This window comes from Anomaloglossus baeobatrachus, chromosome 2 (genome assembly GCF_048569485.1).
Source record: "Anomaloglossus baeobatrachus isolate aAnoBae1 chromosome 2, aAnoBae1.hap1, whole genome shotgun sequence".
Lineage (NCBI taxonomy): Eukaryota > Metazoa > Chordata > Amphibia > Anura > Aromobatidae > Anomaloglossus > Anomaloglossus baeobatrachus.
In genome coordinates this window covers 691875567-692019745 of record NC_134354.1, presented here as the reverse complement: position 1 = coordinate 692019745, position 144179 = coordinate 691875567, and the positions used below count along the sequence as shown (strand labels likewise).

The following is a 144179-nucleotide window of genomic DNA, read 5'->3' as shown; positions in this document are numbered from 1 at the left end:
CCGGTAGCTCCTGTGGGACATAAGAGTTTTACTGGTCGCTATGGGGATACCGTGTCAGCTCCCCCGGGGCCAGGGCAGTTCAGGGTGGTGCAATTCCAAGTTGCACCATCAGACTCTGCCGGACGGAGGGGTTTTATGCCTCTCTGACCACTACAAGTTTCCAGAGCCAAGTGGCACCTAGGATTCCGGAGCTTAGATCACGGTGAAACTCAAGGGGATCCACGTTACTGGCATAGGGAACAGTACTCTACCTAGTACAGAATGGACTCTAAGTAGCTTCAAGCCAAAGGGACCTACACTACAAAGCGCAGCAAGGAAGGGCCCACAGACTACCGCACCGGTTCTGACCTTCCGTGCATCTGGGATTGGCTGGAGCCCATTACGATGGTGGCCGGTACTACTGGGCTGGCAACTGAAGTTGTAAGTAAAAGACCCCTTGAACCCGCAAAGACTGTGTTGGCTGTGTTGGCGCCGACGGCCTCAACCTCTCCCTCCGTCATCCCACGCAGGGCCCTCTCCTCCTGTGCGGAGCGACACCATCCCGGGTGCCATAACACCCGCCCCGGTGAGCAATTCTGCAGTGGCGGCTACTTCCTGGCTGCATACCACAGTTGGCATCACGACAAACTTTCCCAATCACCGCACTTTCCCTTCATTTGCTGCACGCCTCGGGACAACGGAACCGGGCAAGGCCACCCGTCACATCGCCTGACCCCACCCCCAATGGCCCAGCAACGAGTAAGTTAACCACCTGCCCCGTGGGGCACTGCACATACTTGCGGTCATATGACTAGAGAGAAATTGTTTCAGGATCAGCTCACCTCAAAGCTTGCTGTGGCCAGTTTTAGAGATCAGTGCATGGACAGTCAGCGGGCCGGATCCCGGAATTAATGGAGCGAAGAAAAAAACATTTCATCCAGCACTTGAAGATTCCCAATTTCCCAATATAATATCCCAATTTCACGATATTCATGGACTTGATAAAAACATAATCAGTTTTATTGGTGTACAAAAGTACAAATAACTAAAAACATTGCGTCTTACGCTTTTAGAGCCGAACAAGGGCTCATAATCATAGCATAACATGCTATGATTAAGAGCCCTTGTTCGGCTTGAAACGCGTAAGGCGCAATGTTTTTAATTATTTGCACTTTTGTACACCAATAAAACTGATTATGTTTTTATCAAGTCCATGAATATCGTGAAATTGGGATATATCTTCAAGTGCTGGTCATATGACTGCCATTGCCGCTGCTGTCACCGAAGATTCCTCACAGTATGTGCAACAAGGACGTCTGGATGAGGCCTAAAATTTACTGATAGAATCAATTGTCCAGTACAACGGTTGTTCTTCCTTTTTCACTTGACTGTGAAAAGATAATGCCAACTGATAAAATCAGTAATCTGCAGCCATTTTCACTAGATTAACATGCAATAACAATGTGAACGTTCACAGACATATAAGAAATGTGATCCTCTGGACTCTTCCAACTATTTATGTCCTACATTGCTGTCGTACTTTGCTCCTGGAAGGTATGAAGCTTAATCACATATCTGCAGGTTTCATTCTCTACCAGAGGCAGGTAAAACAGACTCCAGCTAACCCTGTACTAGTTCATTGTCATGGATATAATTAGCAGCGTGCCAGGCATAGCAGCTATTATGGAGCCCAGGAGCCAAAGCGGCCCATGGTGAGGTGCAGATACTGCGAAGAGCACAGCAAGGCATGAAAGAGAGCAAAGGACAAGGTACAGAAAGAAAAGACGGACTGAGCCATGATAATCGTGTACGTTTGGTGTCCTGAACTCTACAAATAGTCTTGGTGGAGCGGAACGCCATTACACGCTCTGTTTTATTGCCCACTGATTACTAATCACCGGTTCATTGATAAAAATGGTGGTGTTTAGTAGTACTCTATAGCCGGGCGGCAGTGTATAGTATGGTAGGGTGGCTAGTGTATAACTCCGTTGGGCATGCGGCACTTTTGAATCCATGTCTTAGCTACCTATATACTGCTGGTACCTGATGTTCATACAGAGTAATAAGAGGTGCAAAATTATTTGTGTAAACCTAAATTACCCTTTATCCTGTCCTGAGTGCTGCTCTATTGTTCAGAATTACTGTTGCTATAAGATGTGTTCATATCTTCTACAGATCAGTCCCATTCAAATGGATATCTTCAGAAGTCTCGGTAGATTTGCGCACATCACAAATGGACAGAGGGCCCATAATCCACTTCTAAAAGGTAATTATTAAAGGAAAATGTATTAGAAAAGGAGTCCTGGTACCTTCGAAATACATAAAATAAAGAGGGGAAGTAGTTATGTAGGCCACAAGTTTTTGTAAAAATCTGCCCGATAGGAGCACTAAACAAAATCCATCCAATACAGTGGCATGTAGAAGTATTGAAATATTTATATAAGTTTCTGGTGCTCCAGAAAGAAGAAATTAACACAAGACAAGTTTAATACCACTTTTCTTCCAAGATTTTAGACTTACCGGTAAATGAGAAATGATTATTTCTAAGACTTCAATAGGAATATCCTTTTGGAAGCCAATAGAGGTGTTTTTTAATTACTTGACTAGAGCTTTACAGGCGTGTAATAAAGCAACCATTAGTCGGTGACTTTGGAAGAGGAAAATTGTTATCGAATAAATGGGCTAAAGGCCCCGTCACACACAGAGATAAATCTTTTGCAGATCTGTGGTTGCAGTGAAATCATGGACATATTGTTCCATTTGTACACAGCCACAAACCTGGCACTGATTGTCCACAATTTCACTGCAACGACAGATCTGCCACAGATCTGCCACAGATCTGCCACAGATCTGCCACAGATCTGCCACAGATCTGCCACAGATCTGCCACAGATTTATCTCTGTGTGTGACAGGGCCTTAAGAAGAGTTTTTAAAGAAATATTCTTGTTAAATGATTTATATAGAAGTGAGCATCTGGAATAGGAGTAATCCAATGAAAGTTTTGTTTTATTAAAAAGGTAAGATCGTTACTAGAAATATTCGGCACTCCCAGGCCTCCATTTAATTTCCTTTTTTGAATAGTTTTACATGAAACTCTAGGGTTTTTATTCTTCCATACAAATCTTGAAAGCTGTGTTTGGAATTTGGAAATCCATATATTGCTAGATAAAAGTGCAATTACTCTGAATATATACAAAAGTTTGGAGAATACAAACTTCTTATAGCTAGAATTCTTTATAACCAAGAAAAGGGTAACAATGTTTTGTACTTTTGACTGCATATCTCATGATCCACTACAGCGTTGAGCGTGAGACTACCTTCATTTTATAGACAATAATCTTGGCTACCTAATACATAAACTAACTTGTAAATATTTAGTATATGATTAGTTATGCAGATTCTTGTCCTGTCACTGCATTGTTACTGTACACTGTTACATTGTTACCCTTAAAAAAAAAAATCAAAATTTTAAGTTTTATTATTTTGTTAGTATTTTGTAGATTCACCTTTTGGCTTTAAACACTGACTGAATCCTTCTGGGCATAATCAGATTCCTGCCTGGCCAACCGCGTGTGTCTTGGTCTTTTGCTCTCCCGCATGGCCACCCATGTGCTGCGTGATTCTCTGCTCTCCTGCGTTGCCACCCATGTGTAGTGCAGACGCCGGCTACCCTCCATGGCTCACCACACGCGTTACAGTACCCGACTCCTGCTGAGGTTCCTAAGCGCCAGGGTCTGCGCTTTCCACTCAAGTTCACTGGTTAACTGGTTAATAATCTATGGGGCACCTTGAAAGGGTGTCTCCAGCTTATCAGTGGGAGGCACCAGGTCTTTAAGTCTCCCTCCCTTGTTGAGAGGAGCCTTAGTGTGATGCCCTGGCCTATCAAGTTGTCACGGGATATTGTGCAATCTGCCCTTCTGCATGATATCCATCTCCTCCTTGGTTACGGGTCCCTGGCCTTTGGTGTTGCTAATAACGAGCTAATTAAAACCCTAGAAACACTCTGCACCACACGCACCAGACACACCAATGGGTAGCCTGAAGGGAATAGGGCCGCCCACTTGGGGGGTCGGTAAGGGAGGGTCAGGAGTGTCAGGAGTAGTTCAGTTGAGTGGTGACTCTCAAGGAGATAGGTCACAAGTCAGTCGGAGGAGGTCAGGAGTTGGGCTCCTTGTTGTTACTAGGTGGCAGACGTTGGTCTGGTCCTGGTAGGAGCTGGAACCCCGGTCGCAGGGGATCGTGTCAAGGAGCACGGAACTGCAGAGGAGGGCAGCCGGGGGCCTTGAGCCATCTCTGGGCAGGGGCCAGGGCACGGCGGGGTACGTGTACCCTAGGTCGGGAAGTAGCTTCAAGCGTCCTGGTAATTTACCCGACGAGGACGAAGTCTTCAAGATTCATTCTCCACTCGCTCCAAAATCGGGGTACTAGCGCAACGAGGGGGATAGGACTTTCCCGATACACAGTCCAGCAAATCCCAAGCGTGAACCCTGAGAGCAAGCTCACTCCGTTAGCCATATGGGTGAGTGGGACTCGACTAGTTCTATACTATAGGGGCCAAACAGCAAAGACAGTGCCAAGGAAAAGGTCACAGGCTAACAAGCAACACCATCGGTCACGGGATCCAGACATGCTCCCTCCCTGCTGCAGTGGTGTTCAGAATTTTGGTTTACAAGTTGTCGGTGTCAGCGTTATTGGACTGAGTGAGTACGCAGTGACCCTTTCTTCCTCACCGGTATCCCCACTTCACCCTCACCGAGCCCCGGGGCATTTTCCCCCTACCCACAGAGAGGTTAAACACCTGGCTGCCATCCCGTCGCCACCGGGCGCTCCCAACAGCAGTGGTGGAATCCCACCTTACCACACACCGTGGGTGGCGTCACAAACTCTAAACACAAAACCCCCTGTAAATACCCCCCTTTTATTTCGAGTGACCGCACGACCCCTCCCGGGTCCGGAGACTTCTCGAGCCACCGCGGATCCGGATCAGAGCAGTCTTGGCCGCTGACGCTGGGGCGGTACATTAGCAATTCATTAGGTTTCTAGCCTAATCATGTTGTGTTGGTCCAGCCTGTTGCTTTGGTCTGTCTGTATCCAGTTCCAGTCCTAGCTGTAATTAGTTCTGTGCCTGCTGAGTTGCTGAACCTAACCAGCCTCCATTCATGTATTCGTTCCTGTGACTAGTTCTGTATGTATTCCTGTACCTGACCTGTTCCGTGTTTCAGGACCCGTACAATCTGTGTTCCTGTACCTGACGTGTCCTGCCTGAGTCCGGTGTCCTGCCTGCGTCCGGTGTCCTGCCTGTGTGGCGCCCTTGAGGCTTCAGGCGCCGCACCTCCATTAGGGTGTAGTACTTATCCCGGATCCAAGGAAGGTCGGTACTGGTTCCACAAACACATACATACAGTTACAGTGGGATGCCCTCCCCAATGGAGACCGAGCCAGGGTCGGGTCACAGAAGGGGGTCACCACAGCGGTTGGGTTTACAGGACGCCACCGCACCAGGGGCTCCCCGATCTACTGGAACCGGGACTCAGGGTCAGGGAGAAGTAACCACCAGGGGGAGTAAGGAGCACACAGTGAGAAGAGTAGGTTGACCTAGTGAGAGTAGTGAACCAACCGGTGGCAGCGGCTGGGGGCAACAGCTTGGAACACACAACTTAACTACAAAAAAGAGAACAGCTACAGACACAGAGCAGAGCGGACGTGCCACAAGGCAGCTCTGTGGGCCAAGGCGTTCAACACGGTCGCTGGGGAGAAGCAGGCGGCTGTTTCCACAGGACCGATGCTTTCAGGGTACAGAACCCTAGGGCAGGCATACTTCACGTTGTCTACCAACTCTGCAAGGGTCACGGGAATGGCTAGAAAAGTCACCGGACCTGTCCCACCATTTCTGGAGCCAAATAGCATATAGGATCTAGGGCTGAGGTCTCCAACCGGCCCCACATCAGAACCGCGCTATCAGCATAAAGGAGGGGACACTTTACTGACACCGGGATCCCCAAGTGCTTCACGCCACGGTGATCCGATACTTAACGCATCAAAGGAGGAAGGGCCCATAAGCTGACACACACCGGACTTGTCCTTCCATGAATTCAGGATCGGCAGGAGCCCATAGTGGCGGAGACCAGTACTCTGGGGCAGCGCTTGAACTACCAGTGAGTAAAAGACCTGGAACCGTAGCCCCTGTCTCTCTCCTTTGGCGGCACCGTCACGCAGCGCTGCGGCGCCAGCGGGGACTACCACTACCCTCCATCATCATCCCCGGGGTAACCCCGCTCCACTTGTGGGTGTCAAGCAGCACCCTCAATGGTGGCCCATCCCTGGCCGCGGACCACACGTGGCGTCACGATTTAAAAAGACTTTCCTCACCATCACTACCACCCCATCCTCCATCATTTCTCCTGTCCAACGCCTTCCCTCCCTCCTGTACATCTCAGGGTCACGAAACCGGGCCAGGCCAGCTTCTGACGACACAGGGGATCTTCACCCCCGACCTGGCGATGTGTCGGGTGAAAACCCCCTCGACCCCGGGGTGTTGCACCTGCGTTCCTGTACTTGACCTGTTCTGTGTTCCTAGACCTGTTCAGTCTGTTTTCCTGTGTCTGATCTGTCCTGCCCAAGTCCGGTGTTCTGCCCAAGTCTGGTGTCCCCCATGTCTGGCATATCCAGGTTCTGGTGTATCCAGAAACTGGCTTCTCCAGGGTCCAATGTATCCAGAGTCCTGTGCCTCCTGTGTACTTCCTAGATACCGGTTTGCGTCATGCCTGTGTTCCTCAGTCTGCCCTGCCTGAGTCCTAGTACCTATCCTGAATAGGATAACTGAAGTGAGCACTAATATATCTATTATGAGTGCAAGCCAAAAATTACATACTATATACGGATAAGGCTGCACATCAAACTTAGATAATAGTATAATGCCTCAAGCATATGGACAAATATTGAAAAATACAATGAAAAATGCTACTTGCTGACTTGAACATGTGAATAATGAATTGCATACCTGCCATGAATATTAGGAAAAGGAGATATTTAGCAATCGCATTGATCAATGTAACTGAGCCCTAAAACCTCGTCAAGGTATATCTCTATATTGGGGTCCCTAGCTCTGTGACCCTAACTGTGTGTCATCTCATTGCAATTAAAAACTGCTGTGGGTGGAGAGGGGTAACTAAGGACTTTCTTATATAGGAGATGGAAAAAACATGGCCGAAAGGGGCGGAGCTGTGTTCACATTCAGAAAGTACCTATCCTGTCTGTGGCTCCATTCCTTTCCTGATGTCATTCAACTCCACTTAGCTACCACAGTCCCAGACACATCCCTGGGAGTGGAACCTGACGTTTACCGGCAGCCAAGCCCAACCTCGCCATCACAGGCTCTGGGAAATACCTGGTAGGTGCTTAGTCAAACCCCTCCGACATCAGAGTAAGACCGGCTCCGCCTGTGGTTCAGTGGGTCCACGCTGACCCACATTCTCACTCGTGATAAAACAGCGCAGAGTGTAACAATTTTGACTGTGAGCCTCAATGGGGACAGTGACTCGTCCAAGCACTTGTTATGGTGCGAAATGGCTGTCGTCCACCTGCTGTTACCGCACTCTCCTCTCCCCCATCTGATGTAATATGTTGGCACAGAATAAACGCTGCATTTACCCCATCATGAGCTGCCGCTATTTCTTCTTCTCCTGGATTTGTAAGCCCTGTGTAATGTTGCGTGTATGTTAGCCTACAATGATGATGTTGTGCTGGACGAACAAATCAGAGGGATTATATAGACGGTATATGTTTTCAAGGTTTCCGATTGAGCTCTGCAATGACAAGAAAAAGCTCTACTCTGCAGAATGACGAAACTGGGGATGAATTCCTAAAAGAGGCTTTTAAGATAATAATGGAGGAGGCTGTGCAGAAAGGCACCGATAGGAATTGTAAGGTAAGAGCTACATTCATTAGGGAAAATGCTGTATCGAGATGATCATCTGCTGTAAAACTTATGTTCATATGACTCCACAGGATGTTATAACATAATATACACTCCTCAACACATTGAAATTACAAGAAGAAGGAAGAGGTGTTGACTTATGGAAATCACAAGATGGTTGGACTTGTTAATGCAAATGATTATAAAATGGAAATTAAAATTTAAAAAAAATCTCACTTTATTCAATATCGACAAAGAAATACTGGCACTTACATGCCTTGGCTGCCATCAATAAGGTTATTAAAAGGATTATACCAGACTTTGTTTTGGTTTTTTTTGCAATTGGGCTAAAGTCTTAGGGGTACTTTGCACGCTGTGACATCGCAAGCCGATGCTGCGATGCCGAGCGCGATAGTCCCCGCCCCCGTTGCAGCTGCGATATCCTTGTGATAGCTGCCGTAGCGAACATTATCGCTACGGCAGCTTCACATGGACTCACCTGTCCTGGGACGTCGCTCTGGCCGGCGACCCGCCTCCTTATTAAGGGGGCGGGTCGTGCGGCGTCACAGCGTAAACATCCCGCCCACCTCCTTCCTTCCGCATATCCTACAGAAGCCGCGGTGACGCCGGTAGGAGATGTTCCTCGCTCCTGCGACTTCACACACAGCGATGTGTGCTGCCGCAGTAGCGAGGAACAACATCAGACCGTCGCGTCAGCATAATTATGGATTACGCCGACGCTACACCGATGACACGATTACGACGCTTTTGCGCTCGTTAATCGTATCATCGAACCTTTACACACTACGATGTCGCATGCGATGCCGGAAGTACGTCATTTTCAATTTGACCCCACCGACATCGCACCTGCGATGTCGTAGTGTGCAAAGCCCGCCTTACTGTCAGGTAGTTGCTGACTACCTGGTTGTTCTGTCCTGCGATGATCTGTCCCAGGCAGACCAGTCATGGTGCACTCCTGTCAGTGATTCTTCTGTTTTTGGTGGCATCACGTCGACAGAGCAGCTCCTTCTCTTCTGCTCTGCTCTGTCGACGTGGTGTCACTGCCAATGTCCGGCTGTCCGGCCGGCTGACCTAGTGCCTAACTGCAGAAAGATGGAAATCAATCAGTATGACGTCGGCAGTGATGTCCAATCGAAAGAGGAGGTCGGAAATGAAGGAGCTGCCCTGTCAACCACAGGTCAACTAAAGTCAGAAAACTGCCACCTGAGTGTGACCAAATCGTGACAGGGCAGAACTGTCACATAGTTTGCAACTACACGCCGGTACATTTTTAGCCCCATTGGAAAAAATATCCCTAACGTTCTGGATACAATAGTAGAAAGTGATATCTAGATAATTGTACTGCACTGCTGGTCAAGAAGACGTCCAATGAAGAGAGATGATGGTCTAGAACAATGGGAAAGGGTTTTGATATGTAATGCTTCTTTTTATAGTCAACTGTCTGCTGAACAAACTTTAGCTTTGTTCCTAAGACTTTCATTAGGGTGTGTACAATTTTGCAATATGGTTTTGAATTAGTTTGTCAAAAATATGTTTTGGGTATGCAAAATAATAAATTTTGTTTGCAATCAATGGCCCACATTTGTGAGAGAATTTTGGAGCATGGTATCCCATAGAAAATGTTAATTCTGAAAGGAAAGTGAAGGTTTTCTGACAAATCTATTGAGGTGCACTCATTTATGCTGAGCACTGTGTGTGTGTGTGTGTGTGTGTGTGTGTGTGTGTGTGTGTGTGTGTGTGCGTGTGTGTGTGTGTGTGTGTATATATATCAATATATATATATATATATATATATATATATATATATATATTTACTGTATATAGTGAACATGTATTAATACCCCATGACCTGATTTAGATTTTATTACATTACACCCACAAACTTCAATATAGTTTGTTGGGATTCTATTTGCTATACCAACACAAGGTAGCGAGTATTTGAGAAATCTTCTGCTGGAAGGTGCACCTATGGCCCAGTCTCAAGTTTTTTTGCAGCCTCAGGTTTCTTGCTGGATCGCTCTGTATTTAGCTTCATCCATCTTCCCATCAACTCTAACCGCCTCTACTGTCCCTGCTGAAATAAAACATGTGCACAGCATGATGCTGCCACCACCATGTTTGATGGTAGGGATCGTGTTTTCAGAGTGATAAGCAGTGTTAGTTTTTCACCACATATAGAGGTTTGCATTTAGCAAAACAAAATCTATTTTGGTAGGTTGTCAGAAGTGCCGAAGTCGTTCTATTTTTGGATGATGGATTTCACAGTGCTCTGTGAGCTATTTAGTGCCTTGGGCTATTTTTTATAACCTAACACTGCTTTAGTCCTCCCTACAACTTTATCACTGACCTGTCTGGTGTGTTCCTTGGTTTATATGATGCTGTTTGATCTCTAATGTTTGAAACAAACCTTCACAGAACAGTTGTACAGTAGTTATACTGAGAATAAACTACAAATGGGTGGACTCAGTTTACTAATTTGGTGACTTCTGGAAGATTTTTTTTTTAGGGATTATCAGACTACAGGGGGCTGAATACAAATGCATGTCACAAATTTTAGATTTTTAAATATTTCAAAAACTATGTATTGTTTCCTTTACATTACACAAATACTTGCTACTCTGTGTTGGTTTATCACATAAAATCCCAATAAAATACAATTAAATTAAATTAAATTTCTGAGTGTGATGTGAAAAAATAATGAAAGGTTCACACGATATGTATACTTTTTCAATGCACTGTATATTGTAGATATTAATTTTTTTTCTCCGTCTCTTGATATTGTAGGTCTGTGAATGGATGGAACCAGAGGAGCTAAAACGTATTCTTGATTTTAGCCTACGTAGCGAAGGAGAATCTCAAGATGTTTTACTGGGTTACTGCAAAGACATCATAAGGCTCAGTGTTAAAACCGGTATTTCTGATGAGTTCTAGTCCTTAGAGCTGTAATATAATTGTATAATTGTTTGACAAGGATGATATAAATGTAGCAGGTTTATTATATTGTTTTGATCTTTAGGACACCCACGATTCTCCAATCAGCTCTTCTCCGGGTTGGATCGCTATGCTTTCACTGGAAGGATAATAAGTGAGGCCTTAAACACCAGCCAGTAAGTGTCAGTAAATCTGTTTGTGTTTGTTTTTTGTATAAAATGGAACATTCGACCATTAAGTGAATTATAAAGTCACAACTGAAGGATCTGAAATGTTACAATGTTAGTATTTTATCTAAAATTTACTTTTATTAGTAGAGTCATGAAAATAGAGAGAGCGATGAGAGAATAATTCACTATGATAGTTCAGTACAAAGAGGAGATGCTATTTCTCCTGACATGTCTGTTATCGCAAATACATGTGGTCCACATAAAACATATTCTGGAGCATATTTTATAACTTTTTGTTGTTGTGTCATTCCTAAGTTATCCCTCTTAGAAATTTCTGAACAAATTGACCACTTGTTTTTCCCTATTGGGGTAGGGTGACAGTAAAATTGGTGCTTCCATTGTCAGACTACATTGGAACTAAAAGAGGCATGACGGAAGAGTTACAGTGGGGAAAACAAGTACTGTATTTGATACTCCATCAATTTTGCAGGTTTTCTCACCTACAAAAAATGGAGAGATCTGTAATTTTTATTGTAGGTACACTTCAACTGTGACAGAATAAAAAAAATCCATAAAATCACATTGTATGATTTTTTAAATAATTGAAAAAAATATTTTGCATTTTATTGAATAAAAAAAGTATTTGATACAATAGAAAAACAGAACTTAATATTTGTCACAGAAACCTTTACTTGAAATTACAGAGGTCAGATATTTATTGTAGTATTTGACCAGGTTTGCACACACTGCACCAGGGATTTTGGCCCATTCCTCCATACAGATCTCCAGATCGTTCAGGTTTTGGGGCTGTCACTGGGCAATATTGAGTTTCAGCTCCTTCCAAAGATTTTCTATTGGGTTCAGGTCTGGAGACTGGCTACGCCACTCCACGACTTTGAAATGCTTCTTACGGATTTGTACTCATCCTTTTTCTTCTTTCTCCACATAAGTCAATTGGAGTAGATACCTAAAAGTATGATTTTGGTTTCATCTGCCCACATGCCTGCTCTGGATCATCCAGGTGGTTATTGGAAAACTTCAAATGAGCCTGGACATGTGCTGACATGAGCAGGGAACCTTGTGGGCTCTGCAGGATTTTAATCCATAACTGTGTAGTGTGTTACTAAATGTAATCTTTGAAACGGTGGTCCCAGCTCTCTTCAGGTCATTGACCAGGTCCTCCTGAGTAATTATGGGCTTATTCCTTTCTCAGAATCATTCTTACTGCATGAGCAGAGATCTTGCATGGAGCCCCAGGTCGAGTAAGATTGACAATCATCTTGTGTTTCTTCCATTTTCTAATAATTGCACCAACAGTTGTTGCCTTCTCACCAAGCTGCTTGCCTATTGTCATGTAGCCCATCCCAGCCTTGTGCAGGTCTACAATTTTGTCCCTGGTGTCCTTAGACAGCTCCGTGGCCTTGGCCATGGTGGAGAGGTTGGAGTGTGATTGATTGAGTGTGTGGACAGATGTCTTTTATACAGGTAATGAATTCAAACAGGTGTAATTAATACAAGTAATGAGTGCAGAGTAGGAGGGCTTCTCAAGGAAAAAATAACAGGTCTGTGAGAATAAAGGTGGCTTTACACGCTATGAGATTGCTTAAGCGATCTCGTTGGGGTCATGGAATTTGTGCCGCACATACGGCCGCGTTAGCGATGTCGTTGTGTGTGACACCTATTAGCGATTTTGAATCGTCGCAAAAACGTTCAAAATCGTTAATCGGTGACATGCCCCCCTCTTCCCAATTATCGTTGCTGCTGCAATAGCGATATTGTTCCTCGTTCCTGCGGCAGCACAAATCACTACGTGTGATGCCAAAGGAGCGAGGAACCTCTCCTTACCTGCGTCCCGTCAGCAATGAGGAAGGAAGGAGGTGGGCGGGATGTTCGTCCCACTCATCTCCGCCCCTCCGCTTTGATTGGGCGGCCGCTTAGTGACGTATGTGTGACGCTGAACGAACCGCCCCCCCCAGAAAGGGAGCCGGTTCGCCGGTCACAGCGACGTCGCAGAGCAGGTATGTGCGTGTGACGCTGCCGTAGCGATAATGTTCGCTACGGCAGCGATCACCACATATCGACCGTACGATGGGGGCGGTTGCTATCATGCTCGACATCGCTAGCATCGGCTAGCGATGTCGCAGCATGTAAAGCCCACTTTAGAATCTTTGCTGGTTGGTAGGTGATCAAATACTTAGCTCATGCCATAAAATTCAAATTAATTATTTAAAAATCATACAATATGATTTTTCTGGATTTTTTTTATGTCTGTCACAGTATGATAAAAATTACAGACCTCTCCATTCTTCGCAGATTGGAATACTTGAAAAATCGGTAAATTATCAAATACTTATTTTACCCACTATACAGTATGTCCACATTCTTCCATGAGACATAGGTTATATATCCTATAATAAAATCAATATATAGATATCCTGCTGTAAGTAAATAAATACAGTCATATGAAAAAGTTTGGGCACCCCTATTAATGTTAACCTTTTTTCTTTATAACAATTTGGGTTTTTGCAACAGCTATTTCAGTTTCATATATCTAATAACTGATGGCCTGAGTAATATTTCTGGATTGAAATGAGGTTTATTGTACTAACAGAAAATGTGCAATCCGCATTTAAACAAAATTTGACCGGTGCAAAAGTATGGGCACCCTTATCAATTTCTTGATTTGAACACTCCTAACTACTTTTTACTTACTTACTAAGGCACTAAATTGGTTTTGTAACCTCATTGAGCTTTGAACTTCATAGGCAGGTGTATCAAATCATGAGAAAAGGTATTTAAGGGGGCCACTTGCAAGTTGTTCTATTTGAATCTCCTATGAAGAGTGGCATCATGGGCTCCTCAAAACAACTCTCAAATGATCTGAAAACAAAGATTATTCCACATAGTTGTTCAGGGGAAGGATACAAAAAGTTGTCTTAGAAATTTAAACTGTCAGTTTCCACTGTGAGGAACATAGTAAGGAAATGGAAGAACACAGGTACAGTTCTTGTTAAGCCCAGAAGTGGCAGGCCAAGAAAAATATCAGAAAGGCAGAGAAGTAGAATGGTGAGAACAGTCAAGGACAATCCACAGACCACCTTCAAAGACCTGCAGCTTCATCTTGCTGCAGATGGTGTCAATGTGCATCGGTCAACAATACAGCGCACGTTGCACAAGGAGAAGCTGTATGGGAGAGTGATGCGAAAGAAGCCGTTTATGCAAGCACGCCACAAACAGAATCGCCTGAGGTATGCAAAAGCACATTTGGACAAGCCACTTACATTTTGGAAGAAGCTCCTGTGGACTGATGAAACAAAGATTGAGTTGTTTGGTCATACAAAAAGGCGTTATGCATGGAGGCAAAAAACCATGGCATTCCAAGAAAAGCACTTGCTACCCTCAGTAAAATTTGGTGGAGGTTCCATCATGCTTTGGGGCTGTGTGGCCAATGCCGGCACCAGGAATCTTGTTAAAGTTGAGGATCGCATGGATTCAACTCAGTATCAGCAGATTCTTGACAATAATGTGCAAGAATCAGTGACGAAGTTGAAGTTACGCAGGGGATGGATATTTCAGCAAGACAATGATCCAAAACACCACTCCAAATCTACTCAGGCATTCATGCAGAGGAACAATTACAATGTTCTAGCCATCCCAGTCCCCAGACCTGAATATCATTGAAAATCTGTGGGATGATTTGAAGCATGCTGTCCATGCTCGGCGACCATCAAACTTAACTGAACTGGAATTGTTTTGTAAACAGGAATGGTCAAATATACCTTCATCCAGGATCCAGGAAATCATTAAAAGCTACAGGAAGCGACTAGAGGCTGTGATTTTTGCAAAAGGAGGATCTACAAAATATTAATGTCACTTTTATGTTGAGGTGCCCATACTTTTGCACCGGTCAAATTTTGTTTAAATGTGGATTGCACATTTTCTGTTAGTACAATAAACCTTATTTCAATCCAGAAATATTACTGAGTCCATCAGTTATTAGATATATGAAACTGAAATAGCTGTTGCAAAAACCCAAATTGTTATAAAGAAAAAAGGTTAACATTAATAGGGGTGCCCAAACCTTTTCATATGACTGTAGTAATAGTACATGAAAAAACATAAGATAATCTATTTTTTAAAACAAAAAAGCATAAAAGCCATCCCACCTCAAAGTGTACCCAATAAGGATGGTGCCTAATTTACCTTGCGATGTGCCAAAAGCGTCAAAATAGACTCGGCAAAGAAAGACCGGGCCGGACTGTGTTTCACACCGGCCTGTGGAAATGGGCCAGCACACCTGCCGGTATGAGTGTAATACAGTTAGGTCCAGAAATATTTGGACAGTGACACAAGTTTTGTTATTTTAGCTGTTTACAGAAACATGTTCAGAAATACAATTATATATATAATATGGGCTGAAAGTGCACACTCCCAGCTGCAATATGAGAGTTTTCACATCCAAATCGGAGAAAGGGTTTAGGAATCATAGCTCTGTAATGCATAGCCTCCTCTTTTTCAAGGGACCAAAAGTAATTGGACAAGGGACTCTAAGGGCTGCAATTAACTCTGAAGGCGTCTCCCTCGTTAACTTGTAATCAATGAAGTAGTTAAAAGGTCTGGGGTTGATTACAGGTGTGTGGTTTTGCATTTGGAAGCTGTTGCTGTGACCAGACAACATGCGGTCTAAGGAACTCTCAATTGAGGTGAAGCAGAACATCCTGAGGCTGAAAAAAAAGAAAAAATCCATCAGAGAGATAGCAAACATGCTTGGAGTAGCAAAATCAACAGTCTGGTACATTCTGAGAAAAAAGGAATTGACTGGTGAGCTTGGGAACTTTAAAAAGGCCTGGGCGTCCATGGATGACAACAGTGGTGGGTGATCGCCGCATACTTTCTTTGGTGAAGAAGAACCCGTTCACAACATCAACTGAAGTCCAGAACACTCTCAGTGAAGTAGGTGTATCTGTCTCTAAGTCAACAGTAAAGAGAAGACTCCATGAAAGTAAATACAAAGGGTTCACATCTAGATGCAAACCATTCATCAATTCCAAAAATAGACAGGCCAGAGTTAAATTTGCTGAAAAACACCTCATGAAGCCAGCTCAGTTCTGGAAAAGTATTCTATGGACAGATGAGACAAAGATCAACCTGTACCAGAATGATGGGAAGAAAAAAGTTTGGAGAAGAAAGGGAACGGCACATGATCCAAGGCACACCACATCCTCTATAAAACATGGTGGAGGCAACGTGATGGAATGGGCATGCATGGCTTTCAATGGCACTGGGTCACTTGTGTTTATTGATGACATAACAGCAGACAAGAGTAGCCGGATGAATTCTGAAGTGTACCGGGATATACTTTCAGCCCAGATTCAGCCAAATGCCGCAAAGTTGATCGGACGGCGCTTCATAGTACAGATGGACAATGACCCCAAGCATACAGCCAAAGCTACCCAGGAGTTCATGAGTGCAAAAAAGTGGAACATTCTGCAATGGCCAAGTCAATCACCAGATCTTAACCCAATTGAGCATGCATTTCACTTGCTCAAATCCAGACTTAAGACGGAAAGACCCACAAACAAGCAAGACCTGAAGGCCGCGGCTGTAAAGGCCTGGCAAAGCATTAAGAAGGAGGAAACCCAGCGTTTGGTGATGTCCATGGGTTCCAGACTTAAGGCAGTGATTGCCTCCAAAGGATTCGCAACAAAATATTGAAAATAAAAATTTTTTTTTGGGGTTTGGTTTATTTGTCCAATTACTTTTGACCTCCTAAAATGTGGAGTGTTTGTAAAGAAATGTGTACAATTCCTACAATTTCTATCAGATATTTTTGTTCAAACCTTCAAATTAAACGTTACAATCTGCACTTGAATTCTGTTGTAGAGGTTTCATTTCAAATCCAATGTGGTGGCATGCAGAGCCCAACTCGCGAAAATTGTGTCACTGTCCAAATATTTCTGGACCTAACTGTATGTAGGTGCACATTCACACTGTGGCCATTAACAGAAAAATATATAGAATAAAAGCAATGAATATACATTGTGCAATAAGTAAATAAATAGTAGTATACATGTAAAAAAAAAAAAAACATGGGGTACTTAGTTGACTTTTTTTTAAATTAAAAAGCGTAAAAGGAATCTTACCACGACAAGGTGTACCCAGTCGGGATGGTGCCTAACTCTAGTGACTCGCCTCACTATGTTCCCGCAGGCCTCCAAATAGATGGGGCAGAGCAGGACATTACAATATATTGAAATGAGGGTGTGTGTGTGTGTGGGGGGAATATATGTTGTGTCAAATTTAATAATCTAATGTAATAATATCCAGTAATAAACCGATGCTGACAGGAGAATCACCCCCTACACTCATGGAACGACGCTGATCTGGGAGGTGATTAGCCTGGGTCTATTCAGTCTCCACCCGCCTAGCCTTGCTGACAGCTGCAGCTTGTACCAAGTAGTGTGAGATCTCAACAGCAGCATGGAGGAGGGACACTGGGGAGCCATCAATAACCCCAGTCCTTATACACAGCTGTAGGGGGCTACTAATGAATTTAATAGGACTAGAATATTGGAATTTAATATTTACACATGGGGTAGAATTCAGAAAATATTTTAAGCTAGTATTCTAAACTTAAAAAGACTCCCATTTTTTGTTACTCATTAAAATGTGTCAGAAATTGGTGCAAATTCTTAATATATTTGATGCATCTTCCGTCAGGGGGGGTTTTGTTCAAGACTTGAATACTTAATGCCAGTCTGGACACATACCCCATCCCCACCCCCTTTATAGTCAGTGGAAGACACAGACAGAAGAGGGTCCCTGTGCAAGAAAAGTATATCTGCCCTTTGCACTTCAATAGCTCATCATAATGCATAATTCTGCCTGGTTCGGAGGTGGAAATGACCCCTTACCTCTTGGGCCCCTGTGTGGTTGCACCAATGATATGTCTGTCCCTATGTATAGCATTATGAAAATCTTCTTAGTATATCTAATGTGTCCTGCAGGTACACCTATGAGGTCGCTCCTGTCTTTGTCCTAATGGAAGATGAAGTCCTCAGAACAATGAGAAGCTAGATAGGGTGGAAAAGTGGAGATGGGATATTCTGCCCCGGTACTGTGATGTTAGATTATATCATTGTCGCAGTCTGAGTGTCCTCTCCTAAATTTCTTATCTAGAGTAATTCTTGTGCAGGCGGCTCCATCTCTAACATGTATGCCTTGAATGTGGCTAGATTTCAGCGCTTTCCACAGTGCAAAGAGAAGGGTCTGCATGTACTACCCAGACTGATGGTCTTTACGTCACAGGAGGTAAGAAGATGACACCTTCTAAATGATTTATATATGCTTCAATCTATCCTCTTCTAAAGACTGTTCTACAGAAAACTGATATGCCTTCAATGAAGCTAGGCGAGAGTGTATATTTATGTCCTAGAAAAAAAGTTTAGAATTGATCTCGCACAACTGAGGTTTACCTCTGAGATTCCAGTGGCAATTGGAAAGCGGCTCCGGTCCGTCATATAACACCAAGTGTAAGGAGGGGCACGCTCCATCTCACGTCCAAGACAATTTCACATGAAGAAAAAGAATGAGTGGCTCCACAACGTCCATAAAAAACTTTGGTTTTCTTTCAGAAAAAGGTGTGCAATAAAATAGCAGTGTCGAAGCCGGGCTCCCCCAGGACGACGGCTGTTTCGCACTCTCAAATGCTTCTACGGATCAATTTATTTATAGTTATCCCCTCCCCCTGTTAGAATTAGCATAACTATAATACAATCAATTTAATTTTTGACTTGCAGGACCTGTGGTGTCATCATACCCATGTGACCAGAAGGGGCGGGGTCTCAGCCAAAAGGAAAATGTTGCTTCCTGGTATCAGCTTTATTGGCTGAGGCCCCGCCCCTTCTGTTCACATGGGTATGATGTCAGCACAAGTCCGGCAAGTCAAAAATTGAATCGATGGTACAATATTTTTTCTTATTCTAACAGGAGGGGATAACTATGAATACCCCCTCCCCCAGATATTATCTGATCCTCAGCTGCTGTCACTCAAGAAGCTGCCAATTTTAAAAACTTTACTTTCTTGGATTTCAAAACCTAAACATCTGAGCTGACTACTAAAGGTATGTATAGAATCAGCATGATAGTGGTAGTATAGCGCTGGCTTTAGGTTATATACGAAAATCCTGATGATTGGTTCCCTTTAATAGGTGCAGAAAATCTGCCACATCAAAAACTTACCAAAAGCTTATTGTAGGAACGCAGCCTAACAGTTGGACCCCTAGTAATCAGCAATTGATGTCTTTGTAGAAATGCTTTAGCTCTTCTTAGCCACCGTGGATCATCATAAATATTACAAATAACCCCATAACTATCTAGACCACCAGAAATAACCATAATTAATCCTACAAACAAGTTGAAAGCCAGCTCTGAAAGTAGTGCTACTACTGGTTTGATCTCTGCTGCAATGTGCCGTGTATATCCTCTACACAGGGAGAGTTGATAATTTCTTCTTTTCTATATAGGAATTAATCCATAAACCACCCTACACACCACTGCAATCCCTTGTGTGGTCTACCTTCTTTCTGCGCCCTGGTATTGTGAACGGACTTAACATCAAACACCATCATTTATCCCCTGGGGCCTAGCACTACTTGCGGAGGGCCACAACATCCAGGCTGCCATTAACATCCCTCCATCTCTATAGCCGCAACCCGTAAGTGGCGTCACGACAAAAACTTTATTATAATCCCTGTAAATACCCCCTTTTAAAAGCGACCCCCCCCCCCAGGGTCACGGAACCGAGCACCGGCCACTACACCCGTGACACTTCCCAGTGAAACCAGGCCCGGAACCGAGTACCCCATAGCCCTGGGATGCCACACTAGTCACAGAAGGGGCAGAGTCAGACCTTGTGCTTCTTAAGGCCCAGTCACACACAACGACTTACCAGCGATCCCGAAAACGATGCGACCTGATAGGGATCACAGGTAAGGGGTGCTTCACACATAGCGAGACCGCTACCGAAATCGCTGCTACGGCACGGTTTTGGTGACGCAACAGTGACCTCACTGAGCAGCGATCTGGCCCCTGCTGCGAGATCGCTGCTCGTTACACACAGCCCTGGTTCGTTTTCTTCAAAGGCGCTCTCCCGCTGTGACACACAGATCGCTGTGTGTGACAGCGAGAGAGCGATGAAATGAAGCGAGCAGGGAGCAGGAGCCGGCATCTGGCAGCTGCGGTAAGCTGAAACCAGGGTAAACATCGGGTAACCAAGGTGGTTACCCGATATTTACCTTAGTTACCAGCCTCCGCAGCTCTCACGCTGCCTGTGCTGCTGGCTCCGGCTCTCTGCACATGTGGCTGCTGTACACATCGGGTTAATTAACCCGATGTGTACTGTAGCTAGGAGAGCAAGGAGCCAGCGCTAAGCAGTGTGCGCGGCTCCCTGCTCTCTGCATATGTAGCTGCAGTACACATCGGGTTAATTAACCCGATGTGTACTGTAGCTAGGAGAGCAAGGAGCCAGCGCTAAGCAGTGTGCGCGGCTCCCTGCTCTCTGCACATGTAGCGATGTTATGATCGCTGCTGCGTCGCTGTGTTTGACAGCTAAGCAGCGATCATAACAGCGACTTACCAGGTCGCTGTTACGTCACAAAAAATGGTGACGTAACAGCGACGTCGTTGTCGCTGTTGCTATGTGTGAAGCACCCCTAAGTCATTAGAAGGTCGCAGGTGAGATGTCACACAGTCAGATCTTACCAGCGATGCAGGAACAATACAGGTCGCAGTAGCGACCTGTATAACGATCTCAGCAGTCACTGTGACCCTGTCACACAGTGTCAAACACAGCGATGTGTCCTGCCCAGCAGGACATTTCCTTTGAAGAAAATGGTCTGGACCATTCTGCAACGACTAGAAATCTCACAGCAGGGGCCTGATCGCTGGTAGGTGTCACACATAATGAGATCGCTAATGGGATCGCTACTGCGTCACGTAAACCGTGCCTCAGCTGCGATCTCGCTGGCGATCTCGTTATGTGTGATCGTACCTTTAGTCAGACTAATGATAAATCAAAGATGTTTAAACTAACATTGCAGGCAAACAAAAACATACTTTGAGATAAGAGATGCAGGGCTGTAATCTTAATGTTAACCCTTGCAGCATGCTGTATTCAGATTACATGGTAAAAACCTGCTGACAGATTCCCTTTTAGAGCAATGTAAACCATACACAGAGGTTAAGGATCTCATGCACATCGTTCCACCATATTGTGCATAATCTTCACATCTGCCTCTGTTTTATTACCGTGATTTTAGTATGTTCTTTGTTTCTATTGGAGCAAAACTGTAGGTGAATAAAAGGGCACAAGACTATCGGGCAATACCTCTTTGGGCATAAGAAAATTAAAAGGAAGGTTCTCAACTCCTATTAACCCCCTTATTGCCGGGGGATGAACTCCTTTCAGATAGTTGACCAATTTGGATATATCACGATTTTAGGCTTCGCTGCTGTAATGAAGAATCCTTAGGACCAAGATGAATTGAATGTTTTTTTATTTTCACAGCATGTTTTAAAGCTGGACTAGCATCTTTCTCAAGTGTGAAATCCAACTGCATCAATTGTAATTGTTTGGGTTTTTTTCACTTTAGAAAGACGATCGTCCAGCTGTGAAGCGCGTTTTGAACATAAAAAACGTTCAATTCATGTTGGTCCGAAGGTTTCTTCATTGTGCAGCTTAAAATCTTGATATTGTCCAAATTGTTCTTCTTGTTTCTACAGGACACTTTCAGTAATGAGCCCCACTCCTCCTTAATTTGTTTTGAAGAATTAGCTGTCCATTTAGCCAACTTTATAACTATGATTGCGCACGTTTTGGAATCTACTGATATGTATTCGGGATCAGTACTCACTGTTCTGTTTACTCAGTGCTCGTCTATTAATATCCATTTTCAGTCCTGATTGCATTTATTTTGAAGATAAAATAAAAAAAAAATAATATTTTCTGGCTGTAAAATAGACAAACTGCATCTGCTGCTTGTTTTGTAAAATGGATCTTGAGCGCCTCCAAGGGGCCCTTTTATTAGTTGTATTTCTTAGTAGTGTGGTGTCAGTACAAGCAAAGTGGATGAAAACGTTTTCCCCTTATACCCTGTGATTTCATGAAAACTTATTCTCATTTTATGTGTAAATACTGTTAAACGGAACTGCATTTTTGGTGCATTTTGCACCCATAGACGTCTATAGAGAGCTTGAAAAAAACGCATGTAAAATTACCATTGTGTTTTTAACTTTCAAATTGCATTAAAAAAAATCTGTATAAAGAAAAAAGAAACACACAAAAAAACGCAACAAATGGAGCAGATTGCTATTGCGTATTGTGCAGACACAAGGTAGCATTTCCGTGTGTCCTCACTGAGGGTTCTTGGACACAAAGTGATTACAGGCTACATACAGTGGCCTACCATGCCACATGGGTCTCCGAGGGGCCATCCTGTGTCACAGTCTGCCCCTCTATATGCCAATAAGCCACTTGTATGGATGTATGGATGTATGGATGTATGGATGTATGGATGTACTTGATACCACGACTTTGAGCGTACAACGTTTCCCATTTCATCTCCGTTGCAACAAAAGAATGGGTCAGGATAGAGAAGAGTAAAAAATTAATAATACCAAAGACCAGCGGTCACATTGGTAGACAGCCGCAGCAATAAGATTGCATCAGGCCTACTAATCAAAAGAGGTATAAATAATATGGACATATACCTTAACTGTAACTAAATAAAAGCATGATGCATATAAATAAACATAGGGTACTTAGTAAACATTGTTTTTTGATCAAAAAAGCATCAAGCCATCCCACCACGACAAGGTGTACACAGTCGGCACAGTACCTACATTTCTAATATTAAAACCTTACCATGGGTCTAAAATAGGCCTCAATGTGAATAAGGGCTGAAAGTGACTGAGTCCCAACTTGACACACAGTCATGTGAAGAATAGAATGAAATGCCCAGCTCACTGAAAGGGAGGGCCGCACCCTATTTGTACTAAATACAAGAGACAAAAAAAAGAAAAAAAAGTGAGCCGGAGTATGAGTTGGTATACATGCAGCTTGTAAGCTCATGTTCACACTGGCCATAAGATAAAGAAAACCAAAGATAAAAATAATATGGACATATGCCCTAACTGTAACTAAATAAAAGCATAATGCATATAAATAAACATAGGGGACTTCGTAAACACTGTCTTTTGATCAAATTAAGCATAAAGCCATCCCACCGCGACAAGGTGTACCCAGTTGGGACAGTACCTACACTCTCTAATATTAAAACCTTACCATGGGTCAAAAATAGGCCTCAATGTGAATAATATTTAGTTACAGTCACAGCCATGGGAAGCATTAGATGAAATGCCCAGCTCCCTCTCACTGAGCTGGACATTTCATCTAATGCTTCTCATGGCTGTGTTTCCTGTTGGGACCCAGTCACTTTGAGGCCTATTTTTTACCCATGGTAAGGTTTTAATATTAGAGAGTGTAGATATCGTCCAGATTTGGATTCACCTTGTCGCGGTGGGATGGTTTTACGCTTTTTTTGATCAAAAAATAGTGTTTACTAAGTACCCTATGTTTATTTATATGCATCATGCTTTCATTTAGTTACAGGTAGGGTATATGTCCATATTATTTATATCTTTGGTTTTTCATTGTCTTATGGCCAGTGTGAACATGAGCTTACATGCTGCATGTACACCAACTCATACTCCGGCTCACTTTTTTTTTTTTTAATCAGAATAGGTACTGTGGATACAGACAGGTAGGAGATACTTCGCAGGGCTCTGGTTCTTCCGGCAAGGACTTCTCATATGAGTGCTGGCCCAGGGTTCTCCGAAAGATTTTGCTCATGACAACCTAGATCCATTCTCATGTTGCTTCACAGATGTAATTGTCACGTGGTACGTTTGTAATTATGGTGTCTGGTGCAAAAGAATAGAAATCGTGCTATAGTTAGCAGCAATGGCTGCTACATTTTGAATGGAGTCACACTCAGCAGCACCGTTCAATGTATTCACAATCAACCACCTCTGAAGCAAAAATAGTTGATCAGTGAGTTGATCAGTGAGTGTTGGATGTTGGTCCAACAATGATTTGCTTTAGATGACCTATCTTGCAGATAATTCAACAACTGACTATGTCTGGACAATGCCTTTAAATAGTAGTAGTGTGACTTCTACACTCTGACTCATCACTAAGTGCTGTTTTTTACCATTTCCATTCAGTCCACTAAACACCAGGACACCAGGTTTCTTTTGGGTTCAGTTGTAGCCTAAAAAACCACAGTAATTAAATTGTGAGGTATGGTGTCAGCAAAAAAACACAAAAAACAATACCTCTAAAAATATATACTTAAATATGTAATCTAAAAGGACACGCAGTGTCTCTCTCCAAAAACATAGAGGACAAACAGTGCTTGTGATAGTTAGCAAGAGATAGCTCAGTGTGAGGAAATAAATAGCAATAGATAGGTTGCCACAGATAGTCAGTATTACTAATCTGGCAGCCTCTGCTCACCCTTCCTGACAACGGAGGGTGCCGTAAGTTTAAGGGCACCCCCCGTTCCAGTTGGCTGACCCTCTATGTCCCTATCTCTGACCAACAATTGTCCACCACCAAGAAACCCAGGTGAAAAAGTGCAAGGACGAACCAAACAAGAAACAAACAGTAGCGTTAGATAGTTGGTTCCTGACTAGGCACGAGTCTCCAGTCAGATAATTAGATAAAGTTGTTAGGTGGAGCTAAGGGGGACCCGCTAAATTAAGCTGTCACCCTACGCTCTCCCGACGCGTTTCTCCCCCACCTAACGCAATGCTGGGGGATCATCAGGGGTAACTGTATAACACGTGACCGTAATAGATATCAATGGAACAGGTCCTGAAACCACTAGGATGGATCGTATAGTGTTCACTTGTCGAGGTTCGCTAGTATGAAGCAAATCCTCCAAACCGCAGATCTGCCTCTTAAGATTCAGATAGCAACGGTCAATCCTTAATTGTGGTAAAAAAAATTTTTTTTCAGAAGATACTGTATGGCCCTTGTTGTGGCGAATACAGGCTTATTGATATCCGTTAAAGGAACAGCGATAAGGCAGCAGATAGTCCTGTAAAAAATGTGTATAGAATTCCGGTTTCTTGTGGTCAGAAATAACAGTAGTGCAACAGTGTACACTCCATAAAGAGTATATAATCCTGTAAAGGAAATGCTTTAAGGATGTATTCCGGATTGGTGGTATAATATTGCAGTAAGCACTGCTGTAGCCCTTGTTGTGGCGGTATAGATGTGCTGCGGCGCTCGGGACCATTGCGTCCTTGCAGGTTGAGCTTCCACAGGAGCAGACCCTGGCTACAGCAGTGCTTACTGCAATATTACACTACCAATCCGGAATACATCACTTTCTTTCGGCTGCTCTCGGCCCCTCCGCTTCTATTGGACGGCTGCCATGTGACGTTGCTGTAACGCCGCACGATCCACCCCCTTAGAAAGGAGGCTGTTCGCCGGCCACAGGGACGTCGCTAGGCAGGTAAGTATGTGTGACAGGGACTAAGGATATTGTGCGCCACTGGCAGCGATTTGCCCGTGACGCACAAACGACGGGGGCGGGTGCTTTCACCAGCGACATTGCTAGCGATGTCGCTGCGTGTAAAGCAGCCTTAAGAGTCCCCAGCAGACTCCTAAGGAGTAGGAGTAGTGACGGGCAACTAGAAACTATTCATGTTTAGATTATTTGTAATGAATTACAAAGTTCCATTCTGGTATTCGTCATGAATAACAAACCTAATGCAAGTCAGTGGGGAACCCGAGCGTTTTTCGTGTCATGACGAATACTAGAATAGTACTCAGTATTCGGTAAGCATTGTCCGAACACGAATAGTTACTATTCACCCAACACTACTAAGAAGTTACTATTTCAATCAGTAACATCATATATAGAGCATTGCAAGTTGTACATTATCCCGGTTAGAATATCCCAGCCCTCTCCTCTTCTCCAAATTATCAGTGATCCTTTAATTTTGCTCACGTTCTGCTTCTGTGACTTTTTTCAAGCCTTACTAGGTGATAACTGAATGGCACAACTCTCCTATGGGTCCAAAGAAAGCACAGTGAGCGACCTACGATGAAGCATCTCCTCATGTTTCACATCACTCCTTCCGACTTCCAATACTCCAACTCTCTCTGTTGCGGTGAAAAAGTCACTCTGTCCTAAAGTCCATCAAAACTCCCAGATTAATACTCTGCTCTGACCTCAGGCTTACCTAAGGCCCTTCAATAGCCTAGGCCTAACTTTCACATTGGCCAATGAAAAATCCTACAGGCACCACACTTTGCTGTTGCCTTTGCACCTACCTTTGATTCCACCCTGCCCGTCTTATCAGTGCTGTGGTGTAGCATTCCCTTGTTACAATGTAGACTCCCACATCAGCGTTAGGCTTTTCCTGGGACTACGCTGATGTTAGAGGACGTGTGTTCATCCTGTGCTTTTGGATGTTCAGTTTTTCCTATACAACAATAAACAATTTTACTGATCTGAAATTGGCTCTACAATGTCCAACTGTGATATGAAATGTAGATGTGTGATTTCTGCTTGGGCCAGAGACTGACGTAGGTGGTTATGGCCTGTTTACAACGGTCCTGACTATGTGAACAGTGAAGAAATAACTAATACATTGTATATTATGATATACTGTATTATATTTTCTCATTATAAATTATTTCTAATGCCAACAGTTTATATAATATCATCGTGTCACTTTTTTGTAGAGCCATTATTCTGTCCAGAAGGGGGCAGCATTTCTTGGCATTGGAACAGATAATGTTATCTTGGTTGAGACAAATGACAGGTAAGGACCATTAACATGTTGATGTCCTGTCCTTAGGATAGGCTATCAACATCATATCAGTGGAAGTCTGGGTTGCCATTTGCACAGAAATTCCAGGGAAGTCTGTAAAAATAGGGCAATTGTTTTGCCCTGTCCATAAAAAAATATTTATGGTATCCATGATTTTTTTATTTCAAGCTAAAGAAACTTATACAGATTATTTTGACTTTAATTCTCATCATTTTACAGTTTACAGTGAATGCAGCTGATTTCTTCTTATCAGGATTATGGGCTGTAGACATGTATCACTTATAATCATATTGGTTTATTATGGTTTTACAATGTATCCATAAAAAAAAATATTGTCTGTCTGCTATTTTCTGACAAGCTGTCCAGAAAAAAATTAAAAGTCAAGTTGCCCACCCTGGTGGAGGTCCAATACCCTGTATCTGAAGATCAGCATCGTTTGGATGAACACATTGAACGGCACCAGAACGTTCTCGACTACTACTACTCTATTCACTAAAAGGGAACATATAACCTTGGAAAATGCGGTTTACCTACAGATATAGGGTTAATCTGCAGGTAGAGTTACAATTATGCTCAGCCACTTAAGGCTGCGGCCACACGGGGATTACTGCGATCCCCTCGTATGACACTAGGATCACGCTGGCAGTACAGCAGAACCGAGTGTCATGCGTGTGTCCCTGCTACTGAGGTCCGACTGTGCGAGCGGACCTCAGCTGCGGGGGGCGGGCCGGCACTGAGGAGGGGAGGGAGCAATTTATCTCCCTCTCTCCTCCGTAGCCGGCTATTGCCATTCTCGCACTGCACTCGTGGTACACCGGTGTACCGCGAGTGCAGTGCAATTTTTCTCTCATACACTTGAATGGGTGCGAGAGAAAGAGTCTCGCATTACAATCGCAGCATGCTGCGATTGTTTTCTCGGTCCAATTAGGGCTGAGAAAATAATTGCTCATGTGTGCTGACACACAGGCTAATATTGGTCCGGGTGGAATGCGATGTTTTATCGCACTCCACTCAGACCGTTTTTCTCACCGTGTGGCTTAGGCCTTACAGAAAGTGTGGCTACCAGGAGAAAATGAACATATTTCCTCCCTGGAGCTGCTACTTTTAGTCATGGTGTATGAAGTGGCTATAATCACCGCTCACAGTTCTATATTGTGAGTGGCAGCAGTAAACATACACCAGCACTTTGGTTAACAGCACTTCTTCAGGTAAACACAGTGTTTTGAGCTGATGGGTTGCCTGTTAATAAGAGCTGAACTGCAACACCTGAAATAGGCCTTTAAACAGAATTCAGAGCTGTGCTATTCTGGCCACCATGGTTGCACACCGCTGCTCAGTGGGGGGTGCTGGGTATAGGAAACCACACCAATCTGAGGATTGGCCATCAATATCATGGTGTGGACAAGCTCTTTAAAGGGAACTTGTCATGTGAAAAAATGCTATGAACTTGCAGATATGGGGTTAATAGTGTAGTAAACCTGCTTGACATCCACAATGAGAGCCCCGGAATACACTAAAGCCTGCTTTACACGTTGCAATTTCGCATAACGATAGCGTATGCGATTTGCAATGCCCCCATCGTATGTGTGGCACGTTCAATTTGTTGAATGTGCCGCACAAACGATTAACCCCCGTCACACGTACTTACCCGTCCATACGACCTCGATGTGGGCGGCGAACGTCCACTTCTTTGAGTGGGAGGGACGTTCGGCGTCACATCGACATCACGCGGCAGCCGGCCAATAGAAGCGGAGGGGCGGAGCTGAGCGGGACGTAAACATCCCGCCCACCTCCTTCCTTCTGCATTGTGGGCCGGGAGCCGCAGGAGGCAGGTGAGATCTGTTCATCGTTCCCGGGGTGTCACACACTGCAATGTGTGCTACCCTGGGTACGATGAACAATCTGATGTGCAATTCTAGAGAAAGGTACGATGTGTATGCGATGAAGGTTTTACCGTTCAATCGCAATCGCACGTACCTGTCACACACTACAATGCACCTTACGATGCTGTATGTGCGTCACTTACGACGTGACCCCGCCGACACATTGTAAGATACATTGCAGCGTGTAAAGCAGGCTTAAACGGTGACTCAACCTGCACCGACACCACCACCATGACTAGAAGCTGAACTCTGCCAGTAGGATTAAAGTGAACTTCCTCCCGGTAGCAGAGCATTAAGAGCGGGTGTCGGGAAGGTTCAGAAAGCCATTAAAATGCAGATTAACCCCATATCTGCGGATTAGTAGTGTGTTTTTACATGACAGGTTTCCTTTAAGTCATCAAGGATTGAGGGTACATATTTTACACAAACTTCTTAATTTAATGTTTGCTTTTTTATATTCTGTCTATTTTATTTTTATTTTTTTCTTTCGTTTTCTGCAGACGTTATATAAAATTGTCAGCAGCGAATCTTTACGGTTACATAATGGAGCTGACTGATTTTATCGTCTAGGCCAAGCGAACTGCTGATTAGCTTGATACATAATAAAGTGCATGATTAGCACATGATAAAACGCTGGATGCCAGCTATGCCCGCACCCAGATATCCGACCGTGCATCGTGCATGTGATTTTATGTTGTAACTTTATTTCAAAACAGAGGGAAAATGATTCCTGAAGACTTGGAACACAAAATACAGAAAGTTATATCTCAGGTAACACCAAATAAGATAGTCTTTAAAATAAGTGTGTATGCTAAAAGCCACATGAATGTAAGGGTCTGATGGCGCAACTAATACAACTTACTAACATACTTCTGTTATGGCAAGTGCCCAGATCATCAGCTCTTCCCTGCAGCCCTGGGTTTGGCCGCCCCACCTCAAGCCCTATGATAAATGTGACGCCCTGGGCAAGCCAGGGGTCACAGGTCATAACACCACCACACCCTACACCCCGGATAGGTACACCAAAGCTACACAAAAATCCTTGTTGCCTTCCTCCAGGGGCTGATGTCCACACCAGGGGGTGGGCCAGGCGGTTGGCTCCGCCCACCTAGGAGTTCACAGCCCTGGAGGCGGGAAAACCAGGCAGTTCAGCTAGGGAAGTGAAGGAGTAAACAGTGAAAAGTGAAGTGGTAGAGGAGCAAGAGTGGAAGAAGAAGGAGGACAGTGAGAGTAGTGACAGAGAAAGTGACAGTTGAGAAAGCCTGAAGTTGGTCCGGGTGTGTGCCCCGGACTGAGAACAGCAAGGTCAGCAGACGGCGGTGACTGTCTGCAGGAGAGGCTACTTGGAGGTTGCCGAAAGGACCGTGGACGGGTGGTGGCCCGGCGGTACCGGAGTGGTATACGAAGAGAAGCCAGCACCATTGGCAGGGGCCTTTCGGATCCCAGCAAGGCTAGGAGTCGCCGTGAATTTGCCAAATCCGTCAGTGAAGGGGACCTCCGGGTCTCCCAACAACCAAGTCCCGATTGAAGGCAACAGTCCGACCGTTAGAGAGAGACACCGCCACCGCCAAGGCACCAGTTTCTCAGGGCCAGCGCCTGCGGGCAAAGAGGGGCTCCTCCGGCACATATCAAAGCCGGGGAGCGGGTCAACTACCGGGGAAAAGCAACAGCAGCCGTCCGTGGGAACCGTCTTTCCAGCCGTGTGTTTTACCGAGAACTGTGTCACCGTCTCAGGCTGAGTGAGTACCACAGTGCCGTGAGGCACAGCGCTGCCCCGCGTCACTGCACCCCACCAAGCCCTGCACCGGCCCCGCCATCCCTCATCCTCCAACTCATCACTAGGCCCCGGGACAGCCACCCCCTACCCACGGAGGGGAGAACTAACAACTTTGCTGCTCCCTGTCACCGCTCGCGGAATTCCCATACAAAGCAGCGGTGGTGTTCCTACAATCACCACAACCGTGAGTGGCGTCACGGACAATAAACTATCCCAAAAACCAAACCCCTTTCACTCACGGGCGAGGAGCGCCGCTTAAGTCCCCGGGATCCGGCCCATCGCTCGAGCCACCGAGCAGCAGCAGGCCGCAGCAGCGGCAGCCGGACCCGAGCAGTGGGAGAGCGCAGCGTCCCCTCCTCCGCCCGCGACATAAACACCGGACTGATTTTCCCATGTTGGTTTAGCGTCAGAGCTGGGTGTGAAGGGTACAGTACAATAACTGAGCCAGCCCCCTTCTCGTTCCCCCCTAATGTATAAAAAGAAAGAATGCTAGCTTAGGTTTGGAAATAAACAAGTTAGCTAGTCTCCTTCTTTGTCATAACCTATGTGTACATAAAAAAGGGGGTTCACTTAGCTCCGGGCCGGCTCCAAGTTTTCGTGGGTCCAGGGCGAAAGAGTCAAAGGGCGCCCCATGCACACGCAGACACACACATACACTGGCTTCCCATCGCCCAACGACTCCAGTTCAAAACATTAACCATGACATACAAAGCCATGCACAACCTGTCTCCTCCCTACATCTGTGACCTAGTCTCCCGGTACCTACCTGCACGCAACCTCAGATCCTCACAAGATCTCCTTCTCTGCTCCTCTCTTATCTCCTCTTCCCACAATCGCGTCCAAGATTTCTCCCGTGCATCCCCCATACTCTGGAACGCTCTACCTCAGCACATCAGACTCTCCACTACCATGGAAAGCTTCAAGAGGAACCTCAAGACCCACCTCTTCCAACAAGCCTACAACCTACAATAGCCCTCAGTCCAGTAGACCACTGCGCAACCAGCTCTGTCCTCACCTATTGTACCATCACCCATTCCCTGTAGACTGTGAGCCCTCACGGGCAGGGTCCTCTCTCCTCCTATACCAGTCTGTCTTGTACTGTTAATGATTGTTGTACGTATACCCTCTCTCACTTGTAAAGCGCCATGGAATAAATGGCGCTATAATAATAAATAATAATAATAATAATAATACACAGATATGTACACTATACAGGCATACATACACATACATATTTGAAGACAAATTCACAAAAATACCTATAAATACAGTTAGGTCCAGAAATATTTGGACAGTGACACAAGTTTTGTTATTTTAGCTGTTTACAAAAACATGTTCAGAAATACAATTATATATATAATATGGGCTGAAAGTGCACACTCCCAGCTGCAATATGAGAGTTTTCACATCCAAATCGGAGAAAGGGTTTAGGAATCATAGCTCTGTAATGCATAGCCTCCTCTTTTTCAAGGGACCAAAAGTAATTGGACAAGGGACTCTAAGGGCTGCAATTAACTCTGAAGGCGTCTCCCTCGTTAACCTGTAATCAATGAAGTAGTTAAAAGGTCTGGGGTTGATTACAGGTGTGTGGTTTTGCATTTGGAAGCTGTTGCTGTGACCAGACAACATGCAGTCTAAGGAACTCTCAATTGAGGTGAAGCAGAACATCCTGAGGCTTAAAAAAAAAGAAAAAATCCATCAGAGAGATAGCAGACATGCTTGGAGTAGCAAAATCAACAGTCGGGTACATTCTGAGAAAAAAGGAATTGACTGGTGAGCTTGGGAACTCAAAAAGGCCTGGGCGTCAACGGATGACAACAATGGTGGATGATCGCCGCATACTTTCTTTGGTGAAGAAGAACCCGTTCACAACATCAACTGAAGTCCAGAACACTTTCAGTGAAGTAGGTGTATCTGTCTCTAAGTCAACAGTAAAGAGAAGACTCCATGAAAGTAAATACAAAGGGTTCATATCTAGATGCAAACCATTCATCAATTCCAAAAATAGACAGGCCAGAGTTAAATTTGCTGAAAAACACCTCATGAAGCCAGCTCAGTTCTGGAAAAGTATTCTATGGACAGATGAGACAAAGATCAACCTGTACGAGAATGATGGGAAGAAAAAAGTTTGGAGAAGAAAGGGAACAGCACATGATCCAAGGCACACCACATCCTCTGTAAAACATGGTGGAGGCAACGTGATGGCATGGGCATGCATGGCTTTCAATGGCACTGGGTCACTAGTGTTTATTGATGACATAACAGCAGACAAGAGTAGCCGGATGAATTCTGAAGTGTACCGGGATATACTTTCAGCCCAGATTCAGCCAAATGCCGCAAAGTTGATCGGACGGCGCTTCATAGTACAGATGGACAATGACCCCAAGCATACAGCCAAAGCTACCCAGGAGTTCATGAGTGCAAAAAAGTGGAACATTCTGCAATGGCCAAGTCAATCACCAGATCTTAACCCAATTGAGCATGCATTTCACTTGCTCAAATCCAGACTTAAGACGGAAAGACCCACAAACAAGCAAGACCTGAAGGCTGCGGCTGTAAAGGCCTGGCAAAGCATTAAGAAGGAGGAAACCCAGCGTTTGGTGATGTCCATGGGTTCCAGACTTAAGGCAGTGATTGCCTCCAAAGGATTCCCAACAAAATATTGAAAATAAAAATATTTTGTTTGGGTTTGGTTTATTTGTCCAATTACTTTTGACCTCCTAAAAGTGGAGTGTTTGTAAAGAAATGTGTACAATTCCTACAATTTCTATCAGATATTTTTGTTCAAACCTTCAAATTAAACGTTACAATCTGCACTTGAATTCTGTTGTAGAGATTTAATTTCAAATCCAATGTGGTGGCATGCAGAGCCCAACTCGCGAAAATTGTGTCACTGTCCAAATATTTCTGGACCTAACTGTATATTCACAGTCATATACACTGACACACATAGATACACATCATACATGCACACACAGACACATTAGAGATATTTTTAATATGGAGAATCCGGCAGCAGCTTCCTCACCCTCCCACTTGTCTCCGTCCAGTTCCTCATGTAGTTGTGCAGGGCGTCAGAGCAAAATGCGGCTGCTGATTCAAGCACTGCGGTCCCTGGAAAGCTACCCAGAGTCCACCGCAGTGGTGTACCAGGTGGTGATGCCGGGCCGGACTTAGCCACTGAAATAGTCTGCCACCTTCACACACAACATTGGTCACCTGCTGACACTCTTTTATATCAAGGACAGCACCAGAAATGAAGCTGCTGAACTAAGGACCAGCGCAGTAGCTGATGATTGGGTTAGCTACGATAACAGAAACATATTATTAACTTGTATAATTAACGATTTATGGACATTTAGGCCATGTGCGCACAAGAAAGTGACTTTTTCTCAAGGAAAATCCGGACCCCCTGAAGGAATCTCGCATCTGTGGTTAAAAACCGCAACGAAATCAGCATGCGGTTTGCCGCGGTTTGGTGCGGATTTGCCGTGTTTTTTTCCGCAGGTTGGTCCCTGCAAATTTTTACCATTATCTATGCCAAAAACTGCAGGTACCTGCAGAAAAAAAGTGACATGCACATTAATTCTGCAGCGGAAAATCCGCGGGTAAATCCACAGGTATAAAAAAACGCAGTGTGCGCACAGCATTTTTTATACCCATAGGTTTTGCTGGGGAATGACTGCAGAAATGTTAGACACATTTCTGCAGCAAATCCGCGGTAAAATCCGCGGTAAATCCGTAGCGTGCGCACAGGGCCTTAAAGGGATTTTCCCACGCCTAGGCCAAACAGCACTTACAGTCCATTGCTCCAATGCCATCTCTGCAACGCTGCCCTGGTCTCTGTTTTGGCTGCAGAGGTGACATCATGATTGCAGTGCACATCACCTCTGCAGCCAATCACTAACCAGTGCAGCTCATGCCGCCTACATTAGTAGGACCGCTATGCTCAGTGATTCGCTACAGGGCTGATGTCAGTGTAATATTACTGCAGCCAAAAAGGAGATGGGACTAAAGCAGGGATGGTGAGCACCATTTGTCACGCTCCCCGGGTCCCCTGCGCTGCCCCCCGGCTCACCTGTCACGCTTCCCGGCTCTCCTGCCTCGCTTCCCGGTTCCTCTGTCCGGTCACCGCCGCTCCCCGCTCTCCAGCATCCATTGCCGGCGCGTCCCCGGCGTCCTGGTCCCCGCTCCCGGCGCCCGTCGGCTTCTCAGCCCCAGCCCGGCCCTGCTGCTTCCTCCTCTCAGCTTCCTGCCCTGGCTTCTGGCACTCGGGCCGCGCGCATGCGCATTAGGGCGCGCGCGCGGTCATTGACCCTTTCTTAAAGGGCCAGCGTCCATTAACAGGAAATGATGCAAACAGGTACAGGGTATAAAGGGGATTAATGTCCAAGTGGGCGGGGCCTGATCTTCGTGTTTCTCAAGCTAGGAGTCAGGTCTCCTTGTGTTCCTGAGATACTCACCTCTCTCTCTTCCTAGAGCCGACCCTGCCTCGCCATCCGGTCCTGCCGAATCCCGAACCCCGAACGCTGCCTATCTGCCATCCTGACAGTCCGTACCATCTCGGATCCCTGCGGTGACCCGTCATCTCGCTCCAAAGGTTCCGGACCCCGCCTGACATCTTCTCGGCTTCCGAACCTGAGCTCCGTCACCCGGACTACCATCAGTGACTCCGTGGTCCCAGGGACTCCTCCGTTATACTCTTGTGCACGGACTGTTCTGCTGCCTATAGTGCTCCAGCTACCGGACCCCTTACCATCATCAAGGAGTTCGGTCCAGTGGATCCACCTCCTGGGTCTGCCCGTCCACCTGGCCCTAACACCATTTGACTTTATTTTACAATACAGGAATCATTTGGGGTCCATATATTTTTTTCAAAGTGGATAACTCCTTTAAGCATAATTTTGTTTAACTGGAAGGTGCCTGTACATGAAAAAGCTATGTGCATGGTAATTTATGTAGATATGCCGTGTAACAGCATATGATGCTTTATTAAGTGATTACCGTATATTTTACCCTAAAAGATTATCTATAGGGTGGAATACCTCTAGAACATGTCATCAATGATTCTGTATCCATCACATATTCTCATGCAATCAGTAAAAATTAAAATCCATGAGTAAAAAAAAAAAATCATAGAAATATTTAAATCTATATGAAAGGATCACAGATTTCTATTGATAATGTACTTGGGATTATTTTTCTCACTTCAGGGTTCTGTGCCTTTCTTGGTAATCACAACTTGTGGGGCAACCGTTTTTGGAGCATTTGATTCTCTGGAAGAAATAGCAGCAGTGTGTGAGCGGCATAGTCTTTGGCTTCATGTTGATGTAAGTTTGATCTTTTATACATAATTATTGGTAGTAGTGATCGTATCGCCTGGCATAGCATGGCACCAGCAATAATCCAAGCAGGGGATGCCTATTTTATAAAACCCACATTGTCAGTACACAGTTATAGACTTGATGTGACTTGATGTGTGATTGCTGATATCTCCTTTTATGTTTGCTCCAATTTCTTGATACTGCTGTTCTACAGGAAATTGCCTCAGAGGAGAAAACTGTTGAACTTATAGTGGGTTTCCCACAAACAAAGTTCATTTTAATCAATAGATCTTGGTATAATAATTTCCACAATTGGATGTGTTTAAATAAAACTGTTCCTGTGCTAAGATAATCTTGTATACATTGTGTCCACCCATATCCTATCCACCGCCATTAACTTGAGAACGGCGGCAGCTATAGGCATAGAAGTGGTGTCTAGGTATAGTAAAGTACCCATGCGCTACGCAATGAAACCCCCTATAGCACCACCTGGTGGAAAACAACAGAGTTAGCATTTTTATCTCGAAAACGGAACGAGATAGAGAAAAAACATGATTTACAAAGTTGTAGGGCATCATCAGTTCAATACGAATTGTCACCTTGCATACAGAACTTCTATAAGACCATAATATCCAACAGGTAGACCACTATGCACAAATAGAGGAGATCTCGGAAGATGTAATTTACAAACTCTTGGAAGACAGCTGGGGCATTACTAAAACCGAACAGCATGAGATTATACTCAAAGTAGCTTTCTCCCGATGTTGAACTTAGTTTTCCATTCATCTCCCTCATGTATGTGGATCAGCTTGTATGCCCTTTGAAGATTGAGGTTGGTAAAGATCCTGGCACCTCTGAGATGATCAAATAATTCTGGTATGAGAGGCAAAAGATAATTGTTCTTGACCGTAATTTGATTGAGGCCTCTATAGACAATACATGGCCGGAGAGTGCCATGCTTTTTCTAGCCAAAAAAGAATCTAGCTCCTGCTGGCAAAGAGACTTCTGGATAAACCCTCTTGCCAGGTTGTTCTTGATGTAGTCTGACATGGCCTGAGTCTCTGCCAGAGATAGAGGATAAATATGACCTCGAGGAGAAGAGCATCCCAGAAGCAGAACTATAGGACAGTCATACAGCATATGAGAAGGTAACGTCTCAACTTCTTTCTTATTGAAGATGTCGCGGGCGGAGGAGGGGACGCTGCGCTCACCCACTGCTCGGGTCCGGCTGCTGCTGGTGCTCGGTGGCTCGAGCGGTGGGCCGGATCCCAGGGACTCGAGCGGCGCTCCTCGCCTGTGAGTGAAAGGGGGATGGTTTGGTTTAGGGATATTGTCCGTGACGCCACCCACGGTTGTGGTGAGGTTGTGACACCACCGCTGCTCTGGACGGGGATCCCGGGAGCGGTGACAGGGAGCAGCTTGGATGTTGTTTCTCCCCTCCGTGGGTAGGGGGGTTGGTTGTCCCGGGGCCCGGTGAGGGTTAGGGATGGCAGGCGGGTTACGGGGCCTGGTGAGGTGCAGGGTCGCGGGGGCAGCGCGGTGCCACACGGCACGGTGGTACTCACTCAGCCAATGACGAATGCAAAGTCTCCGGTAAAACAAACGGCTGGATGGACGGGTCCCACAGACGGCTGCAGTAGTTCTCCCGGTAGGTTGGTGGTGACTGCCTTTCCCTGCACCTGTGTTGTGTTTACGGTTCCAATGGCTTCCCACCGGTAACCCGCTCCCCAGCTTGGATGGATGCTGAGGGAGCCCCTTTTGCCCGCAGGCTCTGGCCCTGGGAACTGTATCCTTGGCGGTGACTGTGTTTCCCTTCACGGTGTGAGCTGTTGCCTTCAATCGGGTCTTGACTGCTGGGAAACCCCGGAGGTTCCCTTCGCTAACGGATTTGACCAGTTTTACGGCGACTCCTAGCCTGGTCGGGGTCCGTAACCCTGCTGAATAGTGCTGGCTTCTCTTTGCTCCCCGATCCGGTACCGTCGGGCCACCACCCATCCCCGGTCCTTACGGTTCGCTTCAATCAGCCTCTCCTGCAGACGGTCACCACCGTCTGCCAACCTTGCTGTTTGTGCCCGGGCCACGCACCCGGACACGGTCAGTCTCCTCCACTACCACTTCACTCTTCAAAACTCCTCAACTCAACTCCCTTCCTTTTCCCGCCTCCAGGACTGTGAACTCCTCGGTGGGCGGGGCCAACCACCTGGCCCACCCCCTGGTGTGGACATCAGCCCCTGGAGGGAGGCAACAAGGATTTGTGTTTGACCTAGATGTGCCTAGCCGGGGTGTGGGGTGTGTTGTTGTAGTACCTATGACGTCCTGGCTTGTCCAGGGCGCCACAAAGACGTCCGCATATGACCGCAGGGAGGCGGCAGACTCTGCAAACTAGATGGTGACAAAGGCGAACTAGCAGGATGTAGAGGGACTAGACTGCTCTCGTGGCAGAAGAGTCCCCAATGAAGCACCTTACTGGACCACCAGTCTAAGACAGGTTTGTGAATTTGAAGACAAGGCAGACCTAGGAGGAGTGGATGAGACAGGTTAAGCAGCATATAGAAGGTGATCTTCTCCGTGTGCAGGGTTCTTATCTGAAGCTCCACCTGCTCTGTAATGAAATGAACGGCCTTGAATAAAGCTCTTCCATTGACCGATGATATTAACAAAGGACTCTGTAGGCGTAGAACATTCAACCAATACCGATCCACCATGTCCTGTTGCATGACGTTTTCTGCAGATCCGGAATACAGATAGGCTGACTTCGTGAACCTAATCTCCCTAGATAATATAGCCACAGACAAAGTCAAAGATGAAAAGAATTTTTTTTGTGCCCAGCAGAAGCGATCAGACAGTGTATAATCAGCATAAAAAGTAAAAAAATAGTTTTAAAAAATATAAAAACCCTAAAAGTTCAAATCACCCCTCTTTTGCCCTATTGACAATAAAACAATAATAATAATAATAATAATAATAATAATAAAAAGTGCATATATTTGTTATCACCACATTCAGAAATGCCCAATCTATGAAAATATAAAATCAGTTCATCTGATTGTTACACGTGTAGCAAGAAAAAAATTCCAAACGACAAAATTACGTTTTTTGGGTCGCTACAACATTGCATAAAAAATGCAATAACACATGATCAAAACATCACAGCTATGCAAAAATTGTATAATTAAAAACCCCAGCTCAAGACACAAAAAAATAAGCCATCACTGAGCCCCAGATCCTGAAAAATGAGAACACTACAGGTCTCGGAAAAGAGCGACAAAAGCGCTATTCCTTTTTTTTTCTTGTTTGATTTTACATCTGATTTTATTTTCACCACTTGGATAAAAGTAAAACTATACATGTCTGGTACCGATATCTACATAATACCAGGTCAGTTTTTCAAAATAATGAACACGATAAATAAAAAAAAACACAAACAAAAAACAATTGTGCAATTGCACTTTTTTTTTCCAATTTCAACGCAGTTGGAATTTTTAACCCTTTTCCAGTACAATATGGGACAGCATATATGATGTTGTTCAAAAGTACAACTCGTTCCGCAAAAAAACAATCCTTTATATGGCTATATTGTATGAAAAATAAAAAAGTTATGGCTCTTGGAAGAAGGAAAGGTAAAAAACTAAAACAAAAACTAGAAGATCACCTGGGGGTGAAAGGGTTAAAATTACTTATAATTGACAGAATGAGAAACGCCATGCCTAATGGTTGTGGTTTTTCGAGTAAAAGAGCTCCCACCCTTGGTAATGTCTTGTCACCCAGTATGGTTTACAACAGAAGCGCAATGGTATCTGATTATTGAAATGCAATGGTTTGTACAAATACGGAATGCAAAAATGCAGATGTTGTAAATTATGCTTGTAAAAGTATTAAAATAAATATGATTGATAAAAGCAATTCGAAATAGAAGCAATTCATAAATTGTAATTTTACCTATGTAGTGTATCGGGCACAGTACAAAGCATGCAATTTATTTTAAGCAGGGTGTAAATGGAAACAAAGACTTAGATAACGTTAGAGATGCCATCAATCCTAATGCATCTAATCCGTCAAATGTATCTAAACATATTTTACATACTCATGCAAGTGATGTAACTCACTTTTCTTTCCGTTATATTGAACCAATTTGAGGTGGGGATTGGAGGAGAGCTCTATCAAATAATCAAATTGGATTAACACTACAAATCCCATGGGTCAGAATATAAGATCAGATCTTATTTTGCATTACTAATGTACCACCCCGCTCTCGGCAGCCGTGCTGCTCGGATCCGGTCCTTCTGTGGGTGGCTCGAGGGTCTCCGGACCCGGGGTCTCGCGGTCACTTCAAATGAAAAGGGGAGTGATGGGATGGTGGGTGTAGGACGTATATGTACGGGCTGGGCCGTACGGAGTTCGTGACACCACCCACGGTATGTGGTGATATTGGACACCACCGCTGCAGTTACGGGGCACCCGGGGGAGATGTTGCGCAGCAAGTTGTTAACCCCTCCGTGGGCAGGGATGGTGGCCCCGGGACCCATTGGGGACTGGTGGTGCAGGGAGATGGGTGACCGCAGGGTGCTGATGTACTCACTATTAGAAACACACACGAGTCTCTGGTAAACCAAGGTGATGGTGGTCGGTGCCCGCAGCCGGCTGCGTTCGGGTTCCCCCATCCGGCTGGTGGTCTCTGTCTTTCTCCTGCACCTGTTTTGGAATGGTGGACTACCTGCGCTTGCAACTTCAGGAGTCCGTTCCCAGCTGGATGTGGCCTAAAGAGCCCTTGCCTGCAGACGCTGGCCAGTGGGATCTCTGAGCCTTCACGGTGGCCTGTTATCCCCCTTGGTGGGCTGTTGCCTTCAATCGGGACTTTGAGTGGGACAGGACCTCTAGTCCTGGCTGCAATCAGTTAATTAACTAGTCGTAGTTGCTTCTGGACCTAGCTTCAGGGTCTGAGTACCCCCCTGTGTGCTCCGGTTTCCGAGTCGGTTCACCGGGTCGGTACCAGCAGGCCACTACCCTGTCCCGGTCCACCTCGGTTCCACCGAGCCGTCTTCCCGGTTCCTGCAGACGGAGACCGCTGTCTGCCTCCTACCAAAGGCACCAGGGCTCCTACCCTGGTACCTGTCAGTTTGCCTCAGGCCCAGACACAGGCCTGACCTCCACTCTCCTTGAACTCTCCAACTGCACTCTTTGAACTGAACTGAACTGACTTTTTTCCCCGCCCTGGGCTGTCTAAAACTCCTAGGTGGGCATCTTCCAACCGCCTGGTTCCGCTCCCTGGTGTGTCTATCAAGCCCCGAGGGGGTGACTAGGGTTTTAAGGTTGGCTGTGTGTTACCTGTGAGGGAAGGGTGTAATGCGGGGCCCTATTTGTGACTACCAGGCCCAGCCAGGGCGTCACACTAACATGTCACTAAAGCTTGAGGTGTACTCATTTATGTGTTTCAATTAATTTTGTCGCTGCTATTACTTACACATATAGTATGTCAATTAATGTGTGGTAAAGTGAAGAATAGAAGGAACAAGGTGAAGAGGAAGACCAGCTGTTACGTCACCACCAGAGTTCGCTCCAGCAACTTCTGCTCCGATCGCCAGGTGACTCCGTGTTTCTGCCATGGATAGTGCTGGTGATAGGAGAGGAGTCGATGCCAGCGGCGCCGGTGGGCACAGGCTCTGCTCATCCATTGGTCTGGGTTTCCTTGGGAGTTGCAGTACCACTGGCTGACTATAGGTGGCGTGTGTCTTCCAGCTGAAGTACCATCATTCAGCTACAACCAATGGGAAGACACCACACCCTTTGTAATTCCCCTCCTATCTGCTGACCACTGCCAGAGATAGTTCTCATATTCTGGTTCCTGTTCTGCCCTGTTCTGTAATTCTGGTGTTCTGACTTCTGCTTGTTCCTGACTACGTCTCATGCCTGCTGTTTATGTACCTCGCTGCCCGATCCGGATTTGACCTCTGCTTCGTTTTCTGATTATGCCCTTGCCTGCCGATTCTGCCCTGTGTAATTCCAAATCCCTGACTAGGGGTTAAAGGGTTTCAGGGCTCAGGGGGTCCTGCTTGGTGAGTGGCTTCCCTCTAGCCTGTCCATTACAGCCCGTCTGAGTCTGTGGCTCCAGGCAGGTGTTACACCAGCAATCCGATAGCTTAATACTAAATTACGGCAGAGAGGACCCTAGTGGACCTATCTAGAATGCACAAAATCGTTCTTCCTACAGAGTGTTTATCCATCAAGTCATCATCATGGCTCGAGATGGAGGTGACGGGCCTTACAAAAATAAAAAAATTGCATATGTATATATATATATATATCTATATATATATATATATATATATATATATATATATATGTGTGTGTGTGTGTGCTACTTTCAGTGAACATTTGGGCTGAGTCTAAGGACTATAAAGGCCAGAAACGTGTTGTGATAACCTTGTTTTTAATATGGATCCATAAAGCTTTCCCTTTTTTATGGATTAAATTAGTGCTGTTTTCAGTTGGACTTCTATTGCTATTGAGCTTTTTGACCATGCACTCAACAAGTGAGATGGATACAAACCCTTTTGCACTATTCCCTTTTTGACTGTCTACAGTTTGGACAAGATTACTAAATATGCGACAATTATGTAGATTTGGCAATACACTTTAATCGACAATTGAATTCTATGTACTGAGCTCCTCAATTCAAGAAAGACATCGATATATTGGAGCAAGTCCAGAGAAGAGCAACCGAGATGGCAGAAGATCTGCAAACCATGTCATATGAAGACCGGCTAAAAGAACTAGGAAAATTTAGTTTTTAATAGAGAAAACTGAGAGCAGACTTAATAGAGGTCTACAAATATATGAAAATCACAGTGTAGAGGGAACCACCCTATTCTAATTAGCGCAAGGAAGTACAAGAGGCAATGGGATGAAACTAAAAGGAATGAGGTTCAGATTGTACATTAGGAAAAACTTTCTGACCGTGAGGGCAGTCAGTGAGTGGAGCAGGCGACCACAGGAGCTGGTGAGCTCTCCATCAATGGAAATCTTCAAGCGGAAACTGGATAAACATACAGCTGGGATGTATTAGGAAAACCTGCACTCGCAGGGGGTTGGACCCAATGGCCCTTGAGGTCCCTTCCAACTCTACCATTCTATGATTCTATGAATAGCTATGGTTTTATACAGAAAATTGTAATATTAGTTGTAAAGGGTTTACCCATATGTTATAACTAATTCATATTATATTTTTTCTATAGGCTGCATATGGAGGCAGTGCCTTATTGTCCAATAGGCACAGGCACCTACTCAAGGGAATAGAGAGGTCAGTCCTATTACTAGTTACAATATGGGTCCCTGTAGATAACAACACGCTATTTCATGATATATCATTCATTTAACATCCATTGTGGGAAAAATGTTTTAGAGGTTTGTAAGGGACTATATAGAGGTGTATATGGTAGAAAATAACCTTTTGAGGGATAGCCAGCTTCTTTACCAGAACTAGAAGTTGAGAAACCAACATGAACCATTTTTATGAAGAGGTGGAGTAGAAACCTGGAAAGAGGGGTATCTCTGGATATAGTGTTTTTAGACTTTGCAAAGGTTTTTGACATTGTCCCACAACTAGAGTTGAGCGCGGTTCGCGGTTCGTGGTTCTCCAGTTCTAGGCTCGAGTGATTTTGGGGGCTGTTCGAGATCGAACTAGAACTCGAGCTTTTTGCAAAAGCTCGATAGTTCTAGATACGTTCGAGAACGGTTCTAGCAGCAAAAAGCAGGGCTTTTTACAGCTACAGTGTGCAGGAGCCATCGCTGGCAGCCTGCCAGAAGCTGGTAACCAAGATAAACGTCGGGTATCCAAGCAAAGCGCTTTGGTTAGTAACCCGATGTTTATCTTAGTTACGTGCAGGAAGCCCACACTTCCCGCTCAGCTCACTCCGCCCCCTCCTGCCCGCGGCATGTACACATATAGATACACACACACACACACACACACACACACATGGTCCCGCTCGGCTTACCTGCGGTGATGAAGTCCCGCCATCCCGACCTCAGCGCTGTCACTGTCCTCCATGGCCGCCGCTTGTCACATCACCTCTCGCTTCCGACCCAAGACTGACTAGCGGTGACGTCACGGACCTCTCGCGATATTTGGCTGTGAAGGCGGCGGTCATTGAACTCAGTGACAGGAGCTGTCAGTGTGCAGGAGATCAGCGCAGGTAATGTACCTCACTGACAGCAGCACTTGTCATGCCCTGCAGTGACCTGGGCTGACCCATTGATGTTAGCTCAGGTCACTGCACTGCTCTCCTAGCCAATGGGGAACATCCTGCTCTTCATTGACTGGGACAGTGTGGATCGTCATGGCAACCCCTTGGATTACACCAGACCTGGATTTGTTTTTTCATTCTAATAAATTGGTTAAAGAGGGAATGTTTTGGGGAGTGTTTTTTCAAATAAAAATGTGTTTGTCGTCTATTTTTTTTTATTACTGACTGGGTTGGTGATGTCGGGTATCTGATAGACGCCTGACCTCACCAACCCCAGGGCTTGATGCCAGGTGACATTACACATCTGGTATTAACCCCATATATTACCCCGTTTGCCACCGCACCAGGGCGCGGGATGAGCTGGGGCGAAGCACCAGGATTGGCGCATCTAATGGATGCGCCACTTCTGGGGCGGCTGCGGCCTGCTATTTTTAGGCTGGGGAGAGTCCAATAACCATGGACCTCCCTAGTCTGAGAATATCAGGCCCCAGCTGTCTGCTTTACCTTGGCTGGTGATCCAATTTTGGGGGACCCCTACGTGTTTTTTTTTTTTTAAATTATTTAATTTAAAATAACAGCGTGGGGTGCCCTCAGTTTTGGATTACCAGCCAAGGTGAGGTTGACAGCTGTGGTCTGCAGGCTGCAGCCATCTGCTTTACCCTAGCTGGCTACAAAACTAGGGGGAACCCTACGTCATTTTTTTTTTCATTTTTTTGGCTAAATACAAAGCTAAGCACCCCTTAGTGCCACATGAAAGGCACCAAAGGGTGCTCCACTTTTTCTCCACTTTTTCTCCATTTTTTTCTCCACTTTTTCTCCACTTTTTCTCCACTTTTTCTCCACTTTTTCTCCACTTTTTCTCCACTTTTTCTCCACTTTTTCTCCACTTTCTCTCCACTTTCTCTCCACTTTTTCTCCACTTTTTTCTCCATTTTTTTCTCCATTTTTTCCTCCATTTTTTCTCCACTCTTTCTCCACTTTTTCTCCACTTTTTATCCATTTTTTTCTCCACTTTTTCTCCACTTTTTCTCCACTTTTTATCCACTTTTTATCCATTTTTTTCTCCACTTTTTCTCCACTTTTTCTCCACTTTTTATCCATTTTTTTCTCCACTTTGTCTCCACTTTTTCTACATTTTTTCTCCACTTTTTCTACATTTTTTTCTCCACTTTTTCTCCACTTTTTCTCCACTTTTTCTCCACTTTTTCTCCATTTTTTTCTCCACTTTTTATCCACTTTTTATCCACTTTTTATCCACTTTTTATCCATTTTTTTCTCCACTTTGTCTCCACTTTTTCTACATTTTTTCTCCACTTTTTCTCTACTTTTTCTCCACTTTTTCTTCACTTTTTATCCACTTTTTATCCACTTTTTCTCCATTTTTTTCTCTACTTTTTCTCCACTTTTTCTCCACTTTTTCTCCACTTTTTTCTCCACTTTTTTCTCCACTTTTTCTCCACTTTTTATCCATTTTTTCTCCACTTTTTCTCCACTTTTTCTCCACTTTTTCTCAATTTTTTCTCCACTTTTTAGCCAGTTTTTTCTCCACTTTTTCTCCACTTTTTATCCATTTTTTTTCTCCACTTTTTCTCCACTTTTTCTCCACTTTTTCTCCACTTTTTCTCCACTTTTTTTCTCCACTTTTTCTCCACTTTTTATCCATTTTTTTTTCTCCACTTTTTCTCCACTTTGTCTCCACTTTTTCTACATTTTTTCTCCACTTTTTCTACATTTTTTTATCCACTTTTTCTCCACTTTTTCTTCACTTTTTATCCACTTTTTATCCACTTTTTATCCACTTTTTATCCACTTTTTATCCACTTTTTCTCCATTTTTTTCTCCACTTTTTCTCCACTTTTTCTTCACTTTTTAGCGATTTTTTTTCTCCACTTTTTCTCCACTTTTTTTCCACTTTTTCTCCACTTTTTCTCCACTTTTTTTCTCCACTTTTTCTCCACTTTTTATCCATTTTTTTCTCCACTTTTTCTCCACTTTTTTTCTCCACTTTTTCTCCACTTTTTATCCATTTTTTTCTCCACTTTTTCTCCACTTTGTCTCCAATTTTTCTACATTTTTTCTCCACTTTTTCTACATTTTTTTCTCTACTTTTTCTCCACTTTTTCTTCACTTTTTCTCCACTTTTTATCCACTTTTTATCCACTTTTTATCCACTTTTTATCCATTTTTTTCTCCACTTTTTCTCCACTTTTTCTCCACTTTTTATCCATTTTTTCTCCACTTTTTCTTCACTTTTTAGCCATTTTTTTCTCCACTTTTTCTCCACTTTTCTTTGTCGCTCCATTGGGAGACCCAGACAATTGGGTGTATAGGCTATGCCTCCGGAGGCCGCACAAAGTATTACACTTAAAAGTGTTAAGCCCCTCCCCTTCTGCCTATACACCCCCCGTGCTCCCACGGGCTCCTCAGTTTTTTGCTTTGTGCGAAGGAGGTCAGACACGCACGCACAGCTCCACAGATTGGTCAGCAGCAGCTGCTGACCATGTCGGATGGAAGAAAAGTGGGCCCATATAGAGCCCCCAGCATGCTCCCTTCTCACCCCACTCTTGTCGGTGGTGTTGTAAGGTTGAGGTATCCATTGCGGGTACGGAGGCTGGAGCCCACATGCTGTTTTTCCTTCCCCATCCCCCTTAGGGCTCTGGTGGAAGTGGGATCCTATCGGTCTCCAGGCACTGAGACCGCGCTTCATCCACAACTCCTGTGGAGCCTGCTGGATAGGAGCCGGGTATCGTTCAGGGACATGGCCCTGCTACTTGGAGGTACTCTGTATCCCGGTGGGGACCGCGCACAGCAACACTCCAGCTTTGCTGGGTGTGCTAGTGCACCGGGGACCACGGCGCTGACCGGGTTAATATGTGCCATTACACACTCAGCGTTGCTGAGTGTGTTTATGTATAGGGACTGCCGCACTGACCGCCGCGGCCATGGAAACACTGCGGCGCGGCTCGGACTTGTAGTGCGCCGGGGACTTTCACGCCGGCCGCGCTTTTACGGCGGCCGCGTTTATTACTAGAGTCCCCGGCTTTTTGCGGCCCAGTTTCCTTTCCTCCCGCCCACAGCCCTGACAGGCAGGGGAAGGGCGGGACGCTGCACAGAACGAGCAGCACTGAGGGCTGGAGCATGCTTTGCATACTCCACCCCCCTCACTGTGCACAGTGCGGGCACCAGTTCCCGCACTTTCTGGGTCACGCCCACAGCTCCCTCCTCTCCTCAGGACGCCGGCAGCCATTCCTGTCAGCTCCTCGGACGCAGCAGAGGGGGACAAAGTCTGGGAGACCCAGGCAGGGACTCTGGTGGCCTCACAACCGCTTTAGGCAGGTGGTAAGCAGCACCTGTGGTGCTAGCCCCATTGTGCAGTAGTGTAACATTATATGTTTATGGTATATATGTTTTACACTGTATGGTGCACAGTTGATTTCTGGCTATATACCCTATTGTGTTACTCAGGGAAGATAATAGCATGGCACCCACGAAAGGCAGGGGTGCCAAAACACAGGCTTATTATGTTGCCTGCGCCGCATGTACGACCCCGCTACCGGCAGGTTCCACTGACCCTCATTGTGTGCACTGTTCGGCCCCTGTGGCACTTACTCAGCCGGAGCCTCTGCTAAGAGGGGCCCAGGGGGAGCCACCTGCTAACACTGTTCAGGTGACGGGGACGGAGTTTGCAAAACTCTCTGAGACTATGGCTAAGATACTAGAAGCCTTGCAGTCCAGGCCGGTATCTCAGCACAGGGACTCTGTTGAATCTTTGTTCCCTGGCCCACCTCAGCTGGACCAACAATGTCCTCCCGGGGTATCTCATGGATCCCAGGCTGAGGGTTCTGACACAGACCCCAGCCCCAGACCGACTAAGCGAGCTCGCTTAGATTTTCCCTCGACATCATCATATTGTGCAGGGTCTCAGAGGGGGGAATCTCTGGTTGATGATGCGGAGACAGCTGATCAGGATTCTGATCCTGAGGCCGCTCTCAATCTTGATACTCCGGACGGGGACGCCATAGTGAACGACCTTATTGCGTCCATCAATCGTATGTTGGATATTTCTCCCTCAGCTCCTCCGGTGGAGGAGTCAGCTTCTCAGCAGGAGAAATTCCGTTTCAGGTTTCCCAAGCGTACACCGAGTATGTTTCTGGACCACTCTGATTTCAGAGAGGCAGTCCAGAATCACCATGCTTGTCCAGATAAGCGTTTTTCTAAGCGCCTTAAGGATACACGTTATCCTTTTCCCCCTGACGTGGTCAAAAGTTGGGCTCAGTGTCCCAAAGTGGATCCTCCAATCTCCAGACTGGCAGCTAGATCCATACTTGCAGTGGAAGATGGGGCTTCACTCAAAGATGCCACTGACAGGCAGATGGAGCTCTGGTTGAAATCCATCTATGAAGCTATCGGCGCTTCTTTTGCCCCAGCGTTCGCAGCCGTATGGGCGCTACAAGCTATCTCAGCAGGTCAAGCGCAAATTGACGCAGCCACACGCACGTCCGCGCCACAGGTGGCGTCCATAACCACTCAGACGTCGGCATTTGCGTCTTACGCTATTAATGCTGTCCTGGACTCTGCGAGCCGTACGGCGGTTGCAGCCGCCAATTCGGTGGTACTCCGCAGGGCCTTGTGGCTACGGGAATGGAAGGCAGATTCTGTTTCCAAAAAGCGCTTAACCAGTTTGCCAATTTCTGGCGACCGATTGTTTGGCGAGCGTTTGGATGAAATCATCAAACAATCCAAGGGAAAGGATACATCCTTACCCCAGCCCAAACCGAACATACCCCAACAGAGGAAGGGGCAGTCGAGGTTTCGGTCCTTTCGGGGCGCGGGCAGGTCCCAATTCTCCTCGTCCAAAAGGCCTCAGAAAGATCAAAGGAACTCTGACGCATGGCGGTCTAAGTCACGTCCTAAAAAGGCCACCGGAGGTGCCGCTACCAAAGCGGCTTTCTCATGACTTTCGGCCTCCTCACTCCGCATCTTCAGTCTGTGGCAGGCTCTCCCGCTTTTGCGACGCCTGGCTGCCACGGGTAAAAGACCGTTGGGTGAGAGACATTCTGTCTCACGGTTACAAGATAGAGTTCACCTCTCGTCCCCGACTCGATTCTTCAGGTCATCCCCGCCTCCCGAGCGAGCCGAGGCTCTTCTGCAGGCGCTGGGCACTCTGAAGGCAGAAGGAGTGGTGGTCCCTGTTCCTCTTCAGCAACAGGGCCACGGTTTTTACTCCAACTTGTTTGTGGTCCCAAAGAAGGACGGGTCTTTCCGTCCTGTCCTGGACCTGAAACTTCTCAACAAACACGTAACGACCAGGCGGTTCCGGATGGAATCCCTCCGCTCCGTCATCGCCTCAATGTCCCAAGGAGATTTCCTTGCATCGATCGATATCAAAGATGCTTATCTCCACGTACCGATTGCTCCAGAGCACCAGCGCTTCTTGCGCTTCGCCATAGAAAACGAACACCTGCAGTTCGTGGCACTGCCGTTCGGCCTGGCAACAGCCCCACGGGTTTTCACCCAGGTTATGGCTACTGTAGTAGCGGTCCTCCACTCTCAGGGTCACTCGGTGATCCCTTACTTGGACGATCTCCTGATCAAGGCACCCTCTCAAGAGGCATGCCAACACAGCCTCGACGCTACCCTGGAGACTCTCCAGAGTTTCGGGTGGATCATCAATTTTCCAAAGTCAAATCTGACACCGGCCCAATCGCTCACATACCTTGGCATGGAGTTTCATACCCTCTCAGCGATAGTGAAGCTTCCGCTGATCAAGCAGCGGTCACTACAGACAGGGGTACAATCTCTCCTTCAAGGCCAGTCACACCCCTTGAGGCGCCTCATGCACTTCCTGGGGAAGATGGTGGCAGCAATGGAGGCAGTTCATTTCGCGCAGTTTCACCTGCGTCCTCTTCAATGGGACATCCTACGCAAATGGGACAGGAAGCCGACGTCCCTCGACAGGAACGTCTCCCTCTCTCAGGCGACCAAAGCTTCCCTTCGGTGGTGGCTTCTTCCCACTTCATTATCGAAGGGGAAATCCTTCCTACCCCCATCCTGGGAGGTGGTCACGACGGACGCGAGTCTGTCAGGGTGGGGAGCGGTTTTTCTCCACCACAGGGCTCAGGGTACGTGGACCCAGCAACAGTCCTCGCTTCAGATCAATGTTCTGGAAATACGGGCAGTGTATCTTGCCCTGAAAGCGTTCCAGCAGTGGCTGGAAGGCAAGCAGATCAGAATTCAGTCGGACAATTCCACAGCGGTGGCATACATCAACCACCAAGGCGGCACACGCAGTCGGCAAGCCTTCCAGGAAGTCCGGCGGATTTTGATGTGGGTGGAAGCCACGGCCTCCACCATCTCTGCAGTTCACATTCCAGGCGTGGAAAACTTGGAAGCAGATTATCTCAGTCGCCAGGGCATGGACGCAGGGGAATGGTCCCTTCACCCGGACGTGTTTCAGGAGATCTGTTGCCGCTGGGGGGTGCCGGACGTCGACCTCATGGCGTCCCGGCACAACAACAAGGTACCGACGTTCATGGCACGGTCTCAAGATCCCAGAGCTCTGGCGGCAGACGCCTTAGTTCAGGATTGGTCGCAGTTTCAGCTCCCTTATGTGTTTCCTCCGCTGGCACTGTTGCCCAGAGTGTTACGCAAGATCAGGGCCGACTGCCGCCGCGTCATCCTCGTCGCTCCAGACTGGCCGAGGCGGTCGTGGTACCCGGATCTGTGGCATCTCACGGTCGGCCAACCGTGGGCACTACCAGACCGACCAGACTTGCTATCTCAAGGGCCGTTTTTCCATCTGAATTCTGCGGCCCTCAACCTGACTGTGTGGCCATTGAGTCCTGGATCCTAGCGTCTTCAGGGTTATCTCAAGACGTCATTGCCACTATGAGACAGGCTAGGAAACCAACGTCCGCCAAGATCTACCACAGGACGTGGAAAATTTTCCTGTCGTGGTGCTCTGCTCAGGGTTTTTCTCCCTGGCCTTTTGCCTTGCCCACTTTTCTGTCCTTCCTTCAATCTGGACTGGAAAAGGGTTTGTCGCTCGGCTCCCTTAAGGGACAAGTCTCAGCGCTCTCTGTGTTTTTCCAGAAGCGCCTAGCCAGACTTCCACAGGTACGCACGTTCCTGCAGGGGGTTTGTCACATCGTTCCTCCTTAGAAGCGGCCGTTAGAACCCTGGGTTCTGAACAGGGTGCTGATGGTTCTTCAGAAACCACCATTCGAGCCAATGAGAGATATTTCTCTCTCACGCCTTTCGCAGAAAGTGGTTTTTCTAGTAGCAGTCACTTCACTTCGGAGAGTGTCTGAGCTAGCAGCGCTGTCATGCAAAGCCCCTTTCCTGGTTTTTCACCAGGACAAGGTGGTTCTGCGTCCGGTTCCGGAATTTCTCCCTAAGGTGGTATCCCCCTTTCATCTCAATCAGGATATCTCCTTACCTTCTTTTTGTCCTCATCCAGTTCACCAATGTGAAAAGGATTTGCACTTGTTAGATCTGGTGAGAGCACTCAGACTCTACATTTCTCGTACGGCGCCCCTGCGCCGCTCGGATGCACTCTTTGTCCTTGTCGCTGGCCAGCGTAAAGGGTCACAGGCTTCCAAATCAACCTTGGCTCGGTGGATCAAGGAGCCAATTCTCGAAGCCTACCGTTCGGCTGGGCTTCCGGTTCCCTCAGGGCTGAAGGCCCATTCTACCAGAGCCGTGGGCGCGTCCTGGGCTTTGAGGCACCAGGCTACGGCTCAGCAGGTGTGTCAGGCGGCTACCTGGTCGAGCCTGCACACTTTCACGAAACACTATCAGGTGCATACCTATGCTTCGGCGGATGCCAGCCTAGGTAGACGAGTCCTTCAGGCGGCGGTTGCCCACCTGTAGGAAGAGGCCGTTTTACGGCTCTCTTACGAGGTATTATTTTACCCACCCAGGGACTGCTTTTGGACGTCCCAATTGTCTGGGTCTCCCAATGGAGCGACAAAGAAGAAGGGAATTTTGTTTACTTACCGTAAATTCCTTTTCTTCTAGCTCCAATTGGGAGACCCAGCGCCCGCCCCTGTTTTTTTGTGTACACATGTTGTTCATGTTGAATGGTTTCAGTTCTCCGATATTCCTTCGGATTGAAGTTACTTTAAACCAGTTTATAATTCTTTTTCTTCCTTCTTGCTTTTGCACCAAAACTGAGGAGCACGTGGGAGCACGGGGGGTGTATAGGCAGAAGGGGAGGGGCTTAACACTTTTAAGTGTAATACTTTGTGCGGCCTCCGGAGGCATAGCCTATACACCCAATTGTCTGGGTCTCCCAATTGGAGCTAGAAGAAAAGGAATTTACGGTAAGTAAACAAAATTCCCTTCTTTTTCTCCACTTTTTCTCCACTTTTTCTCCATTTTTTTCTCCACTTTTTCTCCACTTTTTTTCTCCACTTTTTATCCACTTTTTATCCATTTTTTTCTCCACTTTTTCTCCATTTTTTTCTCCACTTTTTCTCCACTTTTTATCCACTTTTTCTCCACTTTTTCTCCACTTTTTCTCAATTTTTTCTCCACTATTTCTTCACTTTTTAGCCATTTTTTTCTCCACTTTTTCTCCACTTTTTTTCTCCACTTTTTCTCCACTTTTTAGCCATTTTTTTCTCCACGTTTTCTCCACTTTTTATCCATTTTTTTCTCCACTTTTTCTCCACTTTTTATCCACTTTTTATCCACTTTTTATCCATTTTTTTCTCCACTTTGTCTCCACTTTTTCTACATTTTTTCTCCACTTTTTCTCCACTTTTTCTCCACTTTTTCTTCACTTTTTATCCACTTTTTCTCCACTTTTTATCCATTTTTTTCTCCACTTTTTCTCCACTTTTTCTCCACTTTTTTTCTCCACTTTTTTCTCCACTTTTTCTCCACTTTTTTCTCCACTTTTTTCTCCACTTTTTTCTCCACTTTTTCTCCACTTTTTCTCCATTTTTTCTCCACTTTTTCTCCACTTTTTCTCAATTTTTTCTCCACTTTTTAGCCATTTTTTTCTCCACTTTTTCTCCACTTTTTTTCTCCACTTTTTCTCCACTTTTTATCCATTTTTTTTCTCCACTTTTTCTCCACTTTTTCTCCACTTTTTTTCTCCACTTTTTCTCCACTTTTTATCCATTTTTTTTCTCCACTTTTTCTCCACTTTGTCTCCACTTTTTCTACATTTTTTCTCCACTTTTTCTACATTTTTTTATCCACTTTTTCTCCACTTTTTCTTCACTTTTTATCCACTTTTTCTCCACTTTTTATCCACTTTTTCTCCACTTTTTCTCCACTTTTTATCCACTTGTTATCCACTTTTTATCCACTTTTTCTCCACTTTTTCTCCACTTTTGTTCCACTTTTTCTCCACTTTTTCGCCACTTTTTTTCTCCACTTTTTCTCCACTTTTTATCCATTTTTTTCTCCACTTTTTCTCCACTTTTTTTCTCCACTTTTTCTCCACTTTTTATCCATTTTTTTCTCCACTTTTTCTCCACTTTTTTTCTCCACTTTTTCTCCACTTTTTATCCATTTTTTTCTCCACTTTTTCTCCACTTTGTCTCCACTTTTTCTACATTTTTTCTCCACTTTTTCTACATTTTTTTTCTCCACTTTTTCTTCACTTTTTAGCCATTTTTTTCTCCACTTTCTCTCCACTTTTTCTCCACTTTTTTTCTCCACTTTTTCTCCACTTTTTATCCATTTTTTTCGCCACTTTTTCTCCACTTTTTTTCTCCACTTTTTCTCCACTTTTTATCCATTTTTTTCTCCACTTTTTCTCCACTTTTTATCCACTTTTTATCCACTTTTTATCCATTTTTTTCTCCACTTTGTCTCCACTTTTTCTACATTTTTTCTCCACTTTTTCTCCACTTTTTCTCCACTTTTTCTTCACTTTTTATCCACTTTTTCTCCACTTTTTCTTCACTTTTTATCCACTTTTTCTCCACTTTTTATCCATTTTTTTCTCCACTTTTTCTCCACTTTTTCTCCACTTTTTTTCTCCACTTTTTTCTCCACTTTTTCTCCACTTTTTTCTCCACTTTTTTCTCCACTTTTTTCTCCACTTTTTCTCCACTTTTTCTCCATTTTTTCTCCACTTTTTCTCCACTTTTTCTCAATTTTTTCTCCACTTTTTAGCCATTTTTTTCTCCACTTTTTCTCCACTTTTTTTCTCCACTTTTTCTCCACTTTTTATCCATTTTTTTTCTCCACTTTTTCTCCACTTTTTCTCCACTTTTTCTCCACTTTTTTTCTCCACTTTTTCTCCACTTTTTATCCATTTTTTTTCTCCACTTTTTCTCCACTTTGTCTCCACTTTTTCTACATTTTTTCTCCACTTTTTCTACATTTTTTTATCCACTTTTTCTCCACTTTTTCTTCACTTTTTATCCACTTTTTCTCCACTTTTTATCCACTTTTTCTCCACTTTTTCTCCACTTTTTATCCACTTGTTATCCACTTTTTATCCACTTTTTCTCCACTTTTTCTCCACTTTTGTTCCACTTTTTCTCCACTTTTTCGCCACTTTTTTTCTCCACTTTTTCTCCACTTTTTATCCATTTTTTTCTCCACTTTTTCTCCACTTTTTTTCTCCACTTTTTCTCCACTTTTTATCCATTTTTTTCTCCACTTTTTCTCCACTTTGTCTCCACTTTTTCTACATTTTTTCTCCACTTTTTCTACATTTTTTTTCTCCACTTTTTCTCCACTTTTTCTTCACTTTTTATCCACTTTTTATCCACTTTTTATCCACTTTTTATCCACTTTTTCTCCACTTTTTATCCACTTTTTTTCTCCACTTTTTTCTCCACTTTTTTCTCCACTTTTTTCTCCACTTTTTCTCCACTTTTTCTCCATTTTTTCTCCATTTTTTCTCCACTTTTTCTCCACTTTTTCTCCACTTTTTCTCAATTTTTTCTCCACTTTTTAGCCATTTTTTTCTCCACTTTTTCTCCACTTTTTTTCTCCACTTTTTCTCCACTTTTTATCCATTTTTTTTCTCCACCTTTTCTCCACTTTTTCTCCACTTTTTTTCTCCACTTTTTCTCCACTTTTTATCCATTTTTTTTCTCCACTTTTTCTCCACTTTGTCTCCACTTTTTCTACATTTTTTCTCCACTTTTTCTACATTTTTTTATCCACTTTTTCTCCACTTTTTCTTCACTTTTTATCCACTTTTTCTCCACTTTTTATCCACTTTTTCTCCACTTTTTCTCCACTTTTTATCCACTTTTTATCCACTTTTTCTCCACTTTTTCTCCACTTTTTCTCCACTTTTGTTCCACTTTTTCTCCACTTTTTCGCCACTTTTTTTCTCCACTTTTTCTCCACTTTTTATCCATTTTTTTCTCCACTTTTTCTCCACTTTTTTTCTCCACTTTTTATCCACTTTTTATCCATTTTTTTCTCCACTTTTTCTCCACTTTGTCTCCACTTTTTCTACATTTTTTCTCCACTTTTTCTACATTTTTTTTCTCCACTTTTTCTCCACTTTTTCTTCACTTTTTATCCACTTTTTATCCACTTTTTATCCACTTTTTATCCATTTTTTTCTCCACTTTTTCTCCACTTTTTCTCCACTTTTTATCCATTTTTTTCTCCACTTTTTCTCCACTTTTTCTCCACTTTTTCTCCATTTTTTCTTCACTTTTTATCCATTTTTTTCTCCACTTTTTCTCCACTTTTTGTACATTTTTTCTCCACTTTTTCTACATTTTTTTCTCCACTTTTTCTCCACTTTTTGTACATTTTTTCTCCACTTTTTCTACATTTTTTTCTCCACTTTTTCTCCATTTTTCTCCACTTTTTCTTCACTTTTTAGCCATTTTTTTCTCCACTTTCTCTCCATTTTTCTCCACTTTTTCTTCACTTTTTAGCCATTTTTTTCTCCACTTTCTCTCCACTTTTTCACCACTTTTTTTCTCCACTTTTTCTCCACTTTTTATCCATTTTTTTCTCCACTTTTTCTCCACTTTGTCTCCACTTTTTCTACATTTTTTCTCCACTTTTTCTACATTTTTTTCTCCACTTTTTCTCCACTTTTTATCCATTTTTTTCTCCACTTTTTCTCCACTTTGTCTCCACTTTTTCTACATTTTTTCTCCACTTTTTCTACATTTTTTTCTCCACTTTTTCTTCACTTTTTCTCCACTTTTTATCCACTTTTTCTCCACGTTTTCTCCACTTTTTCTCCACTTTTTCTCCACTTTTTCTCCACTTTTTATCCATTTTTTTCTCCACTTTTTCTCCACTTTTTCTTCACTTTTTATCCATTTTTTTCTCCACTTTTTCTCCACTTTGTCTCCACTTTTTGTACATTTTTTTCTCCACTTTTTCTACATTTTTTTCTCCACTTTTTCTCCACTTTTTCTCCACTTTTTCTCCATTTTTCTCCTTTTTTTCTTCACTTTTTAGCCATTTTTTTCTCCACTTTCTCTCCACTTTTTCTCCACTTTTTCTCCACTTTTTCTCCACTTTTTCTCCATTTTTCTTCACTTTTTCTTCACTTTTTAGCCATTTTTTTCTCCACTTTCTCTCCACTTTTTCTCCACTTTTTTTCTCCACTTTTTCTCCACTTTTCATCCATTTTTTTCTCCACTTTTTCTCCACTTTTTCTCCACTTTTTTTCTCCACTTTTTCTCCACTTTTTATCCATTTTTTTCTCCACTTTTTCTCCACTTTGTCTCCACTTTTTCTACATTTTTTCTCCACTTTTTCTACATTTTTTTCTCCACTTTTTCTCCACTTTTTCTCCACTTTTTATCCATTTTTTTCTCCACTTTTTATCCACTTTTTATCCACTTCTTATCCACTTTTTATCCATTTTTTTCTCCACTTTGTCTCCACTTTTTCTACATTTTTTCTCCACTTTTTCTCCACTTTTTCTCCACTTTTTCTTAACTTTTTATCCACTTTTTCTCCACTTTTTCTTCACTTTTTATCAACTTTTTCTCCACTTTTTATCCATTTTTTTCTCCACTTTTTCTCCACTTTTTCTCCACTTTTTCTCAATTTTTTCTCCACTTTTTAGCCATTTTTTTCTCCACTTTTTCTCCACTTTTTTTCTCCACTTTTTCTCCACTTTTTATCCATTTTTTTTCTCCACTTTTTCTCCACTTTTTCTCCACTTTTTATCCATTTTTTTCTCCACTTTTTCTCCACTTTGTCTCCACTTTTTCTACATTTTTTCTCCACTTTTTCTACATTTTTTTATCCACTTTTTCTCCACTTTTTCTCCACTTTTTCTCCACTTTTTCTCCACTTTTTCTCCATTTTTTCTCCACTTTTTCTCCATTTTTTTCTCCACTTTTTCTCCACTTTTTCTCCACTTTTTCTCCACTTTTTCTCCACTTTTTTCTCCACTTTTTTCTCCACTTTTTCTCCACTTTTTCTTCACTTTTTAGCCATTTTTTTCTCCACTTTTTCTCCACTTTTTTTCCACTTTTTCTCCACTTTTTCTCCACTTTTTCTCCACTTTTTTCTCCACTTTTTCTCCACTTTTTATCCATTTTTTTCTCCACTTTTTCTCCACTTTTTCTCCACTTTTTATCCACTTTTTATCCATTTTTTTCTCCACTTTTTCTCCACTTTTTCTCCACTTTTTTCTCCACTTTTTCTCCACTTTTTCTTCACTTTTTAGCCATTTTTTTCTCCACTTTTTCTCCACTTTTTCTCCACTTTTTTTCTCCACTTTTTCTCCACTTTGTCTCCACTTTGTCTCCACTTTTTCTACATTTTTTCTCCACTTTTTCTACATTTTTTTCTCCACTTTTTCTTCACTTTTTCTCCACTTTTTTTCCACTTTCTCTCCACTTGTTCTCCACTTTTTCTCCATTTTTTTCTCCACTTTTTCTCCACTTTTTCTCCATTTTTTTCTCCACTTTTTCTTCACTTTTTAGCCATTTTTTTCTCCACTTTTTCTCCACTTTTTCTCCACTTTTTCTCCACTTTTTTTCTCCACTTTTTATCCACTTTTTCTCCATTTTTTTCTCCACTTTTTCTCCACTTTTTCTCCACTTTTTATCCTATTTTTATCCACTTTTTATCCACTTTTTCTCAATTTTTTCTCCACTTTTTATCCATTTTTTTCTCCACTTTTTAGCCATTTTTTTCTCCACTTTTTCTCCACTTTTTCTCCACTTTTTCTCCACTTTTTCTCTACTTTTTATCCACTTTTTATCCACTTTTTCTCCACTTTTTATCCACTTTTTCTCCACTTTTTCTCCATTTTTTTTTCCACTTTTTCTCCACTTTTTCTCCACTTTTTATCCACTTTTTCTCCACTTTTTATCCACTTTTTATCCACTTTTTCTCCACTTTTTATCCATTTTTTTCTCTACTTTTTCTCCACTTTTTCTCCACTTTTTCTCCATTTTTTCTTCACTTTTTAGCCATTTTTTTCTCCACTTTTTCTCCACTTTTTCCCCACTTTTTTTCTCCACTTTTTCTCCACTTTTTATCCATTTTTTTCTCCACTTTTTCTCCACTTTTTGTACATTTTTTCTCCACTTTCTCTACATTTTTTTCTCCACTTTTTCTCCACTTTTTCTCCACTTTTTCTCCACTTTTTCTCCACTTTTTCTTCACTTTTTAGCCATTTTTTTCTCCACTTTCTCTCCATTTTTCTCCACTTTTTCTTCACTTTTTAGCCATTTTTTTCTCCACTTTCTCTCCACTTTTTCTCCACTTTTTTTCTCCACTTTTTCTCCACTTTTTATCCATTTTTTTCTCCACTTTTTCTCCACTTTTTTTCTCCACTTTTTCTCCACTCTTTATCCATTTTTTTCTCCACTTTTTCTCCAATTTGTCTCCACTTTTTCTACATTTTTTCTCCACTTTTTCTACATTTTTTTCTCCACTTTTTCTTCACTTTTTCTCCACTTTTTATCCACTTTTTCTCCACGTTTTCTCCACTTTTTCTCCACTTTTTCTCCACTTTTTCTCCACTTTTTCTCCACTTTTTCTTCACTTTTTAGCCATTTTTTTCTCCACTTTTTCTACACTTTTTCTCCACTTTTTTTCTCCACTTTTTCTCCACTTTTTATCCATTTTTTTCTCCACTTTTTCTCCACTTTTTCTCCACTTTTTCTCCACTTTTTCTTCACTTTTTAGCCATTTTTTTTCTCCACTTTTTCTACACTTTTTCTCCACTTTTTTTCTCCACTTTTTCTCCACTTATTATCCATTTTTTTCTCCACTTTTTCTCCACTTTTTTTCTCCACTTTTTCTCCACTTTTTATCCATTTTTTTCTCCACTTTTTATCCACTTTTTCTCCACTTTTTCTCCATTTTTCTCCACTTTTTCTTCACTTTTTAGCCATTTTTTTCTCCACTTTATCTCCATTTTTCTCCATTTTTTCTTCACTTTTTAGCCATTTTTTTCTCCACTTTCTCTCCACTTTTTCTCCACTTTTTTTCTCCACTTTTTCTCCACTTTTTATCCATTTTTTCTCCACTTTTTCTCCACTTTTTCTCCTCTTTTTTTCTCCACTTTTTCTCCACTTTTTATCCATTTTTTTCTCCACTTTTTCTCCACTTTGTCTCCACTTTTTCTACATTTTTTCTCCACTTTTTCTACATTTTTTTCTCCACTTTTTCTTCACTTTTTCTCCACTTTTTATCCACTTTTTCTCCACGTTTTCTCCACTTTTTCTCCACTTTTTATCCACTTTTTCTCCACTTTTTATCCATTTTTTTCTCCACTTTTTCTCCACTTTTTCTCCTCTTTTTTTCTCCACTTTTTCTCCACTTTTTATCCATTTTTTTCTCCACTTTTTCTCCACTTTGTCTCCACTTTTTCTACATTTTTTCTCCACTTTTTCTACATTTTTTTCTCCACTTTTTCTTCACTTTTTCTCCACTTTTTATCCACTTTTTCTCCACGTTTTCTCCACTTTTTCTCCACTTTTTATCCATTTTTTTCTCCACTTTTTCTCCACTTTTTCTTCACTTTTTAGCCATTTTTTTCTCCACTTTTTCTCCACTTTTTCTCCACTTTTTTTCTCCACTTTTTCTCCACTTTTTATCCATTTTTTTCTCCACTTTTTCTCCACTTTTTTTCTCCACTTTTTATCCATTTTTTTCTCCACTTTTTATCCACTTTCTCTCCACTTTTTCTACATTTTTTCTCCACTTTTTCTACATTTTTTTCTCCACTTTTTCTCCACTTTTTCTCCACTTTTTCTCCACTTTTTCTTCACTTTTTAGCCATTTTTTTCTCCACTTTTTCTCCACTTTTTCTCCTCTTTTTTTCTCCACTTTTTCTCCACTTTTTATCCATTTTTTTCTCCACTTTTTCTCCACTTTTTTTCTCCACTTTTTGTCCACTTTTTATCCATTTTTTTCTCCACTTTTTATCCACTTTGTCTCCACTTTTTCTACATTTTTTCTCCACTTTTTCTACATTTTTTTCTCCACTTTTTCTCAACTTTTTTTCTCCACTTTTTCTCCACTTTTTTTCTCCACTTTTTCTCCACTTTTTATCCATTTTTTTCTCCACTTTTTATCCACTTTGTCTCCACTTTTTCTACATTTTTTCTCCACTTTCTCTACATTTTTTTCTCCACTTTTTATCCACTTTTTATCCACTTTTTCTCCACTTTTTATCCACTTTTTATCCATTTTTTTCTCCACTTTTTCTCCACTTTTTCTCCATTTTTTCTCCACTTTTTCTTCACTTTTTAGCCATTTTTTTCTCCACTTTTTCTCCACTTTTTTCTCCACTTTTTCTCCACTTTTTCTCCACTTTTTCTCCGTTCTTTTTCTATGGTCGGTCTACCCATTAGCTCTGCCATGCATACTCTAGCTCTACACCTACTGCACATGTTACTTTATGATTGACATCTCTTTCGTACCAGAGCTATCTAAGCCTACTCTGACCCCATATTTGTCATTACTATATTGTCCTTGTACTGTATTATGACATTTGTATCATGTGTTTCATTTCTTGCTGTGTTGCAATTTTTTTGCTGCATCCCAATTGTACCTCTACATTGTTCGAGTTTATGTTATTGTTCTCTCACTCTTATGTGATACTGATTATTGTCATTTTTCATGATTACATGCAGATAAGTCCAATCTGACGAAGGCTCAGGCCGAAACGTCATTTGTAACTTGTTTTGGACAAAAACATATATGCTTATAAAAATTTTTTTTTTCTTAATACGGACCAATAAAGAGTGATTTTGCATTACTATCCGTTGTGACTTACTGACTTAGTCTGGGAGATTTAGAGTGCCGAGGTTACTCCCTAATTTTATCTATTATTACCTCTGAGCACCTATATACCAGCGAGCAGAGCTTCCTCTACAGTAGTTCTCCTGATTAGGCATGCCCTTACCTCATGAGCAGGGCATTGCAGCTTTGGTAGCAACCATTACGACTTGGACTCTGCTGCTGTGGACCCGAGAAGAGTGAGTGCAGATTAATTGCACCCACACTCCTCACATGAAGGGTCCGCACTCCTAGAAAATGGGGGATACGTTCCCCGAGTGTCTCCCCCCATATTCTAGACGGTCCAGAGTCGTCGTGGGACCCCTTTATTTTTTTTCTTACAATAAATTGGTGAAAGAGGAAATGTTTTGGGGACTGTTTTTTCAAATAAATTTCTTTTGTCGATTTTTTTTTTTTTTTTTTGTTAGTACTGACAGTTTATGATGTTGGGTATCTAATAGACGCCATGACATCACAAACTGCTGGGCTTGATCTCAGGTGACTTTACAGCTAGTATCAACCCGATTTATTACCCCATTTGCCACTGCACCAGGGCACGGGATGAGCTGGGGTGAAGCGCCAGGATTGGCGCATCTAGTGTATGAGCCACGTCTGGGGTGCCTGCGGCCTGCTATTTTTAGGCTGTGAAGGCCCAATAACTATGGACCTTCCCACCCTGAGAATACCAGACCACAGCTGTCCGCTTTACCTTGGCTGGTGATCCAATTTGGGGGGGACCCTACTTTTATTGTGTAATTATTAATATTTATAAAATAATTATAAAAAAGAGCCTGAGGGGACCTCCACATTGGATCCCCAACCACGTTAAAGCTGCCAGCTGTGGTTTTCAGGCTACAGCCGTCTGCTTTACCCTAGCTGGCTATCAAAATTGGGGGGACCCAACGTCATTTTTTTTAACTATTTTTTAAATAGAAAAAATTAATGGGCTTCCCTGTATTTTGATTGCCAACCAAGGTAACAGCAGGCAGATGGGGGTGGCAACCCATAGCTGTCTGCTTTATCTGCGCTGAGAATCAAAAATACCGCGGAGCGCTACGTCGTTTTTTTAAAGATTTATTTTTACAGCACTGTGATGTGCAGCAATCAAAATACAGGGAAGCCCATTTTATTTTTAGTTATTTAAATAAATAATTAAAAAAAATATATATGGGCTCCCGCTGCATTTTTTTGTATTGCTAGCTAAGGGTAATCCAAGCAGCTACTGGCTGCTAACCCCCACTGCTTGGTGTTACCTTCACTGGCAATGGAAAATCCAGGGAAGCATTTTTTATTTTTTTTGCCAAAAAACTACAAAAAAAGGACGTGAGCTTCGCCATATTTTTGTATGCTAGCCAGGTATAGCAGGTAGGTGCTGGAAGAGTTGGATACAGCGCCAGAATATGGCGCTTCTATGAAAATGCCATTTTCTGAGGCGGCTGCAGACTGCAATTCGCAGCAGTGGGGCCCAGAAAGCTCAGGCCAACCTGTGCTGCGGATTCCAATCCCCAGCTGCCTAGTTGTACCTGGCTGGACACAAAAATGGGGCGAAGCCTACGTCATTTGTTTTCTAATTATTTCATGAAATTCATGAAATAATAAAAAAAGGGCTTCCCTTTATTTTTGGTTCCCAGCCGGGTACAAATAGGCAACTGGGGGTTGGGGGCAGCCGTACCTGCCTGCTGTACCTGGCTAGCATACAAAAATATGGCGAAGCCCACATAATTTTTTCAGGGGGCAAAAAACTTCTGCATGCAGTCCTGGATGGAGTATGCTGAGCCTTGTAGTTCTGCAGCTGCTGTCTATCTGTATGGAGAAGAGCAGACAGCAGCTGCAGAACTACAAGGCTCAGCATACTCCATCCAGGACTGTATGCAGAATTTTTTTGCCCACCAAAAAAATGACGTGGGCTTCGCCATATTTTTGTATGCTAGCCAAGTACAGCAGGCAGCCACGGGCTGCCTCCAACCCCCAGTTGCCTATTTGTACCCGGCTGGGAACCAAAAATATAGGGAAGCCCGTTTTTTTTAATTATTTCACTTATTTCATGAAATAATTAAAAAACAAATGACGTGGGCTTCGCCCCATTTTTGTGTCCAGCCGGGTACAACTAGGCAGCTGGGGATTGGAATCCGCAGCACAGGTTAGCCCGAGGTTTCTGGGCGCCTCTGCTGCGGATTTCAGTCCGCAGCCGTCCCAGAAAATGGCGCTCTCATAGAAGCGCCATCATCTGGCGCTGTATCCAACTCTTCCAACAGCCCTGGAGCCGGGTGGCTTGTTGGGTAATCATGAGTTAATACTGGCTTTGTTTTACTAGCCAGTATTAAGCCAGAGATTCTTAATGTCAGGCACGTTTGACCCGGCCATTAAAAATCTCCAATAAAGGGTTAAAAAAAAACACCACACAGAGAAAAAATACTTTAATAGAAATAAATACACAGACACATTAGAGACTCCATCTTTATTACCCCCTGTCAGCCCTCCACGATCCTGCTCTTCTGTCTTCTTTCTTTCTAGTGTAGTAGTAGTGACGATTGTAGTGAGGATGAGGTTCCCCAGCTCATCACTTGGGGCTGGGGAACCTCATCCTCACTACAATCCTCACTACAATCGTGAAGCAGCGTGCAGCCTTCACTCCGTGAGTGATCGGTGCTGGCTGTCAGCGGTAACAGCGGTAACGCTGACAGACGCGTTACCATAGCAACGGTGCTCTCGGAGCCGCGGTTAGCAGTGACGTCACCGCTAACTGCGTTGCTATGGCAACGGTGATCTCCGTTAATGACCGGCTGTGTCAGCCGGTCCCTAACGGAATGGGGAGTCGACCGTGTGCTAGAGCATGTCGCCGGTACACGGCGATACACATATGTGCACCGTGTACCGGAGAGATGCACTCGCAGGTCCTACATGACGTGTCATAGTCATGTGACCAGTCTGTAGCCAATGAGATAATTGCCACATGACTGGTCACATGGCTATTTTGACGTCACGATAGGTCCTGCATCTCTGCTGGCAGTGCAGGTCACCGGGAGGATTAAGCGATCATCGGATGGAATAGCGGCAGGAGACAGAGTGCAGAAGGGATTGCGGGGACTGGTAAGTGTTATGGCAATGTTTATTAACTGTTTGTGTACATTTATAATGCATTTTTATGTGTTTGTGATTGCCTCCCATTATAGCCTATAGGTTCGAGTTTGGTTCGTCGAACGTTCGACGAACCGAACTCGAACGGGTCCCCCGTTTGGCGAACCGATCTCGAGCCGAACCGCGACCGGTTCGCTCATCTCTACCCACAACATAAACACCTAATGGGTAAATTACACTCCGTAGGATTAGAAAGTTAGGTTTGTAATTGTATTAGAAACTGGGATCAGGAGTGAAAGATTGTTTCTTTTGGGGTGGACAGGCTTATGTATTGTGGATGTACATATACTCCTTCCTTTTATCTTTTCCCACCACTTGGTAAGACATAATGGATGTGACTTAATTGCAATTGTATTACTTATATGGCTATGCATTGAACCCGCTCTATTATAGGGAAGGATCCCATTGTTGGCATGTGTTTAATGGCATCTGTTTAATTACCCGTGGGATATAATATGTTCTGTCTACCACTATGAAAAGCTATGAAAAAAACTCATAATGGCACCTGACCATCATAGATTTCTATGTTAAAAAATAGATATTTTTCTTGGCTTCCTGTTATGGAATAACGTAGTCTACTATGTCTTCCCGTATTATTTTTTTTTTGGCCTTTAACTCTTTTGGTCTCCATATGGCAATAAATCCCCATGGACACGTTTAGCATATAAATCGGGATCCTTCAAGAGGTGGTTCACTACTTATTTTTCCAAGCCACATCAATATAACGTTGAAAAACAAGGCTTTTCTCAAATACCTTGTGTTGCCAATAGTGCCTGTGAACAGCGCCATTGTGGTCTGCTTATCCCCTTCTCGTGATCCCCAGGCTCTGTGACCTCTGATGTTCGGTGATGTTACATCAACTTCCAGTTGACAAGACATTATCGCTGCCGGACCCAGTCTTCCTAAAGCTGGGTTCACACTAAGCGACAGCGACAACGACGTCGCTGTTACGTCACCATTTTCGGTGACGTAACAGCGACCTTGTAAGTCGCTGTTATGATCGCTGCTTAGCTGTCAAACACAGCAGAAGTAGCGATCATAACGTCGCTGTGCTACATGTGCAGAGAGCAAGGAGCCTCGCTTAGCGCTGGCTCCTTGCTCTCCTAGGTACAGTGCACATCGGGTTAATTAACCCGATGTGTGCTGCAGCTACATGTCACAGTGCAGAGAGCAGGGAGCCGCGCGCACTGCTTAGCGCTGGCTCCTTGCTCTCCTTGCTACAGTATACATCGGGTTAATTACCCGATGCGTACTGCAGCCACATGTGCACAGAGCAGGAGCCGGCACTGGCAGCAAGAGCGGAGGCTGGTAACGAAGGTAAATATCGGGTAACCAGGGAAAGGTCTTCCCTTGGTTACCCGATGTTTACGCTGGTTACAGCTTACCGCAGCTGCCAGTGCCGGCTCCTGCTCGCTTCATTTCGTCGCTGCCTCGCTGTCACACACAGCGATGTGTGTGTCACAGCGGGAGAGTGACGACCAAAAAATGAAGCTGGACATTCAGCAACGACCGGCGACCTCACAGCAGGGGCCAGGTCGTTGCTGGATGGCACACACGGCGACAGCGACGGGACGTCGCTGCAACGTCACAGAAAATGGTGACGTAGCAGCGACGTCGTTGTCGCTGTGTGTGACACCAGCTTGAGTCACTGGGCTGTGGGCGTTGTTTCACCACTCATCACAGAGCAGCATCTCCCTGCTCCCTCCTCCTTCACTACCGAGCACCGCAACCAGGAGTGACACTGGACAGTGATGAGCAGTGAAACGCCGCCCACAGCTCAGTCACTCATGGAGACTGGGACCGGCCGCAGTGATGTCAGGTTAACTGAAAGTTGATGTGACATCACCAGACATCAGAGGTTACGGAGCCCAAGGGGTCACGAAAAGGGGATGAGTGGACCGCAAAAGCGCCGCTCACAGACACTATTGCCAAGACAAGGTATTTGAGAGAAGCCTTGTTTCTCAACATTATATCGATGTGGCTTGGAAAAATTAAGTAGTGAACCACCTCTTTCAGCAAACTCGCTGCATGTAGGGAAAAACATGATGGGTACATCGTAAACTTTTCAACTGTAAAAAGACCAGCAAATTGTTTTCTTTTACATACAGTATGTTTACGTATTTTTATTATCCTCTTCAGAGCCAAAATTGGTCTTTTAGAATAAAACTACCTTTTTTTTCCTTTTTTCATTGTCTCATTCCAAGACATACAACTTTTTTTATTTTCTCTTTCATTATAAGAGGGCTTCTTTTTTTTGCAGGGTTAGTGGTATACTCATTGTCTCTTTTGGGACACATATATATTATTAATAAACTTTTATTTATACTTTAACCGGAAGAAATTGTAGAAAACAGCAATTTGGCCAGTTTTTTTTTTTACATTTTAAAATTTGATATTCAATGTGTTACACAATTAAAGTGTTAATTTTATTATTTGGGTCAATATGATTACAGCAATACCACATTTATATAGTTTAATAGACGTTAGATATAATCAGTGGCATAATATCACCAACTTTATAAAAAATATATATATACAGGGTGGGCAATTTATATGGATACACCTAACTAAAATGGGGATGGTTGGTGATATCAACTTCCTGCTTGTGGCTCATTAGTATATCGGAGGGAGGAAACTTTACAAAATGGGTGGTGACCATGGTGGCCATTGTGAAGTCTGCCATTTTGGATCCAACTTTATTTTTTACAATGGGAAGAGGGTCATGTAACACATCAAACTGACTGATAATTCCACAAGAAAAACAATGGTGTGCTTGATTTTAATGTAACTTTATTCGTTCCTTAGCTATTTACAATTTTATGACCACTTATAAAATGTGTTCAAAGTGCTGCCCATTGTGTTGGATTGTCAATGCAACCCTCTTCTCCCACTCTTGACCTACTGATAGTGTCGCGGGCGGGGAGGAGGGTGGCTCTGCGGCTACTGCTGCTCGGTGGCTCGAGCGGTGGGCCGGATCCCGGGGACTCGAGCGGCGCTCCTCGCCCGTGAGTGAAAGGGGGGAATGTTTTGGTGGTGGGGATTTGGTTATTGTCCGTGACGCCACCCACAGTTGTGGTGATTTTAGTGACACCACTGCTGCTCTGAACGGGGATCCCGGGAGCGGTGACTGGAGCAGCTAAGTTGTTAGTCCTCCCCTCCGTGGGTAGGGGGTTGGTGGTCCCGGGGCCCGGTGATGGGGTAGGACAGGATGGCAGGCAGGTTATGGGGCCTGGTGAGGTGCAGGGACGCGGGGGCAGCGCTGTGCCGTACGGCACTGTGGTACTCACTCAGCCTGAGACGTTGACCCAGTTCACGGTAAAACACACGGCTGGAAAGACGGTTCCCACGGACGGCTGCTGTTGCTTTTCCCCGGTAGGTAACGGTGACTGTCCCTTTTCCTGCACCTATGTTCAATGTTGGTAGCGATGGATTCCCACCGGTAACCCGCTCCCCGACTTGGATATGAGCCGGAGGAGCCCCTCTTTGCCCGCAGGCGCTGGCCCTGAGAAACTGGTTCCTTGGCGGTGGCGGTGTCTCTCTAATACGGTTGGACTGTTGCCTTCAATCGGGACTTAGTTGATTGGAGACCCGGAGGTCCCCTTCACTGACGGATTTGGCAAATTCACGGCGACTCCTAGCCTTGCCGGGATCCGAAAGGCCCCTGCCAATGGTGCTGGCTTCTCCTTGTGTACCGGTCCGGTACCGCCGGGCCACCACCCATCCGCGGTCCTTTCGGCAACTCCGATCAGCCACTCCTGCAGACGGTCACCGCCGTCTGCTAACCTTGCTGTCTCAGTCCGGGGCACACACCCGGACCAACTTCAGGCTTTCAAACTGTCACTTTTTCTCTTTCACTACTGTCCCTCCTTCTTCAAACTCCAAACCTAATCTGCCTGGTTTTCCTGCCTCCAGGACTGTGAACTCCTTGGTGGGCGGAGACCAACCGCCTGGCTCCACCCCCTGGTGTGGACATCAGCCCCTGGAGGAAGGCAACAAGGATTTCAGGTCTAGCTTAGGTGTGCCTAACCGGGGTGTAGGGTGTGGTGATGTCATTACCTGTGACCCCTGGCTTGTCCAGGGCGTCACATTCCCCCTTAGCAAAATGCAGACCGTCCGCGGGCCGCACGTCCAACACCGGTTTTATTTTTCTGAAAAAAGATAAGAAAACAATACAAGTAGAAGAACATCATCCCACAACGGGAGGCACTTTTCTTAAAACGTTGCAAACGGTTAACGGTTACGGCTTCCGCTCTCTCCCACCCAAGCAACCTGGCCCTGATGCTGCCCCTAAGAAAACTGGCAGCACCCCTTGACCCCAGTCCTGCACCAAGTCACCCGAGCGGGATCTGTCCTTTTCAGGGGACCCATGTCCATGGGGAGCCCCTGAAACCCCCAGAGGAATGCCACCGGTTCCTGTGGTGGCTGGGCCCCAGCCTGCTCCACTGCGGGCCCTTCCTCCAATCTGCCTCTCCGGAGGCGGCAACGGTGGAAAGCCATAACATAACATATTTACATGCCACTAACATTTGTGGTTGCCCTGCAAGTTCTCGGGCCTGTTCATAAGGAGTTCCTTATGCAATTTTTTGGAACGGTCCCCACGGGGACAACGGTGCCGGCAACGGCCGATTGCAAATCAGCGGTAGACAATCAGGTTACTTTCACGGTTTCATTTCTCATCATTCTTTTTCAAAACTTTCAAACTTTTTCAAACTTTCAACACACACATTCCCCCCCCCCCCTTTTAAAGGACCGTTTCCCTGTACCTAAGTGGGGGTCTACCTAGGTTGGGATGAGTGGACATCCGGGGTCCGGTGTCAGTGGTGACAGGCAGCGGGGGAGAAGGAACAATCAGTTCCTCTTCCCTGTCATCGTGTGGGGCAGGCGGAGGCATAGGGGAGTTGGGCACAGGTTCATCCCTGGGCACTGGCACTGGCTCACGGTTGACCGCCTCCATCACTTCTTCATCCAAGGGTTGTGGGAACAGTATCACTGGAAGAATCACCACGCCGTTCTGTGTAGGCCAGTCTGCTGGGAAGTCACCCATCACAGTGTGGATTACCTCTTTTGCCCTCTCTGCCAGTCTAGGAACCGGAACTTCAGCCGCTGCCCTCAATGCTGGTGGGCACCTCTTCAGATGGTCCCGGGAAACCGTGGTCAACGTGCCCCCTTGGTCTCGACTGATCTGGTAGGCCTTCCCATCTTCCCATTCTGTGGGCTGTATGACATATGGGGTTTGCTCCCATTGATCATCCAGTTTGTGGGTCCTCCTCTTCCGCTTCAACACTACATCTCGGGGCTGGAAAGGGCCAGCAGCCGCCTTCTGGTTGAAGCGCCGCTCCTGCTGTTCCCGACTCCGACTCAAGTTTTTCTCAACATAGTCCTGAATCTGTCGGTACTGCGCCCTCCGCCAGGTGTCCCATTTAGCTGTCGAAGGGAGTGCTTCTGGGGCTTCCAATCCCATCTCCAGGTCCACCGGCAGTCAGCCGGGGCGAGCCCTCATCAGGTATGCTGGGGTGCACTTCGTTGAGCTGTAAGGGATGTTGTTGTACATGTCGACCAAGTCGGGCAGCTTCTCTGGCCACAAGTTCCGCTCTTCTAGCGGCAACGTTTTGAGGAGTCCAAGGACCAAGTGGTTCATCTTCTCACACATGCCGTTGGTTTGGGCATGGTAAGGCGTGGTCCGGATCTTCTTGCAGCCGTACAGCTGACAAAACTCATGGAACACCTCCGCCTCAAAGGCCGGGCCTTGGTCAGTGAGCACCTTCTCAGGGTATCCATGTGGTCGACAGAAATAAGCTTGGAACGCTCTAGCGGCGGTACGACCGGTTAGGTCTTTGACTGGAACAACCACTATGAACCTTGAATAATGATCTACTATGGTGAGAGCGTAGGTGTACCCACTTCGGCTGGGGGTCAGCTTCACATGATCCAAGGCGACCAGCTTCAGCGGTTGATGTGTAACGATCGGATGTAGGGGCGCCTTCTGGCTGGCCTCGTCTTTCCTTCTCAGTGTGCACGGCCCGCACTCTCGGCACCAGGCTTCTACAGACTCCCGCATCCCGCTCCAATAGAACCGCTCTCTCAACAGCATGTCTAGTTTCTTCCATCCGAAGTGTCCGGCACCGTCATGGTACGCCTGTAGAACGGTGGGCACATTAACTTGGGGAATCACCAACTGACGGATCTTCTCATGAGTCTTTGGGTTAAACAGCTCACGGTACAACTTCCCTTGGTGTAGATACAGGCGGGTCCGTTCTTTCCACAGGCGCTGGGCTTCAGCTGGGGCGGCAGGGTCTATTCCAGTAGCACCTTGCTCCACTAGGATCTTGACTAGGCGGACAGCGGGCGCCTGGTTCTGAGCTTCCCGCCACTCCTGACTAGGCAGCGGGTCCAGGTTCACCCTTTGTTGGTGGACATGCACCTTCTCAGTTGGTGGTTGGTGAAATGCCGGTAACTCGATCTCTTCGAGGTCGTCATCCTCGCACCCTTCGTCCAACAAGTGGGGCATCCTAGAGAGGGCATCAGCATTAACGTTGGCACGACCGGCCCTGTATTTGATAGTGAAGTCGTAGTTGGCTAGCCTGGCCACCCATCGTTGTTCCAACGTGCCCAACTTAGCCGAATCCAGGTGGGTCAGCTGATTGTTATCCGTAAAAGCGGTGAATTTTGCTGCGGCCAGGTAATGGCGGAACCGCTCAGTGATAGCCCACACCAGCGCCAGGAGCTCAAGCTTGAAAGAGCTGTAATTCTCAGGATTCCTTTCAGTCGGTTGGAGCTTTCGGCTAGCATAGGCAATTACTTTTTCCTTCCCGTCTTGGACCTGGGATAAGACTGCCCCCAAGCCCACATTGCTGGCATCGGTGTAGAGGATGAACGGGTGGCTGTAGTCAGGATATGCTAGGATTTCCTCCCCGGTCAAGGCCGCTTTCAGCTGGCTGAAGGATTCCTCATGCCTCTCTTCCCACACCAGCGGGGCTCCAAGGGGTCTACCACCTTTAGTCTGTCCCACGAGGAGATCTTGCATGGGGGCAGCCATCTTCGTGTACCCCTTGATGAAGCGACGGTAGTACCCCACCAGACCCAGAAACTGCCTTACTTCCCTCACTGGGGTTGGTCTCGGCCAGTCTTGGATAGCAGTGATCTTCTCGGGGTCGGGGGCGACACCTTCTGCACCCACCACATGCCCCAGGTACTGCACTCTGGGTTTCAGCAGATGACACTAGGAGGGCTTCAACTTCATCCCATATTTGGCAAGGGACACGAACACCTCGGCCAGGTGCTCCAGGTGGGCTTCATATGTCTGGGAGTACACAATCACATCATCCAGGTATAACAGGACTGTCTCGAAATTTAGATGCCCCAGACAGCATTCCATCAGCCGTTAGAAGGTTCCAGGGGCGTTGCACAGCCCAAACGGCATACTATTGAATTCACAGAGCCCCATTGGGGTGGTGAAGGCAGTTTTCTCCAAGTCCTCGGGGGCCACGGCCACTTGCCAGTACCCGCTGGTGAGGTCGAGGCTCGAGGGTAGAGAAGTAGTTTGCGGTTCTCAGTGCGGCCAAGGACTCTTCAATACGGGGCAGTGGGTAAGCATCTTTATGCGTTATCTGGTTAATCTTCCGGTAATCCACACACATCCGCATGGTGCCATCCTTCTTCTTTACCAGTACCAACGGGGTGGCCCAGGGACTACAGCTGTCCCTGATAACCCCTGCCTCTTTCATGTTCCTCAACATGTCCTTGGCACATTGGTAGTGTGCAGGGGGAATAGGCCTGTACCTCTCTTTGATAGGGGGGTGTTCACCGGTGGGGATATGGTGTTGGACCCCTTTAATCTGCCCAAAGTCTAGGGGATGTTTACTAAAAACTTGCTCATACTCCTGTACCACCCGGTATACCCCTTCTTTGTGATGGGTAGGGGCATCGTCAGTGCCTACATGTAGTTGTCGACACCACTCGTCTAACTCCCTTTGGGGCGGGTGAATGCTGGCAGTCGGTGGTGAGGTTGGAGGAACTGTCTCGTGGATGGTGTGGGGATCCACAGTGAGCAACTTGGCAAGTGTAGCATATCGGGGAAGCCTGACTTCTTCCTCCCCACAGTTCAGCACCCTCACAGGCACTCTCCCTTTCTTTACATCTACCACCCCTCGGGCGGCCATTACTGTGGGCCAGTGCTCGGAGGGCATGGGCTCTATCATGGCGGGGTAGTCATGCCCCTGGGGTCCTACTGCTGCCCTACACCAAATCATCATCTCACTCCTGGGAGGCACAATCAACGGGGCAACATCCATCACTCTTACCCCACCAATCTCTCCTCCTGTTGAGTTCACATGTTGGCGGTACATTAATGCTCGGATCTCACGCTGCACAGCTCTCTGTCGGCTCCCTGCCGCCGTGGCGGCCAGCTGCTGCAGTAAAGCCAACACATCACTCATACAGTGCTCCATCACATTGGTCCCTAGTACTATCTTCGGGTTATGATCACTGGGTTCATTCATTATCACAATCATACCCTGGTGTTGCAGTTCAGCTCGCCCCACGGTCATGGCCACTTGTTTTTATCCCACCTGGGTCAATGGGAGTCCATCAGCAGCAATCAGTGTTATACTAGTATCTGGGGGAGCCAGCTCATCTGTCCCCCAATACCGTTGATACAATGTGTATGGTATGGTGGTTACCTGTGATCCAGTGTCCAGGAGAGCCATCAGCGGTATGCCATCCACAGCCACGGGGCTAATGGGTCAGGCTCCGATATACCGGTCCTGCCAGTCCGGGGGGCCATGGGGTTCTACTCCTGAGGATTGGCCCGTGGCCCCAGGGGTTGCTCGTTTAACGGGCACTGTCGGAAGTAATGGCCAGGTTTGCTGCACTTGTAACAGATTGGGGGTCTGTTCTGTAGATCATTAGCCCTTCTCCGCTGCATCCAGGGAACATCCTGAGGGCTGTCAGCGAGCTGTATCTTTGCCGGAGGCTGGGATCTGGTCAGAGGCTGGAGTGCGGCGAGGATCTTGGCAAGGTCTCTATCCATGCGGCGGACCTGGGCAGGCAGTTCTTCTACTGTGCTGCTTGGAGCTGTAGGTACTGGAGATGCTGGTAGGGCAGGGGCCACCACAACGGGGGCTGTCTCAACTGGCCAAGGGGCGGGTTCCAAGACTTCCGAAGCTGGGGGTTGCAGAGCTTTAATGGCCCGTTCCTTTAACACAGCAAAGTCCACATCAGGGTGCTCTAGGGCCCACAGCCGGAGCTGTTTGTGATCCTCGGGGGATCTCATCCCCTGCACAAATTTCTCTCAACATTTTGTTGCTGTCCGCCTCATTGATGGTGTCTACCCGCTTTAGTGTGCGGAGGGCGGTTTGCAGACGTAAAGTGTAGTCCCGAATACTGTCCGCAGGTCGTTGCCGGCATTGGTAAAACTGCATCCTCAGCTCGGCCTCGGTACGGGTCTCTATGGCAGTCTGTAGTTTCTCAAAGATGGTGGCTACAGAGGACCAGTCCCCCACGGCCCAGGTCTCCGCCTCCTGCTCAGCCGCGCCGGTTAGCTGCCCCAGCACTACCGCTGCACGTTGCTTATCGGTCAGGGGGTATAATTCTAACAGCGGGCTAAGCTTCTTCCGGAAGACCTGTAACACATCAGGTTTCCCATTGTACTGCGGCAGCCAGGTAGCTCCGGGCACATAGGGCAAGGAGAACGGCATCACCTGAGCGAGAGCTGGGGCCGCGGCGCCCCCCGCCAGTGCGACAGGGACCTCGGCAGGCCTGTTCCCATCCACGGGTGCCCTGGCGGCTGCGACCGGCGCTCCTCCAGCGGCTCCGTCGGGCGCAGACATCTTGTTTCCGTCCCCCTTAGCCTCTTTCCGGCTCCTCCTCTATCGGGGCGGGGTTTTGGCCTTCGCGCCTCCACTACTCGGGGAGACGCTCGAGCGGGAACTTTTCGCGCCAAAGATGGCGGCTTCTGAAATTTTCTGGCCGGACACCTCCAGCGGTAACAAGGCGCACCTCTACCAGACGGCAGAGCGGTAAGATCCTGTTCGTGACACCAAGTTGTCGCGGGCGGGGAGAAGGGTGGCAACGCTGCGCTCTCCCACTGCTCGGGTCCGGCCGCCGCTGCTCTGCGGCTACTGCTGCTCGGTGGCTCGAGCGATGGGCCGGATCCCGGGGACTCGAGCGGCGCTTCTCGCCCGTGAGTGAAAGGGGGGAATGTTTTGGTGGTGGGGATTTGGTTATTGTCCGTGACGCCACCCACGGTTGTGGTGATTTTAGTGACACCACCGCTGCTCTGAACGGGGATCCCGGGAGCGGTGACTGGAGCAGCTAAGTTGTTAGTCCTCCCCTCCGTGGGTAGGGGGTTGGTGGTCCCGGGGCCCGGTGATGGGGTAGGACAGGATGGCAGGCGGGTTATGGGGCCTGGTGAGGTGCAGGGACGCGGGGGCAGCGCTGTGCCGTACGGCACTGTGGTACTCACTCAGCCTGAGACGTTGACACAGTTCACGGTAAAACACACGGCTGGAAAGACGGTTCCCACGGACGGCTGCTGTTGCTTTTCCCCGGTAGGTAACGGTGACTGTCCCTTTTCCTGCACCTATGTTCAATGTTGGTAGCGATGGATTCCCACCGGTAACCCGCTCCCCGACTTGGATATGAGCCGGAGGAGCCCCTCTTTGCCCGCAGGCGCTGGCCCTGAGAAACTGGTGCCTTGGCGGTGGCGGTGTCTCTCTAATACGGTTGGACTGTTGCCTTCAATCGGGACTTAGTTGATTGGAGACCCGGAGGTCCCCTTCACTGACGGATTTGGCAAATTCACGGCGACTCCTAGCCTTGCCGGGATCCGAAAGGCCCCTGCCAATGGTGCTGGCTTCTCCTTGTGTACCGGTCCGGTACCGCCGGGCCACCACCCATCCGCGGTCCTTTCGGCAACTCCGATCAGCCACTCCTGCAGACGGTCACCGCCGTCTGCTAACCTTGCTGTCTCAGTCCGGGGCACACACCCGGACCAACTTCAGGCTTTCAAACTGTCACTTTTTCTCTTTCACTACTGTCCCTCCTTCTTCTTCAAACTCCAAACCTAATCTGCCTGGTTTTCCTGCCTCCAGGACTGTGAACTCCTTGGTGGGCGGAGACCAACCGCCTGGCTCCACCCCCTGGTGTGGACATCAGCCTGTGGAGGAAGGCAACAAGGATTTCAGGTCTAGCTTAGGTGTGCCTAACCGGGGTGTAGGGTGTGGTGATGTCATTACCTGTGACCCCTGGCTTGTCCAGGGCGTCGCAATAGCAACACCGCAGAAGAAATGCTGGCACAGGCTTTCAGTATGGTGCACCATCACATTATCGGTGTCAGGTCTGAGCATTCCTACATGAACAGTGTCCTGGGAAGTGGACTGGTCATCATGGGCCAGTTGAATGACCACCAAGGTCTCCCGATCTGACCTCATTAGACTTTTATCTTTGGGGTCATCTGAAGGCAATTGTCTATGCTGTGACGATACAAGATGTTCAGCATCTGAAACAACGGATACTGGAAGCCTGTGCTAGCATTTCTTCTGCGGTGTTACTATCAGTATGTCAAGAGTGGGAGAAGAGGGTTGCATTGACAATCCAACACAATGGATCACCAACCATTCCCATTTTATGTAGATGTATCCATGTAATGGCCCACCCTGTATATTTTGTATGTTATTGTGGCGCCCCTGAGGCTTCCGTCGCCACAGGTCATTGCACCCCATCCAGTGGTGTGATGCCCCATTCTGAGAGAGGAAGAGAGTGAACTCCGGTCCCCTGGTAAATCCACACTACACCCATTGTTAGGAACACACTGGGACCAGGGAAAGTGGCAGACAACCCTCCCATGCTGCATGCTGGGAGGGGTCGTAAGACCCATCCCTGCTCCTATAGGGTAGAACAGGGCAATTGGGGAGGTGGGAGGAGCCATCTGAGAGCAGACACAGAGAGGAAGGTCAAGTGTAGTCAGTCGAAGTGGAGAGAGAGAGTGGGAAGGAGGAGGAGGCCTGCTGGAGGCAGGCAAGGAGGAGAAGAGAAAGGAAAGAAAGAAAGGCCCCAAGTCAGTCAGGGGCTAGAAAGAAGAAAAGAGACGCTTCCTGGTGAAGACCCTGGGACCCAGAGGTCCAGGTGACACCACGTAGAAAACAGAAGGAGTCGCAGGGCCACGGGTAGTCTGTATAGCTGTCGGGGCAGTTTAGAGCTACGGTGGCCTGTTCCACAAGAACATCGGTGGAGGGATCAAGCTGTGACAGGGGACGGTTCCTAGAGACTGGAGGAGTGCAAAGATCATCTCCAAACAGTAAAAACCGAGGCCCAGGGAATGTTGTAGACTCCCCGGGCCAGAACCCATAGCAGAACTTTCAGAAAAGGGGTAATCAGCCGACAGGTGACCCCCCAGCCTGGAGGCTGTAGTGGAGGCCAAGCCAGGTTTAACCTATCAAAGGCAAGGCTAAGGAAGGCATCAGAAGAAGGAGACACTAAGGGAAGGGTACCGGCTTTCACTGTCAGAATCACCCAGAAACGGCGGAGGTCCCTGACAGTGGTCCCAGCAGTCCAAGGGTCCTTACAGTACTGTGACAAGAAGTGTGAGTAAAGAACTTGAACTGCACCCTTGGAGTGGTCTCTGTTATTTCAGCTGCATAGACATTCACAAGCACCAACTGTGCCCCGAGCATTGCTCCACCTGTGGGGAGCAGCACCACCATTGCTGCCATAACATCACCCCGGAGGCCTTACACAGCAGCGGCGGCTTAATAGCCGCATACCACAGGTGGCGTCACGAACACAACCATTATTCAGCAAGCCATATATTCTACTGACACCCACCAGGGCCACGGAGCCGGGCCCAGCCACCACTGATTACCACCGGACTAGTCCGGCCCGGCACCGGGTGCCCCATAGCCCTGGGGTGGGCGAGTCATTATCCTATTCTGAGCTGAAAAAAGTTTGTTTAAAAGAACTAAGAGTCCTCAGTAGTTGATACCTTTTAATGGCTAACTGAAAAGATGGTAATAATTGAAAGCTTTCGAGACTACTCAGGTCTCTTCATCAGGCATGATATAATACAAAATCTGAAGAGTCACATATTTATACACAACAGGACATAGAATAGTGCAGTAAAAAAAAAAACAAGTTATGTGAAGCAGAACTATCACTATGGCAAGGGGGCAAACTGTTGTGGCCATAAATATTGTTGTAGTTCATAGATAAGCATTGTGAAAGTTTTAGTTAACAGTAGAAAAAAAAAAAGTTATACTCACCTGTCTGCAGCCTCCCGGTGCCATGCCCGCTCCCAGATTCTGTCACGGTATCGCCGCTCCGGCTCCGGCTGTGTGCAGACGGCCGGGAAACCTCCGATGGATGCAGGACCTGGCGATGGATCACCTGATGCAGTCACCTGACGCATCAGGTGATCGTAAGTATCGCGGTGACGCGGGCGCCCGGCCGGTATCAGCGGATGCATCAGGAGACTTCATCCCTGATTAACGGCAGCTGCTGCAGCGATCGGACAGGATCAGACTCCCGCCCCATCGCTGCAAGAGCTGCCGGTAATCAGCACATAAGTGAGTATTTTTTTTTTTTTTGCAACGATGCATCAGCTGATTGTATAATCGGCTTTTATACAATCAGCTGCTGTGTCATGTGATTCAGGCACTTGATCCTGACACATCATCTGATCGCTTTGCCTTCCAGCAAACCGATCAGATGATATTGGATCCGGATTGGACGGCGCGGGACCCTGACCCAGGATTACTGCGGAGGGGGGGTTCTTTATTTCAATAAAGATGGAGTCACTAATTGTGTTGTGTTTTATTTCTAATAAAAATATTTTTCTGTGTGTTGTGTTTTTTTTTTATCTTTACTAGAAATTCATGGTGGCCATGTCTAATATTGGCGTGACACCATGAATTTCGGGCTTAGGGCTAGCTGATAATATACAGCTAGCCCTAACTCCATTATTACCTAGCTAGCCACCCGGCATCAGGGCAGCTGGAAGAGTTGGATACAGCGCCAGAAGATGGCGCTTCTATGAAAGCGCCATTTTCTGGGGTGGCTGCGGACTGCAATTCACAGCGGGGGTGCCCAGAAAGCATGGGCACCCTGCACTGTGGATTCCAATCCCCAGCTGCCTAGTTGTACCCGGCTGGACTCAAAAATTGGGCGAAGCTCACGTCATTTTTTTTTTTAAATTATTTCATGAACTTCATGAAATAATTTTAAAAAAAAAGGGCTTCCCTATATTTTTGGTTCCCAGCCGGGTACAAATAGGCAGCTGGGGGTTGGGGGCAGCCCATACCTGCCTGCTGTACCCGGCTAGCATACAAAAATATGGCGAAGCCCACGTCATTTTTTTGGTTTGGGGGGGGCAAAGAAATCTTGCATACAGTCCTGGAAGGAGGATGCTGAGCCTTGTAGTTCGACAGCTGCTGTCTGCTCTCCTGCATACACTATTGGATGGAGGAAGCTGAGCCTTGTAGTTCTGCAGCTGTCTGCTCTTCTGCATACACTAGTGGAGAATGAAGAATACATTGAAGAAGGAAATGACATCAGACCTTTTTTTTTTGTTTACTGATAAAAACGCATAAAGACGCAGTGAGCAAAAACGCAGCAAAACGCAGCAAAAAAACGCACCGCGTTTTTTCGACGCAGGTGCGTTTTTGTGCGTTTTTAGCGGCCAAAAACGCACAAAAACGCAGCGTCAAAAAGACGCACTGTGTGCACATAGCCTTATTGTCCTCTGATTGGGGTCTGAGTGATGCCCCCAGATGCTCTGAGGAACACATTTCTTAATTGATGTAAAAAGACATAAATCTATGTGACACATTCATTCCTGCTCTGAATGTGTCAAAGGTCATCATAAGTTTGTATTCCCATAGTCTCCTATCTCTCTGGGACTTGAAATTTCCTTTCAATACCAGCAATTTCATGTCCATGATGCTGTGGTCTGGGTTACAAAAATGTTTGGCCACAGGTAGATCCATCCTTTTTTCTCTAATTGTGTGGCGGTGAGAATTCATCCTTGTCCTGAGCTGTTGTCCTGTCTCCCCTACATACAGACCCCCAGTTGGACATTTAGTACATATAATCAAGTACACCACATTAGTTGTGGTGCAGCTGAAGGTACCTGGGATCTTGTAATCCTGATGTGATCTGGGAAATTTTATCTTGTCCGTTGTCAAAATAAATGGACAGGTCTTTCCTGTTGTTGGAGAGGACAGGGAGCTTCTGACAATGTGTTAGGGCCAGGTGGACGGGCAGACCCAGGAGGTGGATCCACTGGGCCGAACTCCTCACTGAAGGCAAGGGGTCCGGTAGCCGGAGCACTACAGGTAGCAGGACAGTCCGTGCAAAATAGTAGAATGTAGAAGTCCCTGGGACCACGGAGTCACAGATGGTAGTCCGGGTGACGGAGCTCAGGTTCGGAAGCCAAGATGTTGTCAGGCAGAGTCCGGAACCGATGGAGCAAGAGGACGGGTCACCACAGGAATCAAAAGATGGTACGGACTGACGGGATGGCAGGTAGTCAGCGTGCGGGGTTCGGGAATCGGCAGGACCGGATGGCGAGGCAGGAGCGGCTCTAGAAGAGAGAGAGGTGAGTATATCACAGGGACAAGGAGACCTGACTCCTAGCTTAGGAAACACGAAGAACAGGCCCCGCCCACTTGGACATTAAACCCCTTTATACCCTGTACCTGTGTGTTCAATATCCTGTCTGTGGACGCTGGCCCTTTAAGAAAGGGTCAATGACCGCGCGCGCGCCCTAATGCGCATGCGCGAGGCCCGGGTGCCAGAAGCCAGGGCAGGGAGCGGCGAACAGGAGGCAGGGGAGCCGGGCCGGAGCGAATCAGATAGCGGACGCTGGGAGCGGGGACCGGGACGCCTGGGGATCCTAGGTGAGGAGGCCTGGAGGCTGTGGAGCGGTGGACGCCGGACAGAGGAGCCGGGGAGCGCGCCAGGGAAGCCGGGGAGCATGGCAGGGGAGCCGGAGAGCTGGACAGGGGACCCGGGGAGCGCGCCAGGGAAGCCGGGGAGCGTGGCAGGGGAGCCGGGGAGCTGGACAGGGGACCCGGGGAGCGTGACTGTACCCCCCCCCACGCCCTCCTCCCCGCAACCGGGATAGGAAGGCACGTATCAGAGGAGTACCCACATTCTCCCGGGGTTCCCAGGACCTATCCTCAGGACCATACCCTGCCCAGTCCACCAAGAAGAACTGCCGGCCCCGTACGGTTTTCATGGCCACGATATCCCTTACCGCATAGATGTCGTCATCGGCAATAGGAGGAGGAGCCGAACTGGCAGCAGCGGAGAAGGGACCAAGGACAACCGGCTTGAGCAGGGAGACGTGGAAGGAGTTGGGTATCCTCATCGTGGCCGGGAGCTGCAGCTTGTAGGAGACCTCATTTATTTTGCTGAGGACTTTAAACGGCCCGATGTAGCGAGGAACCAGCTTGTAAGATGGTATCTTCAATCGGACATACTTGGAGGCAAGCCAGACCAGATCTCCTGGAGAGAAACACGGGGGATCCAGACGCCTCTTGTCTGCGTGTCTCTTCATCCGAAGGGAAGCACGTCCAAGGGACGTCTTGACAGGAGTTCCAAATTGTTGCAAAGTCACGTGCTACAGCATCAGCAGCAGGGACATCCGAGGAAGAGGATACAGGTAATGGGACGGAAGGCTGAAGTCCATAAACGACATGGAAGGGAGAGCTGGAGGAGGACTCACTGACGTGGTGGTTATGGGAGAATTCAGCCCAAGGAAGAAGCGTGGACCAGTCGTCATGATGGGCGCTGACATAGTGACGTAAGAAGGAGGTCAAGATCTGATTGACTCGTTCCACTTGGACATTCGACTGAGGATGGTAGGCTGAAGAAAAGTCCAGAGTCACTCCCAGATGTTTGCAGAGGGCCCTCCAGAAGCGGGAGGTGAACTGAGTTCCTCTGTCGGACACAATGTGTGATGGAAAGCCATGCAAGCGGAAGATGTGTTGTATATAGGCGTCAGCGAGTTCCTGGGCAGAGGGCAGTCCAGCCATAGGGACGAAATGAGCCATTTTGGAGAACCGATCCACCACGACCCATATGACTGTGTGTCCGGAGGACAGTGGCAAGTCCGTAATAAAGTCCATCGCAATGTGTTGCCACGGAACTGAGGGTATAGGCAGAGGCAGAAGACGACCATATGGCAGATGTTTGGGCGTCTTGTTCCTGGCACAAGAGGAGCAGGCTGAGACAAAAGAAGCGACGTCCGTGCGAAGGGATGGCCACCAGTAATGACGTACGATCGTACTCCATGTTCTCTTCTGACCAGCATGGCCGGCTGTTTTCGAGGCATGGCCCCAGTGCAACACTTTTTGCCTGTCAGTCTCAGAGACATAGGTCTTCCCGGGCGGTATCTGGGCCAGGGTGACAGGAGCCACCGGAATGATTTTACTAGGGCAGATGATGGGCTGGGATGTCTCCTCCTCCTGTTCCATGGGCATGAATGACCTGGACAAGGCATCTGCTCGCACATTCTTGTCCGCAGGTCGGAAATGGTGCTGGAAATCGAACCTGGCAAAGAATAAGGACCACCTGGCTTGCCGTGGGTTCAGTCGCTGAGCGGACCGCAGATATTCCAGGTTCTTGTGGTCCGTGTAAATGATCACGGGGTACACTGCTCCCTCTAGAAGGTAGCGCCATTCCTCCAGAGCCAGTTTGACTGCCAATAGCTCTCGGTCACCGATGGTGTAGTTGCGTTCAGGCGCTGAGAAGCTCTTGGAGAAGAAACCGCAAGTCACCATCTTCCTGGAGGAGGACTTCTGCATGAGCACTGCTCCGGCTCCCGAGGAGGAGGCATCCACCTCCAAGGTGAACTGTCGGTTTAACTCCGGACGGTGGAGCACAGGGGAGGAGGCAAATGCCCGCTTCAGAGAGCCAAATGCGGCGTCAGCCGCAGGTGACCAGTCCTTTGGATTAGCCCCCTTTTTGGTCAAGGCGGAGAGAGGAGCAGTCAGAGCCGTGAAGTGAGGGATGAACTGGCGGTAATAGTTTACGAATCCCAGAAAGCGTTGGATTGCCTTCAGTCCAGAAGGAGGGGGCCAGTTGAGAATGGCAGAGACCTTCTCCGGATCCATCTGCAGGCCGGTATCGGAGATTACGTAACCCAGGAAGGGAAGAGAAGACTGCTCGAAGACACACTTCTCGTACTTGGCGTACAGACGATTCTCCCTCAGTCTTTGTAGTACCAGCTGCACGTTCTCTCTGTGGGTCTGGAGGTCCGGAGAAAAGACCAGGATGTCATCAAGATACACCACCACACAGACGTAGAGAAGGTCTCAGAACACGTCGTTCACCAATTCCTGAAAGACTGCTGGTGCGTTACACAGGCCGAAGGGCATCACACAGTATTCATAGTGCCCATCGCGAGTATTGAACGCGGTCTTCCATTCGTCCCCTGAGCGGATGCGGACCAGGTTGTAGGCACCCCGAAGATCCAACTTGGTGAACACACGAGCTCCTCTAAGCCGATCAAACAATTCGGGGATGAGCGGCAGGGGGTACTTATTTTTCACGGTGATTTGGTTCAATCCCCGGTAGTCTATGCATGGGCGTAGGTCGCCTTCTTTCTTCTTAACGAAGAAGAAGCCTGCTCCAGCAGGAGAGGAGGATCTCCAAATGAATCCCCTTGCCAGGTTCTCTGTGATGTAGGTAGACATGGCCCTTGTTTCGGCAGGAGACAGCGGATATATCCGTCCTCGAGGTGGTGTAGTTCCCGGGAGCAGGTCGATGGCACAATCGTAAGGACGATGTGGCGGAAGTACCTCAGATTCCTTTTTGTCAAAGACGTCCGCGAAGGACCAATAGGCCGAGGGCAGTCCTGGTAGGGACTCTGGAACCGGAGGTCGTCGGATGGGTTGTATGGTCTTCAGACAGTTCTCGTGGCAAGAGGAGCCCCATCGGGTGATTTCACCAGTGCCCCAGCTGACTGACGGTTCATGTGTCCGTAACCAGGGGAGTCCCAGCAGGATTTGATGTGACATGTGTGGGAGGACGTAGAGAGCGATGTTCTCGGTGTGCAGGGCACCGATACGCAGTTCTACCGGCTTCGTGATCCACGAGATGGTGTCAGAGAGAGGTCTCCCATCCACAGAGGCAATCACGAGGGGTTTGTCGAATGGAGTAACAGGCACCTGGTACTTGTCCACCGTGGCCTGCTGGATGAAATTGCCTGCTGCCCCGGAATCGAGGTATGCCTCGGCCGTGAACCGCGTCTCTCCCGTTGTCACTTGAACAGTCCACGTAACCGGGTCTGAGGGAGTCCCAGAACCTAGGGTGGCCTCTCCTACCAACCCTAGGCTTTGGAGTTTCCCGGCCTCTCTGGACAGGAGCGTAGAAGGTGTGTGCCCTCTCAGCAGTAGAAGCAGAGGCCCTTGGCGAGCCGTTCTGCTCGGCGTTGTTCAGACTGCCGCACACGGTCGATCTGCATGGGCTCGTGGACGGAGACACCAGATGCCGTTGACTGAAGTACGGCGGGCTTCTGCGGAGGAGAGGAATGCCGTATCGGACGTCTCTCACGGGACACCTCTTTGGATCGTTCCTGAAAGCGGATGTCCACTCGAGTTGCTAGCGCAATCAGGGCATCCAGGGTAGACGGCACGTCACGACCAGCCAGCTCATCTTTAATTCGACCCGAGAGACCTTCCCAGAAGGCGGCGGTTAGAGCCTCATTGTTCCACCCGAGTTCCGAAGCCAAGGTGCGAAAACGGATGGCATATTGACCCACCGTCAGAGTCCCCTGACATAACCGGAGGAGAGATGAGGCAGACGCGGAGGCGCGTCCGGGCTCATCAAAGGTGCCACGGAATGCCTGCAGGAACTCCTGGATGTTAGTGGTCACAGGGTCCTCCTTCTCCCACAAGGGGTTCATCCACGCCAGTGCCTCACCCTCTAGATGGGACATCATGAACGCGACCTTGGCTTGGTCGGAGGCAAACAAATGCGGCAGTTGCGTGAAATGGAGGGAGCATTGGTTTATGAATCCCCTGCAGGTCTTGGGATCTCCGGCGTACCGGGGTGGTGAGGCCAGACGAAGCCTGGAAGCATCCGAGGAGGCTGCCACGGGAGCTGGGGCCGTGGATCGTCCAATGGAAGCTCGAGATGCCGAAGATGTAACCGACGCTTGTAGCGTGTTCAGGCGGGCGTCCACAGAAGACATAAAGTTCAGCATACGGGTCTGGGTCTCACGCTGGCGTGTGAGTTCCTCCTGCAAGGCCGCTAGTGCTTCGGCGGGATCCATGGCCTGTTCTTACTGTTAGGGCCAGGTGGACGGGCAGACCCAGGAGGTGGATCCACTGGGCCGAACTCCTCACTGAAGGCAAGGGGTCCGGTAGCCGGAGCACTACAGGTAGCAGGACAGTCCGTGCAAAATAGTAGAATGTAGAAGTCCCTGGGACCACGGAGTCACAGATGGTAGTCCGGGTGACGGAGCTCAGGTTCGGAGGCCAAGATGTTGTCAGGCAGAGTCCGGAACCGATGGAGCGAGAGGACGGGTCACCACAGGAATCAAAAGATGGTACGGACTGACGGGATGGCAGGTAGTCAGCGTGCGGGGTTCGGGAATCGGCAGGACCGGATGGCGAGGCAGGAGCGGCTCTAGAAGAGAGAGAGGTGAGTATATCACAGGGACAAGGAGACCTGACTCCTAGCTTAGGAAACACGAAGAACAGGCCCCGCCCACTTGGACATTAAACCCCTTTATACCCTGTACCTGTGTGTTCAATATCCTGTCTGTGGACGCTGGCCCTTTAAGAAAGGGTCAATGACCGCGTGCGCTCCCTAATGCGCATGCGCGAGGCCCGGGTGCCAGAAGCCAGGGCAGGGAGCGGCGAACAGGAGGCAGGGGAGCCGGGCCGGAGCGAAGCAGACAGCGGACGCTGGGAGCGGGGACCGGGACGCCTGGGGATCCTAGGTGAGGAGGCCTGGAGGCTGTGGAGCGGTGGACGCCGGACAGAGGAGCCGGGGAGCGCGCCAGGGAAGCCGGGGAGCGTGGCAGGGGAGCCGGGGAGCTGGACAGGGGACCCAGGGAGCGCGCCAGGGAAGCCGGGGAGCGTGGCAGGGGAGCCGGGGAGCTGGACAGGGGACCCGGGGAGCGTGACACAATGATGCTTCTTAGATTCGAGTGCTGCCTAAAACACAGAAGTGGGGGTCTGGAAAAATAGATTTTTTACAAGAGGGACCCAGTTGTTTTTTTCTTTAGTTTTATAATGTAGGAGATGGTTTCTTGATATTCTAGTGGCTCTTGTAATCTGGTTTTGAATTGTTCTTGGGTGGTAGCCTTGATTCAAAAAGGTCTTTCTGAGGCCCTCAAGGTGATTGTCTCTATCTGTAGTGTTGGAACATATCCGATTGTACCTGATGGCCTGACTGTACACTATATAGTTTTTTTATGTGTTTTGGATGAAAACTGTCCCATTTCAGGTAAGTTGAACGGTCAAATGGCTTCTTGTACAGGGATGTCTCTATTTCATTGTTCCATAGTTTAAAGATGGTGTCCAAAAAGTTGATTTCAGTGCAGGAGTAGTTGAGTGTTAGGTTGATGGTGGGATGAAACTGATTAAAGTGTTCGTGGAAGGTCTTCAGCTGCTCCTCAGACTCTGTCCAGATGATAAAAATATTATTAAAAATGGAGGATACCAGAATGTACCGCATCTTTATGGAACTAAAGACACTTCTGAAGAAATGCGCACAACTGGACAGCGACATATTTTTCCTATCCAAATGCAAAAAGGAGAATCTGATCCCCAAAGGACTCTGGATTACAAACCCAATTCTACATACCTATTAACACGGTACAAAGATATATATTTTACCTGTATTCTGAGCTGTAAATTTTACATTTTTGCTGCCAATGGAGCTGTACTTGTGGGGCTGTACTTTTCATTGTTGCCATTTTGTGATTTATTCGACTTTTTCATCCACATTTTAGCAGGCGGGACAAAAAAAGAAAAAAACAGCAATGTTAGATTTTTTTTTATCATGTAGTGTAATTGCTGACCAATTTTTATGTTTTACTACTGTCATGCAAAAAAATCTCTTTAAAAAAATAGTTTTTTGCTTACCATATTCTGAAAGCAATAACTGTTTCTATTTTTCTGCCAAGCTGTGTGATAGCTAGCTGTTTGCAAAATAATCTTCTCATGGTACTATTTTGGGTGTACATGTCATTTTTTTTTCCATAATTCTTTATTTCATTATTTTCTAAAGTGAAAAGAACAAAAATAGCAGTCCAGGAATTAACTTTTTATATATTTTATTTTTACGGAGTTTATCTTCTATAAAAAATAATAAAATAGTTCAATACCATGCCTCATTATGTAAGCACCAATAATAAAAAATAATTAAAAATATACTTATTTTTTTAATCCAAGAATTTGCTTTTTTTTAACTTAAAGCTGTTTTCCCACAAAGTTCAGTTTAAAGTTGATTTTAATTAATAAATCTTGGAATTATAATAAGTGACACTATTTGATATGTTTAACAAAAATATTCCTGTGCTGAGATAATTTTATATATGTGTTCCCTGCTATGTACTGTGTAATGGCCGTGTCTGACCGTACAGGAACATGGTCTGATCATACCACAACTCCCGGACCGGGGAGGAAGTAATAAAGTATACAGAAATTACAGCACAGGATCGGAAAAAATTGTTTATTTGAGGTAAAACATTTTTTTAAAAACAGGCAGGGAAATGTTTTACCTCACAGAAAGAATCAGCTGTGATTCCGTGCTGTGCTAACTGTATACTCTTTTGGCTCCTCCCCAGCCCAGGAGATGTGGAATGACAATGTGTATAGTGATAATATTGATTTTGGTACAGTTATTTTTTGTTAATGATCATTGGTGGTATTCTCTATTATCTATACTAGACATGCAGATAATTTATGGTTATTGACTGGCGAGATTATTTGTCTATTAAATTCTTGATAATATTGGTCTTTGTACATTGGTTTTCATTATTGATGGTTAATAGGAGTTTTTATCATGGTATTATGTGGTGTAATATGTAGTCATTGTGTGGTGGTATATTTATCTCCTATATAGCAGTATTATTGGTAACATTGGTTTTGGTATAGTGGACTTTGTTCAGTAGAAATATGTTGAATATAGTTGTGTAGTGGTATTATTTAGTGACTGTATGATTACTTTGTGACTGACTGTATCCTGTAAATGTGATATACAACGCAGTTGTGGATATCCCATTGGAGCAACCTGTGCAGCCGCACAGGGGCCCAAGGGGTCAGGGGGTCCATTTATACCTTGAAAGCAGGGGCAATTTTGCATTTTTATGATCTCTTGGTCTGAAAAGGGCCCATGCAATCCCTGACAAAAGTTCTGTCACTTATCCATGTTATGTAAATAAAAGCTTTTAACCTGACTTTAAATTCATCCATTGGTTTCATAAATTACTCTTTTGAAAGCTGAAACCCTCCCAAATTTGGTTTAGGTTATGAAAATAAAGTTGCTGCAAACCTGAAATATTGATCATTTAATGAACACAGAAAGGTCAGATTTTGGCAAAACAAAAGTTTTGTCGCCTTGTCATATAATGCACCCAATCCTAGTTTACATCCTCACCTCTGCTCACTAAATGATCGGTTAATTAGTGGGTGTGTGTATAAAAAGAAGCCCAGCATCCCAGACCTTCAGTTGAACTGCAACTTGACCTCTGACAACATGCCAAAAATCCACCCTGCAACCAAAGCATTGATTATCAAGAAGCTGAAGACCAGATCCACTGCAGAGGTGGCTGGCACCTTCAATATGTCTCAGCGTCAAGTACAAAGAATTAAAAAAAGATTTGAAGAGACTGGAGAGGTTTTTGACAAGCCCAGGTCCGGCAGACCCCACAAGACAACTGCTCAGGAGGAGCGTTTGTTGGTTAGAAAATCCAAAGCCAGCCCCTCTTCCACTTCAGCAGAGCTCCAAAAGGCCTGGTCAGCTCAAGTCCCTGAGTCAGCTAGAACAGTTTGTAGGATTCTGTCTCGATATGGCCTCCATGGTCGAATCAGTGCTTAGAAGCCAGCAATAAACAAAAGGCAATTAAAAAACCTTGTGGCATTTGCCAAGTTCCACAGCCTGCTGAACAGATGGACGCTGGAAAAGTGGCAGAAGGTGGATTTCTCTGATGAATCTTCAGTTGAATTACACCACAGCTGCCACAAATACTGCAGGAGACCTACTGGAGCCTGTTTGGATCCAGAAAACAGTTAAGTTTGGTGGTGGGAAGATCATGGTCTGGGGTTACATTCAGTATGGGGGTGTGCAAAACATTTGCAAGGTGGAAGGCAATATCAATAGCCTAAAATATCAAGAAGTATTAGCTACCTCTTACATTCCAAATCATAAAAGGGGTCAAATTCTACAGCAGGATGGTGCTCCATCTAATCCATCCATCTCTACAACAAAGTTCCTCCTGGCAAAGAAGATCAAGGTGCTCAAGGACTGGCCAGCCCAGTCACCAGACAGGAACATCATTGAGCATGTTTGGGGAAGGATGAAAGAGGAAGCTTGGAAGACAAAACCAAAGAATCTAGATGAACTCTGTGAGGCATGTAAGACTGCATTCTTTGCTATTCCTGATGACTTCATCAATAAATTGTATGAATCATTGTTGAACCGCATGGATGCAGTCCTTCAAGCTCTTGGAAGTCACACAAAATATTAAATATGGCTCTAATAGCACCACAACGTCATTCACCAATGTTATGCAACATATTTTTGTATTGGAAGTTAATTATTTGTTTGAATTTCACATAACGTTCTGTGGGCGACAAAACTTTTGTCTTGCCAAAATCTGACCTTTCTGTGTTCATTAAATGATTAATATTTCATCTTTGCATCAACTTTATTTTCATAACCTAAACCAAATTTGGTAGGGTTTCAGCTTTCAAAAGAGTAATTTATGAAACCAATGGATGAATTTAAAGTCATGTTATAAGCTTTTATTTACATAATATGGATAAGTGACAGAACTTTTGTCAGGGACTGTATATTCTTCTTGCACGGGGGCCTTCTTCTGTCTGTGTCCACCAGTGATACAACGCAAACAGTGACAACCAACAAATATACGTACATATGTCACATTCACTGCACAGGAATACAGCTCATGTGCTCTCAAATGTCAGTGCTGAATTTTAGTCCCAATGTGGTCCTGGCGAAGCAAGAAAACAGAAGGTCAGCTCACCGGTTTGAAAATTAAGACCGATGCACGGAGTCTGTAGTGCCAGCAGTAAACAATGGAGTAAGGAAATCCAGCAATTCGGAATCTTCATAAAAACCATTCATTTATTATGCAAAAGGTTAAAATCCAAAACAGACATGGTAAAAAAAAATAGAAAAAAATTTTGGCAAGAGGAGAATATGCAAAACAACGCGTTTCGGAGTTTCCTAGAATGAAGGGCACACTTCAGACAAGGATTAAGGATACGCTCTGAAACGCATTGTCTTGCATATTGTCCTCTTGCCAATTTTTTTTTATTTTTTTACCATGTCTCTTTTGAATTTTAACCTTTTGGATAATAAATGAATGGTTTTTATGAAGATTCCAAATTACTGGATTTTCTTACTCCTCCATTGTGGTCCTGGCAGTATATGACACCCTGGTCTCATTGTGGTTTGCATTGTCACATCTTCTTGTGCCCACACCATTTGTGTGATGTACATGTGTGGCGCCCCTGCAGCCTCAGGCACCACAGGGTACTGCACCTTACCCAAGGTGCAGTATTCATCGCGGATACGGAGGAGGTCGTCACCGGCAACAACCACAAACACACGCAACCAACACATAACATGGGGGTTCTGTCACGGGGACTGGGCTAGGGTAGGTGCTGGGGTGGCCATCACGAGGTATTGGACCTCATGCCTACTAGTTCAGGGAATCGGGAGGCGGGGCACCCATAGGGGAAGTAAGGAGCCATCTGACACACTACAGGCAGTTAGTGCCGGACAGTGTCCGAGTCAGGTCGGACTCCGGAACATTCTAGCAAGCAAAGACACAGAGAGTTCGGGGCCCATGGTCTGGAGCTGGAAGCTTGACCTGGGTTCTTAGGAAAGAAGGGGGATTCCAGGGTTCATCGGTAGTGCAGAAGGCACCCGTGACCCGTTCCACGGCCCTGGTGGAGGGAAACCATCGAAAGGTGACGCACAGAAGGAAACACCGGCCACGACCTCCTAAGTATCTGGGATCGGCTGAGGCCCCATCACAGCGTAGACTGGTGCTCCAACGGCAGTGTGGGACCAGTGAGTAAAAGACCTTGAAATGTTCTGCCTTTGTCGTCCCGTTTCTTCTGCCGCCCTCCCCATCGTGTCACTGCACCATGAGTGCCTGAGAGACTACTGCCACCACCATCCTCCCTGGGGCCATAGCTCTACCTGTGGAGAGCTGAACCATCCAAGCTGCGTTGTCATCCGCCCCAGCAGAGAAGTCCTGCAGTGGCGACTAATACTGGCCGTGCACCACAGGTGGCATCACAAACAACTACCCCCATCATCCCCATCTCCAGCCTTTTATTGACACCCGGGGTCACAGAACTGGCTAGGGGCACCGCGGCGTCCCAGGAGAAGCACCGCAGCATGGTGACGAGTAACCGCTGACCCAGTGGGCGCGTCACATGTACCTCCTGATGCGGTAAATTACTCCCCTTCAGGGCACACATGTACAGTATGTCCATTTGCGGCAATGGGTTAAGGATAGTGTAAACAGATAGGGCATGTCTATACAATTTGAAATTAATTTGACAACAGATTATAGAACCAAACTTCTATGACCAATGAGCCAAGTGATTGACTGACTGCTGAGGTCACACGCTGTATACAGGATGGAACTGCTGCAGTCATGTCTACAAAGACTACCGGGGAGGAGCAGACAGCCGGCACAGAAACGGTAGGGTTTCATTAGGTAATTATTGATCGCTTAGTTATTTTAAAGCAGATCAAGCCTTTAGTATATATTTTAGTATATATTTTTATGAAACCAGACAACCCCTATAAGTATTACATCCTAATTCTACATCTTTTCTATTTCTTTATTGCAGAGCAGACTCTGTGACATGGAATCCTCACAAACTATTAGGTGTTGGTTTGCAATGTTCTGCTTTTCTCCTGCGGGACACAACTGTGAGTATATTTCTAATCTGCAAAAATGGGTAAATATGTAATTGTTAGTGTTTTGCAATATCTCTTCTGATCCGGTCCCACACACCTCTCTGGGGTCACTATTATGGCTCGGTACAATATGGAGTACAGCAATACAGCCACGTGAATAGGGTTATACAATAGACAGATCAAAAAGTGATGTAATAATATCATACTTCACTTTTGTAGTAACTCATTTCACTGATTAATTTGGATGAGTAAAAAAAATAAATAAAATCATGGTTGAACTAGTGTAGACATATTCAACCTCACTCATTGTTACTTCATAATTACAAGTGTGAAGCCCCGCTAGTATGTGTCGGTGCAGTACCTTCAGGGACTCCACGTGGATGGAACAGTCTGGTCACAGGTAGGGAACCTTCTTTTAGGATTGTCGTGACGCCACTCTCAGTATTGCGGTCAGCGGGGACCGCCACTGCAGATTAAGGGATGCCTGGGGCTGATGGTGGGTGCAGTCAGTATATTAGCCCCCTGAGAGTGAGGCAAGCCCCAGGCCCCGGTGTATGTGTGTGGGACCACAGGTCGCAGAATGACTCAAACACAGTCCAAGAAGTCTTTCAACGTGTTTACTCACTGTTTGGAGGTCACGGTGAGATGCCCGGGCGACACTGTGATAACCAGGTTGAACCAGGAATTCCAGGAGGCCGTTCTGAGGGTAGCTGTCCACTCGCCTTCCTTGCACTCTTTCTGTTTTAGGAGGATCCTTTGCTTGAAGCGTGGTAGGACCCCTCCAGGGAAGCTGTTACCACCCTGCTCCCCTCTCTCTGGCTCGTCTGCCGGCAGCGTGGCCTTGGTGGGATGGCTTCTGGCCCTGTCCCCTTATGGGCCTGGTGATTGCTGCTTGGCTCGAGCTCTGTGTAGTAGTGGTGAGGGCATAAAGTACCCCCCACCTGTAGGTTAAGCAGCTCTGGATGATTTGCTGCCTGTACTGGGGATCTGTTTCCCCTTGCGTGCTCGGATACCAGGATCTCCGTACTCAGCCACCCCTCTCTCTGGATGTCTTTCAAGCCGACCCACGGTACCCTTTCTCCCCCGCTTTCAGCTACTGCACTCCTCAGGACCCGTCTGACACGAGAGCCCCTCTGCTCCCTTCCACCTCCAGCTCCAGACTTCCCTCACTTCCTCTCTGCCCTGCTTCCTAGCAACCAGCCTCTGAACACACCCCTTGCTGGGAATTGAAAGTTAACCCCCTACTGGCTACCCAAGGGTCCCTTCTGGTAATGTGGGAGGCCTGGTCACTATATGTTTGTGTGTGCACCTCATCCTGGCCTTTGGAGATTACCTGGAAGCATTGCTCCCGCATGGGTGCAATACTCTGTGGTGCCTGACCGGGTCAGGGGCGCCACATTCCCCCTTAGTTATCATCAGCACGTCCTCGGGCTGCAAAGACAAGAGAAAAAGGTAAATACAAACTTTTCCCACACAGGGGCAATTATTTACATTTAAACATACCAGGTACCATTCCACCACCAACCACCCACATGTCCGAACCCCACCCAAAAACCTCCAGGAGGTAGGTCGCCGGTCCTTTTGGTGACCAGGGCTGGGCCATCACATTCCCCAGACCTTTCCTCCAATCTTCCTCTCCTGAGGAGAGTGGTGTAAGGTAGGCCCCATAAACAGGCGTACCCGCTTCCGAGTGTTGGAGGGCAGGCCCCATAAACAGGCGTGCCCCCTTGTTGGTGCAGAGCCATGCCCCTCAACAGGCAGACTCTGTGGTTGATACCAAGAAGGCAACTTTTTACAATGCAAAGTTTGTGGTTAAAGCCAGTTCATAACCAGTGGTCTAACATTTTAAGGAGGTCTCACAATAGTCCTTGTGGGCACATTTCGCTTAAACGTTACTTAACTATAAACAGGTTAAACATTACCTTTCATACCGTCACTTTGAACTAAACTGTACTTTCTCTATAGCGTAATGGGAGCTGACCAAAGTTGCTGCGGGTTGACCTACGCAGTACTATACTGTCATCTGTCTGAGGTTGTGTCCTGCCACCCGATGTATGTGTCTCAATGTGAATAATAGGTGTGCTAGGTATTGATGCCAGTGCATGGTCTTCTGCTTCAGCTACATTTGGCTCTTCCAGGTTCTGAACAGGTTCTTCTGGGTCTCTTACTTCTCTAGATTGAGGGAATGTAATAACCGGAATAACTACTGCTCCATTGTATTGAGGCCAACTTGCTGGAAAATCTCCAAGTACAGTATGGATCATCTTTTCTTTTGGTTCTTGAACTGGCAAAGGGTTGGGAATTTCTTCAGGGGTTCTTAGTTGTTCAGGACATTTCTTTAGGCGATCTCTAGAAACGACAGCTGTTGTTTTTCCTCCATCCTTGCTGATACGGCATGTCTTTTCATTGCTAAGCGTCGATGGTAACACAGTATAGGGTTCTTCTTCCCAGTGATTGTCAAGTTTATGACGTCTTCTCTTTCTTTTGAGAACTATATCTCCTGGCATCAAAGGAACAGCAGGTGCTTTTCGATTGTAGGCCTTTTCTTGTTTCTCACGCTGCTGAGTCAGGCTTCGCTCCACACACTCTTGTACTTTCTTGTATTGGGCTTGGCGGTTGGAATCCCAATCAGCACCTTGTAGATGGTCTTCAGGGGTCTCAACTCCCATTTCCAGATCTACTGGCAATCTCCCTGGTCTGGCCCTCATCAGGTATGCCGGTGTGCAGTTCGTGGAACTCACAGGGATGTTGTTATACATGTCCACTAGATCGGGCAGTTTTTCCGGCCACTGACTTCGTTCTTCTAGTGGGAGCGTCTTCAGAAGGTCGAGAATGATGTGGTTCATCTTCTCACACATGCCATTGGTCTGAGGATGGTAAGGCGTAGTACGGATCTTCTGGCAGCCGTACAGGTTACAAAACTCCTTAAACACTTCAGCTTCAAAGGCTGGTCCTTGGTCAGTGAGCACTTGATCTGGATAGCCATGTGGTCGACAGAAGTGTGTCTGGAAAGCTTTGGCTGCAGTTTGACCTGTCAAGTCCTTGACTGGTACTACCACCAGGAATCTGGAGTAGTGGTCAACCATAGTGAGAGCGTAGTTGTAGCCTTGTCTGCTGGGTGCCAACTTTACATGGTCCAGGGCCACGATCTCCAGGGGCCGTTTAGTTTGGATTGGCTGGAGTGGTGCTCTCTGGCTGTGCTGGTCTTTTCTTCTAAGATTGCAGGGCCCGCAGTTTCGACACCACTTCTCTAGGGCAGATCTCATACCCACCCAGTAGAATCTTACTTTAAGTAGGGCCTCCAGTTTCTTCCAACCAAAGTGGCCTGCACCATTGTGATAGGCTTCTAGCACCATCCTCGTATCCTTCTGTGGTACAATCACTTGCCACACCTTCTCATGCGTCCTCGGGTCAATGATGCTCCTGTAAAGTTTGTCTTGATAGATGAATAATCGACCCCTCTCCTTCCATAGGTACTGTGCCTCAGGTGGGGCTCCTTTGTCAAGGCTGGCGCCAGGCTGGCTGATCAGTTTCTTTACCAAGCCTACCGCTGGATCATTTTCCTGGGTCTCCTTCCAGTTGTAGTGAGGTAGTGGGTTCAGGGTCACCTCTTGGCGGTTGGCACGCAACTGCCGGCACTGTTTTGCTCCATGGCGATGGAACGCTGGCAGCTCAATCTCTTCAAGATCATCTACATCTTCACCCTCGTCTGCTAGGTGAGGCATCCTGGACAGAGCATCTGCGTTGCCGTTCTTGCGGCCAGCTCGATACTTGACAGTAAAGTCATAATTCGCCAGTCGGGCTACCCAACGCTGCTCCATGGCACCCAATTTAGCAGTATCCAAGTGGGTCAGGGGGTTGTTGTCCGTGAAGACAGTGAATTTGGTGGCTGCCAGGTAGTGCTTGAACCGCTCTGTGATAGCCCATACCATGGCCAGGAACTCTAGCTTGAATGAGCTATAATTCTCCGGGTTTCTTTCAGTAGGCCTGAGCTTCCTGCTGGCGTAAGCAATCACACGCTCTTTGCCTCCCTGCACCTGTGAAAGCACTGCTCCCAGTCCCACATTACTGGCATCGGTGTACAGTACGAATGGCAGACCGTAGTCAGGGTAGGCTAGGATCTCTTCACCCGTCAAGGCCCCTTTCATTTGTCTGAAGGAGTGTTCTTCTGCTTCTCCCCAGTGAAATGGCGGGCCGGAGATCTTTCCTTTCTTCTTTGGGTGGCCTACCAGGAGCTCTTGCAAAGGCGCTGCCATTTTCGTGTAGCCCTTGATGAACCTTCTGTAGTAGCCTACCAAGCCAAGGAACTGACGTACCTCCCGGACGGTAGTAGGTGTGGGCCATTCCTGGATGACTGTGACCTTCTCTGGGTCCGGTGCTACGCCTTCTGCACTGACCACGTGACCCAGGTACTGGACCTTTGGCTTCAGTAAATGGCACTTGGATGGTTTCAGCTTCATTCCATATCGGGATAGCGCTTCAAAGACTTCAGCCAGGTGTTTCAGGTGGTCCTCGTAGGTCTTGGAGTACACGATGACATCATCCAGGTAGAGCAGGACGGTTTCAAAGTTGAGGTGCCCTAGGCAGCATTCCATAAGCCTCTGGAAGGTCCCGGGGGCATTGCAGAGTCCAAATGGCATGCTGTTGAACTCACAGAGGCCCATTGGGGTGGTGAAGGCCGTCTTCTCCCGATCTTCTTCTGCTACAGATACTTGCCAGTAGCCACTAGTAAGATCTAGGGTAGAAAAGTAGTTGGAGGTTTTTAAGGCAGCGAGGGATTCCTCTATCCTGGGCAAAGGGTAGGCATCCTTGTGTGTTATCTGATTTATCCGTCTGTAATCCACACACATCCTCATCGTGCCATCCTTCTCTCTTACCAGGACCAGGGGAGCCGCCCAGGGGCTACAACTGTCCCTTATGACGCCTGCCTCCTTCATGTCCTTCAGCATGTCCTTTGTGCGCTGGTAATGGGCTGGTGGAATAGGCCTATGTCTTTCCTTAATGGGAGGATGACTGCCTGTGGGTATGTGATGTTGCACCCCTTTGATCCTACCAAAGTCTAGTGGGTTCTTACTAAAGACCTGCTCGTATTCCTGCACGACCCTGTAAACCCCATGTTTCTGGTAGTCGGGTGTAGAGTCAGTCCCCACGTGTAGTTTCTGGCACCAATCCTCTAACTGCTTTTGGGAGGTCTCGCCCTCTTTTGAGTCAGCTTGTGTCAGGGGACCTACAGGTGTTATGGCGTCATCTGAGCATGTAAACAGTTTGGCTATGGTAGCGTACCTTGGTAGTCTGGCTTCCTCCTCCCCACAGTTCAACACTCGTACAGGCACTCGTCCCTTGTGTACATCAACTACCCCCCTGGCTGTCAGAATCGTGGGCCAGTGGTCTGAATGAGTGGGCTCTAGTACAGCCTGGTAATCTTGTCCTCTGAGACCTACCGCTGCTCTACACCACATCATCATTTCACTCCGTGGGGGTATCACAATGGGGTTTGCATCCATCACCCGTACACTACCAATCTCACCGCCAGTCTGTTTTACCTGTTGCTTCCTCAGAATGATTCGGATCTCCTTTTGCAAGGCTCTTTGCGACCTGCCCTCAGCACCTTCAACAATCTGGTGAAGCAACAACAACACTTCCCCTAGGCAATTTTCTATGACATTAGTGCCTAAAATCATTTGCGGGTTCCTTTCTCTAATATCAGTGTCCACAACAATCAGTCCTTGTCCCTTCATTTCCTGCCTTCCCACCTTTATGGTTACCTCTTTGACCCCGATCTGGTCTATAGGTTGTCCGTTGGCAGCATAGATGGTGAGGGAGGGGTCCGGTGGTCGGAGATCGTCGTCCGACCAAAACCTCCGATAAAGGACATACGGGATCGTGGTGACCTGAGAGCCGGTGTCCAATAACGCCGGGGTAGGGATCCCGTCCAGGACGATGGACAGGACAGGACGTCCACCCACGTACTGATCACAGCAGCGACTTGGGCCTGATCTTCTTAATCCTGAGGACTGGCCCCCGGCCCCAGGTTTGGCTCGTTTAAAGGACAGGCCCTTGCATAGTGTCCTGCCTCCTGGCAACGACGACAGATGGGTTGTCCAGATGAGTCATAGCGATCACTGCTCCTGCCTCGGGTTGGGGGACCTCTTCTCCTCCGCATCCAAGGGACGTCCTCTGGGTTGTCAGCTAGCAGGATCCGATGAGGGACTTTGGTCTCTGAGGGCAACTGCATTGCTTTCAGGATTTGTGCGACGTCCTTAGTGAGCTGTTGCACCTGGGAGGATAGTGTATTTATGGTCTCTGCTGGCGTGTTGAGTACTTTTGCAGTTACCAGGGCCTGCGAGGAGGATTCCGCTCCTGCAGCCGTGGAACTGGCAGGCCATGCTGGTGCGACGGGGTCTGTGTCCACAGGAGGTTGGAGTGCTTTCACTGCCCTGTCTTTCAGAATGGCAAAGTCCACGTCAGGGTGTTCCAGGGACCACAGCTTCATCTGCTTCCCATCCTCAGGAGAGCGCAGGCCCCGCAAGAATTGTTCCTTCATCATCCGGTTTCCTTCCTGATCACTGACAGGGTCCACCAGCTTGAGAGCCCGTAGTGCAGCCTGCAGCCTGAGGGCATAGGCTCTTATGCTATCTTGGGGCTTCTGCCGGCAGTTATAGAAGTCCGTCCTCAGCTCTCCCTCGGTGCGGTGTTCAAAAGCAGCTGCTAGTTTGGCAAAGATGGTCTCAACAGAGCTCCGGTCATCATTGGTCCAGGACTCAGCTTCCAATTCTGCTGCTTCAGTCAGTTGTCCCAGCACCACAGCGGCCCTCTGCTTACCAGTCATCGCGTGCATGTCTAGCAGGGTGTTGATCTTCTTCTTAAACCCGGTCAGCGTGTCTATTTTACCGGCATATTGGGGCAGCCATTGCGCTCCTGGGACATACAGCAAGGAAACTGGCATTATGGGGGAGATTTCAGCCGGCGCGGCTGCGACCGCGGCACCGGCACCAGGCGCTGCTGCGTCCAGCGCGACGGGGGCTGGCATCGCTTGGGCTGCGTCGCCCTGACCAGGGGCATTACCTCCTGCAGCGTCCATTTTTCTTCACAAAATCTGCGCGCTCCCTTTCCACTTCCTGGGTCAGAACGCTCTCCGAATTGTGGGGATTCTGGGGCGGCCACACCTCTTCGTGGGCGGTGCTCTTCTCCCTCGCGCGGGCTGCAGCGCGCGCTTTTGAAGATGGCAATATGGCGGCGGTTCAATTTTTGCGGTCGGACCTCTGAGGCACACGGTCACCTGTCTGAACAGGTCTAGTCCTTATCCTGTTCGTGACGCCAGAAGTTGTGAAGCCCCGCTAGTATGTGTCGGTGCAGTACCTTCAGGGACTCCACGTGGATGGAACAGTCTGGTCACAGGTAGGGAACCTTCTTTTAGGATTGTCGTGACGCCACTCTCAGTATTGCGGTCAGCGGGGACCGCCACTGCAGATTAAGGGATGCCTGGGGCTGATGGTGGGTGCAGTCAGTATATTAGCCCCCTGAGAGTGAGGCAAGCCCCAGGCCCCGGTGTATGTGTGTGGGACCACAGGTCGCAGAATGACTCAAACACAGTCCAAGAAGTCTTTCAACGTGTTTACTCACTGTTTGGAGGTCACGGTGAGATGCCCGGGCGACACTGTGATAACCAGGTTGAACCAGGAATTCCAGGAGGCCGTTCTGAGGGTAGCTGTCCACTCGCCTTCCTTGCACTCTTTCTGTTTTAGGAGGATCCTTTGCTTGAAGCGTGGTAGGACCCCTCCAGGGAAGCTGTTACCACCCTGCTCCCCTCTCTCTGGCTCGTCTGCCGGCAGCGTGGCCTTGGTGGGATGGCTTCTGGCCCTGTCCCCTTATGGGCCTGGTGATTGCTGCTTGGCTCGAGCTCTGTGTAGTAGTGGTGAGGGCATAAAGTACCCCCCACCTGTAGGTTAAGCAGCTCTGGATGATTTGCTGCCTGTACTGGGGATCTGTTTCCCCTTGCATGCTCGGATACCAGGATCTCCGTACTCAGCCACCCCTCTCTCTGGATGTCTTTCAAGCCGACCCACGGTACTCCTTTCTCCCCCGCTTTCAGCTACTGCACTCCTCAGGACCCGTCTGACACGAGAGCCCCTCTGCTCCCTTCCACCTCCAGCTCCAGACTTCCCTCACTTCCTCTCTGCCCTGCTTCCTAGCAACCAGCCTCTGAACACACCCCTTGCTGGGAATTGAAAGTTAACCCCCTACTGGCTACCCAAGGGTCCCTTCTGGTAATGTGGGAGGCCTGGTCACTATATGTTTGTGTGTGCACCTCATCCTGGCCTTTGGAGATTACCTGGAAGCATTGCTCCCGCATGGGTGCAATACTCTGTGGTGCCTGACCGGGTCAGGGGCGCCACACAAGCATTCAAAAGTGGGACTTTTTTGGTCACAGCCTTCAGCATAAATGAGTGCCCCTGCTTTGAAAAGTAATGTTTCACTTAAAACAAGAACAATTTTCAAAATTTTTACAAAAACCTTAGAATTAGAATCACCAGATCCATGTTTTTATAATACGTCTTTTTATACTTCTTTTACTATGGTCCCAAACATCAGCATATTTACCTACAATTGACTCATAGTCATACATGAAAAAAAAAAAAAAAAAAAAAAAAAAAAATATATATATATATATATATATATATATATGTATAAATTAATCTCCAAGTGGATTTGATATATAATATATTTTATTAGTTGAAAAATTATTTTTTATATATTTTTTTGTGGATATGCACAGTGCAGAAAGTGCATTATAAAAACAGGACATACGTTAAGGAAACCAACTCACAGGGCTGCGGGACCTGGGTTACATACATGGCAATTTCATTAAATCAATTGTACATCTCAATACATATAGTGGAACCAAAAGATAGATAAATTGTATAACATCATAGGAGCAACCAATTCATATATATATATATATACAATATTATGTTGAACAAATAAATATATGTGGCGCCCTGGACAAGCCAGGACGTCACAAGCACTACACCAACACACCCCACACCCCGGTCAGGCACACCAAAGTCAAACAAAAACCCTTGTTGCCTCCCTCCAGGGGCTGATGTCCTCACCAGGGGGTGGGCCAGGCGGTTGGTCCCGCCCACCGAGGAGTTCACAGTCCTGGAGGCGGGAAAAAGCAGTTCAGTGCAGATTAGTTTGGAGAGGAGTGAAGAGAGGAAGTGAAGTGGCAGTTGAGCAATCTGAGAGCGTCCAGGTGTGTGGCCCGGATGATACAGCAAGGTTGGCAGACGGTGGTGATCGTCTGCAGGAGAGGCCTATCGGAGCCAGCCGTAAGGACCGTGGACGGGCGGTGGCCCGGCGGTACCGGACCGGTACGCAAAGAGAAGCCAGCACCAACCGGCAGGGCTTACGGACCCCGACAAGGCTAGGAGTCGCCGTGGAAATTGTCAAATCCGTTAGCAAAGGGAACCTCTGGGGTTTCCCAGCAACCAAGTCCCGACAGAAGGCAACAGTCCAACCGAGAGAGGGAAACAGTCACCGCCAAGGCTACAGTTCCCAGGGCCAGAACCTGCGGGCAAAAGGGGCTCCTTCAGCAACCTTCAAGCTGGGGAGCGGGTTACCGGTGGGAACCCATTGGAACCGTCTACACTACACAGGTGGAGGGAAAGGCAGTCACCATCAACGTGCCGGGAGGAACAACACCGCAGCCGTCTGTGGGACCCGTCCATCCAGCCGTTTGTTTGACCGGAGACTCTGTGTACATCATTGGCTGAGTGAGTACCACCGTGTCGTGCGGCACAGCGCTGCCCCCATGACCCTGCACCTCACCAGGCCCCGTAACCCGCCTGCCATCCATCCCTACCCCTCACCGGGCCCCGGAACAACCAAACCCCCCTACCCACGGAGGGGAGAAAACAACATCCAAGCTGCTCCCTGTCACCGCTCCCGGGATCCCCGTCCAGAGCAGCGGTGGTGTCACAACTTCACCACAACCGTGGGTGGCGTCACGGACAATAAATCCCCAAAATCATCCCCCTTTTCACTCACGAGCGAGGAGCGCCGCTCGAGTCCCCGGGATCCGGCCCACCGCTTGAGCCACCACCGAGCAGCAGCAACAGCAGCCGGACCCGAGCAGTGGGAAAGCGCGGCGTCCCCTCCTCCGCCCGCGACATATACATATATAGATAAAGTGCTTAGTTATAGTGCTTTAATATTGGCCTTATATACTGCCATATTACACACATCCCCAACGTTGTAGAGCAATTGTTAGCATAGGAGATCCATATATATATATATATATATATATATATATATATATATATATATATGTATATATATATATATATATATATATATATATATATATACGGTATATATATACACACGAGTCTACAAGCATATGAATATATTGCACCTAAATTGATCCAAAAAGCAAGCCTGATATACAGATCCCGGCAAAAAAAGTTCCACTATTATAAACAGAGGTGGCTCAATGGTCACAAAACAAGTGGACAAATACACTCGTTCAGTATATATAAACGGCCATAATCAGCCGGACCATTGCAACACTTAATCTGCTGCCTTTAAAACAAAATGGGGAGTTTCACCCCTCAAAATAACCACCTGAGTTTCGCCGGAGCTTCGTCCGGACGAAGCTCCGGCGAAACGCGTTGGGGTGCAGGGTGGTGTGACCAGGGACCAGGGCATGGCAACCTCAGGTGGTTATTTTGAGGGGTGAGACTCCCCATATTGTTTTAAAGGCAGCAGATTAAGTGTTGCAATGGTCCGGCTGATTATGGCCGTTTATATATACTGAACGAGTGTATTTGTCCACTTGTTCTGTGACAATTGAGCCACCTCTGTTTATAATAGTGGAACTTTTTTTGCCGGGATCTGTATATCAGGCTTGCTTTTTGGATCAATTTAGGTGCAATATATTCATATGCTTGTAGACTCGTGTGTGTGTGTATATATATATATATATATATATATATATATATATATATATATATATATATATATATGTATATATGGATCTCCTAAGATAACAATTGCTCTACAACATTGGGGATGTGTGCAACATGACAGAATGCAATATGGCAGTATATAAGGCCAATATTAAAGCACTATAACTAAGCACTTTATCTATATATGTATATTTATTTGTTCAACATGATATTGTATATATATATGAATTGGTTGCTACTATGATGTTATACAATTTATTTATCTATCTTTTGGTTCCACTATATGTATTGAGATGTACAATTGATTTAATGAAATTGCCATGTATGTAACCCAGGTCACGCGGCCCTGTGAGTTGGTTTCCTTAACGTATGTCTTGTTTTTATAATGCACTTTCTGCACTGTGTATAACTGTATATCCACAAAAAATATATAAAAAATAATTTTTATAAAAATATATTGATATCAAATCTACTTGGAGATTAATTTATACATATATATTTTTTTTTCATGTATGACTATGAGTCAATTGTAGGTAAATATTCAAAATTTTTACAAGACTGCATTTAATAAGATAACTTTCATTGCACAATCTTCATTTTTACTCAAATTAGTTGATGTAAAAATGAATACACCCCACATCAAAACTACTACTTCTAGCGTTTTGCAAGACCTCCATGATTTAAAAGGACACAACCAAGTCTTCTAGGCATAAACCCTATGAGGAGCTGACTGTGGACTAAAGACTACTAGACCGATGAACAGTCCATGGCTCTAAGGGATTCAGACTTTTCACAACACAGAGCGCTGGTTGGGTCAATCTTATTGTTGTGTTCTATAAGAGATTGATTGCTCGTCAGGTTAAGGGATTGTAAATGTGTGTATCCTAGTTGGCCTCTATGGACTCTAATGTAAGCAGGCCTGCAGTAGGATTCATTGTCCTGCATCTGGTTCGGGGTTGTGCGTCTATTGTTCCTTTCTGCCAAGAGCCTGCCTGATCCACAATGCTGCAAACTGGCCAGAAACTGGACTTCCATGCCCTCCTTCATTCTTGGAGTTACATGAAATAAATGTCTAATAGAGTGGGATATAATCACCTCTCCTCATCCAGGGGGCTGATCCCAAAAGAGGTAGAAAAGCAAGGAGACACATGTTTGGAGGTAGATGGTGCATTGACATGAAAGGGTAAAGATCTGTTGCTGTGGTCAGGTCCTGGTGCCCATGAGTGGACTATAGAGATTGGAACTGGATACCTGTTGTATGGCTATGATATCCATCTTTTGGATTGAAGAATTATGCTAAGGACTATTGTTGCTGGCTGGAGCTGGATACATGTGCTACAGTCATAATATCCGTTGTTTGCAGGAGCATAAGGACTATGGTAGCTGTGAGACTGTAATACGGAAGAAAAAAAAATGGTTGCATTGTTAACTTGCTTAGGTGATTAATACAACCCACAACCTCAGATCTTCAAAAGTGGTGGCAGCAGTGGGATCACCTTATCTTTGGACTGCTGTCACGTGTATAAGGACAGGTTCAGGGTTAGCGTTCTCACTTACCATCTGAGACCATGCACATTTAATCATTGCTTTTTTCCTTTGGGCATTTAAGGGTTAATCTCTTCCCTGGAGCAGCAGCAAACTTGCTCAGCTGTCTTCAGTTGAGCACTTCCGGGCTGTATTTAATCCTTCTGCTTCCTGGAGAGGTTGCTGGTTATTCTATTCAGTTAGGAGCTAGCTAGGGAGCAGAGAGGACGTGTTCTGGCTGCTGCTGCTATCTGCTTTGATTGTGGTTAAGTTATTTCTACTATCCCCTTTCCTTTGTATCCTTACCCATACATCTTTGGCTAGTCCCTGGTGCAGGTTTTAATTGTGTATGAGTTTTGTTTTACCCCATTCGTCATTCCTTGTTGGTGGGTCCCTGGGTGGTGGGGACATAGTCATTAGGGCCAGGATAGGAGACAGGGCCACGTTGGAGGCTCGACCCTGACTACCTTTAAGTCTACCATCGGGATAAGGGACAGCACAGGGACCCTAGTCTTAGGGTCAGCCGAGGAGCCCCTGTACCATTCTTATTTCCACATTACAACAGCTTACCGGGGAAAGCTACTGAGCGGTGAGTTGAAGAGAAACCAAGGAAAAAATTGTGAAAACATACCCTGCTGTAACTAAATAAAAGCATAGTGCATATAAACATAGGGTACTTAGTAAACACTGTTTTTGATCAGAAAAAGCATAAAGCTATCCCACCAAACGTCAAGGTGTACCCAGTTGGGATAGTACCTACACTCTCTAATATTAAAACCTTACCATGGGTCTAAAATAAGCCTCAATGTGGCTAAGGGCTGAGAGCGACCGGGTCCCAACAGGACACACACAGTCAGGGGGATTCACAGAATGAAATGTCCAGCTCGCTGAGAAGGGGGCCACTCCCTGTTTGTACTGAATACAAAAAAACTACATAAAAACAAAAAAGTGAGCCGGAGTATGAGATGGTATACATGGAACTTGTGAGACCATGTTCACACTGGCCATGAGACAAAGAGAAACCAAGGAAAACATTGTGAAAACATACCCTGCTGTAACTAAATAAAAGCATAGTGCAAATAAACATAGGGTACTTAGTAAACACTGTTTTTGATCAAAAAAAGCATAAAGCTATCCCACCAAAAGTCAAGCTGTACCCAGTTGGGATAGTACCTACACTCTCTAATATTTAAAACCTAAAAACAATTTTTTGTTTGTTCTCAGCCCTTAGCCACATTGAGGCCTATTTTAGACCCATGGTAAGGTTTTAATATTAGAGAGTGTAGGTACTATCCCAACTGGGTACACCTTGACGTTTGGTGGGATAGCTTTATGCTTTTTTTGATCAAAAACAGTGTTTACTAAGTACCCTATGTTTATATGCACTATGCTTTTATTTAGTTACAGCAGGGTATGTTTTCACAATGTTTTCCTTGGTTTCTCTTTGTCTCATGGCCAGTGTGAACATGGTCTCACAAGTTCCATGTATACCATCTCATACTCCGGCTCACATTTTTGTTTTTGTTTTTTTGAGTGGTGAGTTGGCAGAAGAAATGGCAGACTCCATCTACAAGAGGCAGGAACTAAGAGCCCTTTGGTTTGGCAGAGAGCTAAAGTGGTTGCCTGAAGAAAACCACATGACCCTAATACAAACGCTTGACTGAGTGGGACTGAGAACATCCACAGTCGGAGGTCAGTTCCGACATGGAGGAGGGCAACTCTGTTAAGGAACCACAGTCAAGGGCTATCATCTAGATGATGGAGGATTAAACCACTGAGTTGAGGCGGATGTTGACCACGCTAGGAGAGCGGGCCAAGGAGAGAGAGTGGTCGGCAGTGGTAAAGAAAATATTTAGGTATGCATGTAGCAGTACCCCCACCTGCCCCAGCACACATGACAGTGGATAACAAGAGAGAGGGGCCCGCATCTTTAAGGTTCCGGGACATACCACAGTTCAATGAAGACACTTCAGATATTGATGACCATCTCCGGTTATTTGAGAACCTCTACCTGCTGCATGAAGTGTCAATCGAGGACTGACAGAGATTTTTGAGTGTTTTCCGACTGGAAATGCAAGAGGGCTAGTAAGGTGGGTGTCTGATAGATGCCTAGCCTTTACTAACCCATGGGCTTGATGTCAGCTGACATTAAACAGCTAACATCAATCCCATTAACCTATTACTCCAATTGCTACTACACCGGGCAATCGGGAAGAGCCGGGGTAAAACTCCAGAATAGGCACATCTAATGGATGCGCCAATTCTGGGGCAGCTGTGGGCTGCTATCTTTAGGCTGGGAAGGACAAAATAACCATGGAATTTCCCAACCTGATAATATCACCCCCATGCTGTCTGCTTTACCTTGGCATGTTATAACAAAATGAGGGAGACCTCATGCTTTTTTTTTTATTTTAAATGATTTCATTTTTACTTTCCAGTAGTGACCTGGGAGTCAGAAATGCATCTAGGAATCTTACCCATACCCCATATATTTTTATGGACTTCCAAGCCCTCTAGCGGGATCTGCCGTAAAAATGCTTGAATGTCTCACAGACTTCCATTATACTCGTTACTCGAATTGAGTGGGTCCGAGCATCAGACATGTCGATTCATGTAATGAGCACTCAAGCACTTTAGTGCTCGCTCATCAAATTTTTGGCTTTGTGTTTGCTGCTTGATTGCAGCTAGGTATATATTTCTCTGCAACGCTACAGTGTTTCAGAAAAAATATTGTTTTAAGATCCGACCGGGAACTACAAAAATAAATAAGACTTGTCCAGCACTGCCCCAGTCGGCTTCATCACACAAGGCTCTAAGATTGATTTATAGGTTTCTCATGATGTACACACATGGAAGAGAGCTGTCAATCAACTAGAGCAGCGCTGGGAGAAACTGGTCATTGGTGGAGCTGTACTAGTCTCATCTCACGCTATGGTACCCAGCTGGATCTTCAAAGTAGGCTTCCTATTAAACACTCAGGGGTCATGCAGTGTGACTCTGATTCATGCTGCCCGTAGTGAGGTTTCAGCAGCATTAATTGACTGGCAGGTTCCCTTGAAGTTGCTAAGTGTCTCTTGGAGAACAAATGATTAAGGTGTGTGGGCATCCAACATGCCCAATACTTATTTTTTTCTTACAGTGAAGCAGCCCCAATACACATTTGATTGTTTGTGGATCCCAAAAAAATATATAATGGCCATTTTTGAATATTGCATATTGCTACCTTTGTTATGACGTAGTTACATAAAGTGTCATGCACTAACTGTCTGCCTTTCTTTACAGCAGTTATTAGAACAATGTCATGCGGCTAATGCCACCTACCTGTTCCAAACAGACAAATTTTACGACCTAAAATATGATACTGGCGATAAATCAATCCAATGTGGTCGCAGAGTGGACTGCTTGAAACTTTGGCTAATGTGGAAAGCACTTGGATCCAAGGGGTTGGAGGGAAAAGTGGACAGAGTGCTGGACCAAACAAGGTACAACGCATTGTCTTACCACCAGGTAAAGGAGTACATAGTTGCCAGTCCTGCCAAAAATGGCAGGTGTTACCTATCTAATTTGTATTGGGGTTTATCGATGCTACTCCAATATACCCAGATAAAAAAGGATAAGGCATGATAGTTTTCAACTTACCTGATAGTTTGCTGCCATAGATGATAAGCCCATGCCATAGTAATTGGGTTCCATAACAGTTCTGTTTGATCTCTTCAAAATGCACCCATCAGAAAATTTGACGTACAGTACATGTGAACACAACCTTGTTTTGAACAAAAATGACTACAAATTAAGGACAACCACAGGGTAAAGGCACTTTCCGACATTTGCTTTTTTTTTGCATATGAGTTCTATCTGTGAAAAACATAGATAGGAATTGTACCTATGATATTCTATGGGTCTGTTCACCAGAGACTTGTGCTATATTGGTCCAAGCAGCCCTAAGGCTGTGATCATATGTTGCAGGTGTAAGGCCAGGGCCACACGGGGACTACTGCGATCCTCGCATGACATGCGTGTCATGCTAGTGTCATTGCGACTGAGGTCCGACCGGGCCACAGCTGCGGGGGGGCGGGCCGGCACTGAGGAGGGGCGGGCTGGCGCTGAGGAGGGGCGGGCCAGCGCTGAGGAGGGGAGAGCGGGTGCTGCGGAGGGGAGGGAGGGATTTATCTCTCTCTCTCCTCCGTTGCTGGCTATTGCCATTCTCGGTCTGCACTCGCAGTACATCGGTGTACTGCGAGTGCAGTGCGATGTTTCTCTCGCCCCATAGACTTGAATGGATGCGAGAGAAACAAGGATCGCATTACACCCGTAGCATGCTGCGACTGTTTTCTCGGTCCGATTAGGGCTGAGAAAATAATCGCTCATGTGTGCTGACATACAGGCTAATATTGGTTCAAGTGGAATGCGATGTTTTATCACATTCCACTTGCTCCGATTTTCACACCGTATGTCTTAGGCCTAACTCATAGCAAAGTCTACTGCTATCTTGAGATTAACAGTTAAATGATAAGACATATTTTCCAAGTAGAAAAACTCTACTCTAAAGGAAAAAGAAACTGGGATCGGGGAAAGGAAAAAGAGGGGGAGAGGGTAACATATTGACAGTAGGTATGATTCATGTTTAAAGTACCCAACATGGGTGCACAATGCCTGTTGTCACCCTTCATGGGTTGTGTGGGACCCATCGATTCCAAGATAGATCTACAACATTTGAGTGAGATCTCCCTCTACAGCAGTTCACATCGAGGTTGTTCTATATGGGCGCTTCTCCCAATAACAGTTGCTCCTGATTCCATACCGTTGGTTGAAAGCAGGATCTAATGCTTTCCCTAATACATTGTGGTAGCAGAGAAATAAAAGCTTTCCCAGGTTTCAAAAAAGGACTGTACTTTTCCCTCCTTTATGTAGAGATGCTTCGGACCAATCCATTTGCTAGAGAAACGCCAGCAAAATTCTGTATTTTTGACAAAATATATGCAAAAAAAATATATAAAAAAATACTGCAAAGTGTGTATGTGACGCCCTGGACTAGCGAGGTAGTCACAGGTAGGCCCTTGCATAACACCCGTCCCCCTAAAAAGGTAACAGCAGCCAACCACACTAAAACCTAGTCACCTCCCTCAGAGCTTATTGGTCACACAAGGGGGGGCGGAGCCAGGCGGTTGGCCACGCCCACCAAGGAGTCCAGAGGGCCTGAGGCAGGAGAACAGTGGGCAGTTCAAACTAACAGTTCAGTTCAGTTCAGTTGTCAATGAAGTGAAGTGAAGTGGAGTAGAGAGGAGTGTGCAGCAGGCCTGTTGTGACAGGTCTGCAGCGGAAACTGACAGGTGCCAGGGTCGTAGCCCTGGTACCTTGGCTAGGAGGCAGGTGGTGGCCTGGCCTGCAGTAGCCGGGAAGACGGCCAGGTGGAACCATAAGGGACCAGGACAGGGTAGTGACCCGCCGGTACCGAACTGGGGAACAGACTGGAAGCCATTGGACCACATCGAATTCACTGATTGAGGTCTGGACCTTAGGTCTTTCCCATTCCAAGACCCGAAAGAAGGCAACAGCCCACTGAGGGGGATAGAAAGCCACCGCACAGGCAGAGAGATCCCACGGGCCAGCGCCTGCAGGCAAACGGACTCCACCGGTACATACACAGCCGGGGAGCGGACTCCCGCTGCTAAGGCACAGGCAGTCTACACAAACTTAAAGAGGTGCAGGAGAAAGGCCAAGACCACCAACCCGGGCGGGGGAGAAGACGCAGCCGGCTGCAGGCACCCACCACCATCAACTTTGTTCATCAGAGACTTGAGTGTGTCAGTAATCGTGAGTGCAACAGTACCATCCAGCCGCGCACCGCCCTGCACCGCCCAACTGTCACTCTCCCCAAGCGGGTCCTGGGGCCACCATCCCTGCCCATGGAGGGGTTAACATCTTGCTGCACTACCATCTCCCCCGGGTGCCCCCGAAACCGCAGCGGTGGTGTCTACACATTCACCATGTCCCGTAGGTGGTGTCACGAACTCAAACACGGCTCCGGCCGTACACCTACCTAACCACCCCCATCGAGATCGCCAGCAACCCCTTGCAGAGCGACGTGACCCTCGGGTCCGGAGTCGCTCGAGCCACCCACCAAACGAGCCCGGACCCGAACGGCTCGGCTGCAGCCGAGCGCGGGGCGGTACATGTACACAGCCTAATAATGCCTGATTTTTTAATCTTTTCCAACAGCTGATGTTCCCAGTTCTTCATAGTCAATAGCTCTATGAAACCTATAAGACATTTGTCTGTTAAACCTATAAGCACTGATTAAAACAGTATATTCTTATTCTCATGTTCTTTAGATATCTGGTTGAAGAGATGAAAAAAAGGGGAGGTTTCCGCTTGATTATGGAGGTAAGATTGGTGAAGGTGATAAAAGGAAAATCTGATTGCTTTTTGCAGCTTTGCTTCAGGAATCAGCCAGTGAAACATCAGTCATGATAAATCAAAAGATTTTCTTATTTTCTCTTACCAAAGAGGAGTTAAGAATGTTTATTTTCAATTTATACATTTACATCTCACCCATTCACTGTAGTGAACTAATATAAATATATCTATATATATCTATATATATATATATATATATATATATATATATATACAGTTAGGTCCAGAAATATTTGGACAGTGACACAATTTTCGCGAGTTGGGCTCTGCATGCCACCACATTGGATTTGAAATGAAACCTCTACAACAGAATTCAAGTGCAGATTGTAACGTTTAATTTGAAGGTTTGAACAAAAATATCTGATAGAAATTGTAGGAATTGTACACATTTCTTTACAAACACTCCACATTTTAGGAGGTCAAAAGTAATTGGACAAAAAAACCAAACCCAAACAAAATATTTTTATTTTCAATATTTTGTTGCGAATCCTTTGGAGGCAATCACTGCCTTAAGTCTGGAACCCATGGACATCACCAAACGCTGGGTTTCCTCCTTCTTAATGCTTTGCCAGGCCTTTACAGCCGCAGCCTTCAGGTCTTGCTTGTTTGTGGGTCTTTCCGTCTTAAGTCTGGATTAGAGCAAGTGAAATGCATGCTCAATTGGGTTAAGATCTGGTGATTGACTTGGCCATTGCAGAATGTTCCACTTTTTAGCACTCATGAACTCCTGGGTAGCTTTGGCTTTATGCTTGGGGTCATTGTCCATCTGTACTATGAAGCGCCGTCCGATCAACTTTGCGGCATTTGGCTGAATCTGGGCTGAAAGTATATCCCGGTACACTTCAGAATTCATCTGGCTACTCTTGTCTGCTGTTATGTCATCAATAAACACAAGTGACCCAGTGCCATTGAAAGCCATGCATGCCCAGGCCATCACGTTGCCTCCACCATGTTTTACAGAGGATGTGGTGTGCCTTGGATCATGTGCCGTTCCCTTTCTTCTCCAAACTTTTTTCTTCCCATCATTCTGGTACAGGTTGATCTTTGTCTCATCTGTCCATAGAATACTTTTCCAGAATTGAGCTGGCTTCATGAGGTGTTTTTCAGCAAATTTAACTCTGGCCTGTCTATTTTTGGAATTGATGAATGGTTTGCATCTAGATGTGAACCCTTTGTATTTACTTTCATGGAGTCTTCTCTTTACTGTTGACTTAGAGACAGATACACCTACTTCACTGAGAGTGTTCTGGACTTCAGTTGATGTTGTGAACGGGTTCTTCTTCACCAAAGAAAGTATGCGGCGATCATCCACCATTGTTGTCATCCGTGGATGCCCAGGCCTTTTTGAGTTCCCAAGCTCACCAGTCAATTCCTTTTTTCTCAGAATGTACCCGACTGTTGATTTTGCTACTCCAAGCATGTCTGCTATCTCTCTGATGGATTTTTTCTTTTTTTTCAGCCTCAGGATGTTCTGCTTCACCTCAATTGAGAGTTCCTTAGACCGCATGTTGTCTGGTCACAGCAACAGCTTCCAAATGCAAAACCACACACCTGTAATCAACCCCAGACCTTTTAACTACTTCATTGATTACAGGTTAACGAGGGAGACGCCTTCAGAGTTAATTGCAGCCCTTAGAGTCCCTTGTCCAATTACTTTTGGTCCCTTGAAAAAGAGGAGGCTATGCATTACAGAGCTATGATTCCTAAACCCTTTCTCCGATTTGGATGTGAAAACTCATATTGCAGCTGGGAGTGTGCACTTTCAGCCCATATTATATATATAATTGTATTTCTGAACATGTTTTAGTAAACAGCTAAAATAACAAAACTTGTGTCACTGTCCAAATATTTCTGGCCCTGACTGTATATATATATACAGTACATATACAATACAGATTATAAGATAGCAACCTTTCTCTTATTGCAGAAATTTTTTTAAAATTTAACTTTTAATGGATCCTCTAAAATTGTGGTTCGTACTCACAAATAAAAAAGACAAACAACCAACACATGAAAGGTTTGGCACCTCCTGTCTATTCAAAGGATATGTACAAACAAAACTATAGTTGGACTTCCTCCGCTACAGTAATAGGACTTATCTCACCACATTTATAGGTGCCACTTACATTAAAGTCCACTGCTAATAAATAATCGGATTTGTCTTACCAAATTTCATAGGTGCCACTTTTCAATCATTGGGGTCCAAAAAAACTCTCATAATGGAACCCCTTAGAGAAACAGATGTACCTCCCAACGCGTATCGTTCAGGAAAACTCTTCAGGGGAGTCATAAATACGTTCACATCCTTTTCAGGTCTCATAAAATATGAACCTGTTATTTGCATCACATGCTGAAACAAACATACAGGATAACAATGAATATCAGCATGTCAGCCATTCAATCACATCTTCATATGTAAGAAAACTCACCAATTAGCATAGACTCATCACAGAGTCAAATTGCGGCATATCCAATTCAGGTCCCACAAAATATAGACCTATCACCTAAATAACATGCTGAGAAAAAATGTGCAAGTTGACAGTAAGTGTCAGCACGTCAGATGCTATTGCACATACACACATATGGGGAACTCACCACGTGGCAGGAGCGGCCGTGCTTCTCGCTCTATCAAGAGCCACCGCATACTGCCCCAGTTTAAATGTTCCCACCTTACCTTGGCGTGTGACATTGTTTCCGCCCACCAGGTCACATGACCACATCCGGGTGTGCTGCGTCATAGTGTTTACGCGGTTACCATGGCGGCGCGCGCCGTCCTCTCTTCAAAAGGTCATGTGACATGACGTCACACGACCGAAGGCCAATTCATTATCTTATACAAAAAAGAGCACACAGCGTCACTCTATTTAACTAAATGCGCAACAACATCGTACCAACGTCTCCTCAACGTCTCAACGACTTTTAATAAAAACTGATCGTAATTTGGAACCTGCTCCCGCTTATAAAGTCGGTTTAACCAATGCTTATCACAAACAGTTATCAGGTGACTACATACTGTGCTAACACGGATCATAGCCATATCACCAGATTCTCTGAGATACACTCCTGGAGAACAATAGCCCCATAGTTAAAAGTGTATCGCCCAGATACATGGTGGTTTCACTAATAGTTCCATAATTATCATTAAACTCAAACGGCCAATTTTACAAAAGAACTCAAAAAATTGATGAAATTGTTACTGAAACATTTTTTGAAAAAGTTCCACCTAAAAGATTTTCAATAGGGCATTGATCATAAAAACCTTCATTACTTTCACTGAATAATCAATAATCAATGGATAAAGATCAGAGCTCACCATAGAGAATAGAGAAAAAGACGATATAACAGAAGAGGCTACCCTTGCCCTAGAACACTAACTTTAAATGCTAACCCTACCTATCACGTGGGGGTCGGCGCCATAAGATAGAACTGTGCATGGGCGCCCCCACTCGGCCGACGTCTAGCCCTCCTTACTAAGATTCACCTACATCACCACTAAATAAAGGGTGCAAAAGAAAGCTCTTCATTCAACCCGTTGGGGTAGAGGGTCTTCAACCAGTATATCCCTTTTGATTCTTGTTGTAATAACCTCCTGTCCCAATTTCCTCCTCTAGGTAGAGGTTTAATACGATCAATGCCCTGAAACATGATAACAGTAGAATCCCCATTGTGCATACTATTTACATGCCTTGCTAGTGGCGTATCGTTATTCAACCTAATATCTCTAAGATGCTCTCCAATCCGTCGTCTTAGTTCTCTCCGAGTCTTACCTACATATTCTAATTTACATATACAAGTTGCCTTACATATTACACCCTGCGTTCTACAATTTATGAAAGACCGGATATCATATTCCCTCTTGGTTACCTGGCTCAGGAATTTTTTGCCAATAGTAACCGAATTACAGGCAATACACTTGTAGCAGGCCCCCATACACATTAGATGGCTGTGGGATGAATGATGCGTTAGTCGATAGTTTTGCTGAAAGCATTCTCAGCCGGGTCTCACGTACACAGGAGTGCACAATCGACCAAGCACTCCTGTGTTCTCTATGAGAAAGCCACCAGCTACCATGTCAGCATAGGACTTAACTCCGTGGGAACAATTCGCTCAGGAGCCGGAAATTGGACATGCGCAATAAACATCTCTTCCGACCATCAGTTGGCCAATGGCCATCAGTCCCATTCCAATTAATAAAACCACAATAGGTAGTTTTTTTTTTTCTTACTTCGGGGGTAGATCCGTCAGGTATTAAATGTTCAGATTTGAGGCATAAAATTGAGAAGGATGCAGGCAGTACATGTATTTCGGATGTATTTACCTATTCCCCAATTTATTGTTTTAATTTGTAGCTATTTTACCAGTGACATACCCTCGCTGCAGAATAGCACTATGTGCGTCATTGCAAATTCCAATATATTTAAAATGGACTCTAAAAATGTTTTTTTTAGTAATTGGCAAGTATTAAAAAACAATAGTGAAAAAAATATTTATCATAAAAGGTTTGCAATGTTGTATTCACTGAGAGTGACTGGATCGCTACTTACAAATGTTATTTTTCTACAGCCGGAGTTTGTGAACTTGTGTTTTTGGTATGTGCCACCAAGTCTTCGAAACCAAGAGGATTCCCTAGATTTCTGGACTAGACTTGGAAAGGTAATTTAGCACCTAGTAATAATTCAGCTGTAATCTATAGTATTTCATTATCTTTTATAGAACTATGGTATGACTGTTCATGTAGCTATTTCTGATTCACCTGCAAAATTCACTGGGAGCAATAAATATACATTTGTAGCCAAGGTATACATACTGGGTGTTCATAATGAGGAGGAAAAGCTGTGGAGGTCCTGGCATGGTTGAAAGTGGAAGAATGTGTCTAAGGCCCCTTTCACACATAAGTTTTTTGCCATCAGTCACAATCCATCGTCTCGATATCTCTGTTTTTTTGATGGATCCATCTCATCAGTTTGTCCTCTGTTTCTTTTTGACGGATCCGTTTTTTTAAAGGGGGTGGCTCCCAAACGTTATTGGCTACTGAAAACAATCACAATCACAGCGCTGAGAATGACACATGGGGTGTATTCTACGTTATATACTGATTTTGGAGCATCCTCAGTTAAAAAAAACGGAATCCGTCGCTGGATTCCGTCATTTGATGGGTTATGATGGATCCTGCGCCCATAGTCTTTAATTCCACCAAACAACGGATGGCAATGGATCTGTCACTGTCCTTTTTTTCGATGTATACAAAAAATGTTGCTGTGGACGTCGTCTCCCTCCGACGGACACACATTTTTCGACGTCGAACGACGGATGAAACGTGAGGTCGCTAATACAAGTCAATGAGAAAAAAACGGATCCAGCGACATCAGTCGCTGGATCCGTTTTTTTCAGAATTCGACGGATTATGACTGATGGACAAAAAACTAATGTGTGAAAGGGGCCTAAGTAGTCAGTTGTGTGGTCGTAGGTTCAAATCTAACCAAATGCAAAGATCGCTCTCTGTTTGTGTGGGTTTCCTCTATTACGCCCCAGGATTTCCTTCCATAAACCATAAACCATATTGAAAGGCTAAAGGGGTTCTGCAGTAGAACTCTAGAGATATCGTATCTCCGTGGTCAAAGTAGTATTCAGAAACACAGGGAGGATAGCAGTGTTGCGCAGCCTCTTATTAGCTCAAGTCCTTGATATTCCCATTATTAGATCAGTCAGGGATGAAGGCAGTGTGAGCAGCGTGTTCTTAACTCCACACCAGTAGTATCTCAAGTATTAGATGTGAATGCCCTCTTAGGCGGGCTTTGCACACTACGACATCGCAGGTGCGATGTCGGTGGGGTCAAATTGAAAATGACATACTTCCGGCATCGCATGCGACATTGTAGTGTGTAAAGGCTCGATGATACGATTAACGAGCGCAAAAGCGTCGTAATCGTATCATCGGTGCAGCGTCGGCGTAATCCATGATTACGCTGACGCGACGGTCCGATGTTGTTCCTCGTTCCTTCGGCAGCACACATCGCTGTGTGTGAAGCCGCAGGAGCGAGGAACATCTCCTACCGGCGTCACTGCGGCTTCCGTAGGATATGTGGAAGGAAGGAGGTGGGCGGGATGTTTACATCCCGCTCATCTCCGCCCCTCCGCTCCTATTGGCCGCCTGCCGTGTGACGTTGCAGTGACGCCATACAACCCGCCCCCTTAATAAGGAGGCGGGTCGCCGGCCAGAGCGACGGTCGCAGGACAGGTGAGTCCATGTGAAGCTGCCGTAGCGATAATGTTCGCTACGGCAGTTATCACAAGGATATCGCGGCTGCGATGGGGGCGGGGACTATCGCGCTCGGCATCGCAGCATCGGCCTGTGATGTCGCAGCGTGCAAAGCCCGCCTTAGGCTGAGGCATGAGGCTTTCATGCTTTGTCTGAGCCTGCTCACTGATTGCGTTACTGAGGAGTTAGGTTATGTCCACATGCTGTAGTTTTGTCATAACCTCAAATATACACCCTGTGGTAAAAAAAAATGCATCTTGTGGCCATAAAATGCATCAAAAAAGCGTGCATTTTTGACCATGCATTTTTCTTTTACCAGCCTGCAGCTGCCCCAGAAGTGGCGTATCAAATTAGATATGCCAATTCTAACGCTTTGCCTTGAAACTGGTGTTAGTAATGGAGAGGCGTCTATCATACACCCCCATTACTAACCCAGAAAGTAAAAAGAAACAAACACACACAATAAAATAGTTTATTTAGAGAAAAACACTCACTGACTTTTTCCCTGGTTCACCAATTAATAAAAACACAACCCATGCAGATCCACCATTGTGCAGGGATTCTGACGTAGTCCACAAATGGAAAAGTGAAAGTTTTATAAAGAGAGAAATAAAAACAAAAGACTGTCCCTTGTTCACCAGTTTATTAGAAATCAAAGTTCCTAGGTCCGATATAGTCCAGCAGTTCCCACGATGTTTCTTGATTACATAGCTTAAAGTGTAACAAATATCGGTTTATCAATATTTTTTTTGAATCCTCTGTTTCTTAATAATTATATCTTGCCTGGACTCTGTATCCACCACTACCTTTGCTTTATTTAACACCCAATTACAATAACTCCCAATTACGAAGTATACCACTTATGCATTTGTGCAACCCCTGTGCCAGCAGCCGGCGCTGCTCGGATCCGGGACCTACGGTACGGCTCGAGGGGTCGCGTGGACACTCCGAATAAAAAGGGGGAACGTATTTATACGGGGATGTTTGTAGAATGATCGTGATGCCACCCACGGTGTGTGGTGAAGTGGGACACCACCGCTGCAGTTGTAGGGGACACCCGGGAGCGGTGTAATGACAGCTGGATGTTAACCCCCTCACGAGTCCTTTGGTAAACCAAGGTGTTGGTGGCCGGCCGCCGCGGCCGGTTGTACTTTAGTCCCCCACCCGGGCTGGTGGTCGCCGTCTTTTCCTCTGCACTGGTGTGGTTGTGTAGTTTGACTTCGGTGTGGAACACGGGAGTCTGCTCCCGGCTGGATGTTGCCTGAGGAGCTGTGCCCATCTGACACTGACCCGTGGGATCTACAGGCCCTGGCGGTGGCCCTATCCCTCTCGTTGGATGGTTGTCTACTTTTCGGGACTTAGGTTGGGACAGGACCTATAATCCTGTCCTCAATCGGTTAATTAACTAGGCCACTGTCTTCGGTCCTAGCTTCAGGGTCCGAGTACCCCCCTGTGTGCACGGTTTCCAGTCGGGTCTCCGGTGTCGGTACCAGTGGGCTCCAACCCTTCTCCGGTCCTCCTTGGATCTGCCGAGCTGTCTTCCCGTCTCCTGCTGCCGGAGACCACCATCTGCCACCTAGCCAAGGCACCAGGGCTCCGACCCTGGCACCGCTCAACTTGAACTTCCTCGGCTGGAGCTACACTTAGCTCCAGCCCATACTCCTCTCAACAGATCTGCTGTTTTCCCGCCCCGAGGGTTTCAGGTCGGCTGTGTGTTTCCTAGGTGAGGGAAGGGTGTTGTGTAGGGGCCTATCTGTGACTACCTGGTTTTGCCAGGGCGTCACACAGCGATATGCCCGTGTCGCACAAACGATGGGGGCGGGTACGCACGCTAGCGATATCGGTACCGATATCGCTAGCGTGTAAAGTCCCCTTAAGAGCTACAGGGACTGCAAATAGTGACAATTTCTGTACAGTGCTGCAGAATGTGTCCCTAATCTTTAATAGGAAATAATCATTTATTATTAAATATATTTTTTTTTCCAGGTGGCCCCAATCATAAAGGAAAGGATGATGAAGAAAGGATCAATGATGGTGGGATACCAGCCTCATGGGAACCGAGTTAACTTCTTCAGACAGATCATTGTGAATCCAGATGTGGCTAAAGAAGACCTGGACTTCTTCTTAGATGAAATTGAAAGGCTGGCAGAAGATCTATAAAATATCTTCTCACACATCCTGCAAAGACATAGAATAATGTAATATTTAGATATGAACATCAGTTCTTCCATGAGGAGCTGATGCACCCAAGGGTTGTAAGCATGGTCCAAAGACAACCCCCTTACTTCACTGTGAGGTCTAGCATTATTGTAGTTGTGTCAGGTGGAATTTAGTTATTGTATGTCATGAGTTTAGTAATGTGATTAAAGGGACAGACAAAAAGCTGTAAGGGACCCAACAGTCACAGGCACTAAGGGCTTTATTTGCATTGGCCTTCTGACATTTTTGGTCTAACATCTACAACTCAATCCACCACCAATTAGATACGGCTCACCCATCAGTATTCACAGATGTTTGTATCCCCTGGTATCCATATTTTTTTTGTATGAGACATTTTTTATTAAATTTACAAAATGATAAAAAACATAACAATGAATTCTATAAAATCCCCCCATGAACTCCCCGCCCTGGACTTCATCCAGTCTTCTCGGTGACCACATCACAGTTGATATTATATGCCAAAACAACAAGAGTCTCCAGGAATTTGAGGCTCCATCTATCTCAGTGTGTGGTTCCAAAGAAAAAGTAGCAAGTAGAAAATTGGTGGTAGTGTGAATGGTGTCCCTCCTCCAGGAGCAGAGGGGACCAAATGATATATTATGACATCACACAGGACTCATTCAAGCCTAGGAGCGGTGCCACAAGCGATCACAGATTAATATATAGCATAATATTCTGAGGAAGAGTCATGGGCCATATTTATGACAACTATGAGAACTATGACTCTCTCAGTGGGGTAAATTAGAGGTTATCAATCTAGATCTGCTAAAGGGTCTAGACCCGAGGCATTTCAGTTCTTATAGAGCTTCAAATTAATTTGGGATGCCCCTCTTTAAGACAACATACTTTTCCAACTGGAGCATAATATTGATTTTAGACACATACATTATGGCCGAAAGTGTGAGACTTGGAGCAGTTTGCAAAAGAAAAGTCCAAAATTCCAGTTGAGAGATGTAAGAAGCTTCTTGATGGCCATAGGAAACAATGGATTGTAGTTATTAATTTCAAACGGTGTACAACCAAATATTAAGTCGGGGGTGTCAAAATCATCTTGGAGTTTTTTGTGAAATTATGTCCAATTTGCCTTTTTTCTCTGTTTTTTTTGTGTTGTTCCGATACACACAAAGGCGATAAATGTGTATAAAAAAAAGGTGTAATTGCAATATTTTGTTGGGAGAAATACTTAATTGTCTGGGACAATTTCAAGGGGGACAACACTTTTGGCATGACTGTATTCACACATTTCAGAGAGTGCCTCATCTTTTGACTGAAAAACATTGGCCCCAACTGGTGATACATATGCCAATTTTAATGAAGGGTGTGCATGAATAAGATGCCCTGAATTCATTAAGAGGCGCACACTGATTAATGAAATTTGGCACAACTTATGAGTGGTATGCGCCTCGCCAGAAATGTTTCTCCAACTATGGACTGGAATATTGTCTGGCATAAAAAACGCTGCTAATTTCCATAAATTTGACAGGTCTTATAGCCATGCCCTGCCACACTTGTGTGACGCCCCTGGACTATCGGGTCATCACAGGGTATTGCACAATCTGCCCTCCCATGCAGTATTCACCTCCCTCTTGGTTTTGGGTCCCTAACCATATGGTGTTGCCTACATCAGCTAATCAAATACTAGATACACCCTGTACCACAACCACCAAACTCACCAGTGGACAGCTTGAGTGGAATAGAGTCGCCCACCTGGGGTGTTGGGGAGGGAAGGTGAGGAGTGTTAAGGAGTAGAGAGTTTGATAGTGAAAGTGAGAGGAGGTTGGGAGCGGGCTTCTGGGAAACAATCTAGGTGGAAGGCGGTGGTCTGGGCCTAGAGGAGTCGGACCCCCGGTCACAGGGGATCGTGGCAAGGGGCATGGATCTGTCGAGGAGGACAGTCGGCGGCCTTGCACCATCACCGGGCTGGGACCGAGCACGACGGGGTACGTGGACCCTAGGTATGGGGAGTAGCTTCAGGCAACCTGATAATTTACTCGCGGAGAAGGGAGCCTTCAAGATTCGTTCTCCACCCGCTCTAAAATCAGGGCACTAGCGCAACGAGGGGGATAGGACTTTCCAATCCAAAACGGTCCAGAAAATCCCAAGCTTGAGCCCTGAGAGCAAGCTCCCACACTTAGCCATAGTGCGGAGCGGGACCCCGCACGTTTTACAATACCGGGACCACCAAAGAAGTAAACTTAGTGCCAGGAGGCAGGTCACGGATCATGAAGCAGCACCATTGGGGATGAGACCCAAACTTGCTCCCCTCAGCGGCAGCGGTGTCCAGAGACTTGTTTTACCAGTTGTCGGTGTCTGCTTAATGGACTGAGTGAGTACCAAAGTGTCCCCCCTTACACCCAACGGCATGTGTCCCCTCCAAACACCGAGTCCCGGGGTATTCCCCCTACCTGTGGAGGGTTCTTACACCTGGCTGCCCCATTCCATCATCCCCGGGTACTCCCAACTGCAGCGGTGTTACTCCTAATTACCACATACCACGGGTGGCGTCATGAACTCTATAAAATCTCTTGTAAATACTCCCCTTCATTTGAGTGGCCGCACGACCCCAGGTCCGGAGACCCTCGAGCCACTAAGAACCCGGATCCGAGCAGCTCGGCTGCTGCTACAGGGCAGTAAACTTGCTCCTTCCTATCTCTGCCTATTTTGCCATAAAAATGACAAAAGCTGGTAATTTTTTGCACAACTTTGTGTAAGGCAAATTTTTGTGTTATCCAAAGTGTTTTACTCAAGTTTGAAGGCATAAAAACTGTGCTGCCTCATTTACTATGAGTTCCTTAGCTTCTCTAGTGGGGGAAAAAAAGTATTTAGTCAGCCACCAATTGTGCAAGTTATCCCACTTAAAAAGATGAGAGAGGCCTGTAATTTACATCATAGGTGACCACAACTATGAGAGACAAAATGAGAAAATAAATCCAGAAAATCACCTTGTCTGATTTGGCAAGATTTGTTTGCAAATTATGGTGGAAAATAAGTATTTAGTCATCTAAAAACCTGCAAGATTTCTGGCTCTCACAGGCCTGTAACTTCTTTAAGAGGCTCCTCTGTCATCCACTCATTACCTGTAGTAATGGCCCCTGTTTGAACTTATTGGTATAAAAGACACCTGTCCAATACCTCAAACAGTCACACTCCAAACTCCACTATTTTGAAGACCAAAGAGCTGTCGAAGGACACCAGAAACAAAATTGTAACCCTGCACAAGGTTTGGAAGACTGAATATGCAATTGGCAAGCAGCTTGGTGTGATGAAATCAACTGTTGGAGCAATAATAAGAAAATGGAAGACATACAAGACCACTGATAATCTCCCTTGATCTGGGGCTCCACACAAGATCTCACCCCATGAGTTCAAAATGATCACAAGAGCGGTGAGCAAAAATCCCAGAACCACACAGGGGGACCTTGTGAATGATCTGCATAGAGCTGGGACCACCGTAACAAAGGCTACAATCAGTAACACACTACGCCACCAGGGACTCAGATCCTGCAGTGCCAGACGTGTTCCCCTTCTTAAGCTAGCACATGTCTGTGCTCGTCTGAGGTTTGCTAGAGTGCATTTGGATTATTCAGAAGAGTGTTGCCAGAATGTCGTATGGGCTGATGAAACCAAAGTAGAACTGTTTGGTAGAAACACAACTCGTCATGTTTGGAGGAGACAGAATGCTGAGTTGCATTCAAAGAACACCATACCTACTGTGAAGCATGGGGGTGGCAACATCATGCTTTGGGGCAGTTTCAAAGTGACCAGGACGACTGATCCGTGTACATGAAAGAATGAATGGGGCCATTTATCGTGAGATTTTGAGTGCAAACCTCCTTCCATCAGCAAGGGCATTGAAGATGAAACATGACTGGGTCTTTCAGCATGCTAATGATCCCAAGCACACTCACAGGGCAATGAAGGAGTAGCTTCGTAAGAAGCATATGAAGGTCCTGGAGTGGCCTAGCCAGCCTCCAGATCTCATTCCTATAGAAAACCTTTAAAAGGAGTTGAAAGTCCGTGTTGTCCAGCGACAGGCCCAAAGCATCACTGCTCTAGAGGAGATCTGCATTGGAGGAATGGGCCAACATACCACCAACAGTGTCTGCCAACCTTGTGAAGACTTACAAAAAATGTTTGACCTCTGTCATTGCCAACAAAGGATATATAACAAAATATTGAGATGAACTTTTGTTATTGACCAAATACTTATTTTCCACCATAATTTGTAAAACAAATGTTGCCAAATCAGACAAGGTGATTCTCTGGATTTGTTTTCTCATTTTGTCTCCCATAGTTGTGGTCTACCTATGATGTCAACAGGCTGACTTCATCTTTTTAAGTGGGAGAACTTGCACAATTGGTGGCTGACTAAACATACTGCTCAAAAAAATAAAGGGAACACTTAAACAAGGATTTTGTATTTTGGTGTTCCCTTTATTTTTTTGAGCAGTATACTTTTTTCTCCACTGTATATCCCATTGAGAATCTGTGACAGGACTTTAAAATTTCTGTTCACTGACTCCTCCATTCAATCTCACTGAGCTAGCGCTATTTTGTCAAAAAAAAACGGTCCAAAATTTCAGCCTCTAGTTGTGCAAAGCTGGTGGAAACAGACCCCAAAAGACTTGCAGCAGTAATTGCAGCGAAAGATCGTCCTACAATGTATTTACTCAGGGGGTTGAATACAAATGCATGTCACAATTTTTAGATCTATATTTTTTAAATATTTAGAAAATCATGTATCAATTCCTTTAAACTTCACAATTACCTGCTACTACAGTATGTGTTAGTATATCACATAAAATCCCAATAACATACATTTAAGCTTGTAGATGTAACCTATAACAAACAAAAGTTCACAGGGTATGATTACTTTTTTTCAGGTACTATATAAGTGTGCCTCAACTGCAAGAATTGACTGATCCTAATTAGTGATGAGCAAATACTAAATATTTGGTTTCTGATTCATACTGAATACCTAGTACTTTTTCAGTATTTGTCAAGAATAACAAAGGTAATGCAAGTCAATGGGGAACCCAATCATTTTTCTGGGAATTCTTTATGGAAATGCTTGAGTTCCCCATTGACTTGCATAAGGTCGTTATTCGTGATGAATACTGGAATAGTACTAAGTATTCGGTACAAATATCCCGAACCCAAATATTTAGTATTCGCGCATCACTAATTCTAATGTGTGGGAGACCAAATTATTGATGAAATTCATTAAAAAAGTTGAACTGTCCTTTTTGAAGGTGAGAAATTCTAAGTTGCTGTAACTAAGAAAGCTAGTATAATAGGTTGGTTGGCAATTCCAGACCCCTTTTCTCCTTTGTTCTCTGCAATGTTTCTAACCAGACTCCTGGTCTGCCTAAGTCCACATTAATACAATGCTTTCCAGCGAGCACTACACAGGGTTTCTGTCGAAATCCCGGAAAATCTGTATTCCGACAGAGCCTTAAGGGGTATTTTGCACGCTGCGACATCGCTAGCCGATACTAGCGATGCCGAGCGCAATAGTACCCGCCCCCATCGCACATGCAATATCTTGTGATTGCTGCCGTAGCGAACATTATCGCTACGGCAGCTTCACACGCACTTACCTGCCCTGCGACGTCGCTCTGGCCGTCGACCCGCCTCCTTCCTAATGGGGCGGGTCGTGCGGCGTCACAGCGACGTCACATGGCAGGCGGCCAATAGAAGCGGAGGGGCGGAGATGAGCAGGACGTAAACATCCCGCCCACCTCCTTCCTTCCGCATAGCCGGTGGAGGCAGGTAAGGAGATGTTCCTCGCTCCTGCGGCTTCACACACAGCGATGTGTGCTGCCGCAGGAACGAGGAACAACATCGTATCTCCTATTGGTGCGACATTATGAAAATGTCCGACGCTACACAGATCACCGATTTACAACGCTTTTGCGATCGTTTATCGGCACATCTAGGCTTTACACGTTGCAACGTCGTTATCAGCGCCGGATGTGCGTCACTTTCGATTTGACCCCGACAATATCACAGTAGCGATGTCGCAACGTGCAAAGTACCCCAAAGGCCCTCTTACACATAGCGATGTCGTTACCAAGATCGCTGAAACGTCACAGGTTTTGTGACGCAACAGCGACCTCGCTAGCGATCTCGCTACGTGTTACACATAGCAGCAACCAGCCCCCCGCTGCGATATCGCCAATCGTACCTGAACATCCTGGTTCATTTTTTGATCGTTGGTGTCGCGCTGGGCAGCATGCATCGCTGTGTTTGACGCCATAACAACGACGAGCGACCTTGTTGGCACGCCTGGGTGGAAACACTATGCCTCTATCGAGGTCTGAGTCGTCAGAATAGCTGCTGTGTGACAGGGTTCCAACGACCGCCGAGGTCGTTATACGGATCGCTGTATTGTTGCTGCGTCGTCAATTAGATCTGCCTGTTTGCCAGCTCACTAGCGACGTACCAGCGATCCTGACCAGGTCGTATCGTTGTCGGGATCGCTGGAACGTTGCTACACATAACGGGACCCTTAGGGTAAGTTCACACACTGCGATTTTGCGCATTCGCGCATTTTTCGGGTGCATGTTTGCTCAGAAAGCTGCATGAATTTGCTTCCCCAGCAAAGTCTATTTGCATTTTTGCTGTCTGCACACAGCGGTTTTTTTTAGCTGCAATTTTGTGGTGCCCACAAAAACGTAGCATGTCAATTATTTTTGCGTTTTTCACTGCGTTTTCCACCCATTCAGTTCAATGAGATGTTCAAAAACGCAATGAAAAACACAAATTGCAAATATACAGTTAGGTCCAGAAATATTTGGACAGTGACACAAGTTTTGTTATTTTAGCTGTTTACAAAAACATGTTCAGAAATACAATTATATATATAATATGGGCTGAAAGTGCACACTCCCAGCTGCAATATGAGAGTTTTCACATCCAAATCGGAGAAAGGGTTTAGGAATCATAGCTCTGTAATACATAGCCTCCTCTTTTTCAAGGGACCAAAAGTAATTGGACAAGGGACTCTAAGGGCTGCAATTAACTCTGAAGGCATCTCCCTCGTTAACCTGTAATCAATGAAGTATTTAAAAGGTCTGGGGTTGATTACAGGTGTGTGGTTTTGCATTTGGAAGCTGTTGCTGTGACCAGACAACATGCGGTCTAAGGAACTCTCAATTGAGGTGAAGCAGAACATCCTGAGGCTGAAAAAAAAAGAAAAAATCCATCAAAGAGATAGCAGACATGCTTGGAGTAGCAAAATCAACAGTCGGGTACATTCTGAGAAAAAAGGAATTGACTGGTGAGCTTGGGAACTCAAAAAGGCCTGGGCGTCCACGGATGACAACAATGGTGGATGATCGCCGCATACTTTCTTTGGTGAAGAAGAACCCGTTCACAACATCAACTTAAGTCCAGAACACTCTCAGTGAAGTAGGTGTATCTGTCTCTAAGTCAACAGTAAAGAGAAGACTCCATGAAAGTAAATACAAAGGGTTCACATCTAGATGCAAACCATTCATCAATTCCAAAAATAGACAGGCCAGAGTTAAATTTGCTGAAAAACACCTCATGAAGCCAGCTCAGTTCTGGAAAAGTATTCTATGGACAGATGAGACAAAGATCAACCTGTACCAGAATGATGGGAAGAAAAAAGTTTGGAGAAGAAAGGGAACGGCACATGATCCAAGGCACACCACATCCTCTGTAAAACATGGTGGAGGCAACGTGATGGCATGGGCATGCATGGCTTTCAATGGCACTGGGTCACTTGTGTTTATTGATGACATAACAGCAGAAAAGAGTAGCCGGATGAATTCTGAAGTGTACCGGGATATACTTTCAGCCCAGATTCAGCCAAATGCCGCAAAGTTGATCGGACGGCGCTTTATAGTACAGATGGACAATGACCCCAAGCATACAGCCAAAGCTACCCAGGAGTTCATGAGTGCAAAAAAGTGGAACATTCTGCAATGGCCAAGTCAATCACCAGATCTTAACCCAATTGAGAATGCATTTCACTTGCTCAAATCCAGACTTAAGACGGAAAGACCCACAAACAAGCAAGACCTGAAGGCTGCGGCTGTAAAGGCCTGGAAAAGCATTAAGAAGTAGGAAACCCAGCGTTTGGTGATGTCCATGGGTTCCAGACTTAAGGCAGTGATTGCCTCCAAAGGATTCGCAACAAAATATTGAAAATAAAAATATTTTGTTTGGGTTTGGTTTATTTGTCCAATTACTTTTGACCTCCTAAAATGTGGAGTGTTTGTAAAGAAATGTGTACAATTCCTACAATTTCTATCAGATATTTTTGATCAAACTTTCAAATTAAACGTTACAATCTGCACTTGAATTCTGTTGTAGAGATTTCAATTCAAATCCAATGTGGTGGCATGCAGAGCCCAACACGCGAAAATTGTGTCACTGTCCAAATATTTCTGGACCTAACTGTAGCTGCGTTTTAGTGCGTTTCTATGACTAAAAACGCAGCTATAAACGCAAGGGGTGGGTATGACAATGACATGTACAGGAAGAGGATTCCTTCTGTTGGTAAACACAGAAGCGTGAATCCTCCCGGTACCGCCACTGCTGCTTCCATCTCCCGTCCGGCGTCATGTTCGCTCCCGTGCGGCGCCATGTCCAGACGGGAGGTGGAAGCAGCTGCGAAATCAAAAGTAAACAATAGAAAAAAAAATGTCATACTCACCTGTCCCGGTACATGTCAGCTCCCAGCTCCTCTTCCTGGTACCGCCACCCCTGCTCCGGCTGTGATTAGACTCCCGGGCACGTCCGATGGATGCAGGACCTGCCGCTGATCAGCTGATGTTGGTCACCTGACGCATCAGCTGATCGTAAGTCTGGCGGTGACGCCGACTTTTTACCGCCCGGCCGGTTTAAACTATCAGCTGATGCGGTCAGGAGACTTCATCAGCAGAATACCGGCAGCTCCTGCATCGGACGGGAGTCTGCACATTGCACTCCGGAGCTCTCACCTGAGCTCCGGAGTGCAGCCTAGACTGTACTGCGAGCGCCGAGTGACTGATTCCCCGACGCTTGCAGTTCAGTTCATGACAGCTGCAGTCAGGCCCGGCTGATCTCCGGAGTTCAGGTGAGAGCACCGGAGATCAGCCCGGCCTGTCTGCAGCTGTCATGAACTGAACTGCAAGCGACGGGGAATCAATCACTCGGCGCTCGCGGTACAGTCTAGGCTGCACTCTGGAGCTCAGGTGAGAGCTCTGGAGTGCAATGCAGGTACCTGAATCCAGGCCTGCATTACTGAAGTTTCCTCCGGTAGCCAGTTCGACACTACACAGAAGTGTGTAGTTTGTTTTTTTTTCACTGATGCATCAGCTGATTGTATAAACAGCTTTTATACAATCAGCTGATGTGTTATGTGATTCACATCCTTGAACCTAACACATCATCTGATCGCTTTGCCTTCCAGCAAACCGATCAGATGATATTGGATCTGGATTGGACGGCGCGGGACCCTTGACCCAGGATTACTGTGGAGGGGGGTTCTTTATTTCAATAAAGATGGACTCACTAATTGTGTTGTGTTTTATTTCTAATAACAATATTTTTCTGTTTGTTGTTTTTTTTTTATCTTTACTAGAAATTCATGGTGTCCATGTCTAATATTGGCGTGACACCATGAATTTCAAGCTTAGGGCCAGCTGATAATACACAGCTAGCCCTAACCCCATTATTACCCAGCGAGCCACCCGGCATCAGGGCAGCTGGAAGAGTTGGATACAGCGCCAGAAGAGGGCGCTTCTATTAAAGCGCCATTTTCTGGGGTGGTTGCAGACTGCAATTTGCAGCAGGGGTGCCCATAAAGCTTGGGCACCCTGCACTGTGGATTCCAATCCCCAGCTGCCTAGGTGTACCTGGCTGGACTCAAAAATTGGGCAAAGCCCACGTCATTTTTTTTTAAATTATTTCATGAAGTTCATGAAATCATTAAAAAAAAACGGATTCTGTCACGCCCTGGCAAGGCCAGGTAGTCACAGTTAGGCCCATGCATAACACCTTCCCTCACTAGGAAACACACAGCCAACCAGAAAACCTAGTCACCCCCCCTTACGGAAAGATAGACACACAAGGGGGCGTGACCAGGCAGTTGGAACACGCCCACCAAGGGGTCCAGACAGCCCGGGGCGGGAAAACAAGCAGTTAAGCTTTGAGTTCAGTTTGGAGAGGAGTGTGGGCTGGAGCTAGGGATAGCTCAAGCAGTGAAGTCCAAGTTGAACGGTACCAGGGTAGGAGCCCTGGTGCCATTGGCTAGGAGGCAGACGGTGGTCTCCATCAGCAGGAGACGGGAAGACAGCTCGGTGGAACCGAGGTGGACTGGGACAGGGTTGTAGCCCACCGGTACCAACATGGGGAACCGACCCGGAAACCATAGCACAAAAGGGGAGTACTCGGACCCTGAAGCCAGGACCAGAACCAACTGGAGCTGGTTAATTAACCGATTGAGGCCAGGACTAGAGGTCCTGTCCCACCAAAAGTTCACACAAAAAGGTGCAGGAAAAGGATAGAGACCACCAACCTGGTGGGGGACCAGAACGCAAGCGGCCGTGGCACCAGCCACCATACCTTGGTTTACCAGAGACTTGTGTGTTTTACTAACTGCGAGTACACCAGCACCCCCTGCGGTTGCCATCCCCTGCACACACCAACCGGGTCCCGGGGCCACCATCCCTGCCCATGGAGGGGTTAACAACTTGCTGCACAACATCTCCCCTGGGTGCCGCGTAACAGCAGCGGTGGTGTAACACCTCACCACACACCGTGGGTGGTGTCACGAACTTAATACGGCCCAGCCCGTACATCTACGTCCCTCCATTTATTCGGCATGTCCGCGAGACCCCCGGGTCCAGAGACCCTCGAGCCACCACCCCTGAATGCCCGGATCCGAGCAGCGACCAGCTGCTGGCACGGGGGCTGCACACTTCCCTATATTTTTGGTTCTCAGGTACAAATAGGCAACTGGGGGCAGCACATACTTGCCTGCTGTACCTGGCTAGCATACAAAAATATGTTAAAGCCCATGTCATTTTTTTGGGGGGGCAAAAAACTCCTGCATACAGTCCTGGATGGAGGATGCTGAGCCTTGAAGATCTGCAGCTGCTGTCTGCTCTCCTGCATACACTAGTGGATGGAGTATGCTGAGCCTTTTAGGTCTGCTCCCCCTGCCTCTCCCTCCAGCATACAGTCCTGGATGGAGCATGCTGAGCCTTGTAGTTCTGCAGCTGTCTTCTCTCCTGCATACACTAGTGGAGAATGAAGAACATATTGAAGAAGGAAATGACATCAGACTTTTTTTTTTAAACAATCTTTAATGGTATTGTTCACTGATAAAAACGCATAAAAACGCAGTGAGCAAAAAGCAGTAAAACGCAGACAAAAACGCATAAAAAACGCATGCAGTTTTTGCATGCTTTTTTTGGGGACGCTGCGTTTGTGTGCATTTTTTGCGGGGAAAAAACGCACAAAAACGCAGCGTAAAAAAAACACAGTGTGTGAACTTAGCCTTACACTTTAATGCAGCTGACAGAGCCACTCTGTAGACTGGCTGGTAGTGATTGTCTTTTTCAGATATGTACAAAATTGAGGTTAACCACAGGATGGAGGCCAGACAATGCCCACAGTGACTCGGCTTAAATCATGTGAATGGTCCCATAGATGCAGTCTCTAAACACAGTAGTTTTTTGAGGATTCCGATGAAAACTTCAAAGTAGTGCTCGACACAAAACCTAACCTAAAGTCTGTTAAATAGGCGGCGAGGGCAGCATTATGTTGTTAGCCTGTTTACTCTTTTATGACTTTTACCGCACTTCTATCCAGATTCCAGCAGAAAACCTGTGCCTGCTGTAAGCTCTCCTTATCAGTGATAGGAATGTCTTATCTAGTGAAGATGATCTTAGGCTAAGTTCACACACTGGGTTTTTTTACTCTGCGTTTTTGTGCATTTTTTTGCGGCAAAAAACGCACCCGTGGCAAAAAAACGCAGCGTAAAAAAAACCGCAGTCTGTGAACTTAGCCTAAATGTAACTTATGTGGCAAAAAAGATCATCTTCACTAAATAAGACATTCCTATTAGTGATGAGCGAGTACTAAAAAGCTCGGGTGCTCGAAGCTCGGGCCGAGCCTCCCAAGATACTTGTGTACTCGGGCCGAGCAACGAGCCCAATGTTATCCTATGGGAGACCCGAGTATTTTTGTGAAATGACCACCCGGCAGCATGGAGAAACCCTAAAAATGTCACAAAAGTCTCAGAAGAGTGCTCAAATGACATGGCAACAGCATGGGGAAGACCCCTTGAAGCATTTATCACTGAAAAGCCACAGCTGTGAACAATTTTGTCCGCGTTTTACGCCATTTTTACGGACTCACCAGAAAACCTTCCAAAATGACCCCAAAATGATTTTTCATGGCGGAAATGTTAAGGGCACATACCCAATAGTGAGATAGAGCTGGTGTATGTTACTTTTTGAGATTAATACATGAAAGATTTTACGTGAAAACATTGTGTGGCACTCCGATGTCCCTGAGAAGAGACGTACATGAAGGCCTCTTGAGTCTAATGTGCCCATTTTGAGGAAGTGAGTCTTTGTAGTATTTTCCTTTGCCAGGGCAGTCCAAAATTGTGAGGTTCACCAATGTCCCTGCATACAGACGTGCATGAGGGCCTCAAAACATTAAGTGTCCATTGTCAGGAAGTGGGTGTATTATAGTATAGCCCTTAGGCAGGGCAGCCAAAAATTGGGAGGCTCCACGTTGTCCCTGGATAGAGACGTGCATGATGGCCTGTAAACCTGAAGTGCCCATTGTAAGGAAGTGGGTCTATTGTAGTATAGCCCTTAGGCAGGGCAGCCAAAAATTGGGAGGCTCCACGTTGTCCCTGGATAGAGACGTGCATGAGGGCCTGTAAACCTGAAGTGCCCATTGTAAGGAAGTGGGTGTATTATAGTATAGCCCTTAGGCAGGGCAGCCAAAAATTGGGAGGCTCCACGTTGTCCCTGGATAGAGACGTGCATGATGGCCTGTAAACCTGAAGTGCCCATTGTAAGGAAGTGGGTCTATTGTAGTATAGCCCTTAGGCAGGGCAGCCAAAAATTGGGAGGCTCCACGTTGTCCCTGGATAGAGACGTGCATGATGGCCTGTAAACCTGAAGTGCCCATTGTAAGGAAGTGGGTGTATTACAGTATAGCCCTTAGGCAGGGCAGCCAAAAATTGGGAGGCTCCACGTTGTCCCTGGATAGAGACGTGCATGAGGGCCTGTAAACCTGAAGTGCCCATTGTAAGGAAGTGGGTGTATTATAGTATAGCCCTTAGGCAGGGCAGCCAAAAATTGGGAGGCTCCACGTTGTCCCTGGATAGAGACGTGCATGAGGGCCTGTAAACCTGAAGTGCCCATTGTAAGGAAGTGGGTGTATTATAGTATAGCCCTTAGGCAGGGCAGCCAAAAATTGGGAGGCTCCACGTTGTCCCTGGATAGAGACGTGCATGAGGGCCTGTAAACCTGAAGTGCCCATTGTAAGGAAGTGGGTGTATTATAGTATAGCCCTTAGGCAGGGCAGCCAAAAATTGGGAGGCTCCACGTTGTCCCTGGATAGAGACGTGCATGAGGGCCTGTAAACCTGAAGTGCCCATTGTAAGGAAGTGGGTGTATTATAGTATAGCCCTTAGGCAGGGCAGCCAAAAATTGGGAGGCTCCACGTTGTCCCTGGATAGAGACGTGCATGAGGGCCTGTAAACCTGAAGTGCCCATTGTAAGGAAGTGGGTCTATTGTAGTATAGCCCTTAGGCAGGGCAGCCAAAAATTGGGAGGCTCCACGTTGTCCCTGGATAGAGACCTGTTAGGTTCTTAGTGCCTCCGTGCTTGCATTTAAAAACCGCACGTGTGTGCCTGTTGGTGGCAGCTTTCCGCTACATTTGTGTGAGTTTTGCAAAAACTTGGATATAACGCACAAGTCTAGTGAATACACATCAGCACAGCATTGCAAAATGCGCAAGGGCGTTGTCAACGAACAAGGAAGTGGACGTGATGGTGGTGCAGGCAGAGACCGAGGTTGTGTGCAAGCTCTAATTTCGCCACAACAAAGGGCCACATCTAGTCGCTCGCACGTCCTGTCCCAAATTCTTGGGGACCGCAGCAGTACACCGCTCTTGAACCAAGACCAGTGTCAACAGGTTGTTAGTTGGATAGCGGATAATGCTTCCAGTCAGATTGGCACCACCACAAACACTCTGTCTTCCACACGGTCAAGTGTCAGTAGCCGTGATACTGCACCGCACATTTCAGAACCTGATCCTCCTTCCTACCACCAGGCCGAGTACACGTCCACGGACATTACTGATCCCACACTTGGACACTCGGAAGAGCTGTTCGTTCACGTTTCCATTCACAAATTCTGGCCTCTCGCCAGCTCCTGTTGAAGTGGGCCATGACGAGATTGTATGTACAGATGCCCAAATATTTGAGCAGCCACGTTCTCACGAAGTTGGCAACGTGTCTCAACAAGGGGTGGACGATGATGAGACACAATTGTCAGGAAGTCAGGAGGAGGAGCAGGGTGCGGAAGAGGAAGACGACGTGGTGGATGATCCAGTAACTGACCCAACCTGGCAAGAGGATATGCAGAGCGAGGACAGCAGTGCACAGGGGGAGGGAGGCGTAGCATCACAACAGGCAGTAAGAAGCAGAGTGGTGGCCCCAGGCAGACGTCAGGCAACTGTTCCCCGGAACAACACGACACAAGGTGCCTGTACAAATGTTAGGTCTTCCCGAGTCTGGCTGTAATACTATTGTATGTATTGAGGATTTCGATTGCGTTAGGGCAATGACAACCAGAGACGAGTTCTTGGTGCAAGACATTTATAAGATGCAACCAGCAAATATGTACATAAACGGAACAAAAACACAGTAGAACATAAATACAGGAAATACCTTCCAGGGACGGAGCGAAAGGGAATTCCCGGGACCGCGCACCGGACTCCCCCAGGGAGACCTCCAAGAGCGAACCCCTATACAGGGACTGTCTGGCAATCACCCCAGAAGCCCTAAATGCGCAGCAGCCGGGACACAAAAGGGCAATAGGTAAGTCCAAAAATGTCCGTACGTGATGTGAGTCCAGAGTGGTATTAAACGGAAGGAACTGGGCAGAAGTGCCGACCAAAGACGGCAAACGGAGTCCGGGCACAGCTAGATGATACCAGATGAAGTCCAGAGTCGGTGTCGGTTGTTTTCCAAGAGGATCCGAATAACAATCAGGAACCAAAAGCAGCAGGGCAGGAGCACACAGGAAGCAGTATACTCAGGCACTGGACTAAGCTTTAGGGGCGGCTTTTAAACAGATGGACAGGAAGTAGGGCAACAGAACAGAAAACTCCATGTTAACAAAGGGCAAGCTCTTTCAAAAGAAAACTGGAAAACCCGGAACTCTGACACTGGCAGTTTTTTAAGTTGGCTCCAGATGATTCTAAAAAGGCCATTTGCAACACCTGCCATGCCAGCATCAGCAGGGGTACCAAAACTAGCAGCCTGACCACCACCAGCATGATCAGGCACATGTCAGCCAAGCACCCGACTTTGTGGGAAGTACAACAGAGTCGAGGAGCAGTGCTTGCTGATGTCACTGCTACGTCTTCGCTGGTTATGCATGCGAGCCAATCCCCTGTCCATGCTGCCTGCGAACAAGCCTCCTCCACTCCTGCACCTGCAGTTGCCTACGCAGAAAGAACACCATCATCAAGCACGTCCTTGTCCCAGCGCAACGTTCAGTTATCCATTCAGCAAACCTTTGAACGCAGGCGCAAATACACTGCCAACACCCCACATGCCACAGTTCTAAATGCTAACATTTCGCGACTGCTTGCGCTGGAAATGTTGCCTTTTAGGCTGGTTGAGACAGAAGCATTCCGCGACCTGATGGTGGCAGCTGTCCCACGTTACTCGGTCCACAGCCGCCACTATTTCTCCCGGTGTGCCGTCCCCGCATTGCATAACCACGTGTCACAAAACATCACACGTGCCCTGAACAACGCTGTTTCAGCCAAAGTCCACCTAACCACAGACACGTGGACAAGTGCATGTGGGCAAGGCCGCTACATCTCGTTGACGTCACACTGGGTTAATATTGTGCAAGCTGGGACCCAGTCTGAGCGAGGGACGGAACACGTCCTTCACACACCAAGTTTTGCAGGCCCTACCTCAGTCAGGGTTTCACACACACTCTACAGCTCCGGAATGTCATGCTCCTCAGCCTCCTCCTCCTCCTGCGCATCCTGATCCACTTTACCCTCCACACCAGTCCCAAGCTGGAAGTGTCGCGGGCGGAGGAGGGGACGGTGCGCTCTCCCACTGCTCGGGTCCGGCTGACGCTGCTCTACGGCTGCTGCTGCTCGTTGGCTCGAGCGATGGCCGGATCCCGGGGACTCGAGCGGCGCTACTCGCCCGTGAGTGAAAAGGGGTGGTTTGGGTTTTGGGGATATTGTCCGTGACGCCACCCACGGTTGTGGTGATTGTGTGGACACCACCGCTGCTCTGGACGGGGATCCCGGGAGCCTGTGACAGGGAGCAGCTTTGTTGTTATTTCTCCCCTCCGTGGGTAGGGGGGTTGGTTGTCCCGGGGCCTGGTGATGGGGTAGACATGGATGACAGGCGGGTTGCGGGGCCTGATGAGGTGCAGGGTCGCAGGGGCAGCGCTGTGCCGCACGGCACGGAGGTACTCACTCAGCCCAATGATGATGACACAGTTCACGGTTAAATAAGTGGCTGGATGGACGGGTCACTCGGACGGCTGCGGTTGTTCCTCCCTGCAGGTTAGTGATGACTGTCTCTCCCTGCACCTAAGTTAAGTGTTGGTAGTGATGGTTTCCCAACGGTAACCCGCTCCCCGACCTGGATATGTGCCGGAGGAGCCCCTTTTGCCCACAGGCGCTGGCCCTGGGAGACGGTTGCCCTTGGCGGTGGCTGTGTCTCCCCTTCACGGTTGTACGGTTGCCTTCTATCTGGACTTGGCTGTTTGGAAACCCTGAGGTTCCCTTCACTAACGGATTTGGCAAATTCACGGCGACACCAAGCCTTGCCGGGATCCGAAAGTCCTCTGCCAATGGTGCTGGCTTCTCTTTGTATACCGGTCCGGTACGGCCGGGTCACCACCCGTCCACGGTCCTTACGGCAGACTCCAATCGGCCTCCACTGCAGACGGTCACCACATCCTGCCAACCTTGCTGTCCTGTCCGGGCCACACACCCGGACCAACTTCAGGCTCTTTGCTGTCACTTTTCTCATCTCTACTACTTTCCTCCTTCCACTTCCTTAGCTTAACTCTCACTGCCTGTGTTTTCCCTCCTCCTCGGTGGGTGGAGACCAACCGCCTGGCTCCACACCCTGGTGTGGACAACAGCCCCTGGGGAAGGCAACAAGGATTTTGTGTTTTGACTATGATATGCCTGCAGGGAGTGTGGGGTGTTTAAGTGTTGTGCTCTGTGGCCCCTGGCTTGTCCAGGGCGACACAGAAGCACTGCAGCACTGCCTCGGCGAAGCGGCAACAGGCAGTGCTGAAGCTAATCTGCATAGGTGACAAACCCCACAATGCAGAAGAGGTGTGGACAGCTCTGAAACAGCAGGCAGATCACTGGCTCACAACTCTGAACCTAAAGCCAGGAAAGGTCGTGTGTGACAATGGCCGGAACCTGGTGGCGGCTTTGAGGCGAGGCCAGCTGACACATGTTCCATGCGTGGCCCATGTGCTCAACCTCGTGGTTCAGCGGTTTCTAAAGTCATACTCAGAGCTGTCTGATCTGCTGGTAAAAGTTCGCCGCCTGTCTGCACATTTTCGAAAGTCACCTACTGCTTCAGCCGGCCTTGCCGGCTTAAGACGCCGTTTGCATCTTCCGGCACACAGACTGGTGTGTGATGTCCCCACGCGTTGGAATTCAACTCTGCACAAGTTGGTCAGGATATGTGAGCAGAAGAGGGCAGTTGTTGAGTACCTGCATCACCTAAGCCGTCGGGAAATGGGTCAAACTCCACACATAACACCTGAGGAGTGGAGATGGATGTCCGACCTATGCACCATCCGCCAAAACTTTGAGGACTCCACCAAGATGGTGAGCGGCGATGACGACATTATTAGCGTCACCATACCGCTTCTCTGCCTTCTAAAATGGTCTCTGCTCAAAAAACAACCATGATGCATTGCAGGCGGAGCGCGATGAGTTTGAGCAAGAAACAGTAGTGGGTGTGGGTGATGATAACACACAGCCCAGCCTCGTCTCATCACAACGTGCAGTGGAGGACTATGACGAGGAGGAGGATGAAGACATGGAGCAACTCTCTGGCCAAATTGAGGATATGACATGCAGTCATATCCTCGGTTCAGTGTGGCTGGCCAGAGGACAGGGTAGATGATGAGGAGGAGGAGGAGGAGGACAGCATGTTCAGTCATCGTGTTGGTCAGGATACTGAAGTGATGGCTGTTAAGAGTCTGGCACACATGGCTGACTTTATGGTAAGCTGCCTGTCTCGTGACCCTCGCGTTAAGAACATCTTGGCCGACAATCATTACTGGTTGGTAACACTGTTAGACCCACGCTAAAAGGAGAACTTTATGTCTCTTATTCCCGAGGCGGAGAGGTCAGGCAAAATGCAGCAGTTCCAGAAGGCCATAGTCACGGAAGTAGGCAAAGCATTCCCCTCACAAAACGCTAGCGGCATAGGTCATGAATCAGTGGACAACCGAGGCGTACAGCCGAGAGAGGCACAAGTCCAATCCGCCAGAGGTAGGGGAACAGTCTTTAAGATGTGGGACAGTTTTCTCAGCCCCTCACGTACCACAGCCCCTGAGGTGCGGGGTAGTGCCACAAGAAATCCTAAGTTTGCCCAGATGCTGAAGGAGTACCTTGCAGATCGAACAACTGTACTCCGACATTCCTCTGTGCCTTACAATTATTGGGTATCCAAGCTGGACACGTGACATGAATTGGCTCTCTACGCCTTGGAAGTCCTGGCCTGCCCTGCTGCTAGCGTTTTGTCAGAGCGTGTTTTTAGTGCCGCAGGTGGAATCATTACAGATAAACGCACCCGCCTGTCAACTGAAAATGCTGACAGGCTGACTCTGATCAAGATGAACAAGGGTTGGATTGGGCCAGACTTCACCACACCACCAGCAAATGAGAGCGGAATTTAAAGTTTGCCATGTACCTCCACTCACCCATGGGTACACACTTCTGGACTTTGGATAATCGCTGGACTGCTCCTCCTTCTCCTCATGCGCCACCATGATGATGACCGTTACAAATTGCAATACTTAGGCCTTTGTTTCAGGTATACCCCCAGTGGTAAATTTTTTCGCCCATTCTTTGCAGAATGGACATTACAACGACAGGAGACCCGCTCCTTTGCAATGGGAACAATGTTTTGAGGCCCTCATGCACGTCTCTACCCAGGGACAACGTGGAGCCTCCCAATTTTTGGCTGCCCTGCCTAAGGGCTATACTACAATAGACCCACTTCCTTCCAATGGGCACTTCAGGTTTACAGGCCCTCATGCACGTCTCTACCCAGAGACAACGTGGAGCCTCCCAATTTTTGGCTGCCCTGCCTAAGGGCTATACTACAATAGACCCACTTCCTTCCAATGGGCACTTCAGGTTTACAGGCCCTCATGCACGTCTCTATCCAGGGACAACGTGGAGCCTCCCAATTTTTGGCTGCCCTGCCTAAGGGCTATACTACAATAGACCCACTTCCTTACAATGGGCACTTCATGTTTACAGGCCATCATGCACGTCTCTATCCAGGGACAATATGGAGCCTGACGCTGCCACCGACTGCCACACACATGCTGTTTTTAAATGCAAGCACGGACGCAATAAGAACCTAACTGGTTTTTAGGAGCGACAATTACTGAGAAGTCTGACACTATCAGACACTGCTGACTGACGTGTATTATACACTAGACTTGTGCGTTATATAATAGTTTGTGCAAAACGCGCACCTGTCCCCTGCCACCGACTGCCACACACGTGCTGTTTTTAAATGCAAGCACGGACGCAATAAGAACCTAACTGGTTTTTAGGAGCGACAATTACTGAGAAGTCTGACACTATCAGACACTGCTGACTGACGTGTATTATTATACACTAGACTTGTGCGTTATATAATAGTTTGTGCAAAACGCGCACCTGTACCCTGCCACCGACTGCCACACACGTGCAGTTTTTAAATGCAACCACGGACGCAATAAGAACCTAACTGGTTTTTAGGAGCAACAATTACTGAGAAGTCTGACACTATCAGACACTGCTGACCGACGTGTATTATACACTAGACTTGTGCGTTATATAATAGTTTGTGCAAAACGCGCACCTGTACGCTGCCACTGACTGCCACACACGTGCTGTTTTTAAATGCAAGCACGGACGCAATAAGAACCTAACTGGTTTTTAGGAGCGACAATTACTGAGAAGTCTGACACTATCAGACACTGCTGACTGACGTGTATTATTATACACTAGACTTGTGCGTTATATAATAGTTTGTGCAAAACGCGCACCTGTACCCTGCCACCGACTGCCACACACGTGCTGTTTTTAAATGCAACCACGGACGCAATAAGAACCTAACTGGTTTTTAGGAGCGACAATTACTGAGAAGTCTGACACTATCAGACACTGCTGACTGACGTGTATTATACACTAGACTTGTGCGTTATATAATAGTTTGTGCAAAACGCGCACCTGTACGCTGCCACTGACTGCCACACACGTGCTGTTTTTAAATGCAAGCACGGACGCAATAAGAACCTAACTGTTTTTTAGGAGCGACAATTACTGAGAAGTCTGACACTATCAGACACTGCTGACTGACGTGTATTATTATACACTAGACTTGTGCGTTATATAATAGTTTGTGCAAAACGCGCACCTGTACCCTGCCACCGACTGCCACACACGTGCTGTTTTTAAATGCAACCACGGACGCAATAAGAACCTAACTGGTTTTTAGGAGCGACAATTACTGAGAAGTCTGACACTATCAGACACTGCTGACTGACGTGTATTATACACTAGACTTGTGCGTTATATAATAGTTTGTGCAAAACGCGCACCTGTACGCTGCCACTGACTGCCACACACGTGCTGTTTTTAAATGCAAGCACGGACGCAATAAGAACCTAACTGGTTTTTAGGAGCGACAATTACTGAGAAGTCTGACACTATCAGACACTGCTGACTGACGTGTATTATTATACACTAGACTTGTGCGTTATATAATAGTTTGTGCAAAACGCGCACCTGTACGCTGCCACTGACTGCCACACACGTGCTGTTTTTAAATGCAAGCACGGACGCAATAAGAACCTAACTGGTTTTTAGGAGCGACAATTACTGAGAAGTCTGACACTATCAGACACTGCTGACTGACGTGTATTATTATACACTAGACTTGTGCCTTATATAATAGTTTGTGCAAAACGCGCACCTGTACCCTGCCACCGACTGCCACACACGTGCTGTTTTTAAATGCAACCACGGACGCAATAAGAACCTAACTGGTTTTTAGGAGCAACAATTACTGAGAAGTCTGACACTATCAGACACTGCTGACTGACGTGTATTATACACTAGACTTGTGCGTTATATAATAGTTTGTGCAAAACGCGCACCTGTACCCTGCCACCGACTGCCACACACGTGCTGTTTTTAAATGCAACCACGGACGCAATAAGAACCTAACTGGTTTTTAGGAGCGACAATTACTGAGAAGTCTGACACTATCAGACACTGCTGACTGACGTGTATTATACACTAGACTTGTGCGTTATATAATAGTTTGTGCAAAACGCGCACCTGTACGCTGCCACTGACTGCCACACACGTGCTGTTTTTAAATGCAAGCACGGACGCAATAAGAACCTAACTGGTTTTTCGGAGCGACAATTACTGAGAAGTCTGACACTATCAGACACTGCTGACTGACGTGTATTATTATACACTAGACTTGTGCGTTATATAGTAGTTTGTGCAAAACGCGCACCTGTACCCTGCCACCGACTGCCACACACATGCTGTTTTTAAATGCAACCACGGACGCAATAAGAACCTAACTGGTTTTTAGGAGCGACAATTACTGAGAAGTCTGACACTATCTGGACTGTTTTACACTGTGTACACCAGCCCCAGATATGATGAAGGCTGGTATACGGTCACCACTACCCTGCCTGCCTGCCTGCCTGTATACTGCTACAATAGTCCTGACAAGGACTCTTCTGGTCACTAGCCTGTATTCCGACCTGGCTATACCCTGCCTGTATATAGCAACAATAGTCCTGAGAAGGACTCTGCTACTGTACTCCGACCTGGCTATACCCTGCCTGCCTGTATACAACTAGAATAGTCCTGAGAAGGACTTCTGGTCACACTGTTTGCAGCCCTGCTCCGGAACTAACTATAAAGGGCCGCAAAGCTTTCCCTGAATCAGCGACACTCTCCCTGCACTGACTGTCTGGATAGTTGTGAGCAGAGCACAGCGCGCCGGCCGATATAAAGGCTCGGTCACGCTGTGCAGGCCGGCCAATCACTGCAATTCCACAACTAACAGGGCTGTGGCATTGCAGTGGTCTGCCAGCCAATCCCTGCATGAGGGCTGGCTCTCAAAAGAGCGCCAACATGCAGAAATGAAGACCACGAGTACAGCACGAGTATCGCGAGATTACTCGGTCCCCGCCGAGCAGCCCGAGTACAGCGATACTCGTGCGAGTACCGAGTAGTGACAAGCATGCTCGCTCATCACTAATTCCTATCACTGATAAGGAGAGCTTACACCAGGCACATGTTTTTTGCTGGAATCTGGATAGAAGTGGGGTAAAAGTTTTAAAAGAGTAAACAGGCTAAGGCCCTGTGCGCACACTGCGTTTTTACCCGTGTTTTTTTGCAGTTTTGCGCAGAAATTTCTTGAGAAAATGGTTGTAAGCTTTCTGCAGACATTCTCCAGCAAAACCTATGGGAAAAAAAATAGCTGTGCGCACACTGCGTTTTTTTCTCAAGAAAATTCTTTCCGCAGAATTTCTTGAGAAAAAGAATGAGCATGTCACTTCTTGTCTGCAGGTACCTGCGTTTTTTGCCTTAGATAATGGTAAAAAAACACGGGGACTGCAGAAAAAAACACATCAAAAACGCATCAAAAATGCATCAAAAAAGCGGTAAAAACGCAGTAAAAACGTATGCGTTATCGGTGCGATTTTTTAAACGCAAGTGCGCTATTCTTTTAGACTCTCAAGAAATTTCTTCAGAAAAATCCTTTTTCTAGTGCGCATAGGGCCTAAAACCTTTGGTAAATACACAGAAAAATTCTACACATTACATAAAGATTTTGAAGAGTATTAATTGTTAATTTTTTTTTTTCGATTCAGCTTATCTCCTCTATGGACATATTCTTATTACCAATTAGTCTGAAACTTTAATCCTCCCTGGCCCTGCAATTCCTACATATACAAAGAGTATGAAAGAAATGCCAAATCCACTGGGTACATATATAAATTAGGAACTAGGAAGCCATATAATAAGGTAACAAAACCTGTTCAATGTTTGAAAGAAAAAAAAAAAAAATCACCATTAGGCTATGTGCGCACAGTGCGTTTTTCCGCAGTGTTTTTGCGCGTTTTTCGGATGCGTTTTTGGCCTCAAAACTGCAGGACTTTGCTTCCCCAGCAAAGTCTATGAGTTTTCATTTTTGCTGTCCGCACACAACTGTTTTTTTAAGCTGCGTTTTTGAGCTTGAAAAAAAAAATGGACATGTCAATTCTTTCCTGCGTTTTTCTGCGTTTTCCGCCCATGCAATGCATTGGAAAAACGCAGCAAAACGCAGAGATCAAAAACGCAGCAAAACGCAGCCAAAAACGCACCAAATCGCGGTAAAAATGCATGCGTTTTTTGATGTGTTTTTTTCGACGCAGGTGCGTTTTTGTGCGTTTTTAGCGGCCAAAAACGCACAAAAACGCAGCGTCAAAAAAACGCAGCGTGCGCACATAGCCTTTGTAACTCCCAAAACGTTAATTAAAAAAAACTATCGACTTCCAGTTCCGGCGCTGAGATGTGAAGAGGGGGAAGGAGCAGCTCCATACAGCCCCTGCAATATACAGCGACTAACAGAAGCAAACGGCACCCCAGACCAACTATAAAGGCTGCACTGAATCACCAGCTGTCAGTGCATGGATCATTATCTCCTGAGGAGCTCAGGAACACCATTCAAGCCCAGAGCATAGCAGAGGGAGGAGGTGGTGAGTGCAGATAACATGCGCCCACAGTGAGGAGGAGGAGGAGGGAGAGGAACAACAAGGGCAGCTGCAGCAGTGTGCAGGAGGCCAAGATAACAGAAGAATTCAGAGTATGCAGAGTGGTAAAGAGACATTGGGCTAAGGGTACCTTCACACTTAGCGATGCAGCAGCGATCTGACCAGCGATCTGACCTGGTCAGGATCGCTGCTGCATCGCTACATGGTCGCTGGTGAGCTGTCAAACAGGCAGATCTCACCAGCGACCAGTGAACAGCCCCCAGCCAGCAGCGACGTGCAAGCGACGCTGCGCTTGCACGGAGCCGCCGTCTGGAAGCTGCGGAGACTGGTAACTAAGGAAAACATCGGGTATGGTTACCCGATGTTTACATTAGTTACCAGCGCACACCACTTAGCTGTGTGTGCAGGGAGCAGGGAGCCGTGCACACTGAGCGCTGGCTCCTTGCTCTCCTAGCTACAGTACACATCGGGTTAATTAACCCGATGTGTAATGCAGCTACATGTGCAGAGAGCAGGGAGCCGCGCACACTTTTTAGCGCTGGCTCCTTGCTCTCCTAGCTGCTGTACACATCGGGTTAATTAACCCGATGTGTACAGCAGCTACATGTGCAGAGAGCCGGAGCCGGCAGCACAGGCAGCGTGAGAGCTGCAGAGGCTGGTAACTAAGGTAAATATCGGGTAACCACCTTGGTTACCCGATGTTTATCTTGGTTACAAGCTTACCTCAGCTGTCAGACGCCGGCTCCTGCTCACTTCATTTGTCGCTCTCTCGCTGTCACACACAGCGATCTGTGTGTCACAGTGGGAGAGCGCCTTTGAAGAAAACGAACCAGGACTGTGTTTAACGAGCAGCGATCTCGC

At 46.4% G+C, this 144179-nt stretch overlaps 1 protein-coding gene and 1 long non-coding RNA gene across 2 annotated transcripts; both read left to right on the top strand.

Annotated features, from left to right (window-relative positions):
* The first annotated feature begins 26852 nt into the window (after positions 1-26852).
* Positions 26853-35249, top strand: LOC142290578 (uncharacterized). The gene is made up of 3 exons (XR_012750344.1): positions 26853-26917; positions 29526-29580; positions 35066-35249. It is a non-coding gene; the product is annotated as an uncharacterized LOC142290578 (long non-coding RNA).
* Positions 35250-35540: 291 nt separating this feature from the next.
* On the top strand, positions 35541-119171 carry CSAD (cysteine sulfinic acid decarboxylase). The gene is made up of 7 exons (XM_075334539.1): positions 35541-35916; positions 43143-43207; positions 91568-91649; positions 107414-107613; positions 110464-110515; positions 115112-115201; positions 118794-119171. The coding sequence occupies exons 1-7, from the start codon at positions 35770-35772 to the stop codon at positions 118965-118967; spliced, it is 810 nt and encodes a 269-aa protein (XP_075190654.1). The 5' UTR covers positions 35541-35769; the 3' UTR covers positions 118968-119171.
* Positions 119172-144179: the final 25008 nt, after the last annotated feature.

Bases quoted from the DNA above. Each gene is read 5' to 3' on its own strand.
- CSAD (XM_075334539.1), top strand. From the start codon at position 35,770: ATGTACTTGGGATTATTTTTCTCACTTCAGGGTTCTGTGCCTTTCTTG. The intron at 43,208-91,567 runs GTCAGTCCTATT...TCTTTATTGCAG, and splicing joins CTACTCAAGGGAATAGAGAG to AGCAGACTCTGTGACATGGA. The intron at 110,516-115,111 runs GTAAGATTGGTG...ATTTTTCTACAG, and splicing joins GTTTCCGCTTGATTATGGAG to CCGGAGTTTGTGAACTTGTG.